Source organism: Sebastes umbrosus, chromosome 12 (genome assembly GCF_015220745.1).
Source record: "Sebastes umbrosus isolate fSebUmb1 chromosome 12, fSebUmb1.pri, whole genome shotgun sequence".
In the NCBI taxonomy this organism is placed as follows: Eukaryota; Metazoa; Chordata; class Actinopteri; order Perciformes; family Sebastidae; genus Sebastes; species Sebastes umbrosus.
The window spans coordinates 13,365,484-13,506,879 of NC_051280.1; the positions used below are offsets into that span (position 1 = coordinate 13,365,484).

The 141,396-nt window shown below is 39.4% G+C and overlaps 13 protein-coding genes and 1 long non-coding RNA gene across 17 annotated transcripts; 10 read left to right on the forward strand and 4 right to left on the reverse strand.

The window, feature by feature from the left end:
- The first annotated feature begins 11,183 nt into the window (after window positions 1-11,183).
- LOC119498921 (ATP synthase subunit g, mitochondrial-like) lies at window positions 11,184-12,697 on the forward strand. The gene is made up of 3 exons (XM_037788039.1): window positions 11,184-11,338; window positions 11,500-11,660; window positions 12,498-12,697. Exons 1-3 carry the CDS (start codon window positions 11,287-11,289, stop codon window positions 12,594-12,596), a joined length of 312 nt encoding a protein of 103 aa, XP_037643967.1. The 5' UTR covers window positions 11,184-11,286; the 3' UTR covers window positions 12,597-12,697.
- Window positions 12,698-12,732: 35 nt separating this feature from the next.
- ift22 (intraflagellar transport 22 homolog (Chlamydomonas)) lies at window positions 12,733-16,034 on the reverse strand. The gene is made up of 5 exons (XM_037788038.1): window positions 15,745-16,034; window positions 14,121-14,203; window positions 13,471-13,557; window positions 13,150-13,352; window positions 12,733-13,062 (listed from the first exon to the last, which is right to left on the reverse strand). The coding sequence occupies exons 1-5, from the start codon at window positions 15,781-15,783 to the stop codon at window positions 12,914-12,916; spliced, it is 561 nt and encodes a 186-aa protein (XP_037643966.1). The 5' UTR covers window positions 15,784-16,034; the 3' UTR covers window positions 12,733-12,913.
- Window positions 16,035-17,237: 1,203 nt separating this feature from the next.
- On the forward strand, window positions 17,238-27,243 carry LOC119498917 (outer dense fiber protein 2-like). 2 transcript variants are annotated; one of them, XM_037788035.1, is made up of 17 exons: window positions 17,238-17,367; window positions 18,340-18,514; window positions 18,621-18,744; window positions 18,854-18,985; window positions 19,154-19,228; window positions 20,152-20,223; window positions 20,319-20,435; window positions 20,517-20,702; window positions 20,815-20,924; window positions 21,008-21,143; window positions 21,348-21,458; window positions 22,493-22,597; window positions 23,069-23,227; window positions 23,626-23,726; window positions 23,814-23,976; window positions 25,100-25,225; window positions 25,359-27,243. In XM_037788035.1, exons 2-17 carry the CDS (start codon window positions 18,351-18,353, stop codon window positions 25,530-25,532), a joined length of 2,055 nt encoding a protein of 684 aa, XP_037643963.1. In that variant the 5' UTR covers window positions 17,238-17,367; window positions 18,340-18,350; the 3' UTR covers window positions 25,533-27,243. The 2 variants fall into 2 exon arrangements, with proteins under 2 accessions (XP_037643963.1, XP_037643964.1); XM_037788036.1 differs by lacking the exon at window positions 23,069-23,227.
- Window positions 27,244-28,251: 1,008 nt separating this feature from the next.
- On the reverse strand, window positions 28,252-31,464 carry LOC119498919 (CCN family member 1-like). The gene is made up of 5 exons (XM_037788037.1): window positions 31,336-31,464; window positions 31,032-31,245; window positions 30,586-30,936; window positions 30,306-30,496; window positions 28,252-29,449 (listed from the first exon to the last, which is right to left on the reverse strand). Exons 1-5 carry the CDS (start codon window positions 31,375-31,377, stop codon window positions 29,144-29,146), a joined length of 1,104 nt encoding a protein of 367 aa, XP_037643965.1. The 5' UTR covers window positions 31,378-31,464; the 3' UTR covers window positions 28,252-29,143.
- Window positions 31,465-38,349: 6,885 nt separating this feature from the next.
- LOC119498573 lies at window positions 38,350-51,109 on the reverse strand. Its single transcript, XR_005209134.1, has 3 exons — window positions 50,982-51,109; window positions 39,288-39,294; window positions 38,350-38,361 (listed from the first exon to the last, which is right to left on the reverse strand). It is a non-coding gene; the product is annotated as an uncharacterized LOC119498573 (long non-coding RNA).
- bcl10 (BCL10 immune signaling adaptor) lies at window positions 38,639-42,446 on the forward strand. Its single transcript, XM_037787562.1, has 3 exons — window positions 38,639-39,127; window positions 40,283-40,571; window positions 40,670-42,446. Exons 1-3 carry the CDS (start codon window positions 39,077-39,079, stop codon window positions 41,074-41,076), a joined length of 747 nt encoding a protein of 248 aa, XP_037643490.1. The 5' UTR covers window positions 38,639-39,076; the 3' UTR covers window positions 41,077-42,446.
- Window positions 42,672-49,658, forward strand: mcoln3a (mucolipin TRP cation channel 3a). Its single transcript, XM_037787561.1, has 13 exons — window positions 42,672-42,771; window positions 43,270-43,503; window positions 43,592-43,759; window positions 44,211-44,364; window positions 44,636-44,717; window positions 44,794-44,890; window positions 44,983-45,082; window positions 45,319-45,431; window positions 46,848-46,997; window positions 47,140-47,241; window positions 48,237-48,359; window positions 48,483-48,689; window positions 48,807-49,658. The coding sequence occupies exons 2-13, from the start codon at window positions 43,279-43,281 to the stop codon at window positions 48,945-48,947; spliced, it is 1,662 nt and encodes a 553-aa protein (XP_037643489.1). The 5' UTR covers window positions 42,672-42,771; window positions 43,270-43,278; the 3' UTR covers window positions 48,948-49,658.
- ssx2ipa (synovial sarcoma, X breakpoint 2 interacting protein a) lies at window positions 50,943-58,723 on the forward strand. Of its 2 annotated transcripts, none has more exons than XM_037787559.1 (14): window positions 50,943-51,051; window positions 52,404-52,551; window positions 52,762-52,928; window positions 53,046-53,255; window positions 54,016-54,126; window positions 54,220-54,355; window positions 54,441-54,516; window positions 54,598-54,778; window positions 54,914-55,061; window positions 55,272-55,408; window positions 56,386-56,559; window positions 56,634-56,751; window positions 56,994-57,147; window positions 58,121-58,723. In XM_037787559.1, the coding sequence occupies exons 2-14, from the start codon at window positions 52,509-52,511 to the stop codon at window positions 58,263-58,265; spliced, it is 1,800 nt and encodes a 599-aa protein (XP_037643487.1). In that variant the 5' UTR covers window positions 50,943-51,051; window positions 52,404-52,508; the 3' UTR covers window positions 58,266-58,723. The 2 variants fall into 2 exon arrangements, with proteins under 2 accessions (XP_037643487.1, XP_037643488.1); XM_037787560.1 differs by lacking the exon at window positions 50,943-51,051 and adding an exon at window positions 51,074-51,200.
- On the forward strand, window positions 58,680-63,302 carry LOC119499059 (guanine nucleotide-binding protein G(I)/G(S)/G(O) subunit gamma-5-like). The gene is made up of 3 exons (XM_037788246.1): window positions 58,680-58,691; window positions 58,799-58,998; window positions 63,023-63,302. Exons 1-2 carry the CDS (start codon window positions 58,680-58,682, stop codon window positions 58,979-58,981), a joined length of 195 nt encoding a protein of 64 aa, XP_037644174.1. The 3' UTR covers window positions 58,982-58,998; window positions 63,023-63,302.
- Window positions 60,344-63,302, forward strand: LOC119498571 (guanine nucleotide-binding protein G(I)/G(S)/G(O) subunit gamma-5-like). The gene is made up of 3 exons (XM_037787563.1): window positions 60,344-60,553; window positions 62,733-62,875; window positions 63,023-63,302. The coding sequence occupies exons 1-2, from the start codon at window positions 60,473-60,475 to the stop codon at window positions 62,856-62,858; spliced, it is 207 nt and encodes a 68-aa protein (XP_037643491.1). The 5' UTR covers window positions 60,344-60,472; the 3' UTR covers window positions 62,859-62,875; window positions 63,023-63,302.
- Window positions 63,303-64,356: 1,054 nt separating this feature from the next.
- gpt (glutamic--pyruvic transaminase) lies at window positions 64,357-93,534 on the forward strand. 2 transcript variants are annotated; one of them, XM_037787582.1, is made up of 12 exons: window positions 64,357-64,513; window positions 70,630-70,816; window positions 84,681-84,770; window positions 84,928-85,036; window positions 85,193-85,326; window positions 86,081-86,324; window positions 86,494-86,573; window positions 86,669-86,805; window positions 86,943-87,117; window positions 89,053-89,208; window positions 91,411-91,523; window positions 92,920-93,055. In XM_037787582.1, exons 1-12 carry the CDS (start codon window positions 64,479-64,481, stop codon window positions 93,008-93,010), a joined length of 1,551 nt encoding a protein of 516 aa, XP_037643510.1. In that variant the 5' UTR covers window positions 64,357-64,478; the 3' UTR covers window positions 93,011-93,055. The 2 variants fall into 2 exon arrangements, with proteins under 2 accessions (XP_037643510.1, XP_037643509.1); XM_037787581.1 differs by lacking the exon at window positions 64,357-64,513 and having other exon boundaries at window positions 70,201-70,816; window positions 92,920-93,534.
- fuz (fuzzy planar cell polarity protein) lies at window positions 64,555-70,750 on the forward strand. Its single transcript, XM_037787583.1, has 2 exons — window positions 64,555-66,189; window positions 70,630-70,750. The coding sequence occupies exon 1, from the start codon at window positions 64,794-64,796 to the stop codon at window positions 66,114-66,116; it is 1,323 nt and encodes a 440-aa protein (XP_037643511.1). The 5' UTR covers window positions 64,555-64,793; the 3' UTR covers window positions 66,117-66,189; window positions 70,630-70,750.
- Window positions 93,535-109,004: 15,470 nt separating the features above from the next.
- c1ql3b (complement component 1, q subcomponent-like 3b) lies at window positions 109,005-111,884 on the forward strand. Its single transcript, XM_037788227.1, has 2 exons — window positions 109,005-109,622; window positions 111,434-111,884. Exons 1-2 carry the CDS (start codon window positions 109,005-109,007, stop codon window positions 111,611-111,613), a joined length of 798 nt encoding a protein of 265 aa, XP_037644155.1. The 3' UTR covers window positions 111,614-111,884.
- Window positions 111,885-112,068: 184 nt separating this feature from the next.
- pter (phosphotriesterase related) lies at window positions 112,069-117,714 on the reverse strand. The gene is made up of 5 exons (XM_037788226.1): window positions 117,588-117,714; window positions 116,654-117,111; window positions 116,055-116,320; window positions 114,581-114,721; window positions 112,069-113,408 (listed from the first exon to the last, which is right to left on the reverse strand). Exons 2-5 carry the CDS (start codon window positions 117,083-117,085, stop codon window positions 113,198-113,200), a joined length of 1,050 nt encoding a protein of 349 aa, XP_037644154.1. The 5' UTR covers window positions 117,086-117,111; window positions 117,588-117,714; the 3' UTR covers window positions 112,069-113,197.
- Between the last annotated feature and the right edge of the window lie 23,682 nt (window positions 117,715-141,396).

The window sequence follows — 141,396 nt, forward strand, 5'->3', positions numbered from 1 at the left end:
AAGGCCTTTCTCCAGAGCTGAGGAAGCACAGAACTCACATAAACGTAGCCACACATCTCCTAAATTAAGCCTCTCACTGTAAAGCTTGTGATGGAGGAAATCTGCTTCTGTTGGTTGGTATCACTAAAAGATCACAGGAGCAGAGTTTTTCCAGTTGTACTCTCTACATCGGACTGCACGAAGGTTCCAGGAAGACTCCTTTTGAAGTCATGTGTTGTGCATTTCAATCCTTTTTTGGCGTGCGTTCATTCAGTTTCTTTCAGCGCTTGTAGCAGCATCCGGTGCCCTACACACAACAAACATCGCTGTCCCAAACAACAGCTAAGAGACACATCATTTTGTTGTTTTTGCTATTTTTCTATAGATACGTAAAGGTTAAGCCAGGTCCAAATAGAGCTAGAATAGCTAGAAACATGTGCCCGTGATTCATGTATATGTATTTCAATGAGCAGGGCCCTCGCTCGTCAAGTTCACACAGGGCGTCACCCTGCTTCTTAGTAATTGTTACTGATGATAGTAATTGCAAACAAAACCAATAAAATGTCAGACCGTGAGTTTCTCCTTTTACTTTTTATAACTGTTTGCCTCTGAGCATGGAAAAGCAAAATCTGTAAGACACTAACTTCTGTCTAAATTCCGATTGGAAAAACACCTGACTGAATGATCAGTGGTTGGTGGTATAATTCACTTCTATTCAGACCACATCTAATAGCTCAGAAGGTGCTTTTATCTTTAATAAGTAGGATATTTTTGGAAGGAAACAGGAAATTTCAGTAGAGACATTATATATGACAATAGAATAGAAATAATAGAAATAGTTTTACTTTTGTACAGCCCTTTGTAGGCGGATGTTACTGGCGTCTGGTAGTCGCCGGTAGTCCAAAATGGCAGAAGCGTAGCTCTGCTGCTGGGGGCTGACGTTGCAATGAACAATTGACTTTTACTTCCTAGCAATATACATTCTTTGACCTAACTGAGTCCTGTTTTTTATTCATAAATGTCTAACAGCACTTATAGTGCCAGAGAATGCACCTCCTTCAATAAATCCTGTACTTTAGTTTAACGTTACCACATATATAGTACCCTAGAGGAAATAAATATGAGTCAGTCGCTGTGAGTTTTGTTATTTTAACTTTGAAAAAAAAGGATGGAATTGGTGGGTAAACACAATAAAAGTCATATTAAAGAAATATACTGTTTGAAAGCTGTGATTTTCTTGCTATTTGTCTCTGTTATTATATCTCACCTACAAAAGAATATGAGAGATTTGTAGCTCTTCATCCTTTCCTCTGTTGTGATTCTGCAGCCATGAGTCATGTACCTGGTTTTGTTTGTCTTCTTGCCTGTTGTATCATCAGCACACAAAATCTACACATTGAAGTCCACACATAAACACTTATAAACAGACCCGCATCCACACAAACTCAGCTCTTACATAACCATCTCTTTTTCACAGGTACATACAGTCACCCACTCCCTCGAGCTCAAACTGTAGATTCATGCTATAAAATAGGCTCCATTTTGACTCTGAACTTGTAAAATCATTATTGCCCCATCATCAATTTTTGTCAGTTTTTCAAAGACAGTAAAAGCACAGCTGTAAAGTTAAACTGAAGGAGAGGCAAGCTCGCGTGACAACAGACCATCTTCCCAGTGTGAGCGAAACCGCAGCAACAGCTGTGTGAACGTGCGTGTGTGTGCAATCTGCGTTCAATACTAAAATAAATCATTTAAAATCGTGTGTCAGGCTTGTTTGTGACAGTCTCAAAGACCAAACCCAGCATGACATCTCCAATTTGGATAATTAGAGTAGACTTTACACATTTTACTTTTCTGGTTCATTTCAGAAACCATTTGTCATATGTGATTAAACTGGCTCCAAACTGTCAAAACCTGCTATGATTGTTTTTAGACTTAACAAATGTGGATTTGGACAAACCTGATGAGGCTATTCTTTCATCATAAGAAGATTTCGAGATAAACAAAATACAGTCTGAAGCAATTTGAGGCTCTTTAATTGGTTCCAGTGTGCAAAGTACGCTTCACAAAACTCAGAGAAAGCTTATGGCTGCTGTGCTCTCTGACCTGAGTGGATCTGAGAAGTTTGGTGTTCTTAGCTCTGTTAGTTGGGTGACCTTTGTCTGTTTTATTTGTTTTGTTTTGATGCTGATACATTGAAGCACGATGTGAAAAAACCTGCAAGCAAACACCAAGCTTAGCACAAAATAAATTAAGGAGTGATGACGCTACAATTTTTAACTCGGGGGAATGCATGCCAGGGTGAAGGATCGGGCTTATGAAACATTATTTGAAGTGACACAAATACAATCAGCAATGGTAGCAGCAAGTGACTGTGCAGAGGTCATGTTGAGTTTCCTCTAAATATTACGTCCAATATTACAGGGAAATAATAATGTGAATGGGTTGGGCACAAGACAACAGTCAGGTTTACATTCCTAAAACTAATATAAATAATTATTAACCTCAACACGAGTCCTGTAAATGTCCTGCCAAACTATCACAGGCCAAATACTTTAACATGATCAATCATATTTCACCAGTATATAAATCATAAGTGTGAAAACATCCTACTACATGTGCCAAAAAGAAAAAAGAGCCCAGTCACTGCAAGACAGTAATTCACAATTAATACCAATGCACATACTGCGCATAGGTTGTTGACAGCAGCATAAGAGCATAAATTAGCAGGCAGACAGACGCCATGACATCATCACCCGTAAGCACATCAGCTGGAGAGACATAAAACTGAAGCAGAAACAGACAGCAGGATCAGCAGCCTCGTAACTTATTGGTATTTACCGAGCACACAAACACTGACAGTTCACTATGTGCACGTTGTAGCACAAACAGGAACTTAAGCATGGAGAAGTGAAGCATGGATCACTAAAGACGGCCTTTTGAATGAGGCGCCATTGTCACTGAAACATCGTCCGACAGCAGGACACGGGGAAACATGCATCTGAAGCTTCAAGTGCATGTTTGAGGCTTCAACCGTGTGTTTGTGCCCCTCAGCTGATATGACACAAGTATTCCTCCACAAAAGCCATCCTAAAGCCACATTACTGGACTGTTGGCAGGCAAGCTTATTAAATGCTATATGAACAACAACATTGATAGCAGCGAGCGATTGAAGCAGATACAGTAGAACTTTTATGTGCAACAGGAGCAGAGCATATCTAAAAAGTGGGCAGAGCAGCATTTTAAATAGGCTGCCTAGTTGCAAAGGGTGCGTTTCATATACCAGTAGATTTTTTTTCAGGGAATTATGTTGCAAAAGTGGTGGTGGTGGTTATATTAGGCCTTTATCCGAGGAGATGAGTACGGTTCCTGTTTTACAGAATTATCCTGTTACACTGAGCATTGCATTATAAGTTATAAGTAAGTCTGTAGCTTTAATGTTGCTAGTGAATTTATTCAACTCATTTTATAGTGTGTGTTTTAGAGTTAGTCAGCCGTAAAAGTGTTGAGTTAGTCTAGGTAGTTTAACCCACAGGAGTATCTGATGGTTCATGTTTTGCTGCTGCAGGACAAATAAATTAAAAACAAATAAACAAGTAAATTAAAGTGAAAATGAGTCAAAACTTCCTCCTGACAACTTTACTATGCCAGGGGTTAGGGTTATGATTCATCTGTCAAGCAGCCAAAACCTACAGTCACAGATACATTTTGATGAGCGGCTCAAAAAGACAGAAAAATGCTAAATATTTCCAACCACCTCCATGAGCCTGACAGCGGAGAGTGTGTACTGTATGTACAAACAGAAGAAATGAGCAGCACTTGAAAACTCAGAAGCTACACAAGTGTGTCGTCTGTATTACAAGTATTTCATGTTTCACTTTGAAGAGAGAAGAGGCTTCAAGGATGTATTATCAGGAGTCAACTGTCTCAACAAATAGTCTGATAAAATATTTCAAAGTCTTACCACGAACAGGTGTTTGACAAGGGAGGCGGTCTTGTTACATACAAGGTATGGACTGTAGTAGTGAGTAGAGTATGTCATGTGTGTAGCTGTAGCGGGTTGTCTGCTGCTTGCACGCTTTACTCCATTTAACTGTAATGCAACTACATCACCCATAACTTAACACCCATACTGAGGCAGCTAACGAACTTCAATTCCGGAGACCGTTGAGGTAACGGAGAGCCACAGAGTCCAGGAAGCTATCATACCATAAATCTACTTTTATGTAACTCCACTCTGTATAAACTGCCCCACAAAAGAGGCAAGTCTGCTACAAATACATCTCATGAGAGCATGACTGACTAGATCTAGCATATTCCCGGCTGGCTAGTATGTTAGTGGTAAGGTTGCCTGGCTACAGTAGTATACGGAGACCAGATGTCCCGGTTTGTCCAGGATTGTCCCGGTTTCAAGCTGGTTGTCTCAAGTCCCGATAAATATCTGAGGTGGATTTTGGGAGACAAAACATAATTTTTCGTCAACTGAGGGAGGCACTGTCCATGGTGTTGAAAGGTGTGCAGCAGGTGTGCTAAACGCGGAAATAATTGTCCCTCATCCTGATGAAAAAACACATATGGTACCTGCATAAGCGCATGAATGTGCGTTACAAGTAAAGCCTCTGTGGGCTACACCCTCACAAGTGTTTTCAGTTAATCTGGCTGATTAGACTTCCTCTCAGGACTGTGTGGGTGTACAGTATATGGTGCCTTCAAATAAAACTGGTGAGCTTGTGTTTACAACCAAGGGAAGTTGTGTAGGCTACACAATATGCTTGGGGTTCAAGTGGTTAAGTCGAGAGAACGCCGCTGCTAAGCAACAGCAATATTAACATTACTGTCGGCGTCTAGAGGCCACAGAGGCTAACATAACATGATGCAGGAAATACAAAAGCATAATGACAGAGGAAAAAGATGAGGCCGTTGAGGGATATCAACATTTTCCTCAGACATATTATAAAATCCCAAAGGAAAACAATATACGACTAGAATTACAATATATTAAGTTATTATGCATGCACCATTTCTGACAACATCAACAAACACGTCACAACTCGTGAACTCGTAGCTTTCAGAAACTTTCCACTTACAAGGTTGTGAATACCACAAGAGGGGGGCTCTTGTCGACCCCATTTGAAGGCACCAATTGACTAACTGAGTGACATCCTCCTGAGTCTCCTGCTAGCTTTGTTGCACCTTTAGCGCGGGACAAATTACACCTTCATATTGGTAGATGAAGATTTGTGACCTAATAAATTCTCATCAAGGCTCTGCCTCAACATCGACCTGAGCAGAGGTCTAATCAGCCAGAAGAACTGAAAACACCTGTGGGTGTGTTCAGAGGCTTTCAGGGTCCCGGTTTGGGGGTTTGAAAATATGGTCACCGTACAGTAGTACACCAACTGGCTCTGCGAGTATAGTCACTACATCACAAAGCTTCTAGCTCCATCTGTTTTGCGAGGACGCACGGATTGAACTGACCAGAGGCTAGAACTGTTATGCTTGGTTCCTACTGTGTAGTAACAATTGCGCTAGTTATAAAACACACTCCTCCACTTATCTATCAATCTATTTTTGCAATGGTGACATCAGTCCCCTCAGTGTTTCTGCACAGGGGTCTCTTCAATCTCACTACCGCATCACCTGGCTCTCTCCAGGGGCTTTATTTCAGCTTGTCTCGCTTAGAGGCTCACAACAAAGATCAATCTGTAAATCAAGACCTACACCATAACTCTTATTACCTCTGTGGTCTGACATAATGGTCACATTACTGCTGCTAACACACTCAACCATCCACAGAGAATGAGCTGCTGGCATTTCTGCCATAATTGGCCCCTTTACACCGCTTAGACTCCAACAAGCATTGGTTGTGTTCCCTGTTCTCTAATATGTTTAGTTTAGGTTTGGAGAGTGTCTCGCTGACATTACAGTGGGATATCTGGCGTTTGCAGATTGCACAGTGCGTCTGGCATCATCACACAGTGTCACCAATGTGTGCTGAAGCAGTTTGTATAGCTCAGTGTGAAACATTCAGGATGAAATCAATATATCCAAGTCTGAATGTTCTCTCTCAAAGCTGGTGGTTTTCAGGTGAGAGGAAGAGTAGCTATTCATGAGTGACAGTGAGAGGGACCCAACACTATTTTGATGTTAATACTTGACTCCAAAAAAACAAAATATCAATCATATTCATTTGAAAAACTTGCAGTTCATCACCCCTTCGACATTAGATATAGTCATTTGATCCTCTGTATATTAAACATATTGATTTAAGCAGCTTTAAGGCTTCAAGTGAAAACCAGACGCAGGTTTCACTGGACACAAGTCAGGGAGCCTGTTCACATATTCAAATGTGTGCTGCGTGATCAGATCACAAATGAACTTGCAGGTGTGTGAACACAGCTTTGGCGTTTGGTGCATGTTGAGTTTTATGGCTTTATCCAATATGCAAATACACACGATAATCCTCTTGTGTAGCTGCATGACCACAGATAAAATGTGCAAGCGAGAAAGCCAAATCTAATCAGAGCGTGCGTTGGATCAATTTTTATACAAGTTGTGAACTGCGGCCTGTTTCTGATGAATTATCTACAAACAGTCAGGGTATTTCAGTGCAAGATACTATATCTATCTATCTATGTCCCAGACAGGCGAAAACCAGACTGATTAGGATGAAGACGATAATTAAAAGGAACAGAAAGAGGAATGCAACAAATTAATCTCTTTGGTCTGAAATTCTGAAGTAGCTACAAAACAAATGACTTCATCACCTCACTGTTGGCAATAAACGTGACTCTTCCTCACAGATCCACACACAGAACTGGACGATGTCCTAATCTGTCTTCATACCCCGGAGGACTAAGCCTGATTACTGGCCTGTACGGCCACTCTATCACCAAATGTGTGTGTGTGTTTTGTGTTGATTGCCAAGGCTGAGGTGGTGATGTCATTTGTTTTAATCTCATCAGCCTGTATGAGCAGTTTTAGACCATTAAAGGCAAGATTTACTCACTGCAGCCTCCTTTCCTGTCTGTTTTTGTCTTCCTGCCTGTCTTTTTCTATCTGTCTCAGTCTGTGTCTATGACTCACGCAGTCCTTCTGTGTTCACTGTGTAGAACGAACGCTGCTGAATTATCATTGTGCTGTAGGGTCATGTCTGAAGGGCACAAAGTCTCTGACTTTTACGCTCCTTAAAATTGGTTTCTAATCTTTTTTTCATTAAAGAAATTATGTTAATTCCCCTAATGCACTTTTCAGAGAGTTACTCTGATTAAATGTGTCAGCTAAAAGCCAGTAAGTACTGTATATATTCATTGCAGTTTTCTTTTTTGTCTTCAAATGTATTCTGGTCTTACCTCAAAGAAATAGTTCAACATTTTGGGGAAATGATTTGCTTTCTCGCGGAGAGTTAGATGGGAGGATTGATACCTCTGTCATGTCTGTGCATTAAAGCTGCCCTGTGGAGTTTTCATAATGTTATGTTTACATTCACTGTTACTCAACAAAACACATTGTGTGTCTCTGTGGATCTAACAAACCTCTTGAATACATTTCCTTCCTCAAAAAACATTTGCAAAGCCGATTTTGTGTCTAGAAGGTAAAGCACAAATTGCGAAACCCTCGCGAGATGGTTGACGTTAGGCATTGACCTTTAATGGTTAAGGTTAGGATAGGTAGCGAGTCTCGCGAGAGTTTTTGCAAGTTTTCACAATTTGGGGAAAACCTGACACAACTCGAACCTCATGTTTGCTAGCTTTCACTCTTCTTCTCTGCTGGCCCATTGCTACGTTTCTTGGTGCATTACCGCCACCTGTAGCTCAGTGAAATAGTGTGAAACCTAAAATGTGTATCACATCACCCATGTGTGCATGCACGTGCATGTCTGTCCTTGTGCAAGTGGAAGAGACAAACTAAACGGGGTCCCACTCATAAAAAAAGAAAAATAAAAACTGCTCCATAGCGCCACTAGAGGTCAAAACCCCCACAGGTTACCTTTAACTATGAAGCTAGAGCTAGGACTCAATTTACTTAGCTTAGCATAAAGACCTGAAAGGACAGCTAGATGCTAACCAGACCCTCTAAAGCTAAAAAAAATATATAAAAAATGTGTACAAAAACACAAACACAAAGTTGTGGTTATACTTGGGGTTATGTGTTAGACTATTTCTTGCAGTGTCAATTTATTTAATCTTTGGACAGAGCTAAGCTTGCTGTTTCCTCCTGCTTCAACTCTTTATGCTAAGCTTTAAAGCTAACTGCCTGCTATTTACAGTAGAGAAATGAGAGAGGAATAGCAATTTGTACTGTGCATCGTAGTAAATGCTATTGTTTTACTGCTTAACATTTCAAAATATACCACCCAAAGTGACTCTTTAATACCCTCAAAGTTAGCTTTGTTTTCCACACTGTCTGACAATATCACATACTGTAGCTGTTACACTTGAACTCCGAGGGGACATTTTCATGGCGCCACTTGAAATAGAAAGTTATTGTTGCCTTTTCATGCCTTTCTTTCTTTTGATAGCATTTCCCCGTAATTCAGGCTGACATATTTGGTATTTTTGGAAACCATGGCAATTTGAGTTGAGCTCAAAATAAAGTTCTGTGGGTTCAAACAGTGTTTGTGCAGCATTAGTTTGAAATTATGAAACCACCAAAGCCTCTGATGGCCTTATAGAAAATGAAGGACTCCCCTATGAGGCAAGGTGAGGCTATTTTATTTCTATAGCACATTTCATTACAGGTACGCTCAATGTGCTTTACATTAAAGTGCATAAAGCAACAAGAGACATGATAATATAATAAAAAATACAACACTGACAACCATCCTCCAAAAGACAAACCACAACCATCCCACAGGAGTGTGGGAATATGACTATTGTACAACTTACAAACAACTACTGTCCTTTTGCAGAACAAAGTTCAGCATATGATTGGAGTTTAAAGCAAATACATTTTCCTGTTCTTTATCTCTCTCTAACTCTATTTGGTATTGTAACCTATTGTAGAGCACCCTCTAGTGATTTATCCTCTGAAAGTCTAATTACACTAAACGTCCACTACAGCAGGCAAGCTGCTCTCAGTCCTGTTTCTGCATCGTACTCTGCAAGAATTTGGAAAATGGGGCGAGAACATCTTCACAGCTATCTGCAAACTGTTTGTGTTTGATATATTCTTGTTAGACTAGGAGACATTAATCACATGTATATCTTGTAGGTACAGCAAATGAACAGATGTCTGTAAATCAAACAGATGGCACCAGTAGTTGGGTGTATGCCAGGGAAATGCTGGTCTAACCTGCAAACTTGTTCGTACATTTTACTGCACCCGTTTTTTTTGTTTTATGTGGGCTGCAGACTGAGTCGGAGGAGAGTGAGTAATGATTTAGTCATCCATCACTCCTTTCTTTCTCTCACTCTCACACAATACACATACACACAAGTGCAGATTCTATAACCCGTTTTTTTGATCTTCATATCATTGGATGTCATCTTCATGGCTGTCTTGTATTGAAAAAACTACATCATAGAGGCATGTCAGTGTGTGTACTCTATATTGCTTAACAAATTAGTTCTTCTGAAAACCCTTAAATGAGCTGCTTTGTAAATATAGATTGTTTAGCGGTTTCCTTTGAACATCTGAAATAATGGTTAAAGGGAAGCACTGCAAACAAACATTCTGTGGAGATTAAAATTAATTTCCTCTGTTTAAAATATTAATTATTTAAAGGGGCTCTAAGAATCAGAAATTGCTTGTTGACAGTGACACCTGTGGTCGTTAAGCCAATGACATTCAGCGTCCTGTTGCTCCACACAAGAGACTTAACATGATTGACAGCTAAAACCACAATATCGCTATATATTTCACATGCTGTAATGTTATTACCTGTCCAATAGGAATTTTGCCAGCTTGGAGTCCATTTTGATATTCAAAACCAAACGAAGGTCCCTCCATGAATCGAAGGCCCAGCCAATGTTGATCCTAGTTTTCTACGATGTCGGTCACATTCCTGTTTTGCAAGATATAAGACATAACTTTGGATTATTTTGTGCTTCCGTCGAGTTTGTGTTGGAGTCTGAGTTGTGGTGGGGGCTGGACGTTTGTTGGCGTACTCCATTTCTAACCGAACGTTAGCTATTGTTGCACACTGTTAACCCTGTAGCGGAACTGAAGAGAGTAAAGGCACTCATGAGCGCGCATGACATCACATCCGTTGGATTTTCTCGGAAAAAATGTCCCGCATTCTTCACATTAAAAGCAGTCTACCGGCTGATAGAGGAAACGCAGAAGGTCGCGGAAGGTCTCATTTTTTTAGGTTATGTTACAACCTGTTCATACATTGGCAATAAAAAAACATTAGGCTTATACGTCTAAAACTTACATACAGTCCCTTTAAGCCACTTAACTGGCTCAGTTTGATTTAAATGTGTCTCTTTTAAAGGTCCCATATTGTAAAAAGTGAGATTTTCATGTCTTTTATATTATAAAGCAGGTTTAAGTGCTTTATAAATACTGTTAAACTATCAAAATGCTCGGAGAAATACACACAGCCCGTATTCAGAAATTGTGCTTTTGAAACAAGCCGTTAGGATTTCTGTCCATTTGTGATGTCACAAATATACAATATTTAGACCATTACACGGTTTTAAATGTAAACATTCTAAATGTGTCCCAGTTTATTTCCTGTTGCGGTGTATGTGAATGTCATCAGCTGACCGGAAGCAAACATGGACCCAAGCTGTTGCCTAGCAACGCAATTCTGTTGAAATGCACTAAAACGGAGCGTTTCAGACAGAGGGTTAATACAGGTATATTCAGGCAGACAGTACGAGGAAAATAAAGTGTTTTTTTTAACATTACAGCATGTAAACATGTTCTAGTAGAAACACAAAATACAAGTAAGAACCTGAAAATGAGAACAATATGGGACCTTTAAGTCTTTTAAATCTTAATTATTTATTTATTTGTCTTATATAAAGTACTTTGAACTGCATCTGTTTTTGAAGGTGCAATACAAATAAATGTGCGGTGCTTGCCTGCTTTTTTTGTGTTTTTTGTTTTTCTTATAGCTTCTGTATGTCTATACATCCACACTAGGTCCAAATCAATTACGTGCCTCATATTTGACACATTATATTTATGTAATCTAGAACTTCCTCTTACCTCTTCCTCTTTCCAGCCCCTTTTATTTTGAAAACAAATAATTGATGAATCATTTCTTTTATTTTGAAACCAACCACCCGGAAACCTTCTCACGTCACACTTCTCCTTCCTTCCTCTTCTTCCGGTCTCCTGCAGACACTCTCCATTATGGCTCAAGCAGCACAGAAACTCGTTGCCAAAGTACCAACTTTAATCGGTGGTAAGTTTACTCGTCTTAATATTTATGTTTTCCAATAATAAACGGAGTTAGTGGAGTAAACTGTGTTAGGACTACTAGCTGGCTCATGTTGTTACAGCTTGTTTAGCAGCAGCACAACTTCTGTGTGACCTCTGATTAGTCTGTGTTTGTGTGACTTGCAGCCGCTGTCAGCTACTCCAGACCCAGACTAGCGACCTTCTGGAGCTACGCCCGGGTGGAGCTGGTCCCACCGTCTCCTGCTGAGATCCCCAAAGCCATCGAGGCAGCAAAGGGCCTCGTCAAGAGCTTCCAGTCAGGACGCCTGGGACAAACCACAGTAAAGGTGAGTCCTACAGTCTTAAAGGGACTGTCAGGTCAAGTCCTGCAGAATTACTTTCCTTTCATTCATGTATGTGTGAAGCATAGACTGTATGAAATAAGTGTGAACCCTGTGTTTTAAATGTTGGACTGTTCAACACACTATGTGAAACTATTTAAATATGCAACCTCAGGCTCTGTTTTATTCACTAAATGAATAACCTAAAAATAATCAACAGATTAATCAATAATGGGAGTAACTGTTACAGCCCTGAAGGCATTACTCCAAACTAAAGATGACAAAATGCCAGTTATAATTTGCTGCACACTCTATACACACAAAGAATGTCCACAACTCAAAGATATTCAGTTTACTGTCATAGAGGAGTAACGCAAACCAGAAAATATTCACATTTAAAAAGCTTGAATCAGAGAATTTAGACTTTTTTTTTTTCTTTCTTAAAGAATTACTCAAACCGGTTAATCGATTATCAAAATAGTTGGTGATTCATTTATTAGTTGACAACTAAACGATTAATTGTTGCGCTCCAATTTGTGCAAAGACGTCAGGCAGTGTCAACATTTAACAATTACACAAACTTCATATTCAACAAGTGCAATGAAATATGTATTAAAGTATATTTTAGTGTGTATTCATAGTGTGTCTTCCGTGACTGGTAGCAGGTAATTGTATGCATGGGAAGGGACTATTTTTTGCACTCTACAATTACTCTTTCATGTTACATTGACGGGCCTCATTTAAATACAAACTACCATAACTCATTTTCTAATTCTATAGATGTTCATTAAAGCAATTTTCTCAAGTGGAATTCAATTGTTTTGTTTTTGTTTTGTTTTGTAGAATGCCTTAACGAATGGACTTGTGGCCACTGAGGTGCTGATGTGGTTCTACGTTGGAGAGTGCATTGGCAAAGGAGGCATCGTCGGATACGATGTCTAAATGTTGCACTGTTGTTTCTCCTTTTGCACTTCTTATCGTCACATTCTCAACAACCTGCACCACATTTTCAAATAAACAATGTTTATAGTCAGATAAGTGTATTTGGTTTCTCTTGAGTATTCATTTCCAGACCGAGTTAGTTAGGTCATATTTTATTCACAAAAGACAGAAGTTTGCAAGGAAATTTTGGAAGTTTCATACACAGCTGAATGACAGCAAAGATGTATAATTAATTATTCATGAATGTCACTCAAACAAAGGTTGTAGATGCCAAAAAAAAATCCCTTCATTAAGCTGCATATTTTATGGATTTGCTGCTATGTAATGATGGACATCTCCTCTCGCTCTCGACTTTCCGACATTGTGTTTATAACATTTCCCAAGTATCTGCAGAAATTTCGCCTCACATCCTCTGGTTCCTCCTCCAGGTTGGAGTGAATAAGCGGCAGTCTGCCCAAATGTGAGGCTGCAATAAAAAAAGAGTGAACATGTTAGCCCAGAAATAGTAACAATAACTCATACAACAGCTTTGGGAGGCCTGCAGTTGAAATACCTAAAGGTAGCCGTCCATCTTCTACGCCACTGCCGGGCTTGTGGTGAGCCATGAGTAAACACTGGCTCTCCTGCAAACCTTGAGAGGAGATGAACATCGAATGCCATGTCTCTATTTCTTTGAGGTGACTTGGAACATCAGGATTAAAAACGATCACCACACCGCTGGAGTACTTTATCATTGCAGGCCAGCATGATTCAAATCTGTATCAAAAGAACATATTTTATACAGTAAAACAAAACCAATTAAGGCAAGTAATGGTACCTTTAAGAAGATTGGACAGGATAATATCTAATAGAAAATGTTTGATATTTAACTTACTTAAAATCTCCTGAACAGTCCCAAAGTTCAACCTCACATTTCGCGTTGTCACCACTGCCTTCAGGTTGTGCTTCAAATTCCAGTATCCTTGAAACAGTAGAAAAACAGCTGCATTTTGTTTTCATAATTTCCGATAATACCTCTCAAAGCAAAATAGATATATTGCTTTAATCATCTAACCATGGAAGTAATTGATTTCACACAAAATTTAAAATGATGTCAAAAACAGTGGGTGCGTTCCAAATGGCATACTTTTTACTTTTAGTACATACTGCAGCTGCCCTTACAAAGTATGTACTGTTGCATGTAGTATGCATACAGTTGGGACATACTGCTTCTTTGTAACATTGCTCCTTGAACTTTGACCCTCTTGCTCATATATGTGCTACGCAGAGGATTGTGGGTCAGAATAGCCAGAAAAGCATGCTGGCTTGCTAAGTGCAAAATGCAACCGGATGTAGTAGGACATCCTGGTATTTTTGGTCTACCTCATTTGACATACTATGGCATGCTAAATAGTATGGCAGCATGGGGTATTGGATTGCACAGATTGTGTTAGATCATGTTATTGCTATCTTCTCAGGGATTTACTGTGTTTGGGTGCACTGTGTACCATGTGGAAATAAGTAAAGTTGACACAGGGTTTGTACCTTACTCCTTGAGTAGGTCTGTATTCACCTCCCACATTTTCTGCTGTGTCTGAGAGAAAATTTGCAAGAACCGTTTTCCCACTCTGAAAAAGACAGATGAATTTACAATACTCATATCAGTTACAATCAGTACATAAATAAACCCTCTTTTAATGACTTAATTTTACTGCAAATATGACTTTTTCACAGCAGACAGTTCGACGTGTCATAGTAGGAAAAGCGAAGGTGTTTTTTAATGTAAAACATCAACCTGCAACAGTCACTAGTAGTATCTATAGCTTTCATATGCATGTAGTAGTGTGAAAAGTACTTGTAAAAGTATTTCCCTCTAAAATGTAGTTAAAAGTAAAAAGTAGCATAACATGGAGAATGTGCAAGTAGCATTACCTTCAAATTGTACAGTAATTGAGTAAATATACCTGAACACAAAGTTACCAACACTGCACGCTTCTCAGTAAACATAAACAAACACACTATACAGTAAAGCTAGTCACCTTTCAAATTCCTACACAGGTGCTCATGTTTTTGATGCAAGCACACAGTTCTGATGTTAGATAAGATAAGATAGAACTTTATTAATCCCGAAGGAAATTATTGTGCCAGAGATTGCTCAAGTGTATAAAAAAGAAGTGTATAAAATAAAAAGTACTATTTCTAGCACCAGTGCCTAATAGAATAACAATTAAGTAAGATACATTTAGTAAAATGAGTAAATAAGATAAGATAAGTAAAATAAAACAGGTAAAGTAAGCTAACAAACAGAAAAATAAGTAATATTGCACATGTTGGACATTAATATTGCACACAATGAACAGTGATGTTGCACATGTTGGACATTAATATTGCACACAATGAACAGTGATGTTGCACATGACAATGTAAAAAGTAGTATTGCACATGTCACCTTTCAAATTCCTACACAGGTGCTCATGTTTTTGATGCTAGCACACAGTTCTGATGTTAGATAAGATAAAATAAGATTGAACTTTATTAATCAAGAAGGAAATTCTTGTGCCAGATATTACTCAAAAATACAACAAAATTACAACAAGTTCAAGTGTATAAAATACAAGTGTATAAAATAAAAAAGTACTATTTCTAGCACCAGTGCCTAATAGAATAACAATTAAGTAAGATACATTTAGTTAAATGAGTAAATAAGATAAGTAAAATAAAACAGGTAAAGTAAGCTAACAAACAAAAAAATAAGTGATATTGCACATGTTGGACATTAATATTGCACACAGTGAACAGTGATGTTGCACATGTTGGACATTAATATTGCACACAATGAACAGTGATGTTGGACATTAATATTGCACACAATGAACAGTGATGTTGCACATGTTGGACATTAATATTGCACACAATGAACAGTGATGTTGCACATGTTGGACATTAATATTGCACACAATGAACAGTGATGTTGCACATGATAATGTAAAAAGTAGTATTGCACATGTCACCTTTCAGATCCCTACACAGGTGCTCATCTTTTTGATGCTAGCATACAGTTGTGATGTTTGCTACGCTTTCACTGTTCAAACTATGATCTGGATACCTATCAGACATCTTACAGTAAAGCATAGGCTACGCTACAGTGGAGGAAAAGGCATTAACGTACCTCATTTGGACCAATAAAGAGTATCTTTGCGTTGAACATCTCCACTCTCCGAGCATTAGCGTTAAGCTTTACAGCTAACTTCGACTGAAGAAGCTAAACTACGCCACCAAAAACAGGTTGAATAACACTCAGTTTTAATCTGAGTATATATGTGAAGAATGCGATGCTGGGTTTTGAGTTTCACGCAACGATAATGTAGAAAATGTTAATAGTTTTCGTAACTTGATGTTACCCGAAGATGGTGAGTAGATACCAGGGAAGTAAACTTCCGTTTCGTTTCTATGGTTTCAGCTAGTGATGTGTTAGTCACGAACGAGCCGGTTCAAAGAGCCGGCTCTTTAAAGTGAACGATAATGATACGTTTCCACAGGGGCGTTTTTTTTTTTTTTATCCCGAGGGGACGCGACGCTTCCCAACATTGGACGCTTGGTGGGCTGTCACTAGACACAAGGCTGTCCCCACCTGATTGGACGAAGGTTTTCCCTCCATGGGCTGCTGCTCCCAGCTTTCAAACCGGAAACAGTATGGAGGCTCGTTTGGAAAGTTTCTTCTCTTATTTCACGAAAATAGGTCACCGAAATGTGTTTCTGAAAACATTTGAGGCGAGAAATAAGCCATGCAGTTGCTAAATCTGTCTTTATTTTGGATCGACAATGTTTATTTTAAAAGATGCTCGGGAGTTTCGAGAGGCGGTGAGTCGTGTCGGACGCCCGTGATTTGGACTAGCCCTCAACTTTATGCAAATGAGGAGCGGGCGTTGTGACGCTCCGTTTCTCGAATCGCAACGACACAGTAGAGAATGCATTGCGCGGCTGCTTACATAGACAATGAATGCGGAGCGTGGAAAGCACGGAGCCTGTGGACACGTACCATAAGGGCTGGCTCCCGTCCTAGAGACGATTTTTTTTTTTTTTTTTCTTTAATTAATTCAAGGCAGAATGATAGGACGATCTTCTCCGTACCACGGGCACTCCATGCACTGACTGTGACTGAATGTTGTGTTAATGACGTCCATGCGACCAATCAGGTGATGACAGACAAGGATCATACTATCAAGCAGGGAGGGGCGGCGGTGCGTGGCACGCTGACGGTCTATACAGGTACAGAGCAGGAAGAAGAGGAGGAGAGAAAGAGATAGAGGAGTGCGGTGCGCGAATAGCAGACAAGATGAGTGACAGTCGGAAATGAAGCAGCATATAAAATTATGATTATCTGGAAATTATAAGGTTAAGTATAATTATATTGAATAATTTAAGTGATATATGTGCACACATACTAATCATAGGTCAAAACAGCGCTAAATTTGGCTGAATTATAAAAAGCAGAAGTGGTAAATCGAAGAGCCGTTTGGGAGCCAAAAGAGCCGGCTCTTCTTGGTGAGCTGAGCCAAATGATCTGGATCACTAAAAAGAGCCGTAATTCTCATCCCTAGTTTCAACCAATCCGTTTTGTTCATTGGGTTTTAATCAAATTTAGCCCCGCCCACTTCGTCCCTGGAGAACAAATCAGCAGCGAGTAAATTACGTTGCGTCATGACGTTGCCTCAGAGCTAACCAATCAGGTACGGTCTTGTAAGAGGGGGCTCTTGGTTGTGGTTCACAACCGGCACAAGGCGACAGCTCAGTAAGTAGCTCATATTTATAGTTTCGGTGGTATTGTTTTGTAAGAGGTATCTATGTTTTAGTTTCAATAGCCATAATGTAAATAACAGTGGCTTTTCTTGGTAGAATTATCATGTCTTTAGTATAACTTAAAGCTTAGCAGCCACTTAAGTACTGTCGACTGTCTGTTGCTATGGAGGAAGCTTAGTCAGCTTGCTTGACAACCTAACTCTCAATTCAATTTGCTTTATTGATCATGACTGTCAGGTGAACAATATTGCCAAAGCATCAATTAAATAATAAATAAAAAATAAAAAAAAGAACAAAATAAAAACAAAAACATATATATATACATATATACAATTCATTAAGCATATTACAAAATATAGATATTTAAAAAAGAACATGCATGTAAATGGAAGAAAACAATAAAGAAGTAATTCATGTTTGTTGTGTCAATAAAACAAACAAACAAATAAAAAACATTAATAACAATATATTGCAATATCAAAGGATAAATGTAAAAAAAACATGAAATAGAGTAAATAAAAGGCAGAGTGTGAGTTACATCTATTATGTGTTGTTGTTGTTGTTGTTGTCTCTTAGGCTGTGACATACACTGGCATATCCTGCAGCTTCTATGGCGATGACATTATTTTCTCAAAGTAGATGTTGTATTTTATTTTGGTCAGAGAGGGAAACAAAATCTTGGAGTTTACATTTCATTTTTATAAAGAATTTTTTCCTAATTTCTTCATATGTGCTACATTGTAGCAGGAAATGTTGCTCTGTCTCCACTTGTCTATGTGGACAGAGCTGACACTCACTGTCCTTCATAATTACAGGCAAGCTAGACTATGCAGTGCAGCTAAGCTAATTTAAAAAAGTAATAATAGTGTTAACTTACTGTAAGGTAACTAAGTTAACTAAGTGTGAACTAGTGCTAACTTCCTACCCCTCTCTGTATGTTAACACTGTGTTGTTGTTTTGTCAGTAGTGAGAGGTATGTCTCCAGAGGATGAACCCCATAGTCCCACCCTTGGTTTCAGCTCTACCAGGGAGGATGTCACTATGAGCTGTGGTGACCTAGCTACCTCTCATGAGCTGGGGAGAAGGAGCAGAGCACACAACGGTCTCCAAACAAGAACCCCAGAGGCTGACATCAGTTGGTGAGGTCCCATGATGCATTTGAACAGACAGCCTAACTTGTGGGGCTAAACATGCACTCACCAGAAGCCACAGCCTAACTAATTTTCTTCCTGTTTTTTTATTTAGTCATGGAGACTTTGCCCATGGAAAAAATCCATTCCTGAAAACACTGATGGACGCAGAAGCAGCCGCCAACTCTGCTGCCATACAACTTGTGTCTTTTAAAGATGCCATGGAAGATGAATTTGCTGTATGTTGTAGTTGCAATTTTTTGAAAGTTGGGTTCAAACATGCGCACTCCATGTTGGAAACCATTCACGATCCATTATTCTAACTTCTTTTTTTCTCTTGCAATTAAGGGTTCGAGACAGTCTTCCATTGATAAGAGCAGAATTAGAAGGCAAAGAGAACTTTTGCTGGAGAAGTTGGAGGAGTTTAGACGGACAAATAAGTCAGTTCGACAGAAACTGAAACAGCTCCAAGGTGCAGAGGTTGGTTACTGTACTTCCACCTTACATATATTGCTCAGGATAGTTAGTCATGGGTCTTTATTAGTTGTAGTACTGTAGTTACTTTAAGTTCATAACAGCAAATGAAACACTTCTTTGAAATATGTGTAAATGTGTTTTTTCTTTTTTATTTGATAACTTTTCATATAGGTTGATCGAATTGATGCTGACCACCAAACTGACATCTTATTGAAGAGGATCACACAGGCTGAGTGTGAAAATGAGGTGAGTGTTTCTTTATGCAATGACTCAAAGGAAAGAACTTAAAGGCAGGGTTGACCATGTTCTCCAGTCTACACTATTTGTTATATTGGTTGAAATGGTCTTTACACCCCGACAGCGATCCATTACTTATGAGCTCTGAAAAAGGACCGGAAAAGAGCCGTCATCTGTAGCTGCTGTAATCCTGTAAAAACGTCTACCAATCACTGCCTCGCGGTCCGCTCGGAAAGAACCAATCAGATGCCTCCCTGCTCGTACTCTACCCTTGGCGTGCACCAGCCTGAACTCAAAGTGCGTCGCCGCCGCAAGTTTACTGGAGAATGGAAGAGAAAACTCAGCCAAAAGTAGCACTGCAGCGATTACTTGTAATGAGGTAGCGTTGTTGAGTTGAGGTCCTCTCTCCGCTCTGTGTCTGTGAAATAGTTACTATGCGGCGGTGCTCATGCATGTGTGTGGGGGGCGTTGCCTTGGAAGTAGCCCTCGAGGGGAGGGGGGGGTTTAGACGGAGCTCCTGAGGCGAAGCTACTTTTAAATTATGCAAGCTTTCCAACATCGTCGACCCTATCTTTAATTTAAGTGTAATAGAATTAAAATGTGTGCTTAAAGAGGACCTATTATGCTCATTTTCAGGTTCAAACTTGTATTTTGGGTTTCTACTAGAACATGTTTACATACTTTAATGTTCAAAAAACGCTTAATTGTACTCATACCGGCTGTGCTGCATCACCTCTTTTCACCCTCTGTCTGGAACGCTCTCTTTGAGCTCCTGTACTAAATTAATGTGACAACTGAAACATATAAAGGCATCAAGAGACTGGATGCACTTTTAGAAAGGGCACTTTTATTGCATAAGAACCCTAAAATTATGCAAATTCCCATCTCAATCATGTACTGATTTATGATTTATTTATTTTTTTCTCCTAAAGCGTTTAAAAAGAAATTTGAGTGAGACAGAAAGCAAAGTTGAGGAACTGATGGATCAACGAAGAGAAGAGCAGGTAAGCACAGAAGAAGTTTTCATATAGATATGCTAGCAGCTTCTAAAAATGTAAAGGATGCATTTTAAAGCATCTGTGTATAATGGTCTTCACAGGAGAACATAAAGAGTACAGTTCACGTGACCAAGTCTGTGGAGGCGGCTCGTGCTCACCTGCAGGGGCAGCTGCGCAACAAGGAAGCCGAAAACAATCGTCTGACTGTGCAGCTACGGGTACAAACGTTTACTACTCTCTAGACAAACTGCTTTAAAAGAAAATATGAAATATTATAGCACATTCTTTTTCTTTTCCAGACTGTGGAGAGAACCCTGACCGAGCAAAAACTGGAGATCAGTGATCTGAAGGAATCCATCGCCTCTTCGACTGAGAAGGCAGCGCAGGACAAAGAATCGCTCAAGAAAGCCACCCGAGCACAGAAACAGAGAGCTGAGAGATTTGAAGCGGCTATTGAGAAATGCTATGCACAACTGAGGGAAAAGGTATAAAGTCAAAATGGCTATGATTTGATGTTTTTTAAAAATAGTGTCTTTTCTAAACACAGTCACATCATTCAGGATCCTGCTTTGATTTCTTTTCTTGGTTGGCACACAGGATGCTCAGCTGGCCAATGCCCGGTTAGAAAAAGACTCCAGGAGACGGCAGAAAGAGCGGGAGACAGAAGAGAAAGACAAACTTGAAGCTCATATAGAGTTGTTGAAAAGGTTGGTCACTTTTTATAGTGGAAATCAATACACACATCCACCAACACTCCCTAATGAATTTTTAATGTGTATTTTCAATAAAGTCAAATTGCGGAGGTGACGGCGCGGCTGCGGATGGAGAAGGATGAGCTCTCTGCGGCTAATGAAATTGTGATGCAACGTGTTGAAAAACTCATTGCTGAAAATGGAGACCTCACCGTCAATAATGCAACACTCAAGGTACAGGTTGTCAGACAGCTTTGTGTGTGAGAATCATTACTGTAAAAGTAAAACATGTCCATAATTGTTCACACAGCCATTTAGTAACCTACAGGCAGCTGACAGATAAACCAATCAATTCTGTCTGGCTCCTGTCTGTCTATCCCTCTCTTTGTTTCTTTATTTCTATCACTGTAATTATTTTTGGTTTTCATGTGTTTGCAGGCGTCTGTTGCTCAGCAGGAGCAGCAGCTGGCTGATTGTGAGTCCGCCCTGATAGAAGAAAAGATCGTGTCTCAGGAGAAAAAACATCAAACCGGACAGTCCCAATATCAGGTAGACATCGGCTCATTCATTATAGAGTTTTAAAGGTACAGTGTGTAGAACTTGGTGGTATCTAGTGGCGCGGTTGCAGATTGAAACCAACTGAAAACCCCTCCGCTCACTCCTCCCTTTCCAAAACCGTGGTAACGCCGTTCGCCTCACCCGGAGGCCATCCTTACCATAATAACACTACTTTAGGGGAACTACGGTGTCCTTCAGGTAACGTAAAAAACACGAAAGGCTCTCTCTAGGGCCAGTATTTGGTTTGTCCGTTCTGGGCTACTGTAGAAACATGGTGGAGCAACATGGTGGACTCCATAAAGAGGACCCACTCCCTATGTAGATATGAAGGGTTCATTGTAAGCTAATAAAAACACAATAGTTCTTAGTTTCAGGTGATTATAAATGAATGAAAACATAGTTACAGTATGATTATTATATTCCATTTCTGCTAATAGATCCCCAGAAATGTTACACACTGGTCCTTTAACAACTCTTTACCTTTTTTCTTTGGTTTATTTTTAGCTCCAACCTGGAAGATTAGGGTTCCCTCAGCAGAGTTTTGCATCACTCTAGTCAACAAAGACTAGACATTTTGTACATAAAGAGCATCTCCACATATTAACACACACACATAATGAATATTACTGGAAAGCTAACATTGTCCTGCTTAAAAATTCTTCGTTTTTAGATGTATACGACTCTTTTTTCTTGAATAGATTAAAAACACTGTGGGGAAAAAGCTTTGGACATCTAGCCAGGGAACACAAAGTGTAATAAGACCACAAACGGTTGAGCTTTATTTCCAGACAACTGTTAATCCTTTTATCCATTCATTTAATGCCATAATTTAGTCAACTTTTATGCTTTTTAATCATTTGTGTTTTGAAAAGTGCTTCACACAGAAGAGGATCATTGTAGAGTAACACTGAATGTGGTGTGTTGAGATCGCTGAATGAATGATTCATCAATGATGCTAGTTTGTAGTTTTCCGTTGTAGGGAACAACACAGCAGGTTTGATAACACTGTTCTGTATTTATTCAAGGTTTCAGAGCTTCAAGCTGAGTTGGATGATCTGAGGATAAAATATGCAAATCTCTTAAGAGAGACAGAGAAGACACAAGATGGAAAGGATATAGAAGTAGAGAAGGTAACCTCCCGTCTCCATGCACATCTTTTTCCTTATTTAATGAAAGTTTTAAACTCTTTTAATGTTCACAAATTTTAATGAACATGTATGTTTATTTTAACAATATATTTGATATTTAAGACGACTAATTTATTTTTTTTTTTTGTTCTTGTAATAACATATTCTAACAGTGCTGTTGTGCTTTTATATCCAGCTCTGCTGCACTGTTTCTCCTGCTCTTGAATGGCAGTGAGCTGTTAGACGTTTCTTTTGCTGTGTAACATTTACCTTCTAACTACCAAACTTCCTATAGTAATTCTGGGCAGCAAAACACTTCAACTAACAACTGCCAAAGCGCCGTCTAAAGAGGAATCTTGGCACGTTCTGCACGCTTAAAGCATCTGTGATGCGTCTCTTTGAGAGGTGTGATGAATCTTTAGGCTAATATTTTGTCTATTCCCAACACTCCTTCTGCCGTCCTCTGGAGCCCAGGTGAGGCAGGAGCTGCATGGCCGCGTGGACGAGCTGAAGGCTTACCCCGAATTACTGAGTGCAGCCGAGCAGAGTCTCTTCGAGTGCCAGGACAACCTGCTACGCTCGGAGAGGAAGTGCTCAGAAAAGTCAGAGTCCGTTAGGCAACTGCAGGTTCAGGTGTGCAACGTGAGCGGTGTGGCGGTCAGAATGTAAAATGCAGTCATTTTCCATACGTCTGACCACTAGGCGGTAGCGCAAACCCATGTGTCTGTCGAGACATCGTGTTTTCTGTCGCTGCTGTGAGTTTGATGTTTGTGATAAAAGATCTCTGATTGCCGTGGAAACAATTAGATCCCATCCATCTGTACCTGCGTGCCCTACGTGAGTGTTGTTGTGCTGTGAGTCCTTTTCAATCACCCACGTTTCTATCAGCAATGATGAAATGGTATCTGCAAAACTGCTCGTTTTGTGTTTGCAAGATTGTATTATCTGGTTGCAGTTTTGCATGATGATGTGAAACCCTCCTTTCTGCTCCAGTACGGGTAATTCTGAACTGTACATTTTACATTATACAGATGGAGAGTCAGACAAAATTGCTGCGATCATCTGTAGAGATGAAGGAGTCCATTCACGATGCCAATTTACAACTACACGAGCAAGTGAATTCTCTCCAAAAGTAAGCCATCCTGTTGTCTCCATGTCAAATGTTTGTGTCTCCTTTGTACACATTCAGAAATAGGAATTGTTTACCGTGTGTGTGTAGGAAGATGGACGAGCTGCAGCAGGATAACCTGGAGCTGGTGCGGAGGCTGGCAGCTCAGGAGGGAGGTCTGGGCTACAGTAACCGGCAGCTGGATCAACGCTCGTCAGAGTGCCAGGCCCTCAACCGGCAGCTGGAGGCAGCTTTATCAGACGTCAAACAGCAGGTACAGCTCATATGTAGTCTGGTGACGTCTGAGGAAGAAGGGACAGTCAATCATCAACACAAACATGACGAAGCATTAAGTGTTTTTCCTTTTACAGGATCTCTTCTTTTTCTCAGATGTTCCAATTTTAGTGTTTTACCACATTCTACCTCACAGTTTTAAGCTTTAAAGTAATAAGTTGTGACATATTCATATAAAGACATCTATGTTCTGTCACTGATTGATACGATACTGCACAATCAAGCCTCTACGTCCAGTTCTTGAAACATCTATATTTTCTGTGCTTGCTGTTTTAAACACCCACTGTGCGTTCCAATACCCAAACTACCATACTATTTAGTATGCCAAAAATACCATGATGTCCTACTACATCCGGTCGCATTTTGTAGTATGAAAGCCAGCATGCTTTTCTGGCTATGCTGACCCACAATCCTCTGCACAGTGGATCTATTGGTGTCTTCAAATTGGGTCGTGTTCACTAGAAGAGTCCATAAGCACGCCCCCACCACTTACGGTATTTACAACCTCGTAAGTGGAAATTTTCTGAAAGTTCCAAGTTCACGAGTTGTGATGTGTTTGATGACGTTGTCAGAAATGGCGGCAGCCATGGAAGTAAATTTTCCGATGCATAATAAGTTAATATATTGTAATTTTAGTCGTATATACTTTTCTTTGTGATTTTATAATATGTCTGAGGAAAATGTTGATTTTCCCAAAGGCCATTATGTTACCCACTTTCTAGCTTGCTAAATTGTTAGCCTCTGAGGCTTCTAGACGCCGACAGTAACATTAATATTGCCGTTGCTTAGCAGCGGTGTTCTCACGACTTAACCACTTGAACGCCAAGCATATCGTGTACACAACTTCCCATGTTGTAAACACGAGCTCACGAGTTTCATTTGAAGGCACCATCTGAGCAAGAGGGTCAAAGTTCAAGGCTCAATGTTATGAAGAAGTAAATCCCAATTGTATGCATACTGCATGCAACGGTACGTACTTTGTTAGGGCAGCTGCAGTATCTACTAAAAGTAAAAAGAAAAGTATGCGATACTAGAGGTGTTAGCAGATACAGGTCTGACACACAGGAAATTATTATAATTATTATTTTTTTTCACTTGTCCAGGTCTACAAGGTGAAAGACAAGGCTGTTGCCAGAGAAGATGCCCTTCAGACCAAAATCGTGGCGCTGGAAGCCGAGAAGAGCAGAAGGGACAACGAGCTGAAGCTACTTCGCCAGAGCAAGCTCACCGTCAGTATCGTGCTTTTCTTAAGCATATAAAGCAAATGAATGTCATGGAGCATGCTTAGAATTCATCCTTGATGTAACCTGAGATGTCAGGTGAATATCTGATATCACTGTCTGTCTGTTTCTTAACGTGCAGGCGGAGAAACAGTTCGAGGTGCGTCTGAAGGACCTGCAGCTCAGCCTCGACCAATCAGAGAGCCACAAGCAAAGCATTCAGAACTACGTGGATTTCCTCAAAAACTCTTATAAGACCATGTTTGATGAGGGACTGCAAACATCAAGTTATGGATCATCATATTTTCTAAAATGATTATGGATTTATTATTTATTTATCTTTTCTTTTTTTTTTCGTGCACTGTACTATTTATAAGGTCTATTTAAAAATGAGAATGGAGGCAATAATTTGGATATCGACTTCTGCATTTAGCTGATAATCTGGGACTTTTTTACCCCCCAGATATCAATCAGGGAAATCTGCTGTTGTTAGAAGAGGTTTTGATATCTGTTTTTAGCTCAAAGGCAATACATAATATTCTCACGTGTGCAAATGTTGAATTATGAACTTTTGGTGCTACTATGTCTTATTCCCATATGACAAGGAGACAGTTGTATTAATTTAGTTTAAGTCTAGTCCAAACTTCTTAAACTTTTAGATTGTTGAGTAAGACTAGGTTCATGCTTCACAAATGTAAGGATTTGCTGCTTTTCTCTTCTTTACTCTACTTTCTTTCTTTCACTACAAATTGAATACCTTTGGGTTTTGGACTGTTAGTCGTATAAAACAATATGGGTGTAAATCACAAGTTTCACCACAATACAAAGTCTGCCAGTCAGTTACATTTATATCAACTCGTAAAAAAATTAAATATGATTTGACAATTTATTACTCTATGACTCTTCCAGACATTTAAATTACAAACAATCTATTATTTTTAATAAACATTATAAAAATAGACCACCTCTTATTCACTACAAAGTGCCACATTTTTTATCAGTTAAGAATTTCAAAATAAGGGCGTATCTTAAAGATGATATGTAGATGTTTTCACTTTGAATCAATATATTGGATCATTGATCATTATATCGAAACAAGCAATCTAAAGATGTCACGTTGAGCTCTGACTAGCTGTAACAAGCATTTCTTCACTATTTTCTGATAATTCATTGACTAAAATAATTAATCAAAACAAATAAAAGGGTTTCTAGCTGGAGTAAAGTAATGTGCCACTAGGTGGAACTGTTTAGTCTGCTAATCTTTTTGCTTCTGTCAAGTGTCTCTTTTTACCCACAATCCACTGTGTGTTAGTCTTACCTTAGTCACTACTAAATGAGTTCCATTCAACATACAAAGTTAAATATCTCTTGCAAGTGTAGGTCTATCTTTGTGCAACTGGCTCCAGATCAAACTATGTTTTTGCCATATGTTGAAGCACATGCACCTGAATTATTGAAGCTATTGTAAACCAGAACAAGTAGTGCTTGAAAACCAAATGTGGTGCAAAGTCTACCTGGAATAAACCATGTTTTCCAACTTGAACTATGCTCTCATTCAAACCATCATAATTCTTCTACTGTGACTGATATGAAGTGAAATTCAAAGACCTGAATGAAAGCTTCTTTCACTGTTATTCACTGTTCACTAGTAATCATAGAAAACAGCGTGACGTGCTGTAATATTGAATGTGTTTATGATCTGCTTCTCAGCTGGACTGAGATGAATGATGCAGAAAATCAGTTGTTAATCTGTCAGATGTGAAGTTCATGCCTTCAGGGCTGCAAACATAATTACTGATACGCATGAAGCAACACTGGGACATTTCCAAACCACTTTTAACTCTGTTGCTGGTTTGCTCTCACGCTTTTTTAATGGAAGTTTTTATATTACTGAGGTGAGAACACAGGTGCTGCAGCACGATTGACCTAAAAACTGATGTTTGTTTTAAATTGTACTTGTACATCTTCTTGTTCTTGTTGCTTGCAGGTCCTATACTGTACTATGGTAATAAAGTACCAGACCTCTGCATGAGTAAGGCTCTGATGTGTTCTTGCAGTGGACATATTCCCCCCCGAGTGAGTCGTTCTCCTCTCAGGTTCTCACAGACAAAGCTCTATTGTTGTGTTCCCCATCAGGGGATGGAACCATTTCATCTCTGCGTGCGTCAGTGCTGCTGTTTTTCCTTTTGCTCTCGTTCTCCCTCTCTTGGTCTGGCCCGTTTACGTAATGCTGTTCGATCACACTTTGGGAATTTGCTTTTCTTGCTGTTTGCAGGGCAAATAAGCTTCTCGCAATTTGTTTGGTGTCACGATTCAGCACTGTGTGATGGACACACCCTGATCTTATGTGCTTATTAGGCTCAAATGAGTTGGATGACACCATTTGGCTTTTTATTTATTTATTTATTACAAATTCTGGACTGCTGCTGGACCAATTATCAAAAACAAACAGAGGCTTCACTGTTGCATATTTTAAAAAGATCACATACTGGAGTCTGATTCATGTATAAATGTTGGATGGAGAATAAACTCACACTTCTGATCAGATTGAGCAACATAGCATCAATTTGCAATACATTTTGAGAGAAACTTTAGAAGGGAAAGGAGTGAAATTATATCCAGCTAACACACATTATTCGATATTTAGAGCAACACAGTTCAAAATCAGGATTGTACGTGGGGGATTGTCCTCCGTTCTGCATGTAATATATCTCTGTGGAAAGTTTAGATTATTCTCTGTTACCCTATAACTTTTTCATAAAACAAAAGTCTGCAGCCTGCGCCCAGCATCTGTCCAACAGCAGGGAAACCACTCGGAGGTTTACATTACACTCATTCCCTAAACTATCCAGTCAGTGGCATGTAGGTCGTCTCAGAAGGGGTTCAGCCAGATGAAACAGTATAGCTCGTTTCCTACTGAAAACTGTTACAACAGACCCCCCGAGAATTTCCCTTTTTTTTTTTTATTATTATTGCAAGCCCCCAATTTTTTTGCTTTTTTCTTAAAATTAAAATAATAGTAAAAATTGGCAAAAAACTGTTTTATGTGTTTATTTGTGAAAAATGAAAACATAAAATTGACAACTCTGCAGTTAATTGGCCAAATTTAGCCTTCAGTCTTATTAAACCATTTTAAACAGGCAGGTGAGCGTAGAGGATGTCAAACGAATATTATTGTACAATATCCTATGATAAGATATAACATACATTTAGTATGAAGTATTAATCCTTATAAATAAAATGAATAAGTACAGTAAATCAACAGAAACATGGCGACATATGTGTAATGACTTATTAAGTAGCTGCCAGTTTTTACGTCATTGTCATGTGACATGTCTTTGTCCAGGGAGGCTTAAATATGTTAACTATGAAATAAAAGTGTAGAACATGTTTTTATTTAACTAGAAAAATAATTTTCACAATGTAAAAAAAATGCTTCAAAAAGAAGCAAACCACAAGGCTCCAATGTTACGAAGCAAAATCATGAACAGTATCGTTCAAGAAATTCATCCTGCAGATGTCTGCAACCACAAAGTGCACATTTTTCTATGAGTTGACACGTAAAGGAGCAGTGTGTAGGATCTGGTGACATCTAGTGGTGAGGTTGCAGATTGCAACCAACTTAAACTTCTCCTGTGTGCCAAGCGTGTAGAAGAACTACTGTGGCTGATGCAAAAACATGAAAACAAATGGCCCTATTGTGCCACAGTTTTTGGTTTGTCCTTTCTGGGCTATTGTAGAAACGGGTCCGCTCCGTATGGAGATATAAACAGCTCATTCTGAGATAACAAAAACCCAACGATTCATATTTTCAGGTGATTATACACTAAAAAAAACATACTTATTAATATATCACATCACATTTCTGCCACTAGATCCCCCTAAATGCTACACACTGTTCCTTTAAGGGGTCTCCTGTTCAGAACTTTACATTTTCAGTTTGTGGATATCATTATAAAGTCTGTAGCGAGCAGCAGGTGTCTTTTTGTTGCTGCCGGAGCAGTTTAGGTTACATTTGCATGACTCGATCATCATCACCATCCTGCTGATGATCTCTCCGTGTTTGCATCGAAAGTGGACGGGTGACGTCTGGGTTCGGTGAGGCCTGCAGCATCGGCCGTCTGAGCAGGACCCGCAGTACCTCGGCTGGAACTTTTTCAAGCTACGGCAGCCTGCGTGGGACAGTTTAACTGGACGGCTGGCCTTTTCTGTGTGGTCACATTTCTGACCTTTCTGTTAGAGGGAAGACGTCAAAAGCATGTGAAAATATAATTTATGATGCTGAGGTTATAGACCACCATATTATGAAGTAATCAAAATATATCTTTGTTATATCATGCTAAGAATTAGGACATTACAACACAGTCTCACAGCAGTTCGTGAAATAGTCATAAAATTGAATTCATCTGATTCGTGTACATAGACAGGAATTTCCCTTTTTTTTCGTGACGCTCAGCACGAATTTCAACAACACATGTCAATTTCCGCTCCAGTCTTTTCAAAATAAAACTACTTAGCTAGGTTTAGGAATAGATAGACTTGGTTAGGCTTAGGCAACAAACTACTTAGTTAGGTTTAGGAAAAGATAGACTTGGTTAGGCTTAGGCAATAAAACTACTTAGTTAGGTTTAGGAATAGATAGACTTGGTTAGGCTTAGGCAATAAAACTACTTAGTTAGGTTTAGGAATAGATAGACTTGGTTAGGCTTAGGCAATAAAACTACTTAGGTTTAGGAAAAGATTGTGGTTTGGGTTAAAATAACTCTGGAAGTGCTGTAACTTAAGTACGGAAGTTACATGCCAAATTAATCTACTTTGACTTGTTGTTTCACACGGGACATTAACACTGGTCTCCTGGGCGAAAGTCCTGTGTTTTTTTCTTTCCTTCCTTTCCTTATGCGGCGTTCGCCACTCTTTATACTTCCGGGTTCACAATTACGTGGATTACATACGAGTTGATTTCTTGCTGACCATCACGGAAAAAAAATTTAAATTCGTGTCTATGTACACGAATCAGTACTTTACAATTTTGTGACTATTTCACGAACTGCTGTGCGACTGGGCTGGACATTAAATATGTGCAATGTACCTTTATTTGGTTGCATGGGCGGACTTCACAGATCCGAGTCTCTTTCACCAGTTTGCATTGGGTGTTGCTGTTGGTCACCCTGGTGGACACTCCAGTGCCACAGGATTTGGAGCAGTGGGACCAAGCTGTGGTTTGAGACACACACTTGACTCCTCTGACCAACATTTCGCCCATTGGATGAATCCTGAAAGCTGTACAGAGGGGAAAAAAAGGGTGTCAAAGGCAAGACATATCATGCACATGTCTCACATACATTTCCATTTTCACCAAAACTGCTCACCAGGTAAAGAATTTGATTCTCCTCTCCACACAGGAGCCAGCTCATTCCTGCTGGTGAGGTCATCTTCAGACGGTCTGTCTTTGCCGTGCTTTTTCCTGTGTTTCTTCACCACGGAGCTCTCTGTCTTCGCCTCCTCGGGGCAGACGACTCGTTCACAGCACTGCCCCTGTACCTTGACCCGCTTGGGCTTGGCACAGCCCAGTTTGGGCAGCATGAGCTGATGTGGGCAAAGAGAGACGCATCCAACAGCACCGTCCATGCAGGTGCACTGGTGTTTGCAGTTTGGACGGAAGATTTCCCCGTTCTGGTGAATCTTGTTGTTGTACTCGCATGTTCTTCCATCTGATTTGGCTGTTTTAAGGAAACAGAGAAAAGTAGTGAGGTTTGAAATGAGAAAGACAATACATTCATAAAAAAGAAAGGGAACAGATCAGGACTTGTTGTACCTCGACAGATGCCCTTAGCAGAACCATATCTCCCTCCAAAGTTGCACTCCAGTCCCTTCGTGTGGTCACACGGCTGTGTCTTGCTGCAGTCTTCAAAGAGCTGCCGTGCACAAACTGCACAGCATCCACAGCCATCCAGCAGGAGACTGACTCCTGCTGCACATCTGGGGGCGTCACGGGGACACCGACAGACCTTCGGACACGAGGCTGACACCTGAGATAGAACAGACATTTCTAATCAAAACGGGTCCTCTCATAACAGCTAAACAAGCAGCTTATGAATGAACAGTGATTATTTCCTCACCAGTGTAACGCAGAGGATCCCAATGACAAAGACTGTCCACATCTTCAGAAGTTGTAGTTGAATCTTTCCTGTGTAAAAAAAATCTCTCTGTCAAACACCCGACCTGGCAGTGAGTTGACTCGTGCTTGCTCTCCCTCTTTTGGAATCCCCATCTCCTTTTTATACACTCCGAGCAGATCTGACGTATGTGCGGGCTGAAGAGGTGTCCCGAAACTATGAGAGGAATGCTTCTCCACGAGTCCTCCCATCAGAAGCCCCCCCTCCTCCTCCTCCTCTCCTCTCACTCAGTGGGACAGGAACCACCCAGTCTAACTTCCAATCTTTCAGGGCTTTCTCTCCAAAGTAACCTTATAATTATTATGTTTTATATCTGTATATCTGTAATCATAAAGTAACTATTCTATCATGAAATAAACCAGTTCTTGAAATTATTATTTCTACGTAATAAACATTACAAATACAAGTGGCTTGATTCAGAGGTGGGGCCAGGTCACTGTTTTGCAAGTCACAAGTAAGTCCCAAGTCTTTGCACTCAAGTCACGAGTCAAGTCCCGAGTCCTAAACAAGTCATAACGCGCTCTTCACCAAACCTAATGCCATTTGTGTCTCTGTCTAATTTTCGACCTGCCCATTTTGCATACAGCAATTACTTTTTTGTTGGCCACCGCATAGTTTTTGAACACAAATGTAATTATCTTTGGTATCACTTTTTTTCAAACTGGCGCTCAGTAACGTAACGTTAGTTCTCAAGTCCCAAGCTATGTCCCGAGTCAAGTCCCAAGTCAAGAGAGGCAAGTCCCGTGTCAATACAGGCACGTCTCGAGTCAAGTCCCTAGTCAGGTCAGGCAAGTCCCGAGTTAAGTCCCTAGTCGTTAATGTTAGTTTATTGAGGAAAATTACGGAGATTAATTGATTTGTGGCTTTTTAAATAACATACTTTTTAATCTTTGGGCTTGGAGGAAGGTAAGTATTTTCAAGTCAAAAGGCTGAAGTCCAAGTGAAGTCACGAGTCACTGGTGTTTAAGTCCAATTCGAGTTACAGGTCTTTTCTGATTTTGTCCGGTCAAGTCCAAATTTGTGACTCGAGTCTGACTCAAGTCTAAGTGATGTGACTCGAGTCCACACCTCTGGCTTAATTACATGATCCGTACTGGGAATTGCATACTATTCAAGCAATGCATTATGTTGTTTGCCATGTTTGCTGCTAAATAGATTATGCTATTCATACCTCTATATGCTAACTGGACATTATATGTGTAATTATGTTACATATGTGGCTTTGAAAGTTGTCTTATTATGTGTTTATATCGCCTTCTTGACCTGGTCCCTCTTAATCTCAATGAGACTTTACCTGGTTGAATAAAGGAAAAAGAAAGAAAGAAAGAAAGAAAGTGTACTGGTGGGATATGGTTATGTAATGGCCAAAAATAAAAGGATGATATAATATCATGCGTGTGAGCGCAGCCCCACAAGGATTCAACATCGGGGCACCACAAGTTCTGACATAAATATTGAGGAAAAGCTACATATTTCTATGACCAACTGAATTTCTATCTCGGTCGGAGCGGTGTTTAGACTGCTGCATGTTGCCTGTGATCGGTGTTTGTATTCTCTAACCTCCCTAGTGTTAAAAGTCACAGATGAAATTCCCGTCAGTCACCTATAAGGGCGTGGGTGGATTAGAGTTTGTTTGACTTCGATATTTCAGAAAAAGGGAGACAAGAGCCTCGTGGAATGTTTGAACTGGAGGAATCCTTTGTTTGAATGAGAAACACACCAACAAGAAAAAAAGAGAAAACTTGAGAAATGCCTGAAGCAACATTCCTCCACTCAGGAAGAACATTGAAGATTTCTTTGAAATAGCTGCCAGGATAAAAAAGCATCCTCTTCTATCCACATCAAAGAACAATGAGAGTTATCAGGGAAAAATGCCTTTCATTATAACCTGTGAGAACAAGAGGCCAGGCGAACGGGGCAGACTGGCACTGCCTCCGCTCTTATCTAACTGAGGTTACAAGGGCCAGTCTGAATCAGCGCCAGTTCAGGCAGATGAAGAGCGAACAAGCGTGAGCTCGGTGCATTCACACAGATGCCTGGAAATCGCTGACTGTTGTGGTTTTAAAGTGGAAACTTTTCCCTCCAAAGCTTTAGTATAAAGAATTTGCAGAACTATGTTAGGTAAGAGGAACATATCGGATATGTAACATATAACGCAGCTGGAGGAGTTGGAAAGGATTACAACATTTACATTCAATGCTATTGAGGTTTTGAAGCTGGAATGAAGCTTTGAATATGGCGACATCACCCTAAAAACAAATCCTTAAATAAAATCCTCTGAATAAAGTGATTCATCGCATTACATGAGCTAATCTTTTTTTTATTATTATTATTAAATCAACTTTCTTTAAGGAACTTGTCAGGTGCGTCCTTTGTGTGCGGCGAATGGGAGAGCAGACAGTTTTTTACCACACTGAAAGTGAAGGAAGTGATTGTGCAACTGCTTTGTACAATAGTTAGTCAACATTTACACATTCAGCTAACTCCCCATACAACCACAATGTTATTTTTACATTGGAGGACACAGAGAAACATTCTTTTTTTCAGATACTTCCAGGATATAGTGACCGTTTTATAAAAATAACTTTTTTTAATCATTTTTGCTCCAATTCTACACACTGCTGCTTTAACACAGTTAACGCTGACTGTTGAGAAAGCAAATATACATTTATAAGCATATTTCCCGAAATGTTAAACTATTCCTCTAACAGCCATAAGAAATTAACATAATGTATGAAATGAACCATATTTGGAGCATTTTCTGTCATCTTGCTGCAAATAAACTCCTGTGGTGGTCATCCATATATATCAACTGTTAAGCCGGATTTAGCTATAAGAAATGTTCTGCAACCCTAATCCTGGAGATTATTCTATCGGAGACTCTTATCTTTTTTTATCCACAGATTTTGTACAATACTTGATACTGTGCAGCATCCTACTGAATTTGAATCATTTCATAGTTTTAGTTCCTATGTGTCCTTGAAGATGACATTTGGGAAAGGTGGATGCAGATACATGATGAGAGGCTGGAGAAAAGAATTGTAAAAAGTAATTTCATGCTAAAATACAAAATGCAAGAAAAGAAAAATAGACAAAATATGGGATTGAAATTCTGTGTTGCGTAAAGATGGGCTACAGAGAATGGAAAGGTAGAGATACCTTCCCAGTGCTACTCAGTATGAAACCACAATGGTGAGACAAGCTTATTTTGGCAGTTATGTGAGAGCAGGTCATACACTGTACTACACAGATGTCTGCAAGAGTGGTGTAGATCTGATTGCAAATCCAGTTCATTACATCATTTCTATTTCCCGTTTTCTTTGTCTCTTTCACTGTAGAGGCCACTCACAAGTCTGCACACTGTGTTCATCTGAATCTCTCACAGCTGATTCAACAGTATTTCCAGGGTACTGCTCTCTGCTGTTTAACAGAAATGATGTGACTCATCATGAAGCTTTTCCGGGGAAAAAAAAGTGTGCACATATTGTCAGTTTCTTGGAATGCTTTGTTGCCATTTAACGATTTTTCTTTTCCTCAAGAGGCTGATTCTCATACAGTTTGACCTTTTAACACCTGACATTTAAAGGGCATCTTTCTGCTCCTCCAGAAATTGCTGGGATGCAACAGCAGCCAATTTTGGAGCAAGTATTTCCCCTCTATTTCAAATCATTATCATTACACAGAAACACCTTTGAGCAGGCAACAGAAGGTCGTGTCCTGATTTACACTTAGCGTAGCTTACTGCTTGGTGTTCTCCAGATACATATTAAATTGCAAGACATGACAAAACAAGTCTGACAACAATCTCCTCAGGGAGCACCTGTCCTCAAACACTCTGTGGCATATCATGATTAGAGGGAAGTGGAAATCTTGTTTTGCCATTTCGCAATTTATTTCATGTTTACTGGAATGTGATTCTGGGTCTTCTCATGCACTGCAGTTCACTGTGCCATTATGAGGACGCTTTGCTGTCTATGCTTTGATTCAAATCTACCCTGTCAATCCCCTATAACAGTTTACAGCTACTACTACATGTATAACTGTTGGTATCTTTCTAATATTTAAAGGAACAGTGTGTAACATCTCGCAACATTAGCAGAAATGGAACATAATATTTGTTTTCTTTAATGTATTATCACCTGAAACTAAAAATTGTTGTGTTTTCGTTAGCTTAGAATGAGCCCTTCATATCTACATAGGGAGCGGGCAAAGAGCATAGAAGCAAAGATATGATACTCCGGTGGTTTTTTTTTTTTACAAAAGCTGCTGCAGCCATTTTGGATTGAAAACGTTTATTATTTTTATAATGTTTTATTGTTCAACACAGGCCATTTGCCAGTATGACAATAGAATATAAATAATGTTGTTTAACTTTTGTGTGGCGGACGCTTTACTGACGTCCGGTAGTCGCTTTCAGTCCAAAATGGCGGAAGTGTAGCTTTACTGCTGGGCGCTGATGTTGCAATGGAATTAACAATTGACTTTCACTTCTTGGCAATATACATTCTTTGGAGTGGGTCTTCTTCACTGAGTCCGCCATGTTGCTCCGCCATGTTTCTGCAGTAGCCCAGAACGGACAAACCAAACCTTTTGCGTTTTTATGTTGCCTGAAGGCCACCGTAGTTCTCGACACGCTTGTGAAACTGCGGTAACGTGAGCCGCAGAGTGCAAAACCGTGGTACCGCCATCTACCTTCTGACTTCCGTTGCTCCAAAAGTAATGCTATTATGGTATGGATGGCCTCTGAACGAGCTGAACGGCGTTACCACGGTTTTCTACTAGGCGACTCACGTTACCGCAGTCTCAGAAAGAGAGTAGTGAGCGGAGGGGTACTCAGGTGGTTGCAATCTGCAACCACACCGCTAGATATCGCCAAATCCCATGTACCTTTAATGCCATCTCATGCCATGAGATTTTAACATTACTTGTAGATGAACAAAGTAGTATACAACACAAATCAACAACGTGTGATAACTGATAAGTCTGTCAAATAGACTCATTCAAATATGCTGAACTGTGATCTAAAACTTGTGTAATATAGGTGACATTCAGACAATGGCGGGAAATAAGTTGGTACATGTTTGAGGTAGTAGTTACAGTTACTAGTTACTTTTTTTTTACAAACAAAACATATGATCAGTTTATGAAATATGATACAGAGTTCTTGAATAAATGACAAAAAGTGTTTAAAATCAGCTGCAATATTAAAATACTTCCCCTGTGATAATGCATCAGTAATTATAATTCAATAATATAATACACAGTAAATAATAATACAACACTGCATAAATTAGTACTTTAACTTAGGTAAGACAGGACTACGACCCTGAATACTCTCTCAGGTGTTTTCACTCGTTCAGGCTGAGTAGACCTCGCCTCAGGTTGAAGGTGGGTGGGACTACTGTGTGCTGGGGATCACACAAGGTCACCAAACTCAATGCAGAGTACAAATAAACAACAATAAAAGTGTAGATTCCTGCTTTAACAAGGAGAGTGAGGGAATTGTTAGTCAGGCATGGTCTGTAAACGCCCACACAGTCTTGAAAAGAGGTCTAATAAGGCAAAATAAATGAAAACACCTGTGTTGGTGTGCCAGTGTTTGTGGCCTTTAAGCAAAAGACATGAGTATTTCTTCCACCACTGCATAAAAAGTACACTTAATTGCCAGTTTATTAGGTACACCTGGCTAAAAAAATGTATGCAGTCTGATACAACAATCCTGGAATAAATCCTTCCTTCAACACCAGCTCTTCACCAGTAATAATGTCATAATCAGCATAGTAATGGGGGCATTCAGCATTGTTTTAGCCTACTTGATACTAATTTCATTTGCTGATAATACGTCATTATTTTTACATTTTGGTATAATTACTTTTACTTAAGTAAAGGATGTGAGTACCTCCTCCGTCACTCCATGCGAACTGTTTAAGAGGGATGTTCATTTATATCAATCAATGTACATTTCAAATGTAATCCCAGTGTTATGGACAACTTGTAAACCTAGATTGTGTCTAACCATAACATATTTGAAATAGAACATATCTATATATGCAGATGCTTGCTTTAATTTTGAAACACATCTCCAATGGTGGAGAAAGTATTCACATCCTTTAAATCACGTAAAAATAACAATGCCATACTGTAAACCTACTCCAATAAAGAACAAGCAAGCATGATACAAGCTGTCAGGATTTCTGTCTGACAATATTTAGACCCTTGACACAATTTTAAATGTAAACATTCTAAATGTGTCCCAGTTTATTTCCTGGTTGCAGTGTATGTGAATGACATCAGCTGACAGGAAGTAAACATGGACCTAAGCTGTTGCCTAGCAACGCAATTCTGTTGCAGTTCTGTCAGAATGTGCTAAAAAACGGAGCGTTTCAGACGGAGGGTAAATACAGGGTTATTCAGGCAGACAGTATGGGGACAAAGGAGGACAGTCTGCAGGACAGATAATAATGTGCACACAGTGCACTTTCATAGACTGAGCTACTGGAGTTACCCTGCACTATACTCATCTTTAACAGTCTCTTCTGCACTATATTCACTTTTTTAATAGTCGTGTATCACAGCTGTTACTCTGCACTATATTCAGTTTTAACAGTTTTCTTCATCTCCTTGTATTTTTATATCTGGTATATTTTTTTGTACTTTGCACTACTACCTTTTTTACTGCCTTTTTACTAACATGTTTTGCACTATGGAACTGTGATGCTGGAAACTTGAGTTTCCCTCGGGATCAATAAAGTTACTATCTATCTATCTAAATATCTATCTATCTATCTATCTATCTATCTAAATATCTATCTATCTATCCATCCATCTATCTGTGTATATATCTCTCTATATATATCTCTATCTATCTATCTATCCATCTATCTCTATCCATCCATCTATCTGTGTATATATCTATCTATCTATCTATCTATATGTTTTGTATGGAAAATCATCATCACCTAACTACCTCTTCTGTTGCTAGGGCAACAGCTTTGTTCCAAGTCTACTTCCTGTCAGCTACTGCATTAACAACCATAGCAACAAGAAACACAAACAGGCCCATTTATAATGTTGATGTTGTCAAGTTTGAAAAAGGTTTATAATACAGTACGTACACGTACTTCTAAATGATACTAAAGCACAGTACTTGCATATTTCTAAACCTATGATGAGGTAGTTTATGTGTAAAACACCTGTGTGGTCCAGCAGCGCCCCCACGTGGACAGCACCTGTATACATCACCTGTATCAGAAACACTTGACAACGATTAACACGGAACAACAGGAGGAAAGTTGGACTACTGTAGCTTAGTCTGCTGTTGTAAGACACGTTTTATGTTAGGTTTAGACTTTTAAACAGGTACATAACTACATAAAACAGCTCTCATAGTGTGAAACCGACTCCTCTTCTTCTTCTTCTTCTCGTGTGAGTCCGTCGACGTAATCTCGACAGAATCAGGAAGTCCGGGGATTTTTTTGCGAAACATAAAAAGTTGAATGGACAGACAGACGATACTCCACCTCTTTAAACGACAGATAATGAAGAGCAACATTAGTTAACGGTTCCTATGAATGTATCGATGTAGTTCACGTCGTTATTACTGCTTTATTAACGTGTTTTAGTCGCTCGTTCGTCACCCGGAACACCTGGATCTTCACTTTCCACTGAGTGAGCGCAGAGCGGGATGGATGTTCCTCAACTCACTGAAGATGAGATGGCAGAGATTAAAAAAGACGTGAGTACCATATTACAACTAAACTTAGCTTCCTTATGAATCGTCTTTGTGATAAGGTGAGGTATGTGGAAAGTACAGACATATTTAAGGCTCTGTTGACACTTTATTTCTACCTTGTTTGGCGTTAAAGGCCTGTTAAAAGGAGGAAATACCTCACCACACCTACTCTGCCTGCATCAACACCTATGATCCCTCTGTGGGATTTCACTACAACTTGTTGAACACACAGGTTGGAGGCACTTTTTTGTAAATACAGACAGGTTTAGCTGCCTTATTAAAAGCATTACATGTTTTATTGATACAACAAACATTAATTACTTCTTTATTGTTTTCTTCCATTTACATGCATGTTCTTTTTAAATATCTATATATTGTAATTTGCTTAATGAATTGTATATATGTATATATATATATATATATATATATGTGTGTTTTTGTTTTTATTTTGTTCTTTTTTTATTTTTATTTATTATTGAATTGAAGCTTTGGCAATATTGTTCACCTGATAGTCATGATCAGTAAAGCAAATTTAATTGAATTGAATATTGCCTACTGGAGTTGGTGTTTGAGGGGAAAACCTGCAAATTCTCAGCCTTCCCACACCTTGGTAATCAATCAAATCAATCAATCAACATTTATTTGTATACCCCTTTACAATAACCAAAAGGTACCCAAATTGCTTTACATTAACATCAAGAAATAACAGGAATAAAAAACACAGCATATAGTAAAATCATAAAAAGGTACATAAAAAGCACAGGAAAAATGTCACCGGGTTACTGGGTATTAAAAGCCAATCTAAATAAAAAAGAGCCTTGAGTTTAGATTTAAAAAGTACTAGGTCAGTGACAGTGCGTATATCAGGGGGTAACTTGCAGCGACAGCAAAAGCATGATCACCCCGCAGCTTATACCTTGACTTTGGGACTTCTAAAAAAAGTTGACCTGATGACCGCAAAGCCCTGTTATGCTCGCGGAGAGTTAAAATCTCAGACAAATAAGGTGGGGCGAGGCCGTTAATGGCTTTAAAAATAAACATCAAGAGCTTAAAATCGATTCTAAAGCGAACTTGAAGCCAATACCCCTCCTGCTCAGGGTCTCTAACACTCACTCACTTTGTTCCCATTTTCTCTCTCCTCCTCCATATGGCATCCAGGTGCTGACCAGACTGCGGCACTACCTCTGCGACAAGATCAGAGCCGAGCGCCACCTCGACTACCTGCGCTCCCGCAGGATCCTGACACGAGACGACGCGGAGGAAATCAGCTGCAGGACCACGCAGACCAAGAGGACGGCCACGTTGCTGGACACACTGGCCGAGAACCCCCGGGGCCTGGACGCCTTGATCGAGTCCATCAGGGAGTTACGCTCACAAAACTTCATCATCGCCAAAATCACAGATGAGGTGCAAAGGGCCAAAAACGAGAAGATCGAGGCTCTCAGAGGTGAATAGACAAAGAAAGAAGTCACAATGAAATTGTATTTCAAATCTATTGTTCTACTTTAATTCAACTATTCCCTTCTTTATCTGTCGCTCACACAGCAAGGGCTTCCAGTTCCTCCTCTGACAGCAGCTTCAGCACCCCGAACACAACCAACGACAGCCCCTCATTTTCAAGCAACTCCACCCTGCTCTTCCACCCGGACGGAGAACGAAGCCCCTCCACTTCAGAAGTAGCCGGCTCGCTCAACCTGCCGTCATTACAGAAAGGTGGAGACTTGCCCTCTGTGACCGGTGCTAGCATCGGCGTAGTGTCCTCCACCACCTCCTCCAGCCTCCCGAGGCCCGGAGACCCGGGTGCTCCTCCGCTCCCGGAAGAGGTCATGGTCCAGTCACCCTCCAACATAGATGCCGTAGCGCCGGGGTGCACCAGCGGCGGAGGGGACCCAAACTTCCAGCCCCTCCGGTCACGTTCTCTCACTCCAACGTCCCATAGGAACATGTTTTAATTTCACATCTCAGTAAGACACTTTTCATGCAGTTAAAGGGACGAACCAGCAGAATCCACTCAAACTCTCTCTCATTGTTGTCTCACACTCTTTTTGGTGGTGCTCTTGCCTTCGATTAGGCCTGGGATATACTAATCCTATACCAATCAGCTTTGTACGAGAGAAAATAGGGACAATTTGTCACTTGGGCTGGAGTATTGTTTGATATCAGTGCCAATTCATTACTTTAGTTCTGATACAAGGCCAAAATAATACTGTTGGTTCAAGAATATCAACCCGGTCTCACGGGTTTCACATGTCATTTGTACGCCACGCAAAAAAACTACTGTAACGTCCACGGGTAGGTTTAGGCAACAAAACCACTTAGTTAAGTTCAGGAAAAACATCATGGTTGAGCTTAAAATAAGTACGTAAACTAAGTCAAATGCATACGGATACAACATAACATAAGAATGGAGAACACGTCACAAGCGTCACTAAAAAACGTGACAAACATCACTAATGTAACGTACAAAAAACACCGGCCTCCTGGTTAAAAGTTGTGTGTTTGTTGGACCCATCCGCCTGCCCGCCATAATCTGTTACACTGTTATTCTACGTCACTAGCTCTGAAAGTAGCCTATTTAGAATTTACTGTACATTGCAGTCAGTACAGACTATGTAGCGTACAAATGACATGCCAAACGCAAGAAAGGCGTTCTTATTGCATGCTAAATGTCACGCCTTTTCATGTAAATGGGCTGCACGTTTTGCTACAAACCCCCTTTTTTTATTAAACAAAATAAACCACACTTCGCACATGTTAGGAGTTAAATATAAGCAGGTGTACAATAACTTTGCCTAAATAAAATAGTTTAAATTGGCAAATTATTTAAATGTGAAACGGTCTGATCTAAAAATGAAGAAGAATATAAATTTGAGGAAGCATTCGATGCCAACTTTCAGTACTTAATAGTTTCCGATATTCAAACACATTGTGGTCCCCACTGAGGTTTGATTCTCGTGTTATGAGCTCAGAAAATCTGACTCACTCACTCACTCCCTCTTAACCTTTTCTACTCCTCTTCTTTAACCAAAGGTGTGATTTCCTGATGAACTGTGTAGTGTGAAGACACGGCAGCTACAGTTTAGGGGCAGTGAGAAAGTTTTATACACTGGAATGATAACTTGAGGATATATCATGTGTGTGTATAATGAGCCAGTCTGATCTCATTCTGTGCAGCATTAAGTCAACAAGAAGGTGCTTTACATTTTCATCACTACAGAAGTCTTGAAACATATTGTGGATTATTAACAATCTATGTCCCACTTATTACTTTATTCCCTGGTCATGTATAATAATCTACTAAAGGTTTTCTATATGAATTCAACTTGTGTTTCCTTTCTTCATTGGTGACTGTGTGGTGGTTTAGAAAACAAAACAATAAATCTTTTACCTAGTAATTTGGTCTGTAAAATAGTATCTTACAATACAATATTAATTCATTATAGAAGCCTACAAACAGGAACAGTTTCTGCGTGTGTGCAGAGATCCTGTAGCTGTTTTGGAGAAACTGGAAAAGCTTAGCATGACGCAGAGGAATGACATGACATGTCATTGTGGTGAAGGCTGGTGTTGTGGCTGCACTGTCTGAGATTCATAGACAGCGGAGAGAGTTAAACTAGTCGCTCTGTGGCTCGCTGCTTGCACAGCAGGTAATTCATTTATTTATTCATTATTATTATTATTATCATTATTGTTTTTTTCTTAAAATTTGGTGCTTTTACCCTCTGTACTAAACATAGATCCCAGCAAGCGGTTGTAAAAAATATTGTATAATTACGCTACAATAACATCTGGGTTTAACTTTCATTCATTTCTGTTTGCTGTTGTGATTTTCTGCATTTGAAGTTTGCATTTGCTGTCTGCTACATGCTTGGGTGTGCTACAATAAGCTGTGGTTGAGCTAAAAATAATGCTAAAAACCCCATTTCTTTGCGTGTTTGTAGAGCATTATGTATTAGTGTGCACTCAAGACTGAGATTTTAAAGAGAGTACAGTGACAGCAGAGGGCACATACAGAAGAACCTGTTTGATACACATCAGAATGACTGGAATGGTTGAACCCTTACACCTTATCTTCAACATATTTCTGACGTATACATAACAGGCCAAAACTCTAGTCCAAAAAATAGTCCAATTCTGTTCTGTAGTTGAGTATAATGGAGGACTCTGAGCTGCTGTTGGCCTCGAGGTCGGAGGAGAGGAGGCTGGACAACGGTCAGTGCAGGTGGAGCTCTCAGACGCTGCAGACGAAGGTGGTGGAGGACTTCAGACGGAGGCTAAAGTACTTCTTCATGAGCCCCTGTGAGAAATACACAGCCAGGGGGCGCAAACCGTGGAAGCTGATGTTACAAATATTAAAAATTGCAATCATCACAATCCAGGTACAACACATTCCACACAGGTACACAGAATCAGGCATGAATGTGATCTCTTTTTTGTCTCAAATGTATGTTTTCCCCCCCTCTTCAGTTAGTCTCTTTCGGCCTGAGCAACGAAATGATGGTCAACTTCAAAGATGAAAATCTGGTGACGTTCAAACATCTGTTTCTAAAAGGATACAAGGACCACCGGATGGGAGGCTATGCGCTGTACACGAAAGCAGATGTGAATGATCACATCTACTACATTATCAACAGGGTACTGGTATTTTAGATCTAAGACGAGAGTAGAGCTGCAACGATTAATCGATTAGTTGTCAACTTAAATTATTCGCCAACTATTTTGATAATTAATTTAATTTTTAAGAAAAAAAATCGAAATTCTCTCTTTCCAGCTTCTTAAATGTGAATATTTTCTGGTTTATTTACTCCTCTATGACAGTAAACTGAATATCTTTGAGTTGTGGTCAAAACAAAACATTTGAGGACGTTATCTTGGGCTTTGGGAAACGCTGATCAACATTTTTCACCATTTTCTGACATTTTATAGACCAAACAACTAATCGATTAATTGAGAAAATAATCAACAGATTAATCGACAATGAAAATAATCATTAGTTGCAGCCCTAGACAAGAGTTTACCATTATATCATACAGGGATTTCATGTATGAAATAATGTGTTTCACTCTTCTTTCCATATTTTTTTCAGTACATCAATCTCCAAAACCTGACAATGGGTAACCTTGCATACGAGAGTGTCGATGGCGAGTACACTCCTCTGTCTGTCTGTCAAGAGTTTTACAGAAACAGCAGCATCGATCCTGGAAATGAGACCTTTGACATTGATCCACATGTTGATAAAGGTACAATACAAAAGCACAACGTTGCTTTATAAATACAGCTGTGGAAACCTGTGTATGTATGTATGCCTAATAGCTACCATGAGTTGTATCCATGTTGTTTGATGTATTTATGGATGCTGAGTCATGGCATGAATGGAAATTAATCACACTGTGGATTTACTTGTGACTGTGAAAAGAGGAAGAGGCGTCTTCAGAGGAATGACTAATACCTCTGTTGAACCACCCCAATAACTGCTTTTTTGATTGTAGTGCCTGTGTTTCTTCCTCACAGAGTGTGTTTCCATATATCCTGTGCAGTCGTTTGACAGCGGCGGTTTGGCCGCACGTGTGAACTTCTCTTTAGATTTCAAAAGGTGACCAAACTGAAAATGCTGATCGTGCCAGGGGGTGAAAGAGCTTCCTGCTAATATCTGTGTGTCCACCATGCAGGCTGCTATCTGTGAACATCTACCTTACTCTGAAAACAATCAACCTGCAGACCGTGCGGCACCACGAGCTACCAGACTGTTATGACTTCCATATAATGGTTGGTGATGGCGACACACTCATCTGAGTTTTTAGGATCATTTATATGCTGATAAATAAGTTCTTATTAATTAAACCTTTTCTCATCTACAGATCAGGTTTGACAACCGTGCACACAGTGGAAAGATAAAGGTTGATGTTGAAAATGATGTGAGGATTTATGAATGCAGAGACTGGAACGTGGAAGGTACATGTAAGTTTTACCCAAACCCATTTTCATCCCAACCATTGATATATACAGTACTCTGACCAAGCCAAACAAAAATATTCATTCTGATTATTGCTTCAAAGGCCAGCAGAGGTCAGCACAGTGACATTATTCTGGTTGCTGAATGACTATTACAAGAAAACACCACTGCATGTCTCAGCTTTGTAGAGTTGTAAAACAAGCTGTTAATGTAACCTAAAATGTGTGCTTCTTGTTTCTAGCTGGTAAGAATGATTACCTCCTCCTGTCGCTTGACTCTGTGGTCATCCTCGCCTGCTTCATCTCTTTCATCCTCTGCACGCGATCCGTCATCAATGGCATCCGACTCCAGTTTGTAAGTCATGAGGAACAAGTCACTTGTTACTTTAATAACATTCAGCCACTAGATGTCGCTTTCTCCCTCCCCCATTCCATTGCTTTCACTTCACAACAAGCAGTTGCCAGGCGCTTACTGACAATCTCAGCCATGTATCCGTTTGACGACCCAGAGATACCACATGATACCAACGTTGTTTTACTATTGGCTCACAATCCTTGTTAGACGTGGGAACCAAACGTCAGATATCTTCCACAGAGATAAACAAAACATTAATTTTAGACCCGGCAACATTTTTTTAAATAATTACTTCACAATTGTAATAATTTTTTTTAAGCCATACTTTTATTCTGCACTTTTCTAAAAGCTCTGTAGATATATTTTATCTTAAAGTATATTTTTTGTCTACATAAAAATGTTATAATGTTATATAACCTTTAAGCCATGAGGTCATTCGTTCAGTAATAAACGACTGATTTAATCAGCACAACACATAATATGCAAACCAGCATCAGATGCAGGACTGTAGCTACACAGTGTAGTGCACTGAGGTCGTGTACTCTGTGTTTTCTTGGAATTTGTGGGTCTTAACAACCTGGAGGGAGCTTTCATTTAACACTTAAAAATGTACACATCGCGGGTATTTTATAGACTAATTCCAGTGTTTTCAGAATCAATACATTTAAATTTGACTACCTTTAAGCTAACAATACAAACATAAATGCATAATAAATAAAGGATTCAGTTTGTCCCTGCCAGAATTTGAATCCTGTCAGAGTGTATTCAGACATTTATATTGAGAAAAAAATTACAGAATATTTTGTCTGATTATACGTTTTTTGAGAGGTTTGCATTGTGTCGTGTTGTATTGTATTTAGAGCTGCAACTATTAATCACTTAGTTGTCAACTATTAAATTAATCGCCAACTATTTTGATAATTGATTAACCAGTTGGACAATTTCTTTAAGAAAAAAAAGGTCTAATTCTCTGATTCCAGCTTCTTAAATGTGAATATTTTCTAGTTTCTCCTCTAAGACAGTAAACTGAATATGTTTGAGTTGTGGACAAAACAAGACATTTGAGGACGTTATCTTGGGCTTTGGGAAACACTGATCGCCATTCTTCACCATTTTCTGACATTTTATAGACCAAACAACTAATCGATTAATCGAGAAAATAATCTACAGATTAATCGGCAATGAAAATAATTATTAGTTGCAGCCCTAATTGTATTATTGACGGGTCAGGGCCATATACTGATCAGATGATATAAGGGTCAGCACCTCCTCATCAAATTGAAAGTACAAACCTCTCATCAGTAAAACAGTGTAATCATTTAATGTGGAAATTGAGCAATCCAACCGCCATGTGTAGGTATGAATCCTTGCTTGTTGTGTATTTGTTTTACAGTATCTGAACTTTCTCTCATGCAGGAGTTCAACATATTCTTTCACGCCTACTACAATAAAATAGTGTCTTGGTCCGACCGCATGGAGTTTGTGAATGGCTGGTACATCCTCATCATTGTGAGTGACACGCTGACCATCGCTGGGTCAGCGCTCAAAATTGGAATACAAACAAAGGTTTGTTTTTTCATTTAGCTTTATCTGCTATATTGTTAATTAGATGTAGGCATGTTGGACTGAGTGTAAAGGAAATGGTGGAGAGTATGGGCCCTTAACTTATTTGATATCTAGTTTATTTGTACTTTCTTTCCTCTTGCAGTACCTGACAAACTATGACATCTGCAGTATCTTGCTGGGTACAGCCACCATGCTCGTCTGGGTCGGAGTGATTCGTTACCTTGGTTTCTTCAAGAAATACAATGTGAGAACTTTAATGCATTTTGTTTTTGCATAATGCATCAGCCAACCTGTTAATGGGAGACACCAGAAAAAACATTGTTTTTCATGCACTGGTCAATTTTGGGATTTTGGGCTATTTTGCTTCCATAACATGTCTTCTTTCAGACTAGTAACATCCAAAATACACATTTAGGTGTTTATTTTACTACTTTGTTTATTTGCATCTGTAGATTTCTCCTAAATTCACCAAAAGTTAGCATTAGATAATGCCTCATTTGCTTATTTAAACATAACATTTTTGGAAAACTTGTAATACAAAAAAGAATTGTCTTAATATCAGTAATGAACTGGGGAAGTTTCATAGTGATATCTATTAGTTGTTGTTGTTTTTTTACCCTATTCACCTGAAGTGTCTTCAAAATGTCTGGAATTTTACAATACATGTCTTTAAAGGCTGTTTCCTCAAATTGATTTTTTCTCAGACTCTGAGCCAGAAATCTCCACTTCAGTAGCTCTTACTTTCACCAGACTTTCCAGTTTCATTCCTATCTATATTCTGATATATATTTTACTGGGGGATTTGTTCATAAATCATTCAAAGCCTGATTTATATATATTTTATTTAAAAAAATATGGCGAAAATTGATTTTATTTAATGTTTGACTGTTGACTGACAGTATTTTCTGATTTATGGAGTGATAATAAGAGATATCCATACACATACACATCCCTCTGTAAAAGCTTTTGACTCCAATATGTCAACAAAATGAAACAATCATTTTGAACCTGGCTTTATCCAATGTTCAGATTTCTGTTCTGGAAATGTATGCAAATTAGCACATATTAAGATAATGCCTCATTTGCATATTTAAACATACATTTTCAGAAAACTTGTAATACAAAACACACATGTCTTAATATAAGTAATCAACTGGGTGTTTTTCTCCCCTATTCACCTGTGGTGTCTCCCCTTAAATGCACATATCCAGAGGAGCTGACAACCTTTCTTCCCTCTAGATATTAATCTTAACCTTGAGGGCGGCGTTCCCAAATGTGATCCGATTCTGCTGTTGTGCGGCCATGATCTACCTCGGGTACTGTTTCTGTGGTTGGATCGTCCTTGGGCCTTACCATGACAAAGTATGAAAATCATGATCAATCTTTTCCAAGTGTCAGCGTGGCTTGATTAATCCCCCCCCCACACACACACACACTGGGGAGCTCTGTTCTGATGACAATGAAATATAAACTTTTCTTTTCCAGTTTCAAACGCTCTACAAGGTGACAGAGTGCCTCTTCTCTCTCATCAACGGGGACGACATGTTCGCCACCTTCCTGGGGTTGAGACACGAGGGCTACATGGTGTGGCTTTTCAGCAGACTTTACCTCTACTCCTTCATCTCTCTCTTCATCTACATGGTGCTCAGCCTGTTCATCGCTCTCATCACCGACACCTACGAGACCATCAAGGTCAGTCTGAGTCAACCATACTGAGGAATATTCTTTGATCTTGCCGTTTTTGAGGTCATAGTTTTTATTCATCTTTGAACTTCAGTTATCTAACACTATTCAATGTTACTTTTCCAGCATCACCAGCAGGAGAAGGTGCCAGTGTCCCAGCTCCAGTGCTTCATAGCAGAGTGCAGGGACCAGCCTGAGTCTGGAAGATACCAGACTGATGAAGAGCCAGCTGCCTGCTGCCTCTCTCCGTGCTCTTGCTTTGGATGAAGAGAGAAAACGGTGGCTTTAACAGTGCCAAGTGTGGACAAAGAGTTGGCACATCTTGAGACTGATAGGGCTGCAAAGAGTCCCGACTGTCTGCAGGGAGAATTTGATTATACTGATGCGTGATGAGAATGCCAGAATATCCTCTTACTCAAGTAGAATTTATTTAACTTGTTTTTTTACTTGAATTGCTGACACACTACTGATGTAAAATGCTCAGAGGACCAGTTAGTTATATGGTCACTAGTGTAATAACCCGATGGTAGTAATTTCAATATGAATATGCTCAGATTTCTGATAAGGAATTTCCTCCTGACTGCACAATAACAGTATAACTGTAGGCTGTGTGTGTCTTGAATGTACTACTTAATTTAAAATTAATACGTGAAAGTAGATTTACCGATTTTATAATCGAACTCATCCTGAATGTACGATATAATGATCAAAGCTACTCAATTACAGTAAAGTTCATTGTTAAGTGGTTGCTTTTCATCCTTTGTAGTATATTGTTGTACTGTGCATTTTTCTGTATGTAACTATATGGATATATGAAATATATATAGAATGTATCAATGGTTTTACTTTGTGTATTTTATGTGGCTCAGACCAAATCAATCTTTTTTTGTCAAAGTCGACTCTGACTCATCATATTCTATATTCTATTCTAATATACTATGTTTGTCTTTAGCTCAACATAATATTTTCACTGACAATATGAAAAAAAGACAATAAAATGTATCCCACAGTGTATCAAAAGTCTCTACAAATTTTACTACAGCCTGCTCCAGTACATACATGGCAATAACCAGTCAAAACATGTTGTTTATAAGATAAGCTATTCCTTTATTAGCCCCGCAGTGGGGAAATTTGCAGTGTACAGCAGCAAAGGGGATAGTGCAAAAAAACAAGATGCATCAGCTAACACAGTAAGAAAAGAGCTAAACAAAGTGTAACAAAATTTGAACCATTTAAATAGAAGGAAGTATAAAAATAGGAGCAGTATGTACAGTATTGACAATAAACAGACTATTAACAAAATTGCACAAGTGGAAAATGATATTGCACAGTGAGAATGAATGAATGAATGAAATGCCACCTGAAAATATCAGGTTATTGTTAGTTTTTTGGTGTGTAAGTGGTCTATAATGCCAGTAAATGTATTTTTATTATTATTATTTGTAAAGGCAAGACTAGCCTATATAATATATTGGGGTGAGATCTTGTGGCTCCATAGGTGACACTTAAAAACATTCATTCCTGCCGATGTCTATTAAACTCCTCAACAACTCGTAACATCAGGCTATCATAATGACAGTGCAATATGTTAAATAGGAACAGTGCAATATGTTAAATTGGGACAGTGCAATATGTTAAATAGGAACAGTGCAATATGTTAAATTGGGACAGTGCAATATGGTAAATTGGGACAGTGCAATATGTTAAATAGGAACAGTGCAATATGTTAAATTGAGACAGTGCAATATGTTGCATATGTGTAATATTGGACTATTGTCTGTGCAATATGGGCAACACGGTAGACGGTGCAGTGCACTACCGGTGCAATACCTGCCATGGTGTGTGTGATAGTGTGTGTGATAGTATGTGCCATTATGTACATGGACTGTGTATGTGTTGATACATCTGTTTCTGTGAAACTGTTTCCCTGTCTGATGTGGAATTGTTTATTATTGTTGTTAATGCTGTTTTAATTTAGTGCTTGTAACTGCAGTTGGACGGAGTCCAGGAAAAATTTCCCCTCGGGGACAATAAGAGTATATCTTATCTTATCTTATCTTATCTTATCTTATCTTATCTTATCTTATCTCTTGCTGACACAAGGGTGACATAGTGTGCTTCATGATACCTGACAGCATTTCTCATTTGCATAATCGTCCACTGCGCTTGCTCATTATCCAATCACGTCTCAGATACTGGTTGCCTAACAACGCCCCCTCCAATAACAGTGACGTTTGGTGAGAAGGGAGCGGAGGAGTAGACTTCATATCATATCAGCAGCAGCAGCAGCAGCCTGAACACTACCTACCTACCTACCTACCTGTGTACTGTGTCGGGGCATCTCTGCTTCACTGCGTTCAGAGTCAAACAGGTGAGATTGTTGCTTGTTTTTGCTGCTGACAAGGTGAAGACTGAACTCTGCGTGGCAGTAGCTAGCTGGTGTTTTCCATATGTTGTTAGTTTTGACAACTGTCTGACTGAGTTGATCCATTTCATGTTTAGCAAACAGCTCTCATCCAGGTTAGCAAACGATAGCAGCTAATTAAATGTTTGTAAATTACGATTTAATGTCTTACATAACATTAAATTCATGCTACACATCAGGACGTTTAGGCTAAGTTACCTAGCTGAGGTATACTAGTCAACTACTAAACGTTAAAGTTGCTAAACTATTTCACTCTAACTATAAACCTTGTAGTGAAAACACAACGTTAGCACACCAAGCTAACTGAACAGTAAGGCCAACTGTTAATGTGTGAAGACACATTTAACTAAGATATAACGTTACACACTTGACTTTATATCTTCGCCTCAGTTAGTGTTTAACTTTAGATAAGAGTTGTGCATGTTTACTGGTTTGTTTTTGTTAGATAACAACGTTGCTGGGATGCACATTGACATGTTTAAGGAGACACTTGTATTGACTGGTGGTTGTTGTTATGTCCTCACCAACATGTTCAGTTCAGGTGCATTACTTAACATGACTCCCTTTTGTTCATCAACACATTGTACACAAGCTGGAACAGTTCAGTAAAGTTGTTAAGTGGTTGCTTTTCATCCTGTGTAGTATATTGTTGTACTTTGCATTTTTCTGTATGTAACTATATTGATATATGAAGTATATATAGATTGTATCAATGGTTTTACTTTGTGTATTTTATGTGGCTCAGACCAAATCAATCTTTATTTTGACTCATTATATTCTATAGCATGTTTACTGGTTTGTTTAGATATAACAAGGTTGCTGGGATGCACATTGACATGTTTAAGGAGACACATGTATTAACTGGTAGTAGTTTTTATGTCCTCACCAACATGTTCAGTTCAGTTGCATTACTTAACATGACTCCCCTTTTGTTCATCAACACAATTGTACACAAGTAAAGTTGTGGGAGTGGTAGATAGCTGGTCCAGCTTGTTTCACCAGTCAAGATCATAATATTGCCCTGAAGGCACAAAAGTAAAAAAAAAAAATACTCATGCACTCTCAGATTTAGCCCATCTGCAATGGAATCCCTCATTTTTGTATCTAAATCTTTTGGCTATATGCAGGGATCATTTCACCACCCTGCAATCCAGTTGCCAGTGGCCAATAGGAGGGCCCTCTTAAACCCCAATCTAAGCCCCACTGGCACACATCGGACAGTTAATCCTGTGTGGGTGAAGCAAGCAACCCAGCTCATCTGTTGCTGGTCTATCTCATAACTTGATGCTCCATTGCAGGGCTCAGTTCCAGTGGGAGCCTCTGATCTGCCCGCCTGACTGATAATCCACCTCCCGGTTGGTAACTCATGACCTTGCATCCCCGTGTCCTGATGTGTCGGTGATATGGGAGAGTGGTGGACAACTGTGCCAATAGGGACATCTATGGGTAAGTTTCCCTGCTAATGATTTGGTGGAATATGTCAAGAATAGAAAGGCTCATCCACCCACTGTGCTTTTTTTGGGATCTGCTAGAGGTGACCCATATTTTTGTTCTCATTTTAGAGCAGCAACCTTATTCAAGCCTCTCAGTATGAGAACGCACACTAGATGTTATGTGAGTTGACCTAATTTCTCTCTCTCTGTTCTTTGTTTTTAGGAAACTATGAGATCTCCAGCATATCACATGTGACGATGTCCCCCTCGAGACAGAACAACCTCGTGTCAACGTACTCTGCTATGCCCCTATCCAAAAGCTCCTACAATGTGATAAGTGCCTTTTGCACAGAGGATAATAGTCCTCAGTGCATTTCATACATCAATCAGGTACAGAAACACCCTGCTAAATGCTCATTATTGCCATGTATTACTTGCACTTGACGTTTTTAATTTCTGTAGAGATCATTCACTACAACGGTGACATAATTCCTCTTTCTTTCCCAGGAGCTCGACTCACTGGGCCTCTCCTCCACATGTATTGAGGCCAGCTCACCAGGGGAAGCCGGCCTGAGCACGGTGCCATCACTGAATGCCATGTATGAGCTCATGCAGATTCATCGACGCGATATGTGCACTTTAGAAGAGCTTGAGAAAGATCAGCTGAAGAAATCCAGCACCTTGGACCACATACAGATGAACAATTCCAGACTCAAGGTATGTATGACAACAGGGTTTCTTAGGGTCTGTCTCAGTCCAGTTTTAATACAAGACTTGTTTTATCCCTCTTTGGATCCAGCTCTGTGTACCCATAGACTATAATCTGACTCTGTAAGGTGCAATAGTAGACACTGACCACTAGAGAGCAGAAAAGAAACGTTCAATTCTGTACACAGGAAATTTCCTCCCTTCCCATTATTCCAAAAATAAATTAATATGACAACTATAAAGAAACCAAACGAGGAAAAACCTTACAAACTACTGATCTCCGACAACTACTATCTATCATTTTGAAGAGCACAATGATGGTCATGTTCCCTTATATCAACAGTTGTCTTTGCGTGCTATCAATCAATCAAACTTTATTTGTATAGCAGCTTTCATACATGTTAGTGCAGCTCAAAGTGCTTCACAGATGACTGACATGCCAAAAATAAGACCAGTTGGTGCTCATGGTGAAAAAACAATGTCAAAGAAATACATAGTAGCCCAAATAGATAATAAAAAGCAAAGGGGCGATGCTAGTCTATCATACACAACAGTGGTTAGAGTGTTGATTTGTTGTCAAGATGTTGTTGTCATAGAAACATTAGAAAAAGTGCTTGATGAAACGCTGGGATGAAGCGTTCCCTAGCGCTTTTCTGACAGAAAAAACAATGTTATATGGACACAGGCCCTTAACTCTGAATTAACTTCTTGTGCAGAACATTGCCACCTCACTGTGCTCATAATAAAAGTTATGTTTATTTCTCTCCAGGATCAGTTGGAACTGTCCATAAGGGAGAAATCTGGTCTACATGAGACAGAGAGGCAGCTACAACTCAAAATTAAGACCTTGCAGAGCTGCTTGAAAACAGAAAAGGATGAGGTATAATTTGACTGTATCTTATAATGAGCAACACTTCTGTTTTTGTTTTTCTGCATGAGCCTGTCTAACTCATGATTCAATCATCCTGAACAGGTTCAGAAGCTCCAGAGCATCATTGCCAGCCGGGCCTCTCAGTACAGTCACGATGCCAAGAGAAAAGAGAGAGAAGCTGCAAAGCTCAAGGAACGCCTCAGCCAGCTGCTGGTTGACAGAAAGGATAAGAAACTAGGTAAATATGCAAGTCTTCAGCAAAATGCATCCCTGGAATTTCAGACCAATTTAATACAATTTTCCCACCTGTTTTTCCCAACTAGCCATCGACGCACTGAATTGTTTGGGACGGTCGGATGGAAAGAGGAGCCACTGGAAGACGGCAAAAGCGGCAGCCAGGTATCATGAAAGCCGTCTCGTCGTTTTGCAAAATGTGTAATCATCAGTCGAATAACTGTACTTGTAAATTGCTCCCTGCAGCCACGAGGGTGAGATGTACAAGTCGTTGCTCAATGACTACGAGACGAGTCAGAGGTCATTGATGGTGGAGAACGCTGAGCTTAAGAAAGTCCTCCAACAGATGAAGAAGGAGATGATACACATCCTGAGTCCACGGCAGTCCTCCACCAGAGGAGCCACTGCTGATGACAGTCAGGAGCAGGTATTTTTTTCTCTCATTGTACTAATGCATAAAAAAGAAACTTGATAAATTACCTGCGAGAATGTGTGTCAGATTTAATGAGACGAGATGCTTGTATGTTAAAAAGTTACCGTTGGTTTCTGCTGTTTTGCTCAGGCTGATTCAGACGGGGAGGAGAAAGCGGGTGACTCCAGCAGGGAAGCTCTGGACCAATCCTGTGAGCACGCCAGGGAGCAGCTCACCAACAGCATCCGCCAGCAGTGGAGGAAACTGAGGAACCACATGGAGAAGTTAGACAGCCAAGGTACATGCAGCACAGTCACTTCCTGAAATACTGCAAAAGTAACTGGGGTTCTTGTGGTGTTAGTTTTTTTTAGATTAAATGTTTGTCAAACAACTAAATGAGAGGTTATTAAAAAGTTGGATTCTGGAAAAAATGTGTAGCTGTTACACACACACAGTATGCCTAGAAGGAAATTAAGATCATCAACTGTTGGTGTATTTGTTTGCCAAGCCTTGCAAGTGCAGAATCGGCTGGAGTCCAATAATGAGGTGATACCAAGGGAGACCCACGAGGATGAGATGGAGAGGATGAGGCGTGAAGTGCAGCAGTGCAAAGAGTTCATTCATGCACAACAACAGCTCCTCCAGGTCAGCTTCTGCTTGTTTGTATAAGAGCAGACAAGGCCAGTAGGTCTTCAGGTGAAACATTTGCCGAGCAAAAATAGCAAATATACCAATAAAAGAGGCTTCTCATTCAGTGTTAATTTCGTTAACGAAAACTATGACGTCAACGACCTTTTTATCCATGACTAAGACGAGACGATGATGAGACGGCATCGACATCATTAAACAATAAAGGTGACGATATCAAACATGCAATATCGTTGACGAGAAAAGACGAGACTAAAATTTAGTTTCACACATGCGCCTCAAACCTGACAATTGTGCTACTATGATGCATACAATTGTCGGGTTCGGGTGGTGGATTGACATATATTTTTGCATGTTGGGTGTGCTGATTGGCTCTCATAACGGACTGGTGGGTGCGACTGGCCTGCATCACTAATGAGCACAGTGAGGAGGACTCAGAGTAACTGCGAAGCCGCATTCTTAACCATTCAACTTGTGTTTTTCATCAGATAATGATAAGATAAAATGTTATGTGGAATAAGAATGACTAAAATCATTGGTTTGGCTTGACTAGATTGACTTAAATATTTGATATAATCTAAAAAAAAAAGCACATTTGACACAGGACTACTAAGACTAAATAAAAAAAAAAGCTGACACAATTAAGAGAGAAAACATTTTGACTAAAAGTTAACTGAAATGTAATGATATTTGGTGACTAAAACTGAATTACGTTTTGAGTTGTTGTCGACTAAAACTATGAAGGATAAAAATGTCTAAAATGTGACTTAAACTAATAAGCATTTTCGTTTTAAGACTAAGACTAAATCTAAAATAGCTGCCAAGATCAACACTGTTCTCATTACAGTCAGTGCAAATTATGAGATGAAATTGCAGATAAATGAGCCTTTGTCTGGTGCATATTATTATTTGGAAATTCTTTATAATAATTTGGTCAAAAAAAGTTTAAAGCGACTTCATTTCTGCCCATCCAGCAACAACTCAACACATCATTTGATGATGAGACGGCAGTTCTTCTTAATGACTGCTACACACTGGAGGAGAAGGAGCGTCTCAAAGAGGAGTGGAGGCTCTTTGAGGAGCAGAAGAGGAACTTTGAGAAGGAGAGAAAGAACTTCACAGAGGCTGCTATTCGCCTGGGGCGAGAGGTACTCAAGTCCTCTGATGTTGTACCACAATTTTATTCAATATATTGTGTTTTTAATCTTCCTGTGCTCCACAGAAAAAGGCCTTTGAGGAGGACCGCGCTTCTTGGCTCAAGAATCAGTTTTTGAACATGACTCCATTTACAGACCGTAGAAGATGTTCTTCATCTGACGGTCAAAGTGCCTTATCAATCAGTAAGTCGGTGCGATGACAACATGATTTAGAGAATACAAAATTTGTTGGAAAACTACAACGAACAGGAGCAGCAGAGTATGCTACAATCCGTATGATTTGACTGACTTTAAGAGAATAGGTGCATTTCATCAATTGCTGATGAATAAAGAGCGCCAGTTGTGATGTACTGCATGTAAACACCAGTGACTTCACAGAAATTTGTTATCATTGACTTTTTATTTGAATATCCGTTGTATTCCAGGAAGTGAGCCAGAAATGAGGATGTCTTCCACGAAAGCTAAGCCGGTCAAATCGTCAACGTACGCTACGTTCTCCACTCCTAAACCTTCACAAAGTGCTGCTGTGCCATCCACAACCGACCTTTACCGGACACTCCGCCTGATACCAGACAGCAGGTATCATTCACTCACTTCATTACTATTATATGTTTTCAGTGCTGGAATTTAATTTATACAGTGTTATTTTACTAGGAAATGTGACCTTCAAACTCTTAAAGGGATAGTTTGGGTGTTTTGAAGTGGGTTTGTATGAGGTACTTTTCCATAGTCAGTGTATTACCTACAGCAGATGACAGTTTGGAGAAACAGACGGGCAAAGCGACATGGGAGCAAAGCAATGCACTGCTGTGGACGGCGGCAGCAGGAAAACATATTTTAGCCACCTAAAAAAAAATCAGTATCAGTTTAAGTGTACACTATATTTAGAATATTTTCATCGCTTTACCATGCAGTCAGACAGCCCTTTCTTATGGGGAACTGAAGCTGATGTATCCATCTATGCTCTCGTCAAAGCCACCAGACACCATTGAAAGAAACTGTAGTTTTACCTCAGGGGTTGCTGGTCTACCACTGCCTCGATCGGTTAGTCTGTTTGTGCTATTGTGTGACTTTGGTGAATCCAAACTAACCAAAATCACACAACTAACTAACCGATCGACGCAGTGGTAAACCAGCATCTCCTGTGTTCTGCGAGGTAAAATTACTGCTTTTTTCAATGGACCCTGGTTGCTTTGGCAAGAGCATATATAACGGCTTCAGTACCCTGTTGGAAACATAGACTGTACACTTAAACTGATAAAGATTGTTTTAGGTTAAGCCTTTCTTTTAGGTGGCTAAAATATATTTTACTGCCGTCCCCGTCCACAGCAGTACATTGCATGGGTTCCATGCAGTAACTCTTGTCTGCTTCTCCAAGCTGGGGTATGTATGAGTACCTCATACAACCCTACTTCAAAACACCCAAACTATCCCTTTAGCAGCAGATCTGAAGTGCCTTGTAAATACCACAAATGTATTCTGCGAGGATCAGACCCTGTTGCTTGGTGGTGTTGGTGCCATGTCATACCTATTAATCTTTTTTTCATTTCAGTTCTTCCAGACATTCAAATCGAGGACGCTGGCAAGAGTCCAGCACCATTGAAGATGGAGATACTCGAGTCAAATCAAAAAACAGAGTTCGATGTGGAGACCTGAGTATCTTCTCTTTGGGTGAAGATGAGAACAGCCTCACTTGAAGAACGTCCAGTGCCTTTTTTAATTTGTGATTTCGCAAATGGACTTAAGCATCGATTCATGGCTGAACTCCATCATTACCACTGATGAACCCCTACATTATTTTTGCAGCATTTTTATGATGTTGCTTTGTTATGGACACACGCACAAATCATTCACCAAAGCTGATCAAAGAAGAAAGCACTTTAATGGTTCTGCCATTGTTCATTTCTTTTTACAAACAAATCAAAACTGAGTATTCAGATTTTAAGCTATATATTCACAGGAGGGTATATCTACCAAGTAGTGATTTGAACATAGAGTAAGACATCTTTTTACATGTGGATCATATTCAATGTTTTAAATTAACTTTATGTTTACATATTCTAGATGTATAAGTTATGGTTTTAATAGCATATATTGACATATGATTGATAATGATCTGCTCTGCTGGTGCACAATAAAGATATTTTTAATGAAATATTTTATTCTCAGAGTTTTCAGTGGCTGAGTCCAGGTGTTAAAATTGAGGGTGTGTCCTGTTAACCTGTCTTAGAGACCCCCATATAAGCCCGTGTCATGGTTTTCATTTTCGTTCCTCTTGTGTCCCCAGGTCTCCCAGGCAGCTGCAGACCTTCAACAGTTTTGCATGCAGAATGCCTTACAGGACCCTCTGCTCACCGGCGTGTCCTCCAGCACCAACCCTTTCAGGCCACAGAAGGTCTGCTCCTTCTTGTGAAACCACTGCATTCATCGGTGAGTCCGCCACCCTGTTGACACATTCAGGCACACGCTCGTACATACCGTACATACATACATACAGCACACGCAGTTCAGTTCATTAAAATCAAATCCTCAGCCTAATGTGTTTTCTATTTGTGCCTCTGCTTTTACTTTCTCGTCCTGCAGGCCTTTGTTTTGATGCTACAGGGAAAGGTTGACCTCAACAATGCTCCTCATTACTTTACTTAGTCCTTGTTGCGCCTGGTGGCACATAGGGCAAGGACTATCTCCACTCATCTCTGTTGTTTGCTTTCTTCTAAATGCTGTTCCAGCTGTATCCCCTCGTCTTCATTTCTCCTTCGATGGTTCGCCTCCAGGTTGTTTTCGGCCTCCCTCTTTTGCGTTTTCCCTCTGGTGTCCAACGCAATGCCACTTTTGTCAATATTGTTTCCATATCCAAGCACCCTGTCGTTTTGTGTAGTTCATGGTTTGTAATCTTCCTAAAGGCCAGAATATCCTCATGATCTTTTCTGAGGCGGGTATTGTGAAAGCTGGAAAGCTTGCCTATGTCCGGATGGAGGTTGAGCAAGAGGGTAATCTCTTCGTCCTCTAAAATATAATCTGATTACGGAAACGGGGACTAATAATATTTTTACCTCAGAGTACCAGCAGAGTTTTGCAAAGCATGAATGTCGTCAGTGAAAGCCAAACTGCTCCTCATGCCAAGCCATTACACTGCCACGGGAATCTCTCGTGTGTAGAACACATTGGAATCATGTCAGGATGATTACCATCTATTTTCAGCCACAGTAGAAGTTTTATTTTTCATGGCACAGTGTGATTTGTGAGTAAATAATTGTGCCTTTTCCTATTGTTCTATTTTAGTCATCACTGTTCTGGACTTTTTTTGTATTTAATGAATAAAATAAAAAAACATTCTTTACTACTCCAATGTTTTATTGATTGGCATTTTCTGTTTTTTGCTACTCAGCATTGCATGACAGACATAAGTGTCCACATTATGCCGTCAGAAGTATTTTAATGTATTTTTGAGATGATAATAATAGAAGCATCTGATGTTTCTAAAAATGTTATACTAACTTCTTCCCAATTATATGTTTTTCTTTCTACTTTGTAAAATATACTTTACAGGCCTTTTTTTCACAGACATTTTGACATGTCAGTAGAAAATGCAGAGGTGTATTTAATAACATTAATGATAGCTGCATTACACTTAGAGAGAGATCCTGGTACTGTGCATGCTGGATCACTACAATAGCTTACTGCTACACTTACACCAATAATGTTTTATTGATTGGCATTTTCGGTTTTTTATTCTCTTTTTTAATGTGTCGCCTCCTGGTGTTTTGAAAGAGGAGCTGCAGTCACAAGTTTTCAACAACCGGAATCCGGATGTGATCATCTCTTTGCTTTTGTCTCTCAGCATCCAGAACAGACTCCCACCCTCCGACCAGCCTTCATTTTACACAGCGAACACACAGCGACAATGTCGGGTTCCTCTAATCTGGTAGCCATGAAAAAAGTCGTACAGCAGCTCCGCTTCGAGGCGAGCATAAACAGAGTGAAGGTAATTTATGTGTTCATTGTTTTTATGCCAAATAACGGAGGAGGAAAAATCTCCACCGTTTCCACCGACCCGCTGATGCTAACGAGGCTAGCCGCTAGCAGGGCGTTGCTTTGGACTGAAGGGAAGTATGAAAGTGTGGAACTCTGTTCAGATCAATCACTCAACATCTGGCAAGAGAAGAGATCATGACAACACAGTTAGCTCGTGACCGTAAACATCTGTCCAGGTTGTAACCTAACTAAATGTAAATCTGTAACTACTTGAACATTAACCTGATGAATAACCCTCTTTGACTCCATTTTTTTTTTTCCCAGAAAAAAAAAAAAATCAGTATTTCCATCAGATCATGCTGGTGTTTCAGTCGTTTTTACTTTGTAAGAACAAAGTTTCAAAGCAGATTTAACAAGACAACTTTGAGAACTCACTGACTAGTGTTGGTTAAATAAAATGAACTAAGTGATTTAAACTAATGTGAATTACTCAAGACTGTCTCATTGTGGGTTGGTTTCAGCATTACTTTCTGCAAATTTGGGAAGTACCAAGCAAGTGGTGGTTCAAGTTCCTTGTAAAATGTAAAGAAGCAAATCCACAGCAATGCCTACTATTGATAGGATTACTATTAATTAGTAACCATTGACTATTGATCATAATATAATTAATTTTGTTTTATTGATATGATAAAAGCCAAATTATTTATTCATAAGGGCAAAATTCTTAAAGATCCCACCCTCCTTTATGTGCTATTATAATCATTATTTCCACCACATAATGCTTGTATTGTTTTGCTTTGTAAAACAAAGTTTCAAAGCAGATTTAACAAGACAACTTTGAGAAGTCATTGACTAGCGTTGGTTAAATAAAATGAACTAAGTGATTTAAACTAATGTGAATTACTCAAGACTACGTATCTCATTATGGGGTTGCAAGAGCTCAGCATTAGTTTCTGAAAATTTGGGAAGTAATACCAAGCAAGTGTTGGTTCAAGTTCCTTGTAAATGTTAAGAAGCAAATCCACAGCAATGCCTACTAGTATTGATCATAATAGAATTATTTTTGGTGTTTTATTTGGAGACAAAAAATTTGACCTTAATGATAAATGGTTTAATAATTTTAGCCAAATGATTTATTCATAAGGGCAAATTCTTAAAGATCCCACCCATCTTTATGTGCTATTATAATCATTATTTTCACCAGATAATGGTTGTATTGCAGTAATTTTTACTTTGTAAAAACAAAGTTTCAAAGCAAATTAACAAGACAACGTTGAGAACACATTGACTAGCGTTGGTTAAAAAAAATGAACCAAGTGATACGATTTAAACTCAGAAATATTGTGAATTACTCAAGACTATGCATCTCATTATGGGTTGGTTTTGAGTCGTCCAACATTATTAGAGTTATAAGACCTAATGATAAATGCTTTTCTAATTTTAGCCAAATTATTTATTCATAAGGCAAAATTCTTAAAGATCCCACCCATCTTTATGTGCTATTATAATGAAACTTTATATTAAGTCCATGAAATTAATGAATTAAAAATATGCCTCTCTGATCTCTTTATATTACTTGAAAGTTATCTGACCCTATAACTAAGGATCCCCTTTTTTAAAACTGTTTTATTTATGCCATGCTTTTTTAAAATGTATTTATTTATTATTTTATTGTCCGTGTAAACGTTTAATATCTTTTGTGATCTCTGCTCAGTTTTGAGGATGATAACTTTCTCCAAAAAAAAAAAGCGGACATTTTTTAAAGTATCCCAGCAATGGAGTATTTTATTTTCATAAAAATTAGGGGACTCACAAGGATTAGAAAAAGGTGAAATTGAAGTAGCAAGAGGCCTAGCTATACTGACTTTTCATTTCTAGTATGGGATAGGCTTAAAAAAATAATTACTACAATTTCCATAATGCAAATCAGTACAGTTTCTCCTGATGATATCATCAGGGTTATTTTCAGACTTTGAAAAGCTCCCACCCTTTGGCAACACATTTACACTTTTATTTCCCAAGATATTGATTCAGAATTTTCCCTCTCCTATAAAAATGTACATTTATACAACAGTTTTCAGTGGCTGAGTCCAGGTGTAAAATTGAGGGAGTGTCCCTTTAGCCTGTTTTAGAGACCCCCATATAAGCCCGTGTCATGGTTTACATTTTGGTTCCTCTCGTGTCCCCAGGTCTCCCAGGCAGCTGCAGACCTTCAACAGTTTTGCATGCAGAATGCCTTACAGGACCCTCTGCTCACCGGCGTGTCCTCCAGCACCAACCCTTTCAGGCCGCAGAAGGTCTGCTCCTTCTTGTGAAACCACTGCATTCATTGGTGAGTCCGCCACCCTGTTGACACATTCAGGCACATGCTCGTACATACTGTACGTACATACATCAGCACAAGCAGTTCATTAAAATCAAATCCTCAGCCTAATGTGTTTTCTATTTGTGCCTCTGCTTTTACTTTCTCGTCCTGCAGGCCTTCATTTTGATGCTACAGGGAAAAGTTGACCTCAACACTGCTCCTCATGCCAAGCCATTATACTGCCACGGGAATCTCTCGAGTGTAGAACACATTGGAATCATGTCAGGAAGATTACCATCTATTTTCAGCCACAGTAGAAGAAAGGAGACAGTTTTATTTTTCATGGCACAGTGTGATTTTTGAGTAAATAATTGTGCCTTTTCTATTGTTCTATTTTAGTCATCACTGTTCTGGACTTTTTTGTATTTAATGAATAAAAAAACATTCTTTACTACTCCAATGTTTTATTGATTGGTATTTTTTGTTTTTTGCTACTCAGCATTGCATGACAGACGTTAGTGTCCATATTATTCCGTCAGAAGTATTTTAATGTATTTTTGAGATGATAATAATAGAAGCATCTGATGTTTCAAAAAAAAAAATTAAAAATGTTAGAAAAACATTTATTACAAAAATTGTGAAGAAGTAAGTATTTCTACTTTGTAAAATATACTTTACAGGCCTTTTTTCACAGACATTTTGTCACGTCACCGTAGGAAAAAAAAAAAAGGTGTAAATAATAGAATTATCGATGACTAAATTACATATAGCTACTTCGGTTTCAGGAATAGCTTACTGGGACACTTACACCTGTGCTTTTCCTATTATGACAAGTCAAAATGTCTGTGTTCTAAATTTTACTTCAGTCAAATGATATTCCATTACAAGATAAAAAGTGAAATGGAATAAATGAACTTGAATGATGTTATTGTAAAATGACAATCAAAAAAGACATTTTGATATAAATATATATATATATATATTTTCCAAGGGGTCCCTTGACCTCTGACCTCTGAGATATGTGAGTGAAAATGAATGAAAAAAAAGAAATACCAGTAATAAATTATTTTTATTATCATTATTATATTTCACTAGTAATCATCACAAAACAAAACAGTGGCAGCGTCAGGAGCTAGTTTTTTTTTTTTTATTCATTATCAAAAATATACACATAAGGCACTGTCAATTATCCTAACAGTAAGAAAAACAACTTTAGGTTGAGCATGGGCAACAACATATATCAAAGATCATTCAAAGTGAATAAAAATAAAGTAAAACTGATCAAGGAACAAGTAATAAAAAATAAATGAAGAAAAAAAAAAAAAGAATATATATATACAAACTGTTCTCAGACGCTTTTCTTAATTGATCAAATGACAAATAAAACTCTTGAATCTTGAATTTTGAAATTAAAAAAAAGAAAAATCATCATCTGAAAGCCATTGGTCCAACAACTCTCGCGAGAAGTGAACCAACCGGGATGTCAGAGCTCCATGACAACGCTTCCCTGAACTGAACCCAGGTCAGTGTTCTCGTCCGGCTCCTTCAGCGGTTACATCAGCGCTCGTATATCACAACTGCAGCTCGACCAGCCGAATGAAACCGGCCTCACCAACCAGCAGAGTGAAGAATGAATCATGGGGCAGCGTTACTGTGGAAACGACGGTAACTTCTTTTGTTAACCTAGCATGTTAAATACGGTAAGCTAACAAAAAGCGAGTGAACCGACGACATGTGTCATGGTGCGGCGGGCTTTATAGATGACGTCAGCTGACTGGTAGTAGTTGTGTTGCTGCTGTTTGTAGCCGGTGTTCATCCGCACTGACGTAACGCTAGCAACCATATCATTGTTCCGTTTTTGTCCCTAAGCTCGTTGAAGACCGACTGGCTCAGTAATCCTCTGCTGCAGTAGAAACACAATATACAAGAGAGAGCCACAGCTAGCATGATGATGATGCTCCAGCATGGCTCCACACAGCTCCTCTGCCTCACAGCCAGCAGTGGGGTTCCTCTTTTCACAAGAGGAGCCTCCAAACAGCTGCCCTTCTCTGTCATCGGCTCCTTGAACGGTGTCCATATGTTTGGAGCCGGTCAGGGAGTGGTGTTGTCCTGCTGTGAGACTGAAGGTGGAGGTAAAGTGGTGTGGAGGGTCTTCCAGGACAGTGTGATGCTCATTGCTGTGAGTGCAGGTGGTGGACAAGGTGGTGCAGGCAGCAGCAGCAAAGAGGAGGAGGAGGTCTGTTTACAACGCCTCCTGGAGAATGTGTGGAGCTGCATGGTGCTGGTGTTGGGCCAGGATGAGCTGACCAATGTCAGGAATGTGGAGAGGCTGAAGAGGGACTTGAGGTCCTGCTTCTGCCTCATTGATCAGCTTTTGGAGGAGAGGCCAGAGGGCATCCTGGGTAACCTGACGCACTGTGCTGATTCACTGGTGCCTCCAAACCCAGCTCTGCTTCAAGAGGCAGTGGATGGCTTTGCTCAGGCTACAGACAGTGAATTTGGCTGCCTCATCGTCCATGGTCGGGTAGCTGCGGCGACAGAGAAGTGGTGGCGCCTCGCACCGCAGGAAGTTGTGCTGCTCTCTGCTTTGATGCGGTCCCTCTCGGCAGCCTCTGGATCAGCCTCCTGTGATTACCCAGTTTTCCTTCCCCAGGGCAGCCCCACCGTGGCCCACCGCCTGCTCCGCTTCCAGCTGCTCCCTGGCGCAGATGTGTGCGTGCTGTGCGGCCCAACCCCTTCCCTGCACAAAGCCGAGAGTGGGCTGGTGGGTCGTTTCTGGACACCCATGGTGGAGACCCTGAGAGACTGCCTGGCCGTTGGAGAGCGCTGCTTACCAGGATCTGTATCCCTGCGCCCTGATGTGCTGGCACTTCTTCTCATCAACCGCGAGACACGTCGCTCACTCTCCTGTGTTCGGACTTCCACCAATCATCCGCTCTGTGACCCTCCTTTACCTTCTAAGGCCCGCTGCTGGGAGCTACTGAAGCTCTTCTACGTCTTCAGCACGACGCGCTACTTCGCCCAGGAGGAGACTTTGTGTGTCTCCCCAGAGGAGAGGGCTCAGAGAGGCAACACTGAAGACTTTGTCCTTGGATTCTCCCATCAGCCACAACAGTGCTATCTAGTTACAGAAGAGTGCAAAAGCTTTGGACTGCAGACACCACAGCACCAGCTCTTCCTGCTCATCCCACTGTCAGTGCCCACCTTTGCACTGCGTACGGTGGCCACACAGACTCTCTCTGATATAGTTGCGGCCACTGGGTTTTAATCTTAATTCTCAGTAGTGCTGTCCCGAATAACATTTTTTGGGCTTCGAAGCTTTGGTGAGAGATATTCGGAAGGTATTCGAAGCTTCGGGATAGTGCCACTGCCGCACTACTGTACACACACGCACCTCTACACTTAACAAACAGTGATATCCGTCCGAGAATAACTAATAATAATTCATGTTGAATATGGAAAATGAATAATGTTCTGGGATTATTTCTTATTTCATGGGATGTTTTGGGATTTATACAATATTATTACATACTTAAATATCTGAAAAAAATGAAGCATTCAAATACTGATTTGGAGGTCGATTACCATAGCAACGGTCAAAGCTACAAAGAATTCGGGCCAGCCCTAATTTTTGGTAAACACACTAGGGCTGGGCGATATGGAGAAAATCAAATATCACAATCTTTTTGGCCAAATACCTCGATATCAATATTGTGACGATAGTGTAGGGTTGACCATCAGTGCTTTCACAAAGAAATTACACTGACATTTTTGATAAATAATCATCAGTAATAAGGATATAATGACTATGTGGGTAAAGGCGAATAATAGAACATTTAGAACAGTCTGGTAAATTCAGTAAATTACATCACTTTGTAATGCAGCCTTTAAAACCAGGAAAACACAACAGTTACGCCATCTTACGCTATCTAAGATCTAAGACAATATCTAGTCTCATATCACAATATCGATATAATATCGATATATTGCCCAGCCCTAAATCCCACCATCTTTTACCTAATAATATATTAACATACAGGTGAAAAGCTATTCATTCTAATGTGAATTAGCTGCTGCTATTTAGATTTTTCCTATACCTTTATTGATGATTACAACCATATACAATTACATGTTGACTAACAGATCTAGAGGCATAAAAATCAGCTTCCATCTGTCATATTTTGTAAAAACAATGATGATGATTAATGGACCACTGGTAAGAGATGCACATTAGAAAAGGATGTCACTGTTAATCAGGTTTTTTTACTAGCTACTGCTCAAGGATTTAATACTGATGAAAATATGAAAACAATTGAAAATGGCATACCAAAGTGAACTGTTTTGCGCTTTGTTTTGCATTCAAGAGATACGTCACTGTTGCACTATTGTGTCTAACTTCACTGGCTTCAAAGCTGCATGGTTAGACTTACTGAATACTAACATTATCACTAGGGTTGCACTGTATTTCAAAGTGTATTAGAGAATCATGTGAAAATGCTACACTGGGATAAATAAGTGCCTACTGTTTGTTCTTTTGAATCATTTGGCTTCAAATACAATGAAATTATTTACTTGTCTGAGCTAGTTTTAATCCTAGTTGGCTAATTTCTGTGGGTCTTGTGGTCCTGAGTGATCTGATTACATTTTTCCTTCTGCTAATGCGATAATGAGAATGTTTTGCCTCCATTGGTTGAATGTTTCATGGCAAAACTTGACGACGGTGCAACTGCAAATAAGACCTATAAGCCACTTGCCAAAAAAGAGGCAATTAAACAGAGAGTTTAATGGTTGTAAAGGACCAGTGTGTAGCATTTCAGGGGATCTAATAGCAGAAATTGAATATAATATTCATAACTATGTTTTCATTAGTATATAAATCACTTGAAACTATGAATCACTGTTTTTCATTAGCTTAGAATGAGCCATTTATATATACTGTACATCAAAGAGTATAGAAGCAAAGCGGTGAAACTCCGGTGCTTTTTTGACAATGGCTGCTAGACTGAAAACGCTAATGAGTCCATTGCCGTGGATGCATAAAGAGACATCTGTAAATCAGAGGATCTTTTTTTTTTTCGAGGTTGTAATAATGGATATATTGGCTGTAATTTGCCTGTACCGTGGTGGATGTATTAACGTCTCTGTTCCCAAACAACCGGCTATTGGCCAGTAGCTAATAGTGCTAGTAGAATGACATAAACAGAATTTAATGTAGTTGTAAGCTATTTACTACCACGTAGGGTAAAAGCACAGGGCCCAACCTCGTATACATCCCTGGTCTGTGGTCTATTGTACATCTATTTTGGAGATTTTTCTAACTTCCATTTATGTCCTTCGCTCACTTTATGCTCCTCTGGGAAGCAAAATAGTTTAATAAATAAATAAGTAAGTAAGTAAATAGTTATAATAGTATGCATATTTATAATATTTGTATTGTGCAACACAGGCCATTACGGTAGAGACATTAAATATGACAATAGAATAGAAATAATTTAGTTTTACTTTTGTACCGCACTTTGTAGGTGGATGTTTTACTGGCTTCCGGTAGTTCCTTTCAGTCCAAAATTCAGGAAGCGTAGCTCTGCTGCTGGGGAGTGATGTTGCAATGGAACGAACAATTGACTTTCACTTCTTAGCAATATAGGTTCTCTGTCTACAAAGGGAGCTGGTCCTCTTCACGGAGTCCACCATGTTGCTCCACCATGTTTCTACAGTAGCCCAGAACGGACAAACCAAACACTGGCTCTAGAGGGAGCTTTTGCGTTTTTACATTACCTGAAGGCCACCGTAATTGTCTGACATGCTTGTGAAACTGTGGTAACTGAGCCACAGAGTGCAAAACCGTGGTACCGCCAGCCGCCGTCTGACTTCTGTTGCTCCTAAAGTAGTGTTATTATGGTAAGGATGGCCTCTGAGCGAGGCAAACGGCGTTACCACGGTTTTTCACTCTGCGGCTCACTTTACTGCAGGGGAGGGATACTAAGCTGGTTGCAATCTGCAACCACACCACTCGGTGCCGCACAACTCCTACACACTGTGCCTTTGAATATTAGTATTTGAATTTAATCTGCTCATCAATGAACGCTAGTAACATTTTATAATGGGTTTTTTTCATATCTCAGACATTTCCTTGACCGCTATAAGGCACAGACAGGAGACACTATGGAGTACTGTATATACGTGCATTCAACTTTACATCTGCTCAAGTCTGTGCTATAATTCATAATTACAAATGCAAAACCATTGCTTTCTGTGAATTAACTATCTGTATTCCGCACCACATAATGCTATAATAACAGTGGCAGTGACTATTGACAAAACACACACACACCATTATTGAACGAATACTTCATGTCATGTCATAATTGCAGTGTTTTTTTGTTGTTTATAACTGCATTGATGATTTCAAGAAAGTTATTGCAGTCACACTTTTCATTGTGAAGCCACAGAGCTTTACTTGTAGTTGTTCTAATCACACATGCTCTGCTCTCCATTGCTCACTTTTTGTGCATTTCTGTTTCATTATAGCATTTGTTCTAATTATTCTGATTGCACAATTAAAGGGACTGTTTGTAACTTTTTACACGTGTAAATCTACCAGGTCGGGATACCCTGCACGCTTGTGAAGTGACGGGGCTTCGCAGAGAGAAACATTATCGTCTCCGACCGGGTGCCGGTGTCTCCCTGCGGGCGCAGTCGGGAGGCAATAACGTTTCTCTGCTGAAGCAGGAAAAGCCAACACTAGGATCAGTAGTGATTCATGGAGAGACCTTCGTCTGGTCAGCTAACATTACTGCCAAGCAGGTGAAATATAAAGTGATATTGTGGTTTTAGCTGACGTGTGTCGCCTCACTGTTTTGAGTGATGCTTCTTCACGTCTATTTAGAGCGAGCACAAGCACGAACCGTTCGTTGACTTAACGGCCACAGGTGTCGCTGTTAACAAGCATTTCTGAAAGTTACAAACAGTCCCTTTAATACAGATTTAAATTTGCATTACACCACTTCAGCACATGCAGGAAACTTAAAGTGGTTTGCAGTCGAAATAGGAGGAGCATTCATGACTTCTTTTTTGTTGTTTAACCAAGTCCTTCAAAAGTCTCCACCCAAAAACCGCATGGAGCACCCAGAACAAAAAAAGTGAGGCTCAGTGCAGTCAGGAGACAAAGTGTTGAAGCTGCACCCGGTTTGAGCCACATCTATAGTTGTCCAAAAAGCTTCAGTTTCAGCAGCTCGGTAACCGGAGAACAGCTGTAGCCTCACGGTGCGTAAAGATAACGGAGAGGGGGAGGGATGTAACGGCTGAAGCCACACAAAGAGGAGGGAGGGATACTCTCTCCCTGGTTGTAGGGTTGCCATGTGTGCAGGCAGAAAACCCCAATAACTTCAGAGTGAGACGGTTATGCAGCCAGGGGGTTTCAGAAACATCCTGGGATTATATCACACAGTTTGTAATCTGTACTTTAACCTCTGAAAGGTCCAAAGGTCTGAGCACTGAGACATTTTTAAGGAGCGCAGTTGCACAACTTTCAATTTCACTTCTCTCTCGCCGCGGTGAGAGTCGACTGTAGCACCGCACAGTCATTATTAATAGTTTCCAAACAACATGTCAGCCGCGCGGATGCAGCTGCTGTCACCCAGAAACGTCCGGCTTTTGAGCCGCGGGCGAAGCGACTTGTTAGGCGGCAGCAGTGGAGCTCAGCAGCCCGGTGGTGGCGGTGGTGGCTCCTCCAGGCTCCGTTCACTCACCACCTCTCTGTCGTCCTCCTCTCCTCCCGGCAGAGCTTTATCCAGCCTGAGTGCGACGCGGCGAGGGCTCCCCCAGGAGAAGATGACCGAGAACGGAGTGACCTCCCGGGCCAAGGTGTTGACTCTCGACACCATGAACCCCACGGTGAAGAAGGTGGAGTACGCCGTCCGGGGGCCCATCGTGCAGCGGGCTGTGGAGCTGGAGAGGGAGCTCTCTGAGGTTGGTACTGTTTGTTTATTATACCACCTATATATACTTTGTGTCTGGTGTTTCATTGAAAGATGCATTTTGCTTTGTTTGTCTTTCATCACATCAACCTGTTATGCTCCTTCTATTGGTCAGACTGTGGCAAAATCTGTGTACCTTTTATGTAAACCAGTGTTCCCAGAATATTTTATATCAGAAGAAATGTTGTACTCCACCTCACTGTTTGAAAAGCCATTTTACTAGCTATTGCGCAAGGATTTAATACTGATGAAAATATGAAACAATTGAAAATGGCGTACCAAAGTGAACTGCTTTGAGCTTTGTTTTACATTCAAGAGATAAGTCACTGTTGCACTAATGTGTCAAACTTCACTGGCTTCAAGGCTGCATTGTTAGAAACAAACAAAAGTCTGGAAAATTGTTCAGGACCTGCCATAATGATCTGTTTATATTAGGGCTGCCAATCGATTCAAATATTTAATCACGACTAATCGCATGATTGTCCATAGATAATCGTGATTAATTGCACATTTTTTGTATCTGTTCTAAATGTACCTTAAAGGGAGATTTTTCAAGTATTTAATACTCTTATCAACATGGGAATGGGCAAATATGCTTGCTTTATGCAAATGTATGAATATATTTATTATTGGAAATCAATAAACAACACAAAACAATGACAAATATTGTCCAGAAACCCTCAGGTACTGCATTTAGCATAAAAAATATGCTCAAATCATAACATGGTAAACTCGAGTCCAACAGCGGTCAGTGTGCTGACTTGACTATGACTTGCCCCAAACTGCATGTGATTATCATAAAGTGGGCATGTCTGTAAAGGGGAGACTCGTGGGTACCCATAGAACCCATTTTGATTCACATATCTTGAGGTCAGAGGTCAAGGGACCCCTTTGCAAATGACCATGCCAGCTTTTCCTCACCAAAATTTAGCGTAAGTTTGGAGCGTTATTTCGGCTCCTTCAACAAGCTAGTATGAAATGGTTAGAACTGTACCAATGGATTCCTTAGGTTTTCTAGTTTAAAGCACGCTACAACCAAAAAATCGCAAGTTGCGTTGATGTGTTAAATAAATTAGTGGCGTTAAAACGGATTTGAGGCTTTATTATTATCGCGTAAACTTTGACAGCCGTAGTTTATATTCATTTGAATCTCTTGGAACTTAAATGTTAATTGGTGGGTTGATTGGTTAATTGAAGTATGAACATGACATAGTTGCAGATCAGCAGGTTTCCATTCCTGGTTATGTTCCCACTATTACCATTTAAACATTATCCCAAAAGAAAACTCATCACTGTTATCACCCCGCTGTGTTGTTTACACAACCTCTTATCAAAGTCCATCAGTTAGTCAGTAAGTCCTGAAGAGGCTGATCATGCCAGAGGATCTTGAAGGAACTGGCCTTCTACCTCCAAGAGGTCAAGGCCCAGTTACGTGTTGGTTAATCTTGTGTGACAAAGAGATTTTCCAAACAGACGGGTTAAAGCATAATAATACAATTTATTCCGAACAATTAATGTTGCATAAGTAAAATAAAAGAGTTTACAGATATCTGGATCCAACCTACATGTCCCTGACAACATACAGTGCATGGGTCAGTTCGTGAAGTCTGAACCCCGAGCTCTCCCTGATCCAGTCTTTTATGGTTTACACAATATCAATAGTCATGAGGTGTGACGCGTGATGCCTCTGCTGCATTCCTCCTTCCTCGTTATCACCTTCTGGCTCCGTCCTCATGACCTTGGAACATAAAACATCATCTGCCACACTCCCCTCTTTTCTCACCCTTGACTCTATTCATAAAACATCCAATAGTGAGGCCTTTGTATGCATTTTTAGAGTATAAGAAATCCAACAGATATTGTAGAGTATGATAAATCCAACAGACCCTCTTTTGAACTTAACTAAGTTCACCTACAGATAATGTTACATACAGATATATTTATTATACGCATATATAATGTTACGTATAGATGTTTTAATTATAAGCATCATCATGTTACGTACAGATGTTTTAATTATAAGCATCTTCACACAACCTCTTCAGGATCAACATCTTCACTATCCCCCACCATTTCCAGGAGACCCTGTCTCTCCGCTTGGAACATGGCCATCTGATAAGGAGGAGGTGCATCCGGATGCTTTCGTTGCACAGCTGAAATGATCACACGCTCAGTGAGGTGGCGAATGCATGGAATACAACAACAACCACATAGTACTAAGCATCCACACACAGCAAGGATTGAGGAGAATAGAGATACCACCATGGACTTCCATTTCCCAAAGGTACGGTCTAACCAGTCGTTAATGGGGCTGTTGATACCTGAGTCATCGTGCATGGATTCAGACAGCGTCCGGAGCCCCTCTAGCGCCTTAGTTACAGTCCCGTCCGGCGCTGTATTGTTAGGGATGAAAATACAACATGAGTCTTGGAACATTGAGCATACACCGCCTTTCTCTGCCAGCAGCATATCTAATGCCATTCTATTTTGGATCACCATCAGTGACGTAGGAGCCATTTGTTCAGCTAGTCCGGCAATTGCATCACGAGTTAGATTAGTCAAACGGAGAACATTATAGTGGATGTAGTTAATGCGGTCAACATTTTTGTTAGGAGTGATAGGGATCAGAGCGCTCATTATAGGTATGTTTTCAAAACCTGCAGCTATTTGGTCAGCTAGTTTATATTCATTAGGGGAGCTACCTCACTACATCATTCTTTATAATCTTGGTTTAGCCTTCCCCCCCTTGTAGCCCACACCTTCCACCCTGCTTCTGAGTGAAAGCATTGTCTATTGTTAAAGAGTTACTTGTGATTAGCCAGTTTTAGCAGAGTGCAGAGGCGAGGATGATAAGTAATGTATCTAAACTAGTACAGTCTGTGCTTTCCCAGGTTATTCAGATTTATCTGAGTACACAAACTCTACACAAGGGTCATGGTATTTTCTCTCACATTCCCTAAAACATTTAAAATACATGACAAATCACATGAAGAAAGTTTGTACAGAAGAACGAGGACAAGAGAGGTAAACACAAATGCTACAGCAAACGCTACTAGCAGTTTGCCGTACTGCATGATGCTTCTAGTTTGTTTTCCTGCGCGCAACTGAAAAACTTTTATCTGGGTGATCCTATTTTATACTGGTTTGGGAAAGGAAGTGAAATTTCTCTCTGGTGGATTCTCCCCACCCCTGGTTTCTCTTTTTTATCTATTTTTATCTATTTTTGTCTATTTTTGTCTATTTTAGCATTTATTCTAAGCAACAATTTTTAATACAATGTGATATATAATGTTTTTCAAAAACCACCTAGATGAGTCCACCTAAACAACCATGTTAGCCTGATTTAACTGTAAATACAGGCAAGACCTTGTAACCTTCTTTCCCTTATGTGTATCTCATCACAGTCACAGTTTATACAGTATATGAAAAATAAAAAATTATACGTGACCCTCTTTTCACGTAGCCTGGGCTCCTTGTGGGGCTGCCTCCTCTGCTTCAGGTCCTGTCCTGCTGCTGGAGCACTGTGTTAGGTGCCACCAGTTGAGTCCTTTTCCTGCAAGCTGCACAGCTGTTGCAGTTCTGGCCGGAACCTTGTGTGGACCTGTCCAACGTGGCTCCGACCACTTCCTCTTTAACACCTTCAACCAAAGGTGTTCCGGGGGTCCGGAGTCAGGTCCTGGAACGTCCTCTGTGACAGGGGTGACAGGTTTGTCACCTGTATAGGAGAGAGCTGACACAAGAGCATTAGCCTTCAAATAGTATGGTCTGTAACCGAGGTCAGGAAGGGGAGAGGGGTTTTGGGACGGCTCTGGGAAAGGTCGGCCACACGTAAGCTCAAATGGTGTGAGTCCTGTGATTGTGGATCATACACAGTGCCAAATTTGTGTTTTAGTCCCAGAGCCTTTTCAACAGATTGCAGGTCTTTATTTTTGAAATGTGAACCATTATCTGACCTGATCAATTTAGGAAACCCATGTTTCGGAATGTACTCATTCACCAGACATTTAATGACTGATTTTGCGTCCTCTTTTCCCGTAGGGTAGGCCTCAACCCAACGTGAAAATGCGTCCACAATTACTAGGAGGAATCTTTTCCCCCCAGCCCTTACTCCCATATCTGTAAAATCAATAAAGATTTCCTGTCCCGGGGCAGTGGGAGAAGGATGTTTTCCTGCCCTAGGAGTGATGGTCGGTCTGATGTTACATGTACTACATACGTCACACTTAGTCAAGAAGTCAGTTATAGTAGCATGTTTCCGGGGAATCCACCAGTGGCGGAGATCTCGTAACATCTGTTTGTGGCTTTTATGGTCAAGTCCATGAGTCTGAGTCAATATTGAGGACATCCAACAGGGGGGCATAACTATTTGATCTCCGTTATACCATATACCATCAAACTGTTCTATAGCTCCCTTATCTTCCCAGATGGTTCGTTCTGCTGCTGTGGCAGATTCCTGAGCTTGTATGATGGAGAAATCAGTTATCTCAGAACCGAGATCTGCTGTGGTCATGACCATCATAGTAGGTAAATACCCTGCCGCCTTTTTAGCGGCTGCATCAGCTGCTTCGTTTCCTATACTCTCTAAATCAGTGCCCTGACTGTGTCCTTTCACTTTGATCACAGCTACCCTCTGTGGTAACTGGATTGCTTCCAACAACTCTTTCATCAACTCCTCATGAGCCATAGGTTTATTCTGACTAGTCTTAAAACCCGCTTGCACCCAGCCAGACATATCTCTGTGAATTGCATTGCACACATACGCAGAGTCTGTGAAAATATTCACTGCCTTCCCTTCCGCTAACCGCAGAGCACAAACTACAGCCGTAAGTTCTGCTGCCTGAGCAGATTGTTTCCCATCAAGAGGTAACACATTATATGTCAGCCTTTGGCCTTCATATGTAAATGAGAAAATGTCCTGTAAATGATCTGCTAAGGGCAGGCAAAAGAAGGCGTTAGCCAAATCTATACATGTGAAAGATGTATGGGCTGGGGTGAGCATCGAGAGAGCAGAGTGGGGGTTCGGTACTGGTGTAACAGGAGTCAAAACCAGGTCATTGATGGCTCTTAAATCATGAGCCATTCTGTATGAGCCGGAGGGTTTGATTACTGGCAAAATGGGAGTGTTCCACTGAGAGTAAGATTTTCTTAATACTCCCGCCTTTATCAGTCCTTCAATCGTAGGAGAGATACCCTGGGCTGCTTCCACTTTATGCTTATACTGAGGTCTCCAGATAGGGCAGTAAGTCTTCATCTCGAAAGTTACCGGTTCCATGCTGCACCTGCCAACATCAAAGGGGCCCGTAGACCACAGTGAGGAAGGGAGAGCTGCCAACATGGAAGTGGCTCCTTCACCATCTAACATCTCCCTACCGTGATGGCGTGTTAGTAACTCATGTTTGCAAAGACCTGACACTGCATTGTAAAAGGAGAGTCTATATATGTTAGAGGATGGTGAGATTGAAACCCCCAAAAGGGAAGTGGGAACCCAGTCTGTCAGAGCGACTGCTGCTTTAACCATGGGGCCTAAGTCTTTAGCCTGATGTTTTGGAGCTATGGCTAGGGACACATGGGGAACAGCTTCTTCTGACATGCGATACCATTGTTCTTGTGCTGGGGTTAGTTTTACTGCGGCTGCTACTCCTGCTGGTGCTATATAAACATCTCTTACCCCTATCCCCCAGGTTGTATCTAACAGGTTCTGTTGGAACTCATCTTGATACGTAAGATCATTATTTCTGTCATAATTCAGAGTGCAGTGGGGAGGATCGGGAACAGGGAGGTAAGGGTGTAGAGCCCTAATCCATGGTTGCCACATGTTGTAAAAGTCAATCAGAGGGTTTCGGTCGGCTAGCAGGGCCCAATATATGTCTGCACAGGGTGGTGGGGCATCAGGTGAGGTATCAGGACTCAACATGCACATGCGATCAGCACTGGAGGGTGAGGAGCACACCATTTCTTCTCCTCCGGGGAAACTCACTATCACAGCTTCTGGTGAACAATGTACAGAAGCCCCCAGTGCTGCCAAAACATCTCTTCCCAGGAGATCACGTGGACAATCAGGTGCATACAAAAAGGGGTGCTCCATCACCTGTCTCCCAAGCCGGACAGGAAGGGGAACAGTAAAAGGCAGTCTTTGTTCAGTGCCGGAAAATCCCAAAACGGAAACATAGTGAGAGGAAAGGGAACACATAGGTTCAGCTAAGGTGGAGTAACGTGCTCCCGTATCCACCATGAACCATCTTCGCTTTCCGTTCACTGTCAACTGGAGACAGGGCTCTGCCAGCCCCTGTCCCTCCCTCTCCGTCGGGCACCCCTATGGGAACATTCCTGGTGTATATGGACCAGGTGGAGGTCCCTGCGCTGAGTACCCGCTGTATGCCTGCATTGGAGCTAGCTGTTGGTTTGGTGGAGTCTGTATTGCTGGCTGATATGACTGCTGTGGAGGCCCTCTCATCTGCTGTTGTTGTTTCTGAAGACAGTCACGTGCCCAGTGATCCGGGCTTTCGCAGATGTAACAACTGCCTCCTCTTGGTTGGGCATACCCCCTCCCCCTGCCTCCTCCTCTCCCTCTGCCTCTATTCCGGCCTTCATGATAAGGGGGCTGCTGATATGGGGCAGCTTGGTAAGGAACATGATACTGGGGTTGATACATAGCCTGTGACTGGCCCTGCAGTGGATAAGGATTCTGTGGCGGGGCTGGAGCTGGTGCTACATTTTGAGCCATCTGGGTATCTTTTTCTTTCCCTCCCTTTTTTTTATCTGTCGCACGAGTCCGTGCGTCTGCCAACTGTAATTTAGTCAACTGAGCTACCATCTCTTTTAATGACTCACTTTCCTCTTCCTCCTCCTTGGTTTCTGCATCCTGATGATGACAGAAATGTGTTTCCCATCTTGATGATTTTGCCCCTGCCATATCTGGATTCTCTTCCATCTTTCTCTTAACTCCTTCCGGAGCATGTTTTAACAGAGCTATTCTGAACAGAGGCTGCTGTGATTCTTTATCTGGGTTCACCCCCGTAGCCCCCGCCCACTCTGTCTTTGCTCTTTCTATGAACGTGCGTCCACTCTCCCCGTTCTTAATCTTAAACACCAAGCTGTGGAGCTTGCCCGCTGGTATGGGATACTTTTGTCTAATAGCATTACCGAAGGAGGTAGCGTAGGGGTTAAAGTTCCAAAGTACCACCTAACACTTGAAACAATGGTGCCATAACTTCGTTTGTATAATCACTGTCCTGTGGGGTTGGTACCGGACTAGGGGTAGGAGGAGGATAAGGAGGGGGGTTGGGATGTGGGCCAGGTGGGTACTGCTGATGGAGGGACATGTAATGTGGCGGCTGGCTAGTATGTGGGTTTGGTGGTGGGGGTGCGCTAGGACTGGGTGAGGGTTTCACTAGTGGTTTTGCTTCAGCGGTTTTTGCGTGGGTGGCTTTCGTCTGGCTGCCTAAGGCTGATAGTGCAGCCATCTGTATCACATTATATTTTACCAATTTACTTGCCAACTCGTCTTCTTTCTTCCTCAATTTCCTCCTTACAAACATATGTCCCTTTTCTTTGTCTTGTCTTGCTTGCAGCAGCTTTCTATGAACCACCTGTATTAATGCTCTCATCACTGGCATGAATTTGGCTTCACTTCCCGTGGCTGGAAAATGCCCTTCCTTCACTGTCATGTTATACCACTCATCTAGGTCTTGAGTCTCTTTATTTCTAGTCTTGGGATCAAATGTACAGATTACATTGGTCTTAACTTTAGCCCATTGCTGTCCAAATGATAAACGGGGAGGCCCATAGCCACCCCGTTCCTCACAGTCTTTGTCACATTCTCCGTCCATTCTGTCCAGTACTATTTCACACAGGTTTATTCAGTTTATGACAGTAACTAGATTCAGAGTAAATGGGTCGCTATGCCCCTCGCTGTGATCCTACCAACATAAGCTTCTACTGGACACTTTGATGTTCCAGCGATGTTGGCCCAGTATCAACAGTAAGTTTTAATTTTCCTCTGAATACTAGTTATTAATGTACACTCATACAGTTTTTATTACTAAACGGGCAGCTTTCCTCCTCTTAGTCTTTACCAAAAGGGCAGCTTGCTCCCCTAAATTAATTCAGCTTTCCTCCTTTTAGCTCTACTAAAAGGGCAGCTTTAATTCAGCTTTCCTCCTTTCAGCTTTACTAAAAGGGCAGCTTTAATTCAGCTTTCCTCCTTTTAGCTTTACTAAAAGGGCAGCTTTAATTCAGCTTTCCTCCTTTTAGCTTTACTAAAAGGGCAGCTTTAATTCAGCTTTCCTCCTTTTGGATTTACCAAAAGGGCAGCTTTAATTCAGCTTTCCTCCTTTTAGCTTTACTAAAAGGGCAGCTTTAATTCAGCTTTCCTCCTCTTGGATTTACCAAAAGGGCAGCTTTAATTCAGCTTTCCTCCTCTTGGATTTACCAAAAGGGCAGCTTTAATTCTGCTTTCCTCCTCTTGGATTTACCAAAAGGGCAGCTTTAATTCAGCTTTCCTCCTCTTGGATTTACCAAAAGGGCAGCTTTAATTGAGAAAGTCTTTACTTCTGCAACATTTATCACTACAAAGGAGATTCAGCACAACAAGAGAGATAATTTAGAGTAAGCCAATATGCAGAGTTCGATAAAACAGGTTCTGCTCACCTTTAAGATTTCAGGGATCCCTTTCTCTCTCTCGCCGGTCTGTCCGTCCTTTGGACACGCTTCTCAATGCCGAAGATCACGTCGGGGTCACCAATTGAAGGAACTGGCCTTCTACCTCCAAGAGGTCAAGGCCCAGTTACGTGTTGGTTAATCTTGTGTGACAAAGAGATTTTCCAAACAGACGGGTTAAAGCATAATAATACAATTTATTCCGAACAATTAATGTTGCATAAGTAAAATAAAAGAGTTTACAGATATCTGGATCCAACCTACATGTCCCTGACAACATACAGTGCATGGGTCAGTTCGTGAAGTCTGAACCCCGAGCTCTCCCTGATCCAGTCTTTTATGGTTTACACAATATCAATAGTCATGAGGTGTGACGCGTGATGCCTCTGCTGCATTCCTCCTTCCTCGTTATCACCTTCTGGCTCCGTCCTCATGACCTTGGAACATAAAACATCATCTGCCACACTCCCCTCTTTTCTCACCCTTGACTCTATTCATAAAACATCCAATAGTGAGGCCTTTGTATGCATTTTTAGAGTATAAGAAATCCAACAGATATTGTAGAGTATGATAAATCCAACAATCTGTACACTGATATGATGTTAATGATGTTCAACCTGTTTTTACACTCACGCATTGTCCTTGAGGAAGCTGATCATGACATAAGATCTGCAGGCTGGTATGATTTTAATGTCTAACCTAACCTGTTTTTACACCCTGTCTTCTAAACCATTGCTCCTGAGGAGGCTGATCATGTCAGAAAATCTGTTAATAACTAACCTGTTTTTGAGGCATGTCTCTAAACTACGGCTGCTTATTTAAAGATCCTCAGTTGAGAGGTGAAAGTTCAGAGTCTAAACCAGAGACTTGTTGTCCTGTTTATATCTGTGTCTGTCTTACTAGTGATGCACATATCTGTTGCCTCACTTCACCTCTGATAGTGCTCAATGTTCAAAATGTCCAATTTGGATTGTTATCTTTGTAGTGATTGGTCCTCTCTAAAGTTTACAAATCAGTAGGAATATCCATATTAGTTTCACAGCTCTTGTGTCCAGCATTTTAAGCCAGCTCTTCTAAATCCATTGTATGAATTCATCTTATTTTTTTAATCCAAGATATTATAGGTCTTTTCCAGCTTATTGGCATTATAAGTACAGACTATTTTTGTGCATTTCTCTTTTTTTTAAAGAGCTATATCCGATCCCTTCGTCTCACACAGTTCATGGTGATGTGGCAACCAGCTGTTAGTGTACCGAGTGCAGTCTGGTGTGAAAACTGTCCTCTCTTGAGTGCTTTGCTCAGGAAGGGACGAGTATTGCCAACAGGTTTATTGCACAGGTGAAAGGGCCAGCAGGGACTGTAATGACAGCGGTGACATTTTTAACCAGATGGTTCACTGGCACCAAAGATTTTATGTTCTGTTTGCTTTGACCGATGCTTATCTGTAGCTGATCCCCTCTCTCTTCATGGGATATTTATTTTCTCCTCAACTGTAGAAGAATTTGATCAGGCGTTATCAAATTGATATTTAGATGTTCAAAAAGCAGAAGAAGTTGCAGTTGGATTCAGCTAGTAAAAAAAACAGTCAACTGCCATACCTCCTACATGTTTTGATTTGATTATTATTGTGTCATGCATCAATAATATGCCCAGCCCAAACGGGCTTACATGACACCATTACTTAGAAAATAAAGAAAAGACAAAGGCTGAAACCAGAGTAGCAGTATAAATTACAAATAATACTAAACAAATAAACCATCCTGACGTTTTTTCCAAGCTTGAGAAACAAAAACTTATAAGCATTAAAATTAAATAGCCTTTCCATTTTGTCATCACCCGAGCACCAAAACATTTCTGGATTTTGAACAGACATTTCATTAAAAAATAGGAGTTCTTAACTCATCATAGTGTGGACAATACAAAAGAAAATGTGATTCATTTTCAACTTCCCCTAACTCGCATACTTCGCACAACCTGTTGTCCTCCTGGATGTTTGTAAATCTACTGATTTCAAGGGCCGGAGGAAGGATTCCTGCTCTTAACTGTGCAACTAAAGACCTTTGACTCCTTGATAAGTTTGCTATAACATAAGATTCAGTGCCATAATTGTGCTTGATTTGAATATATGTTCACAATTTTGGTTTTAACAATATACTGTATCTTTCAACCATTTTTCTTCAAATCTAGCAACTACTTTCTTCTAAATCATTACTATACATATACTGCAATTCAGCTTCCTCAAAAATAGCATGAACAACTACAACTGCTAATGGATTTTTATATTCATCACATTTCCATCTAGGACAAGGGAAGCACTGCGCTGTCTTTGCCCGTCCCGCTGCCAGTCTGTACAATAGTACAGCACCCAGCCAGAAGGCAACAATGTTGCCCAACTAATCATCTACAATCCTCCCATCTTTATGACTGTTCTTTCGTCAAAAACACATTCCTCTTCATTTTACAAACTCCTCCCTTGTGGTTTGGATGGTGTTGCCTTTCTGTGGGAAACGGGTCACAGTGTTCTTGATTTCATCTATGAATTAATCACACACGCATGATCGCACGCTTTGATACCTTCCTCCAATTTCCCACACACCTTGTTTTTTGGAGATCTCACATGGGCGGTTGTTCTTGTTATTCTCCCAAATACTAAAGCTGTGTTTGTTGTTACATTTGCCAGAACAAACAGTGCACAAATACAGGTTTCACATGCAGTTATTACATAGTGCTCTTTGTCTATCCTAATGAGCTGCTAGCTGATAATGAATGGGGACCGTTTTTTGAGAGAGTCGCTATGGGGAAAGACAATAGACAAACAAGCCTAGTATTTGTCTTTCCACTTATTCTGCCAGAAAGAAAAGCGATATGCAAACCTCTAAAAACTCTTTCCATTGTAGAATCCATGCAGAGTTTGCATATGAATTTTCTAATCTTAGTTTATGATATATTTAACAGCTTAAGTCACAACATTATTTACAAGGACTCTCATTGTTTTACGTCATTAATGAAACATTTCCTTTGTAAAGCCGTGGGAGTAAAAAGAATGTTTGCTGTATTGTTTGCTGGACTGTTTAATCAGCAATGGAGGGCAAAAAGCTCTGGCCTTTTCGAGTCGGTTCTCAGGAGCAGAGGTCAGTTGTGATTCTAATAGATCCCCGTCATGAATGGGTGGTAGTTTTGACCTAGGGGTGTTATTCACTCGGTATAATGCTATTGGTCCAGACTGAGAGACGCCTCTAACGTGTGGCCAATGAGAGAGCCGCAGACTCAAGCCTCCTAAAATCGGAACTAGAAATCAAACAAACAGCCTGTTTTGATTTCTGCAGAGAGTCAGTGTGAGGCTCCACTTGTGGCTTTTCTACAGTGTCACGCTGTTCCAAACATCTGGAGTTAACAGCATGTGTGTTTGCTTGTGTTTGTACACGTGGCGGCCTGCATTCCTGTTTGTCCTCCGTCAGTGGTCTCAGCTGCTCAAGAGATTATCTTTCAGAAACCTTATACTATTGGCCTGGAAGACAGTAAATTAATACTTTTATTTTGATATTATATCATCCTAATTATTTTTGACGTTGTTTACTGCTGCTTTGCTGTCGTAAATCCTGCTGATCCCGGTCTACATTAAGGAGGTTAAAAGCCTCTGTGTACTGTATGTTTATGTGTCAGAACAGAGGCTTAATGGTATCAGTACGATAAGGTAGTTTGCACAGGTCAAAACTTTGTTACCTTGTTTGCACCTACTATCTGCATCAAGGTTTTTGCAAACACACCAAAGTGCGTTGGAGGAATAGAAAAGCAGTCTTCTTCCTCCTTGACTTTGTTTGTGCATTGCTGCATGCGTGCGGGCATCTGCGTCCTTATGCAGAAACACTAATCAAACGGGGACTTGCTCTTAAAAACAGTGCTCCATTGTGGTCAAAATCTCCACAGGGGTACCTTTTAAATGGGGCTCTCTTTCTGAAACTGAAAAAAATAGACCCACTACATTTTTTTTGTTACTGCACTACTGACTAAATCACATTGAGAATTTACCTAAAAAATCAAAAAGTTTGAATTTTAAATGTGCTGTAATATACCTGCACAGTTTTTTGCCTGTGTAGGTTCTGTATGTGCTAATCTAAAGGTAAACATTTGTAGTACTACTTTGTCCTGCATGTAGTCCTGGAGTAGCAAAGTTGTACCACTTAATGTATTCTGCCAAAAGTTAGTCCAGAAAGGGATGTACCGTTCTGACTTTTTCAGTCCTGATAGCATTGCCTGGGCTTTGGGTATACCGATACCGAGTACCGATCCGATACCAGTGTTTAATTAATAAGCTGTATGCCTCACTGTGTGGAAGTGACTGGGATCATTCTTTTATGTGTAAGGCAACATCACGCTTGACTTAAACATTACTTTATTAACTTTGTAAAACAAAAAGTAACAAATAAATACATAGAGACTGTATACATTTACTGTATTGTTATTTATTATTAAAATAATAAAGCGTACACCAGCAACTTGCTACAAAATCTTCAAATTAAACAGGAATTAGATTCAAGTTTAAACCTTTTTAATGAAGCAACAAATTGGTCAAAACTATGGAATTCAAATTCCAGTATATAATGTATACTGTATATTATATAAACATAGAATTTAATTGAATAGATCGGCCCCATTGTCACTGATATCCGATCCAGCTATTTGTGTCAGTATTGTCCTGATATGCGGTATCGGTGCATCCTTACCAGAAAGCCTAACATTTGGGACATGATAAAGACGAGATGGCAAAGCTAATAGTTAGTTGAGCATTTGAGCTTGGTTGATATTGTTAATTTTCACTATTTCTTTATACACCTCAGTGCCGGAAAGTCACTGGTTCAGTCCAACCAACAGCAAATCTAATCCATCCCTCCAAGTGGTTACCAAACCCGCTGTGTGTTCAGCATTTGCTGGCCTCTCAGCCTCTTGTGGAATGAATGTTTATGGAAAATATATGTATGCATTTGGCCTGTGTGTGGGCACAGTGTCAACGTTGTTTAGGGGCAGTGGGTGTTTGCAGCCAACCCCATTCCCTTTTAACAAATCTAGTCAGGTTTGTTAGTGGACATTTCAGAAAATATTATTTCTTGTGTACAAAGTGAAGAATTGCTCTTGTTCACACTTTTTTTCCATTCTTCAGCTGTATGATAACTCCTGTATGTTGTGTTTATGCTCTGCAGGGAATGAAGAAGCCTTTTGTCGAGGTCATAAAGGCCAACATCGGCGATGCGCATGCTATGGGCCAGCAGCCAATCACTTTCTTCCGACAGGTCAGCTCCTAATCTTTCCCCTCCAGCCTCTCATCTAAATATAGCACCTCCCTTCTGACTTGTCAGTGTCTATGAAACACATTTCTTCCTGCTTGGTGTCAATACTGTAACCTGCGCAGGGTTTTGTATAATGTCCCCACCTCCCTTTGGTTTCAAGGTCTTGGCGCTGTGCTCCTACCCCGAGCTGCTGAATGACAACACATTCCCAGAGGATGCTAAAAGTAGAGCACGCCGCATTCTTCAGTCCTGCGGAGGCAACAGTATGGGTACGTTTCTGCGCAAGTACAATAAGCTTTATATAACCCCAGTTGCTAATTATCACCTTTCTCTTTATACGTGATGCTTTCTGGTGGTTTGGCGTTGTTATGTTAAAGCTCTAAGTTCAAGCAACCTTGTATTGTCTCCATTTAAATCTGCCTTAGGTTCCTACAGTGCCAGTCAGGGCATAGACTCTGTGCGCCAGGATGTGGCCCGCTACATTGAGCGAAGAGATGGCGGTGTGCCTTGCGACCCAGACGACATTTACCTCACCACAGGGGCCAGCGATGGCATTATGGTACAAAACACTTCTCCTTTCAAGTGACTTTGTACTTCCGTTGTACTTTTAATCATGTACGTTTGTAACTTAAACGTTACCTGATGTCACGATCATTTTGCGGGGAATTTATTTACAATATTGAACTGACAAAACAGATGTAATTTTGTCTCCGGGAGCTGCAACCACACTTTACGGCCCCATTTATGTGGGTTCTGTTGTCACCATAACAACTAACAACAATCGCCATTTTCTTTTGTACTAAATTACCATAGCAAATAGTTCAGTGACCTTTCTACTCTTATTTATTTATATGGCCTTGTCAGAGGTTGTCTATGAGCTATCTATCTATGAGATAAGAATGATTGTTTCCTATTCATACTGTTTCATTTCAAGTTTGTAGAGTCCTGATGAGTCACAACTGTCTGAGAAGAAAAGCAAAGATTTGAGAAAAGACAGAATAAAATAAGCACTATTTTATATAGCAGTAATGTTTTCTCTTTTCTATTTTGTTGACCATATCTCCCAACCATCATCAAACTTACTGCACGATGTGTTCTTTATGACTGTATGCTGTAGTGACGGTTTCATGCAGGAAACACAGCACGAATCTGAAATTCAGTGCAGGAAAAGTCCACCAGTTTCCTTTTTATTCAAATATGTAGCCTATAGAGTATCATGCAGACAAAGCTACTGTGTATAATTCTAAATTTGTAGGTAACACTATTGTGCTGACATATCTATCTTTCTTGACCTCCCTATCCTACGCTTCTAGACCATGCTGAAGCTGCTGACGTGTGGCGAGGGCGCGGACCGTACAGGCATCATGATCTCCATACCTCAGTATCCCCTGTACTCGGCTGCGCTGGCCGAATTGGGCGCTGTGCAGATCAACTATTACCTTAATGAGGAAAAGTGCTGGAGTATGGACATCAGTGAGCTGCAGCGTGCCCTGGATGAAGCCCGGCGCCACTGCAACCCCCGAGCCCTGTGCATCATCAACCCTGGAAACCCCACTGGTAAAGTTTCCTTCATTCTTTTTGCTTTTGGTCAAAGTTACTAGATTGAATAACCACACTTTTCATGCACTACTAAAAGAGCCACTAGATGGCAGCAAATGGACATAACCGTCTGGCTAACCAGACACTTCAAACCTCTCTTCTTAATGAGCCTCCTTCTTGTTCACAGGTCAGGTTCAGAGCAGAGAGTGCATCGAGGACGTAATCCGATTTGCAGCAAGGGAACGTCTCTTCCTCATGGCTGATGAGGTATTTCAGTGTTTCCCTGCATCTCTTTTTAACATCTACCTTCATTATTATTTTCTGTTCCCTGTGACATCTGTCATTGTGTCTCCATCTCCCAGGTGTACCAGGACAATGTGTACGCTGACGGTTGCCAGTTCCACTCTTTTAAGAAGGTTTTGTTTGACTTGGGGCCGGAGTACTCAGATACAGTGGAGCTGGCATCTTTCCACTCCACCTCCAAATGCTACATGGGAGAGTAAGTCATTTTACTCTACCACATGCTGGGGATACACCCGACTACTTCTTTGTGTTTTCTGTCTCTTTCTGTTTTTTTTGTCTTCTTTCTTACATAATTTGTGTGTCACACATCCTAATGTTTTCCCTCCCTCTCAGGTGTGGCTTCCGTGGAGGCTACATGGAGATCATCAACATGGACGATGAGGTGAAGGCCCAGCTGACCAAGCTGGTGTCTGTCCGTCTGTGTCCTCCTGTTCCTGGACAGGCTCTAATGGACCTGGTGGTCAACCCCCCTCAGCCAGGGGAACCCTCATATGACAAGTTTATCAAGGTACAGAGTCTACATCCCACAAGCAGAAGAATTAATCAATACACCAATATATTGCAATATGCATAGAGAGATTACAGTACATTATCGATACATTGACACTGGTATCAATATATTATACATTCTCTTAGCAATAAGCTCTCCGTACTGTGGACTATGGGCTATTTTGAGTTTTTTCTAATTGTAAAACAGTGAAAAAATCTGAAATACTACAATATTTAAAGAGTATCCTTCCTTTGCTGTCCTCAGACAGTTCATCCTTTTGATAGTTTATGGCTGCTTAACTTTTATAGAATAATGTCCAGTACATGTACATGTTGTTACATGCCATTGTTTGCACTTACACACAGTTTTATCTAAAATCTTGGTGAAACTGAAATCACTTTTATAATACAGTGCAAATGCATTATATCCTGTTATTACACAGCTTTGTTGAATACTCGATTCTGATTGGTCAATCACGGCGTTCTATGGCCAGTTATTTCTTCATAGCAGACTGTTGCTATGTATAGCAGACCGTTGCTATGTATAACAGACCGTTGCCATGGTGTCAAATAATAGATTTTCTAAAGTAAGTAGCCGTGTAATAAGCGGGATAATATACAGCTGGCGGGTCATTGTTGTGAAATAAACCACTTCAGGGTCAGGGTTTATTTCACAACAATGACCGGGTCGCTGTGCATCATTATCCCTTATACTTATATTCCTTTATATTATTGTTTTATGAAAAATAAGTTTGTCATTTCATGGAAGATGTTTACCATTAAAGGAACAATATTTAATACTGACTGCAAGCATTTCAAATCGGGCACTGCAGTCCAAATTAAAAACATTGGAGCCGTGGCCCGTCCGCTCTTCCGGTGTGACTGATGGCAGTTATTGTGTGTTCGCATCACGCCGTTAACCTCTGGCCAGCAGTAGTCTGAATGACTTCACCAACAGTGTGTCTCAAATACTCGCAACCCAGCTGCACACGGACCACAGAGAAATGTGCCGAGGGTCAGGTCGGGTAGAATCTAATGTAACGTTATCTCTGTTGACCCAGTTTGTTTGTTTGCTTCCATGGCTGCAGAAGGCTGTTTGCGTGCCAATTTGTTTCATATGTGGCAACACGGGGTGTTGAAATGGGCAGTGGACGGGATCACACCGACCAAAACAAAAACAGACGTCACAGACTGAAATGGAAATTTCAAAGGACAAACATACTGCCTGTAGCAGTGTTGTCAGAAAAGCCAGTATTTCAATTTAGCACGTTTCCTTAATCTATGATGACATGTCATTGTCATTTTATGATTTAACACAGTAAATACATTACATATTGGTCCTTTAACTTGACCATTATCATGGTCAATGTATCACAATGGTGTTGTATTGCGAGTCACACCACGCACAAAGCTGCTTCGGAAAGTTTTTATGTGGTAGCATAAGTGACTTATGAAAACCCCGTTGACGTCATAATGATGCGAAATCATCTTGTACGTAAAAATGATTCTTTGTTTACCTCATGGCATTTAGATGATCTCTGTTTACACTTTTGGTACAACGTCTGGCACGACCATTCGTCTGTCTCGTGGAGGTCAAGGAGGTCTGGAGAAATTCAAGCAGAAAACTTTGTTAGCAAAGTTTTACTGCCAACTAATGAAAGAAGGCAGGGCACGACTTAATGGTGCGGAAACATAACCCTTTCAAGAATTTTTTAAACGCTGCTTTAGGATTTACAAAGATAATTTTTGTGGCTAAGACTTTCTCCAGTCCTCCTTAACAATACAGGGGATTGCAACCTGAGATAAATGATTCTGGTACAGTCACTCCCATGCATTACAAATTGTTGCAGTTGTTTTCTGATTCTAGTAACGTCTCTATTTGGTTTACTTTCTTGTCTCCCGTCCCTCTCTATTCTTTATTCTCTATTCTCTCTTCTCTCTCTCCCTCATCCAGGAGCGCACAGCAACCTTAAGTGCCTTAGCAGAGAAGGCCAAGCTTACAGAGCAGGTTCTCAACACTGTTCAAGGCATCAGCTGCAATCCTGTGCAGGGCGCCATGTACTCCTTCCCTCGCATAGCCATCCCTGAAAAGGCCGTCAAAGAGGCCACGGTCAGTCCTAAACATACTCTCATAAGTTATTCAAGTTTGATTGTGTTGTCGCTTCAAGGAATTGCATTGTTGAGGAACAAATAGATAGTTATACAAGATCTTTACTCATCCCTCTCACTAATCCACTACTTATTAGGGCTGATATGATACACTTATGTCCCGATTCGATCACGATACTTGGGTGCTAATACGATATGCATGTGATTTTTAAGTTAAGTTAAGTAAGCGATTCGATATTACAATTCATTGCGACTTTTGTTCACTCTTTTAACACTAGACCATGGGAAAAAGGTGAATCATACACTTCTAGGGACTTTTAGTTTGGAAAATCTCTAAATCTATACAGTAAAAATGCTTGATTTTTTGCATCTGTATGTAGTCACAGAAGTCAAATATATCACTCATTGTCAGGTATCATTTATTAAAAGACATTTCCCTCACAAATAAGTGGTATTTTCTTTTTAATTTATAAGGGACATGTAATGTTTTATACTTGTAGTGAATATAATCCAATCAATCTTATTTTCCTCCATGTCCTCAACTGCCCTCGATCCACTAATACTCGTTTTCCACTCGCTGGCATTAAATACACGTGCAGAAAATATGCGAAACTGCGCATAAGACCAACATCTCACACTTTACACTCTGCTTGATTAAATAACTCTTTAACCAGGTTCAGTACACGGTGCATCCACCTCCGTGTTTGCTAAAGGGGAACAAATGATTTCCAATAGCTTGTCGTTTCAGTGCTGTCCTCAGGTCGACTGCTCAGTAGGAATTTCAGGGAGGGCCGATGAGTCGAGCCACTGAGGATCTGATTATCCTAACAGAGGATAAGGTCAGAGTACAGCTGACCTGCTGACGCCTGATCAATCCCAGTGACTCGGCTCACCATCTGGATCACACAGTTGTAGCTGTGCTTTGTTTTTGGCTTTGCTTATCCTAAAAAACAATGCATAAAGACGGAGCTTCTTTAGCAACATTCAACATTTCTATTGGCAGTTTAAATAGAGCTGCTGAGAGGCCCATTGAGCTTGTTCTTGATCTCAATGCTCAGCTACTTCTAAGGCTGGGAACACTTTAAAAAGGTTTAATAAAAGCTTTTGATCCAGAGGAAGACACTTCAGATGTATTTCACCTCAAATTGGTACTCCTCTCTTTTTTTTTTTTATTTACACCAACCTTCAGTTATCTTTGTAGCCTACAGCCAAAGAAAATGTCTTGAACTCTGAAGGGCACCTGTGCTAAATCATTCTGAAACATATGAACAAAAGGGGGAAAATGTTGCCATGAAACTGTATAACATAATTATTAACACAGTAAAAAACATATTAAGTTGAAGAGCTTTTGAGGAGCCTTTTTCCAGAAATATAAACACTTCATAATTCATTTTGATTATTATCTATTTTTATGTTAAAGATCAGGCTGTAATGCATTATAATTTGTATATAACCCACGTAATCAAATTGTATGTAATTCACGTAATTGTGTGAGAGGACAGGTGACGCAGTATAAAGAGCAACAAAGTCTGCGTAGGGAGGAGGTCGGGCTCGGAAGTCAACGTTGACTTATTTGTCACATAACTTCCATACTTAAGTAATGCCACTTCCGTAGTTATTTTAACCCAAACCACGATCTTTTCCTAAACCTAACTAAATAGTTTTGTTGCCTAAACACCGCAGGGGCTGCGTAGGTGCAGGCATCGCTCGTGTTGCTGGATATTCGTAGGAAAACACACAAAAAAATAACAACTCTTTGTAAGATATTATAGGATTATTATGGAAGTACAGGAATGAACTGTTGATGAGATCCTCAGTTCAGCTGTTTCTGCTTACATTTAGTCCGATTCTGCTTTAAATGGATTTGATTTTATAAAAATTTAAAATCCTTAATATTCATTCATAATTCATCATTTAAGTTATGAATGAAAAAACAGAATGTAGTGGAAGAAAATAAGAAAGAAAGCAGCTGGAAGTGGGAATGCTGCAAAAAAGCACATGCAGTACTTTTAGTATGAAGGCTATACTGTGAGTCACAGTGTTCCGTTACAAATATAGCTACAGCGCTACACCGTTTTCGTCACAGCTAAACTGCACATACAAAAGTAGCTTAATTCTTGATCAAACACTTGCTACTTGAAATAGTCCCATGCCAACAGAACATTACATTACATACATTAATATTTATTTTCCTCTCTGTTAGGACAAAGGTCAGCTGCCAGATATGTTTTACTGCATGAAATTGCTGGAGGAGACGGGGATCTGCCTCGTACCGGGAAGCGGCTTCGGTCAGAAGGATGGAACCTACCACTTCAGGTACAGAACACTTGTGGCGGGCTCAGGTTTAAAGCTAGAGTGAAGATACTAGCATCATATGAAAATAGAAAAGTCTAAGGAATCCATGTGTACCAATCATATCATATTAGCACTTACGCTACATTTTGGCGAGAAAAAACTAGCACGGCCATTTTCAAAGGGGTCCATGACCTCTGACCTCAAGATATGTGAATGAAAATGGGTTTTATGGGTACCCACGAGTCTCCCCTTTACAGACATGCCCACTTTATGATAATCACATGCAATTTGGGGCAAGTCATAGTCAAGTCAGCACACTGACACACTGACAGCTGTTGTTGCCTGTTGGGCTGCAGCTTGCCATGTTATGATTTGAGCATATTCTTTATGCTAAATGCAGTACCTGTGAGGGTTTCTGGACAATATTTGTCATTGTTTTGTGTTAATTGATTTCCAATAATAAACATTTGCATACATTTGCATAAAGCAAGCATATTTGCCCACTCCCATGTTGATAAGAGTATTAAATACTAGACAAATCTCCCTTTAAGGTACATTTTGAACAGAATGTGCGATTAAGCGCGATTAATTATGGACAATCATTCGATTAAGGATTTTAATTGATTGACAGCCCTTATTTTCATTATTGACCAATCTGCCCATTTATTTTCAAATTAAACTATTCATTGTTTGATCTTTAAAACATCAGAAAATAGCGAAAAGTGCCCATCACAGTTCCCTCGTGCCCAAGTTGATGTCTTCAAATTTCTTTATTTGTCTGACCAACAGTCCAAAACCCAAAGATATTCACTTATTCAGTAGAATTTGCTTAAAAAATTACTTAAAAGAATACTTGATTATCAAAACAATTTCAAATCAATATTCTGACAGTTGTCTAATTGATTAATCAACTAATTGTTTCAACTTGTTTCTTTTCTCACTAAAAAGGCCTTGGCCAAAATGTCTTATGCTGATTCCTTTATTGTGAAATAAATGTGAATTTGGCACTAAAGCCCCTTTCAGACATCATCTCTTAACATTAATCTGACTGCAATTTAATATGTTGGTTGAATATTTGAATGAGTCATTTTTATGTAAAAGTCACGAAAGGTTAAGAAAACAAAACATAAATTATTAAGCATTGTGACTCTTATCATAAATGTCCTGTCATAGGTGAATGCAGCCATTGACGTAAGGTCGTCTATGTCTGAATATCAAAACGACATCAATGTAATGTTTTCCATGTTTGAAAAGGGCTTTAAGGAAGTCGTTTCTAAATGTACCCTTTGCACTCTCTAGTAATTGAATTACTTTCCGGGATGATTCTTAAGCGGAAATCCATTCTAATCATTAACTCCGCTGTCGTTGCATCACTCAGTTGCACAGTTAATGTTTGTCTTTCTTTTCTCCGTCCCAGAATGACCATCTTGCCGCCGGCAGACAAGCTGACGATCCTGCTCAACAAAGTCAAGGAGTTCCACCAGAAATTCACACAGCAGTACTCTTAATTTGCCACATATCTTCCTCCTATTTACAGAGGGAGGAGCCCCCCAACCACAACCAAACGAACTCAGCCAATCAGAATTTATCTGTCACTGATAAGTGCCTTTCCTACGGCGGCTCTGGTGGTCTCTGTGACGACGCACTTAAGCCTCTCCAGCTATCTCATTTGGGACATTCACAGACGGTACACAAGGCACTGCTTTGTGTTAGAAAACAAAACTGGAAATGAAGAAATTAATTCAGAAACGTGTGTAAAGTTTGGTTTCAACTTTGAAGGATATGTTATGTACTGTAGGTCTGTGTATTTGTGAAAATGAGAAATAGATTGTCTATGTGAATACAGCTAAAATACAAAGGTACAATTGAAGGAAAAGATAATGCTGCTTAAAACCTTTTAGTACGCGTACAACTGGTTACAATATTACATTCCCACAGGCAGTACTTGGCGGGGACAATATGCAGAAAAGTCCCCATTCGCATGATGATTCAGAGATGATTTTGTAGAATCAAAATAAATGTTATAGTCGATGTTATGTCTCGTTATTTTAGAAAGAGCTGTCAGATGTGTTGAGAGTTTATATGTGATAATTTATGGAAAACTGTTATGGCACTAGGGTTCTATTTAATACCACATTCAAGGTGTTATGTCACAAATGCATTAATTAACAGTATTTCTTCAGATCTTCATACTTTCATTAAGGGAGGGATTAGGAAATTATTACCTCTCTGGTCTGGTAACAGTTTGAAAAAAACCCAAAAAAAACAGATTTTTTTGTCCCTTTTTAAACTCAGTTTTCAGTGCAACATAAACATACGGTGATTAATCATCTCTGTATTCATCACACTGTTTAAGGCCAAAGGAGAATATTTCACTCACAAAATGTTACTCATTTAAGAAAACAGTAGGTTTAAATTAAAGTGAGACGTTTTGTAATGTTTGACAGAAAGAAAACATACAAATTTGTCCTCTAACAAATGAAAAGTTGAATTCATGAGTAATGAAACGCACCCTTGTTGACTCAGCGATTTTGCTGCTACAGTCTTGCTTGGTCTGGTATGACCAGTAGCTTGTGTATGATTTTTAGCAAACTTGTGATTGATATTGCTGTTTAACTTGAAGTGGTTTTATTACAAAAGTCAAGAAATGAACATTGCGCCCATTCCACTTGCTCTCAATAGAGGTCGCCTAATGATGATTTCATTATGGCAACTGACCTGGGCTGCATTACCTGATTTCTTTATTTTTTTTTTATTTTTTTTTTTTATAGTCCCATTTAGCATCAAACAGACGATAAAGCAACCTCTGAGACCTCTGAGACCCGCGAATTTTTAAACGAATCCTACGCCCTTAACTGAACATGTCACGCTCTCATTAGGGTCTAGAATCACCCCAGTACATAAAAGTTAATTGTAACATTCTGGTCGCCTAGAAATGTCTTATTCAGCGTTCGGTTGTTAGTTGTTAGTTGTCACTTCTGGTTGCAAAAAAACAAGATGGCAACGGCCAAAACAGAGAACTCGAGGCTTCAAAACATTAAAGTTGCAAGTTGTAAAACGTAAACAAGTTATGCTATAATGCTCCGTAGAGCTGAGGGAAAACACATCATTTTGTGATAATTCAGAAAGTCACATAACACATAATCATTTGATCCATTGTTTATATATAAAAACATTGATTAGTGCAGCTTTAAAGAAACTGACAAAAAAAATATGGAAATCAAAGAAGAAGTAGATGTGCTATTATCCTGCATAAACATTACTGCAGTTAAACCGGTTTACACGTAAAAAATTGATAACATTTCAACAAGCAAGCCATTAATGTTTGTATAAGAAGGGTATAACAGTTAAAGATTGTGTGCCAATAAACCAATTTATGGATTAATTCTCATTAGGAGAGGCTGAACTCCTTATTAGCTTAAGTTAAGTAGACACGTTGAACTTTAGCAACAAAGAGTGAGGTTGCTCTTCAGATGTCACACACACATCTGTGAGATGGGCAAACTGTCTGCTGAAACTGTCACCTCTGATAATGTTGTTCAGCTTGATTTCTGGCTCAGAATGCTCTACTCTACTGCCTTTATTGTCTCTATTAATCTGTCATCTATTTTATTGCCTAGTATGCAGTTTCCGAGCAAGCTGGGATGATGGATGGTAAGTGCAGGTTGTGTGTGTGTGTGTGTGTGAGGAATAGAGGTTGGAAGAATCTGTAGAAAGAGTGTTAAAGTGAAGCATGTAGTCTGGAGATGTTTTCTGCTCTCCTCCTCTCTACTCCACAGTGGCTGTCAGCTTTAATTATCTTTGACAATGGGCCTCCTGAATCCTAATTATACCGGGCCTTGTCTTTCCTGGAGCTCCTCACCATTCACTCATGCAGCATGACGCGCTCACACGTTCCAGTCCTCTTCACCCTAAATTAATTGGGTGCGTTTGCGTTTCTTTCTCTCTCATCTCCTGACATCTTTTGGGAATCAAAGGTCACCATTAGTTCGGGTGAGGATGTAGGGCGACAGAGAGACAGTCATGCATCAGGAGGCAGCAGCGCTGTCATGCGGCTGTCCTGGTTATGAGAAAGACTCTGGTCGTTATTCACTGGGTACAGTCTTATTATGACGAGATCCATAAAACTGACCTGAACAGCTTATTGAGACTGGGCAGCATTTATGAGTTGACAATTATATTGTGTTCATTATTACGTCTGTTTGGATAGTTATGACCATAAGAGTCTTTTAGCTGGTTCAAGTCTTAATTTTGGCTGGCATTTAGCATTTAGCCTGGAAATGACAGGTGATTCTACGGAAAACGTCACAAAAGACTCACACCAAAGGTATTCGATATCTTAATTATTTTCACTCAAACTTTCACTGTCAACTTAAACAGGAATTTATCATTAAAATGGATAAAAAAGGTAATCACATTTTAACATACTGGAAATAATTAAATCAGCTTATAAAACACCAACCACCCCTCCAATTCCAAGAAAAATGGCTAATCTGTTCAGGTTATTTTTTACTTTTAAATACATATCTGGTTAAAAAGTGGAGGGTTAACCTCTTCCACTCCCCTCCTCTTTTTCATAGACCAATTTTTGTCATTTTTAGGGAGCACATTCAGGGAGAGATAGCAGGTCAACAGTAGATGTCACATAGAAGTGGTGTACGTCATCTGAAAGCTGATAAACCCAAAGATTAGTTTTAAGATGCAGCTCAGCACTGTGTGTCAAGTTGTTCTAGTCATAAATCAGAAAATAATAGTAATAATTAATTAAAATAAATTGTGTATAAGGGCTTAGAACATTACGATAGAAGTATATGATGGCCGTCCCCATGCTCTATTATGTCTCATAAGTTGTTGCAGCAATTTTGGGGTTGATACCATTTGTTACACAGATTTGGTGCAAAGTTTAACCATTTTCACCACTCAAAAGGTGATAAAAAAATAATGAATAATCCCTCCAAAATACCACATTAAGTCACCAAGACTTTGAGACACAACATAGAATAAGTCATGCTGTGATTTGGTATCAGAAACTTTTGAAATTTGGAGATTTCTGCAAGAAAGGCATTTTTTGGTTGACGAGCACTTCTGTTCTGGAAACTTCTCAGAAACCCCCTTATTGTTAATCTACCTAAGAAAGCCATCCATCCTCAGAATGCCCTAGGTCTGTAGTTTGTGGTTGGAAAGTTTCATGAGGCTGTGATTATCCTAGAGTCACCACAGGTCATTTTATACACTAAATGTAATGTTAATACAGTACATTTTAAAAAATGGTCTCAATACAATGAAATGGCTACTATGGGGACTAACATCATCACACATGACTATAATTGGGCTGTTTGGGTCCACAAGAGGCTCAGCTTTACAGTGATGCCTGATTTATGCAAGTCCAAGACTGTTAAGGGACCCCAGTATGCAGAAATATTCAAACATGTAATTTTTAGAATAGGTGAAAATAACTGAGAACTGTATGTGATTATCATAAAGTGGGCATGTCTGTAAAGGGGAGACTCGTGGGTACCCATAGAACCCATTTTCATTCACATATCTTGAGGTCAGAGGTCAAGGGACGCTTTTGAAAATGGCCAAGCCAGTTTTTTCTCGCCAAAAGTTAGCCTAACTTTGGAGCGTTATTTAGCCTCCTTAATGTTTTCTAGTTTCTTGTGATATCAGTACCTTCATATTAGCTCTAAAACTGAGCCTCTGAAAGACAGTACAGTCAATCTGGAAGCTATAGAGGATTTGTCTTTCTTACCATGATTTGCATTTTTTTTTTGTTTAATTTCTTTTTTTTTTTTGCTTGAATGACTCTGAGTGTTTATCATGTCAGGCGGATTAACACAGAGTAGTGTTGGGTAAGATATGTCTGTGATTTCCAAAATTTCTTCGAAGGACAACTTTGCAGATTTAGCAACAATGAAGTCTGCAGAAATACTAAATTACCTAGGTCTGTTTCTATGTTATCATTATGCAGCAAAATATTGGATCTGGTGCATTGTGGGAAGTGTAAGGGAGTCAGATGAGCCACCAGTGTCTCCAATCATCAGCCGCATTGTTTTCTGGAAGGTATGAAGTGTGGTTTTATGAGCTAAACTCTGTTGTTGCAATCACTATGTTGAACACAATGGTTTAGTTGTTGTATAATTGCAGACAAAAGAAAAATAAATGTCTGATGTGATTGGTTCTGGTTGTTTCTGAATGAGAGCCTGATTTGTGTCCATATAAGAGTTAATCTTTCCTCATCACATTGAGGAACTGTATTTTCTGTACGAAACACAAACATAAACCCCAAAACTATAGATTAAGAGGAAATAGGAGCCAGACAATAGGTCATATTTAAATAATATTTAAAATATATTTAAGGGAAACTAATGAGAAACACCAACCTGCGGAATATTGTTTGTTACATTTCAAGTTGCATCCGTTACATAATAAAAACAAAAGTCACATGTAAAAGTCCTGATAAACTGTAAGAATGGAACAGAAGACAGGAGCACAGCAGAAGCTGCAGGTGTGTCTGCGGCCGCAGGGGCGCGCCAGCTCCAGGGAGGTGGGGTGACACCCCAGGGTGACACTCTGCGCTCAAGGCCTATGGAAAGGACGCTGGGTCACGGGCGGACATGGGTCTTGGGGTATGGGGTATAACACATGCACAGTGTAACTGAAGCTGCGGTCGTGCGTCGTGGCTCAATTTCGGCGAGTGCAAACGAGATTTTACTGCGCATGTGTTATACCCCCGGAGATATGACGCGTGACCCAGCCTCCTTTCCATAGGCCTTGTTTGCGCTCCGGAAATGATACGTCATAAATGTTTGCGTTCACGGCCGAGTTCAACGAGTTCACAGGCCGGGGCTAGCCAATATTACTTTAATTCAATGCATAAAGATTAGTAGGCTATGTGAAGGCTGCATATCAGAAATGAAATGTCAAAGTTAATTTTTGACCTTGTAAACTGTAATTCCATGAAAACAAACATACAAATGAACTCTCTCATGGTACTGGAACATTTGGCTAAAAGTTTGGGAATTAATAGTTAAACTGTTAAAATATATATATTTCTTTTTCTTTTGTCAAATCTGAAATTAATTTTATGTAACTTATTTAATGCACTATTTCATATTTATTTCCTTATTCAAGGAGTTTACGACACATATTTTCAAAAGATCTCTCGGCTAACAAAATAAATCCCTTGCTTGGATATTATCACAGGGCCTCCTCATGTGTTGTTGATATTCAATAGCCGGTTTATCGTCTGGTACTTTGTTGATCTCTGTGAGTTTTATAGCCCTTATTGGTATTCAAGTGGATAATTCAACGGGTCATATTTGCAGCATCCCTTTAAAATGTAGGTTACCGCTCTTTATTTTAACCTCTACGACATGTTAAGAAGTCACTTTCACATGACACACTCAAGCCAGTCAATGGAGAAGGGCAGTTTAAAAAAAAAAAGAAGAAGTAAGAAAAGAGAAAAGAGTGAGAGGGAGGGAGTGATGATACAGAGATTGGGTGATAAATCTTGTTCTGATCAGGTTTCTCTGGTGCCCTCACACCTCAGTCTCTTTCTTGGGGTAATTAATCAATCCCAGACTGGAGGCATTGATCGGCCTCTTGCGGCCCTCGGTATGTTTACACTCCTCGATTGTATTTGCCACTAAGCCCCTCGCTGCCGCTCAATCTCATCGGCAGAAAATGTGACACTCCGCCTGCTGACGCCGTGAGCGAAACGGTGCATCGATTGACATCTCGATGAAAATCAATCTACTTATTTTTTTTGTTGCAACGGGGGATTTGGTTTTGTTATAATCCTTTGTTGTAATCCGGTATTCCAGGTTGCAATACATAAAGTTTTATTGTGAGCAATCAAAACACTCCTTGAATTCAGGGGCGAGCATTTCCTCAGAGACAGTTACACACGCCGCCAAACACATACAATATTTTCTTATTCCATTTATATGTTTCTCACAAACATAAAGCCATAACAAAAGGCTATTTGATGTATTTCTATAATTTGTAATATAACCGTTGACATTGACCCTTTAAGTACGGTTTATCTTCCAGTCCTCTGAATCTGGCCTGAAAGAAGTATTAAGATCCTTTACTTAAGTAAAAAATAGCTGCACGACAATGTAAAATCACCATTGTAAACCTTAAGTTATCCAATGTATTCATCATTCACTGAAGTTTATTTCTAATTGTCAGGGCTATGTGTGTCTCATATTTCTTTTTCTATATTGAAATGTCACAGGATGCAGCTCATGATTCAACCTCTTATTCACAGACTGCATGTGAGCGATGACGTCTTTGGCTTTGAGCTCCTGCTGGAGGACGCTGCAGACAGAAAAACATGATATTTTTATTGTATTAGCAACATAAAATAGTGCTGTGGTTAAATATGCAAACATGTAAACCATAGCAAACAGCAGCATTGTTCAACCTTGTGTAAAAATAAAGACAGTAATAAGAAATAAGAGAATTTTAAATGTTTTTCTTTTACTGTAGTATTTTGTAGGGTTAATGGTTCAAATTGAAGTGGTTGCATCTCTGGAGGAAGCTGAAAGAAATAAGCAGGTCGCTCCACCAGAATTGAGAAAAACAAAACGTGATTTGCATGAAAAACTTCAAGAAAATTTGAATTTGGTGACAAAAATGACTTGATAGAAGAACATTTTACAGTGTGTGCGATAAGAGCAGTTAATAGCATACCTGTTAATGCATCTTAACCCATCGGTGCCCGCAACTGAATTTTTAAATTTCCTTTTGGTGGGACGTGTTCTCTGAACAGCTTGACTAAGCTCAAATGTTAAGAAATGTTCAAAATCGGTCCAATCGTTGAACTGAAAAGTGAGTTTTTCTTATATATATATATCTAGTATTTGGGCACATGGGAATACTGTATTTGCAATATATTATATTCATGTTTATATTGCATTATATTATTTATATTATATATTTCCTCCATTATATTATAGGAAGAAACAGTAGTCCCATGTGCCCAAATACTACATATGGTATGATAAGAAAATGGCTGTATCTCAGAAACTACAAGGAGCACAATCAAGTATTTGGTATTTATAAAATAAGATAAGATATTCCTTTATTAGTCCCACAGGGGGGAAATTTGCAAGTTAAAAATCAAAGAAATGTACACATATGCAGTGTAAGAAAAAAATAATAATATGGAAAACATTTAATAAACACAATTTTAATGTTTTCCTAATTAAAAAAAAGAAAAATCCTGACTTTAACTATTAACAAAAGTGTGACTTTTCATATGATCTAAAAATTTCAAAGTTGTTCTGTCAGATACTTACCCAAAGTGTGTCTGTACCAGATTTCAAGGCTTTTGACCAATCAGAACAAATGTTGTGGCATTTTTCTTCATCATACTAAATACAGTCTTTGGGGTTAACTACATATTGTCTACCTGTTATCTTAGCCTGTTTATGCTTGTATTTGTGTGGCAGTGTTGTTTATGCTTTCCTCTTGGCAGGTCTCTCTTGAAAAAGACATTAGATCTCAAGGATATTTTGACCTGGTTGAATTAAGGATAAATTGAATGAAAACATGCAAAAGAAACAAAAAAAACAACAAAAAAAACCTGGGAATATTGCAATAGTTTATGGCCTGTTTGAATGAAGTTAATAAAAGTACCTCTAGGAGGCGCTAGAAGATCCACAGCCAAAAGTATTTCCATTTTATATGGCTGTATTACTCTTATAATAATAATAAAATAATATGAATAATAATAATGATAATAATAATAATATTAATAATAATAATAATAATAATAATAATGATGATAATGATAATAATAATAATAATAATAATAATAATAATAATAATAATAATAATACATTTTATTTATAAGTGCCTTTCAAGCCACCCAAGGACACTTTACAAATAAGACAGTCAATACATAATAAAAGATGACAGTGTAAGAAAAATGTATAAAAAATAGTGTTATATAGTATTATAGTGTTATATAATAGTGTTATAAATTATCAAGTGCAATCTATGAGTTAGGAGCTCCATAAATGTTCCTTTACGAGTGGCCTGAACTGTACTTGAAGCTCTGAATAATCTTGTATTTGTTGTATTTGCTGGTCTTGTTTTTCCCTCGTGTGGAAAGCATTAACTACAACTGTATTTTGAGACCTTACTTGTTGCTTTTATTCATTTTTATACATCAGAATTATGTGTATTCTTTCAGCAATCCACACAGGAACAGAGCACATGGAGAACCCTCCCTCCCACACTGTTAAGAGAAAAATGAAAAGAACAGCAGCACACTGACACAAGGACGTGCACACAACTCAAAATACAGGTAATTGTTTGTCTGTCAACTGGAAGCAAATAGTGAAATCAAACAAAACAATTGCTCTGATTTTCACTTGAATGGAAAGGCCTGCTCTCCGGTATGAAACCAAAGTCCCACCCTGGATGATTGTGATTGCCTTTCCATCTTAAATACAGTACAGGACCAGCTTTGAGTGGGTGGTGTGGCAACACATTCTGTTACCCCCCCCTGCTGAGCTGAACTGTTGAGCCCGGCCTATTCACTGGCTTTTCTGTTCAAAAAAGAAAAATAAACACTCAAATTCTGAAAGAGCAGAAGGTATGAGAAGTACTGAAGGACATGCTTCTTTATCGCTGGCCCGCACACATGCTGTTTTATCAGTTGATAAACACTCGGGTGTCAGTGGTCACATAATATTTCTGTTTATATTCCTGGCTGGTCCATTCAGTTTCCCTTTCCCATTCACCACATACATCCTTTGACAAACCTGTCTCAGCTTTGATTGTCATAAACACAATTGAGCCCTGCTTAGCCACGCAGGTCAGGCTACATAAACGCCATACATATTTCATGCAGCATCACGCTTATCTGACAGAGGAATCTTTTATTTCTTTTTTGTGAATTGAAATCACGCCTCATATTTCATTAGACACTCTGAAAGTCTTCGGTCTGTGGTCAGATGGGGTGTATGTTTTATTCATGTCCTCTGAACATCTGCTTGTCCGGATGTCAAAAATCATCAGGCTCCCCCAGGACTCCTGCCTGACTGGTTGTAAATGAAGTGGAGACTCAAAACAACCTGTCAGGGCTCTCCACCACCAGAGGAATCCTTCAATACGGCAGCCGAGGTGAGCGAAGAGATCTTGTGCTGGAAAAAAGAGTGATGAAAGTCAACTTTGGACACATTTTTAAAACAGGAATTAAAAAAAAAAAAATGTGCATTCTGATTCATTTGGTGTGATACTGTGAAAAGCTTTCTGATACAAGTTGTGTGTCTTCTTCTTCCCACAGCTTTTGGTGGATTTTGACACTGCTGTTCACTTTGGCTCCTGGTCGACAAGTCTCCCTGAGTCACTGGAGGCTCGTGCCAACTGGAGGGAGAGAGCCTGACCACTAACAAGTGTTCACTGACTCATAGCCGCCACAGTATGTCCCACTGTGTGTGAGTGTGCATGTGTGTCTTTATATACTATTCTATTATATACTATTCTATTTCTCACTTTACACCAATCCCACAGAAAATGTGTGCTCTTTTAGAAATGATAATGTATTTTAGATCACATGCAGTGTCCTCACAAACTCCTGTTAGCTGTAACAAAGAATTAAACAAAACTAAATGAAACCAGGAAATACTGAGAGGAAAATAAAATCATAACAATAAAGATGTATTATTATTTTTTCTTCTTTAGGGGAAATTGAAAGAGGAACTTTACTCTGAAATTTCCTGTCTCAATTATTGGCATCCATTGTTGCAAGACTAGTTCAACAGAGATCTTGTTCTCTCAAAATTTTAATATCTTGACTTTCCATACCTAAAAAAACAAGAAGTAAATTTTAAAGCTGCTGTCGGGAACTTTGAGGAAATATGATAAAAAAAAGTTATTTTTATAAAACGGTTACTATATACTGACAGTAGTGCATGAGACAGATAATCTGGTAAAAAAAAAATCACGTGCATCTGTGTCCTCCGGTGTCCTCCGGTGCTCCTAATGGCATTTGCAAGATTTCACCGAGCCCAAACCAAAACAACCAATCAGAGCCGAGAAGTCTTTGGCCAGCTGTCAATCACTGCTTGCGAAACTCGCGAACTCCAATCAAATGGTCAAACTAGGCAGCGCTGATCCAATATGAATCAATATTCTGTAACTGTAATGCCTATTTCTCGTCTCAAATGTTTTCAGAAACATCTTGTTGTGTACTGTTTAGCTGTAAAATAAGAACGTTTGTGTTTAGTCAAGCAAAAACCAAGCACCGCCCATAGCCTGCAGCCATTAAATTGTGCAATCAACATTTACTCTATAAAGATAAGTTAAAGCAAAGAACTTGTCTATTGCCACTTTAATATAAAATGATGATTATAGCAGAGTTAAAGGTCATATCTCAAGATCAAATTTTTCTATTCTCCAACAAAGACAAATACAAAAGACGCATGAGAACAAAGCCTTGACTTGAATATCTCTGACACCACTTGAGTCAAAGTGGCTCATCGGCCCTATTTTACTTTCAGGTCTGAAAAGTGAAGCCAATGCTGAAGTGCCTTAAACTTGCATTCTTTCTAACAGCCAGCAGGGGGCGACTCCTCTGGTTGCAAAAAGAAGTCTGATTGTATAGAAGTCTATGAGGAAATGAGCCTACTTCTCACTTGATTTATTACCTCAGTAAACATTTTAAACATGTGTTTATGGTCTCAATCACTAGTTTCAAGTGTTCAATACAGATTGATGTTCATTTAGTAAATTATGGTCCCATTTAGAGTCAAATAGACCATAAAGCAGGGTATGCTTTAGGGCGTGGCTATTTTGTGATTGACAGATTGCTACCACGGCGTTGTCCGGTCTGGGAGTTGATGGCGACGGCTAAAAACCAAGATGGCGACGGAAAAAATGCTAAACTCAAAACCAATGGGTGGCGTCACGGTGACTACATCCATTTCTTATATACAGTCTTTAATTTTAATAGAGAAAAATAGTATCCCATCTCTGATATCGGCAGTCACCAGAAGCAATGGACCGTGTTCTGGTAATGCATCTTTTCAAATCATTTCTGGACCTCAATATTGGAAAAGTTCTCATATGAAAACAAAACAGTAGATCTAAGCTTTCACGGCAACATTTGGTCTACCTTCAACAGAACAAAGCATTGTTAGCTTGGAAGGCTGCCTGTCCTCCATCTTTTGTACGATGGATCAAGGAGGCCATGACGTGTCTTCAAAAACGACAATGTTCTTCTTAAGTAGATATCTCCTCTTTCTGTCTGAAAGGGATAGTTTGGGTGTTTTGAAGTGGGGTTGTATGAGGTTCTTATCCGTAGTAGGTGTATAACCTACAGTAGATGACGGTTAGGTGGATAATATATGTTTTTCTTCCGTCCCTGTTGCAGCAGTGTATTGCTTTTCTCCGGTGCCGGTACTCCTATCTGCTTCTCCAAGCTGGAGGCACGCCAACCATCATCTACTGTAAGTAATACATCTATTATGGATAAGTACCTCATACAACCCCACTTCAAAACCACCCAAACTATCCCTTTAAGTGCCAACAACATATACACTTTTTCTTTCTTTCTTTTTCTTTTATTTGTACTTTGGTTTTGTTAGTTTTTTTCCTTTTTAAATAATTTGCAGTATACTACCACATTTGTGTAGTTTTGGCCCTCTCTTAATATGGTTTTCTTAGTTATTTGTCGTTGGCATGCATGAACAGGCTGTGTTATTGTACGACTTTCTCTCTTTCTCTTACATCTACATGTTGCATTTATATACATCTGATGACAATTAAACAATTTATTTTGTCTTCTAACAGAACAGCATCTTCAATATTTGCAAAGTAGCTAATACAACTCATTATTATTTATTCATTTACAGCCCATTCAACTTTATCTTTTAAATGGTGTAAACGGCTCTGTAGGGCACTTTTTGAGATCACGATTCAACAAACACACCGTTGCATTTGTGACTCTCATTGTGAATCTCATTCGGGCTGCAATCAAAGCTTCGCGCCTCCCAAACAAACAAGGCTATCTGTGTTTCCCCCTCCTGTTCATCTATCTCTCCACCTGGCAGTGAGGTGCCATCGACACTTAGTGACAGCCTCTGCATTCATGAGCACATCATCATCTGCCCTCCTCAACAAGAATTCGCCCTTCATCACTCAAACCTTTAAAAAAAAAAAGCCACTCTGCTGAAGTTTTATGTGGACAGGACATTCTGTTTTACATTACTACTACTTGGATTATGTTATACATAATTGAAAATAAAACTATGACTTATTTAGGCTAATATTCCAATATTACAACTAACAACTTAGATGTTTAACTCACTGGTGAATTCCCATTGGTAATTAATTAAGTGATCTCACCCTAAATGCCTCAGCGTTCAGTCATTTCATCAGTATATTTGTGTAAAGTCATCCTTCACTGCCAGCTCCTAGTGACTCCCTCCTTCCTTTCAGTGGCTCTATAGATTTTCTCCCAGTGATAAATTGGACACGGGGAGCCACTGAGGTGTGACCACGTGCCAAAGGAGTATAGCTTTTTGTCTTTAATGGGCCTAATTATGCTTAAGACCTTTAGAGCTGTTTGGGTTGAGCTCTAATAACATGTTGTGGGGATGTAATCAATAGAAAAAGTAATGTGTTATTCTTGTTGAAATGATATAAAGTAGCTCCCTGACTCCACAAACAAATACATAAAATAAAGCACTCACGTTTCAGAGCTTTCAAAGTTGCACCAGTGTTTGTATATTTTCTCCCTTTCTCTCTCTTTTGATTGAAGAATTGCATGGATTTTATCCCATCCATCACCTCCATAACCCCTCCCTTCACTCTCCAAAACACAGGAGCGGGTAACGGTTCATTTTGAGGAGTATAGCTTTTTGTCTTTAATGGGCCTAATTATGCTGAAGACCTTTATAGCTGTTTGTGTTCAGCTCTAATAACATGTTGTGGAGATGTAATCAATAGAAAAAGTAATCTGTTGAAATGATATAAAGTATAGCTCCCTGACTCCACAAACAAATACATACAATAAAGCAGTCACGTTTCAGAGCTTCAAAGTTGCACCAGTGTTTGTATATGTTCTCCCTTTCTCTCTCTTTTTGATTGAAGAAATGCATGGATATTATCCCATCCATCACCTCCATAACCCCTCCCTTCACTCTCCAAAAACACAGGAGCGGGCAACGGTTCATTTCGAGGAGTATAGCTTTTTGTCTTTAATGGGCCTAATTATGCTTAAGACCTTTAGAGCTGTTTGGGTTGAGCTCTAATAACATGTTGTGGGGATGTAATCAATGGAAAAAGTAATGTGTTATTCCTTTTGAAATTACATAAAGTAGCTCCCTGACTCCACAAACAAATACATCAAATAAAGCAGTCACGAGCTTCAAAGTTGCACCAGTCTTTCTCTCTTTTGATTGAAGAAATGCATGGATTTTATCCCATCCATCACCTCCATAACCCCTCCCTTCACTCTCCAAAACACAGGAGCGGGTAACGGTTCATTTTGAGGAGTATAGCTTTTTGTCTTTAATGGGCCTAATTATGCTGAAGACCTTTATAGCTGTTTGTGTTCAGCTCTATTAACATGTTGTGGGGATGTAATCAATGGAAAAAGTAATGTGTTATTCCTGTTGAAATGATATAAAGTAGCTCCCTGACTCCACAAAAAAATACATAAAATAAAGCACTCACGTTTCAGAGCTTTCAAAGTTGCACCAGTGTTTGTATATTTTCTCCCTTTCTCTCTCTTTTGATTGAAGAATTGCATGGATTTTATCCCATCCATCACCTCCATAACCCCTCCCTTCACTCTCCAAAACACAGGAGCGGGTAACGGTTCATTTTGAGGAGTATAGCTTTTTGTCTTTAATGGGCCTAATTATGCTGAAGACCTTTATAGCTGTTTGTGTTCAGCTCTAATAACATGTTGTGGAGATGTAATCAATAGAAAAAGTAATCTGTTGAAATGATATAAAGTATAGCTCCCTGACTCCACAAACAAATACATACAATAAAGCAGTCACGTTTCAGAGCTTCAAAGTTGCACCAGTGTTTGTATATGTTCTCCCTTTCTCTCTCTTTTTGATTGAAGAAATGCATGGATATTATCCCATCCATCACCTCCATAACCCCTCCCTTCACTCTCCAAAAACACAGGAGCGGGCAACGGTTCATTTCGAGGAGTATAGCTTTTTGTCTTTAATGGGCCTAATTATGCTTAAGACCTTTAGAGCTGTTTGGGTTGAGCTCTAATAACATGTTGTGGGGATGTAATCAATGGAAAAAGTAATGTGTTATTCCTTTTGAAATTACATAAAGTAGCTCCCTGACTCCACAAACAAATACATCAAATAAAGCAGTCACGAGCTTCAAAGTTGCACCAGTCTTTCTCTCTTTTGATTGAAGAAATGCATGGATTTTATCCCATCCATCACCTCCATAACCCCTCCCTTCACTCTCCAAAACACAGGAGCGGGTAACGGTTCATTTTGAGGAGTATAGCTTTTTGTCTTTAATGGGCCTAATTATGCTGAAGACCTTTATAGCTGTTTGTGTTCAGCTCTATTAACATGTTGTGGGGATGTAATCAATGGAAAAAGTAATGTGTTATTCCTGTTGAAATGATATAAAGTAGCTCCCTGACTCCACAAAAAAATACATAAAATAAAGCACTCACGTTTCAGAGCTTTCAAAGTTGCACCAGTGTTTGTATATTGTCTCCCTTTCTCTCTTTTTTTTATTGAAGAAATGCATGGATTTTATCCCATCCATCACCTCCATAACCCCTCCATCACCTCCACCTCCATAACCCCTCCCCTCACTCTCCAAAACACAGGAGCGGGTAACGGTTCATTTCGAGGTGTATAGCTTTTTGTCTTTAATGGGCCTAATTATGCTTAAGACCTTTAGAGCTGTTTGGGTTGAGCTCTAATAACATGTTGTGGGGATGTAATCAATAGAAAAAGTTATGTGTTATTCCTTTTGAAATTACATAAAGTAGCTCCCTGACTCCACAAACAAATACATCAAATAAAGCAGTCACGAGCTTCAAAGTTGCACCAGTCTTTCTCTCTTTTGATTGAAGAAATGCATGGATTTTATCCCATCCATCACCTCCATAACCCCTCCCCTCACTCTCCAAAAACACAGGAGCGGATAACGGTTCATTTTGAGTCCATTCTCTCCTGTGGCACCGCAGAAACTTGTGCAGCCACGCAGATTGTGTTTTTCCTTTCTCAGAAAGTCTGTTGTTGTTTTTTTTTTTTCATCTTAAAAGTGGAGATGAACCAGTCGGACACATGCTGCAGCAGCGCGTAAAAGTTGTGGATGCTTTACTTTTACGCATAAACATTTAAAGGACTACTTTGTCTTCAAAAGTTGAAAACAAGAGCAGGTGAAAAATTCTTCCCTCTGCAAAAATCATCATCTCCCACAAGCAGGCTGGAAGCCCATCATACGCTCCGGAGAACGCAGCCGCGGATCCGCAGAGCGCAGATGATCGCAACTGGTGTCTGTGGTGTCGCGCTGGTCCTGGTGCTGGTGGTCCTGATCCCGGTCGTGGTGAACACCGCCGGGACCCCAGCCCGCTACGAGATGCTCGGCTCCTGTCAGATGGTGTGCGACTCCCACCACGGCACCGCGGCCACCGCTGTAGCCAAGACGACCAGCCCGATCAAAGACAACAACCGGCTGGTCCAGTCGCTTCCCACGTTCATCCACGGTCCTCAAGGAGAGCCGGGACGAGTCGGGAGGATGGGTCCGAGGGGTCCGCTGGGCGAGCCCGGGCCACCTGGTCCTGCTGGTCCGCCTGGAGATAGGGGAGCACCGGGACCACCGGGAACACCTGGACTCAATGGGCCTAACGGAGCCATCAGCGCGGCCACTTACAACACCATCCCCAAGATCGCCTTTTACGCAGGACTGAAGAAGCAGCACGAAGGGTACGAGGTGTTGAAGTTCGACGACGTGGTCACAAATCTGGGCAACCACTATGATCCTGCTTCAGGGAAATTCACCTGCTCCATACCGGGGATTTACTTCTTTGTTTACCATGTGCTGATGAGAGGAGGAGATGGAACCAGCATGTGGGCTGACCTCTGTAAAAACAACCAGGTGAGGATGCTTCATCATGATAAGATAAGATAAGATGAAATAAGATGAGATGAGATAAGATAAGATAAGACAAGATAAGATAAGATAAGATGAACCTTTATTAATCCCCTGGAGGGAAATTCAGGTGTCAAAGCAGCAACATCACACAAACAGAGTGAAACACAGGAGAGGTACAGGTATACAAAAATTATAAAAAACAAAAAACAATAATAGAGATATAAAAGATACAGAGTGAATGGGTGAACATATTGTGTACAGTCCATCAATAAATACATGTAGTATGTACAATAAATAAATGTAATATGTGCATATGTGCAGTCTATAAAGTGGTATATAGGATGTATAGTGTAAATTGCACCAGTGGTTAGAGTCCAAGATGGTTGCAGATATAGTGCATATTAGATGATAGAATTACAATATTTTGTTTGAGCTTTTCTCTTTAGTCTTTGTTTGTAATACAGAGTGAAAAAGACATAATTTAATGACTTTTTGGCATTTTACGCACAAGTTTTACGCACGGCTGTACCTGGAAAAAAGACTCCTCAGAATACATTTCCCAGACATTTTTAAAATATACAATGACGCAGCATGTGGGCTGACCTCTGTAAAAACAACCAGGTAGGACGCTTCATAAGATAAGATAAGATGAACCTTTATTAATCCCCGGAGGGAAGTTCAGGTGTCAAAGCAGCAACATCAGCAAAACAGAGTGAAATACAGTAGAGGTATAAAGGTATACAACAATTATTAAAACAATAATAGAGATATAAAAGATACAGAGTGAATGGGTGAACATACTGTATGCAGTCCGTCAATAAATACATGTAGTATATACAATAAATAAATGTATATGTGCAGTCTATAAAGTGGTGTATATAGGATGTATAGTGTAAAGTGCGCCAGTGGTTAGAGTCCAAGATGGTTGCAGATAGTGCATGTTAGATGATAGAATTACAATATTTTGTATTTGTTTTTAGATTTTTCTCGTTAGTCTTTGTCAAAATACTGCTGCTGGTTTACAAAGCACTAAATGGTTTAGGTCCAAAATACATTTCTGATCTTCTGCTATGTTATGAACCACCCAGACCTCTCAGGTCGTCTGGATCAGGTCTGCTTAGTGTCCCCAGAGTCAGAAGTAAACATGCAGAAGAAGAAGAAGCGTTCAGTTTTTATGCACCAAATATTTGGAACAAGCTCCCAGAAACCTGCAGGACCAACTCTAACTCTGAGTTCTCTTAAATCAAAGCTTACAACTTTCCTGTTTGCTGCTGCTGCCTTTAATTAAACCAGATAATGATCTTATATACTGCAATAGAGCTTTTACTCTTGTGTGTTATATAGTATATTTTAGCTTCCATCCCAGCTTTTATTTTTAGCTTGTTTTTATTTTATAATCTTTAATGGTTTTATAACTATTTTAATTATGTCTTAATGTTCTTTTGCACTTTTTGTCGCAATATTCTTGAATGTTTATGGAAAGCACTTTGAATTGCCCTGTTGCTGAAATGTGTTATACAAAATAAAGCTGCCTTGCCTTGCCTTTGTTTATAATACAGAGTGAAAAAGACATAATTTAATGACTTTTACGCACATTTTACGCACAACTTCTACGCATGGCTATACCTGGAAAAAAGACTCCTCAAAATACATTTCCAGGACATTTTTTTTTTAAATATACAGTGACGCTATCTGATGGTTGTTTTTAAGTTTGACGTGAAAATGTCACTGTTGGAGCTGTCCAAGGTGCTGATTTTCAAAATAAAAGCACGTTTAATCAGCTGAAATATCATTTTTTTTTTTTGCCTTTCCAGGTGAGAGCCAGTGCCATCGCCCAAGACGCCGACCAGAACTACGACTACGCCAGCAACAGCGTCGTCCTGCACCTGGAGCCTGGAGACGAGATCTACATCAAGCTGGACGGTGGGAAGGCTCACGGTGGAAACAACAACAAGTACAGCACCTTCTCCGGCTTCATGCTGTATGCTGATTGAAACAACATCTCTGCTCTGCATATAGCTTTGCTTCACTGCTCATGCTCAACTCAATGTCAGTTGGATTATTAGAGGCAGAGCTCACCATTTCCATATTGCAAAAAAAGAGTCCAGGGAGATGTGGAGGATGTCATGCAAAGAAAAAAAACAAAACAACAGAAAAGAACTGTACTTTACAGTGTAATTTACAGAATAATGAATGTTAAAGTGTCCAGCGTTGAATTGTACCCTTTGTCAGATTGATTAGTGTCGCTATCGCACCCCTGAATGAACTGTCTATAGCTTTACAAATTAAGTCAAACATACTGTACATGCTGCTGAATGAGTGCAGACTGAAAGTTCAATGTCTTGACCTTTTAGCACTTAATTATAGATGCTAAAATTATACTCTACATAATCACCACTCTGTTCACTTCAGTGTAGTTGGTCCACATGTGCTTTATTTTTTCCCAAAAAATATTTGTGCATTTTGAGTGAAAATGTTAAAAGTGATGCATGATTGTAAAAAGAAATTACATTTCAATTGTGTGCAGCATAGAAACACTTGTGTAAAGGGCCCATTCTGATGTTCATATTGAAGCGTTGTCACGACATTATCATTGTTTTTTCTTGTCTCAATGACAGCTGGTCAGGGCAAACAGGGTGGTCTGGCGGTTAGTCACCATCACAGAACTGGACAGTCGCACTGACAGAAATGTTTCCTCCATCGATCCGCACTTCTGATTGTGAAAGCCATTCCAGTTAAGACTGTCAGCTCATGTGTAACATATCATGTAAGATTAAATCCTCTTTGTTTAAACCCTCTCGGAAGATTAATCAAAGTTCTATAGTTTTTCACGCGGTGATCGCGCCATTGATCATGTGGCGAAGTCACCCTGTGAGGCCACCTGTTCCCAGATGAGAGGAGAACGTGTCCTTCATCCCGTCAGCCTCCCATAGACACCCAGACACCCACTGAGGGGCAACAGGACAACTCATCTAACACAGCCGCATTGTGTCGAGAGCAGAGCGGCATACTGATTACTACCACGCTCATTATTTCCCCATCCCGTAAAAACCTGTTTGCAGAGATGTCACTTTACAAATACAAAAAAAGCAACAACATTGACATTGAAAAATCAATTAGCACAGTATTTGTGAGCACCACTGTAGATAATAATATTTGGTTTAGATTGCATTTCTGTAAGCGGGTTGTTTGTGACATAAGTGGGGCCAAAACAAGGCTGCTAATGAGAGGCACTTTGATCCTGCGAGGCTTCTTTCATATGATTTGATTACAAAGTGAATAATGTATAATCACAAATATAACATCAAGTTTTAATTAATGAGGGCGGCTGTAAAAAACTCTTTCAAAACAGCCTGTAATTATTTTACATTTGGAAAGACAAAGAGAAAAATTGTCATTAAAGATGCACAAACACTGTAATGTCATTGGTTTGAGCGTCCAAAAGTACATTTACAAATAAGTTTGGACTGTAATTATTGCAAAGATCTCAAAGTATTTATTGCGGGGCGTTCACTCATCTCAAGATAAAAATAATCGCTACATCGAAGCCCCTTCCTTGGTTCTCTTTTTTTTTGCTTTTATTTGAAGGTCAGCCAGCGTTTGGGGTTGTCGATGAGGATCTTGTCCACCTGGTGCTGCGAGAAGCCCCTCCTCAGCATCTTCGGCACAATGTTGTTCAGGATGTGAGAGTAGCCGTGGCCGCCGTACTTGGTGAGACGGTTCTTGGTGTGGATGTCGTGTGCGATCACTATCTTGTCGCCGTAGCCCTCCTTCGCTAGGAACGCCAAGCTGAGCGTGAATAAACAAAACCATGGTAAACGAGGGGCCTTAAACATAACACAACTGACAACTTTTTGTTAAAAAACACACTGTAATTTCTAGTCTGCCTTGATGTGTTGTTCAACTTGACTAACCGGACCAACGTGTGGCCTGTCATTCATCACTCAGCCCTCCACTGCAGTGGAATATTATTAGTGTCTCACAGTTTCAGTGAGAAAACTGTAGGACATACTCTTCTCTCCACATGGAGTAAAACACAAAAGCTGCATTTTGTTCTAAATGATATGCACCTGATTTGGCTCAACACCAGGGCCGTCCTCGACCAAAGGAATTCTTAGTTGACTAACACTCATATGATTTTGTTGACTAATCGATTAGTTGATTTAATCGACAGATCTGTAGAACTGAGTTTCTCCACAAAGAATCAAACAAAAGCACCACTTTAAATCTCGTGTTCACCAGAGATGTGCTCATAAGTTTCTTGGAAATAAGTCATTCAGCATGAAAAAAAGCATAAAAACAACTAATTGACTCAAGAAATCTTAGTTGATTAAGACCCAAACGACCTATTAATTGATTAAACCTGCAGTAGGCAGTATATTTTTGGCATCATTGGGCAAAAATTCCATAATAGCCTTTCAGCATATTGTAATTCAAGTGTTCTGAGAGAAAACTACACTTCTGCACCTCCTCATGGCTCTGTTTTCAGGCTTTAAAAAATCTAGCCCGTGACGGGAGACTTTGGCCAATCACAGGTCATTTCAGCCAGAGCGTTCCTATTGGCTGTTAATTCAATAAAGGCAGCTGTCAATCACTCATAAACTCTGATCAAACGGTCAAACTAGGCAGCGCTGATCAAATATGAATTAATATTCTGTCACTGTAATGCCTATTTCTCCTCTCAAATGTGTTCAGAAACATCTTGTAGTGTACAGTTTAGCTGTAAAATGAGAAAGTTTGCTCCGGCTGGTGGGCGGTGCTTGGTACTTCCTCAACAGATCTCAACACGGCTGCCGGGTCACAAACTTTTTCATTTTACAGCTAAACAATACAAAAACTGAGGTCATATTTAAATGTCAAGTGTTGACACATCAACATGGTCACACTTGTGTTCACACCTGATTAAAAAAAAATAAAATCGCACTGAAAAGACAAGTTTAACCCTGAGAAGTGTTACTCACGTCGTCACTCTCTGGCTGTCACTGGGCATGTCCACGTCCAGGTTATACGGGTAGTCCAGCATCTCCACTCCAAACAGATCGTACTCCAGGTAACTCCCCAGCTTCGCAAACTCAAGCAGCTCACCATCATCAAATATAGTCCTGCAGGAAGATAACAGAAAGTTGTTGAAATGAAGGTGATGCATGCAGAAAAAGAGAAAGTTGTAATGTATATAGAGGAGGGGGGGGGGAATTCAATGCAATTTCTGTAACTTTCTAAAGAATGGAGAATACCAGCGAACAATATAGCATTGACTAAAATAACGTGTTGTGAAAACGAGATCTAAGAAATATTGTGATCCAATGTAGAATGATAAAGCCGTCTTATGTAACGCCACCTTTAAATGTGTTGAATGAAGATGGGTAAAAATAGCATGTGAATCGACATAAATCAAAAGGTTTGACAGGCAAGAACTGTTTTTCATTCTCAAATTGAACATATAATAAACATTTGCGGTTGTGTTTCGTGCTTAAATGTTTAACTCATAAAATGACTGAAATAAGGGTAATCGTTTTCAGTTTTCACATATTTTCACCAAAAAAATAACCAGATTTTTACATTTATAAGTTGTTTCTTGTAACAAGGGGATACCAATCACTGCCAATTACAGCAAAAAAAGATTTCCTCAAAACAAGCAGCTCAGAATTTTTTTTTTTTCTTGTGATGTTAAGTGAAGAGACAAATGAGGGGACAGTGCAAATTAGCTGATTGTTCACTGGATTCCTTCTAAAAACAAACAAAATATCTAAGAACATTGTGTTTGTGCTTCAAAATGAGATTTTATAATCAGATGTTCATCTTTGTATTATTCACCTTTCCCCCCTAATTTTCACATTTATTGATAATCTGAATACGCACTACATTTCCAGATTTTGGTGGGGGATTTAAAATAATGAGCCTCATTGTTTTTGTTACTGCATGTCTCTGAAGTTTGATGTGGTATCATCAGTGATGACGAATGTAATAAATGCAGGAGACATCAGCCTCATTTTAGCTATTAGTTTGTCAACATGAATACATTATAACACAATAACGGTGAAACATTATTATGCTTATAGTCAACAATAAAATAAATATATGAGGAAAATGTGGCCTGTAACTGCCTCTACACTGCATTTCTCACTGTGTGCCACCAGGGATTGTCTTATGACACCTAAGAGAACTGTTGTTCTTCCAGTTCCACCAGTGCATATACAGAGCTAGAGAGATATTCACGTGGGAGAAAGTGAAATGAATGAATAATCATTTGAATAATCATTTTTTACGCATTTATTTTTAGTAATGGGAAACATAAATGTCAGGGAAGGGATGTGAGACTGGAAGTCTTATAGGATAGCTGTGATTGTAACTAATAAAATGTTGATATTTAACAGCCTGATTAGTCAAAAATCCCTTTATTCCCATAAAACATAACTGTTTCCAGGAACTTCTCACCTGTCCAGGTGTGACATGACAGTTTTGCTGATGTCACCACCGGCCTCCTGGAGAATCCGGACGACTTCAGCCGGAGCGGCGGCATTCCTGCCGGGATGGATGATGACGGGGCAGCCGAGCTGGGTCTGAGCGTGGGCTGTGGCCCTCAGCACCTTCGTCTCGCTCTCCGAGATGGGCCAGCCGGTTCCGATCTCTCCGATCACGCCGCAGCGGATGTTTGTGCCGTCTGCGCCGTGAAGCACCTCGCTGACGATGATGTCTGTGAGCTGACGGGCAGGAAAAGTGACATATTAGTGCATTAAAATAACTCTTTTCTGACTAGTTCTGTCCCTTTAACAGGCACATGAACAGAGCACGTTAGGTTCAGTGCGTGACATCTAAAAGGCGAGACTTAGCAGCCAGAAACCCGTTCAAATCAATCAGAAGATACAAAAGAAATCCTTGAACATAAACACAGGAATTGCTGAGAAAATGTGTGATGTATCAAATTGTCAGTTCGGTGTTCTTCCTGTCTTATGACTGAGATGTCAGCACCAGTGCCATGCATGCCAGATTTTGGCCCGACAGGCTGCTGATGCTACCCTCAGACCAGGCCTCACCTTCTCCACACTCATCCTCTTGGTGGCGTCAGTGTGGGTGCAGTCCACATAGTACCCCGCTCCTGCGATGACGTGGACCCCGGTGTCTTTGGCCAGCTGCTTGATGGCGGGCAGGTCCCGTTCGATTCCCGTGGTGGTGTTCTCCACTATGGTGCCCCCGCCGGCCTTCTTGTAGGCCAGCAGCTCGTCCCGCACGGCAGCGAGCTCCTGATGCAGCAGCAGGTTCTCGTGGCAGCTGTATTGGTTCTGCCTCAGCCAGTGCATGTGCTGCATCTGGAACGGGTTCTCCGCCACCGCCTCGTCGCCAGTGGGAGGAGGGAAGTAACAGCACTCAAAGCTCATGGTCAGGTGCTCATGGGTCATGGTGCGGCCCAACTGGTCCGGATCCACCAGACCCAGGACGGTCTGGACCTTCCCACTCAAATCTGACATGACTGGTATTCAGGGTTTACAACAACCTGAAAGGACACATATTATTCATTTATTCAGAAATGCAGCAAATATCAGATTTTGTAACATTGCTACAGATCAGACAGGAGAGTGAGTTTGCCATAATATACTCTGACCAATCACTGACCAGGCTGACCCTATTGGCTGACCTCAGTGTGCATGCAGAAGAGGAACCTTTGGACTACAAAGTGCAAGATCTGGTTATTATTAGAACTAACTATAGGGTCTGTCTAGTAGTTCACTTTATTTCTTCACTTCCTAGCTACTTGCTCGGTTTGCAAACATGCAAACATGGTTTGCAAACATGCAACAAGGTAGTCGTCAAAGAACAACATTTAGTGCTAAAACAAAGTGTACTCGTTGAAATCAACCAAAAACAATGTGCAATAAACTCAGAGCTGCAGCCCGAGGCGGGCGGACACTTAAATTTCATCGACTTGAATCCTAAAATTGTATTTAAAGTGTTGACAGACAGTTTGCTGACCTTGTTTACTGCTTCTAGCTGTCCACTCCAAACCCCCAGCTGGACTCTGCAACTGCCCCGTTAACAGATTAGCAGACCACGGAGATGCGAGAAGTGTGAAATATCGCGAGAGATCACGAGACCACAGTTCAACTGACAGGAAGTCAACAGAACCTAGAATGTCACAATGTTGCAATAATAAGAGCAATGTCAGTAAATCAAAGTTTAGTATTAACCCATAAGAACCCGTACCCATTTCTCCTTCAAGGAAAATTATGGGGGATATAATACAGACTAAATAGACCACATAGAACACATTTCTGAATTTGTTTTCAAAATACCACCCCTAGTGTCAAAGACCTGTAAAGTTACATATACATCACATTAGGCGTTTATGGTAAATTTATTCCTCATTTGAACATAAATCAGCCTGACAGTATTTTTGTGTTTGGTAACAAAAACTTGTCTTTTTATTTGCATTTCCACAAAATTATAACTTTACTTCTTAGGTTTAACAACAAAATCTTTTTTTCAGATTTGTTTTACAACACAAAAATCACTGTCATCTCCCTGGATGACTGCCAGTGCATCCTGAACACTGTATTGCTTCTTGTTATCCATACTACAGAAAAAATAAAATGGCATTGAAATATAACTGATATAGGGTAGAAAAATCTTGTTTGTCTGTTTATTTTATTTACTGATAGGCGAAAATTGTTTCCTTATACATTTTATTAATAATTTAATTAATATAACATGCTTTTTTGTTAACATTTGTTTTAATATGCCCTGAATTGAACAATATAAAATATATTAACTAAATATCATTGAATCAGCTAAATTAACTGAGCAGATCATAATATTTTTTCTTATTGTGACATTAATGTCACATCAGGTTTTCCGTGACAATTTTCAGGTTAAAGGCCCGATGTGACATATATGTCTCAACGATATTCATCTGATTTGTTTTATATCAATTTGTTCAAGAAATGTGATCACAACAGGTTAAATGTAATAAAGGACATGTTATTTAAGTATTACAATTCTTAAATGGCTTGATTCTTACCTTTAGCAACAAAAAATAAGCTTTTTCAATTTAGGATGTTCAGTATGTGTCACTTAGGGACTCCATGAGTTAAAATCAAGGATAAAGCTTTATAAGGAACTTTCCAGAACGTTTAAAGGGCGTGTGACACCTATGTCACCGTGGGTTCTTATGGTATAGTTCTTATAGTAAATAAAAAAGTCATTTTTTAAAAATATATTTAAGTGGTAGCCTACGGAGTTGGAAAGTTTAGACTTCATTATTATTTTAACAAGTTTAATTAATAACATATGACAACAAATGTTAATAATAGCTGATAAATGGCGGGTATCACTTCATGCTATTAGTGATAATAGATCACTACTAATAGCCTGTATAGATGAGTTATAAGTAATTGATAAGAACTAAACGATTTGGGTACAACAGCAAAAGTTATCTGTATATTTATATGGGATTATATAATCACTAAGTCATTAATAAATGGTTGTTACAATAATCCATCAAGTCTGCACTTCTAAATGTTAATTAGTTGTTAATAAATAGATTTTGGTTTCTTATGCTCTGCGGAAGTTTTCAGGTCAGAGGTCGAAAGGTCTGTCACAGGCCACACCCTGGTAAACCCCAAATTATTACGATTATTGACTTATAATTGGTCTATAAAACATTAATATAATTATTTGATTACCATTTATAAGATAAATGTTACAACATACACCCTGTTATCAAGGGTGACTTATTAGAAACTGCACATTTCAGACCTGTATAGGCACAAATCAAGTCTTATTACACAAATTCAATTAGCCTACAAGCAAACAGATGACATATCACTGTAACCAGCTGTCATTTCAAAATTGGATAGTTTTGGAGAACATGTGAGGATGATGCAGGGTTTGAGAGACAGACTGCTCCTCACTCAGCAGATGGTCTCTACAGCAGTATTTGTTCTGCTGTCGCAGGGAACTGCCCCGTGAACAGTCACCATGGCGCTGACCATCCCTGCAAACGGCTGAGCATAATGACCATTTACAAACTGTGGAGCCTATGACCATCCGTTTGTTGGCAAGATGACTACTAGATCAGACCAGCAGCCGTGATGTTTGTGTTCAAGGCTGGATAAATTGTCTTTTATTATTATTTTGTCTCGAGCTGAGATGTAGATGATTATAGAAGAGTTATTTATTTCTAGATTACCGTTCCTCCCTTTTCACATGATTTAGCAACATATCCCTTGAGGTCAAGAAACTTTTGACCAGGTGCTCTAAAATGACTGATCTTGATTTCTTTACTCCTCGTCTACTCATCAAATTCAAAACACAAGTCAAGATTATTCTGCTCACTTTTAGAGCTCTTTAGCTGTTCCTCGCTCCACTGAAGGAGACGGTGCTGTTGAAGTTGTCGCTCCTAAACTGTGAACACCTTTAGTAAAAAGCAGCTCAAAACCCACCAGCATTTCTTTAGTTTTATTTATATATTTGTATCCCTATCTCATTTATAACCCTTATATTGTCTGTATTTTATGTCTTGCCTTTGTCCTATATTGTAAAGCACTTTGTGATGTTTAAATGCACTATAAATAATCGTGTTTATGTGTATCACTTATAGTTTGTAGACAAATTAATTTAGGAATAAGTACAATATGTAAACACAATTAAAACTGAAGCTAAAACTTAAAATAACTCTTTTTGGAGCTATCAAAGCGATAATAAAGAGTTAACGCAAATTCGTTTTAATGCCACTAATTTCTTTAATGCATTAACGCAACTTGCAATTTTTAGGTTGAAGCTCATTAGTATAACTAAAAGTTACTTAGTTAATTTTGGCGGAAAAACTGGCATAGTCATTTTCAAAGGGGTCCCTTGATCTCTGACCTCAAGATGTGTGAATGAAAATGATTTCTATGGATACCCACTAGTCTCCCCTTTACAGACATGCCCACTTTATTATAATCACATGCAGTTTGGGGCAAGTCATAGTCAAGTCAGCACACTGACACACTGACAGCTGTTGTTGCCTGTTGGGCTGCAGTTTGCCATGTTATGATTTGAGCATATTTTTTATGCTAAATGCAGTACCTGTGAGGGTTTCTGGACAATATTTGTCATTGTTTTGGGTTGTTAATTGATTTCCATAATAAATGTATACATATATATACATATATACATAAAGCAAGCATATTTGCCCACTCCCATGTTGATAAGAGTAATCTCCTTTTGAGGTGCATTTTGAACAGATAACAGATAGCAACACCACTGATAATAAGCCAGAAGACAAAATCAATACAGTCAGCCTTTGTGACTGAAACAAATGGAAGAAAAACAAGGGAACGGGGATGCAAAATGAATGTACCTACTCAAGAATTATACAAAGTTTTCTTTTTTATGGTAAATGGGTTTTTGGTGTGCCGTTACTCATGAGCCCAGAGTACCATCCCACTGCAGGGTTCCTCATTAGTGACTAGAGAAGATTGTCAGTCCCATTCATCTGTATGGCTGACATGTTTCAGACGGACACGACCACAGGGAGCTTCCCAAGCAGAGGGATGACTAAAAACCACCTCTCCCATGTGGACAGACCTCCTCCACAGAGACACTCAGCTCAGACATTAACATTACATTTCTGTATACGATGCAACCTTATTGACAGGTTTGTTATTGTTATAATAAAAGCCATCAGATTTAGATATGTATTGAAAGCATGACATATATGCCTTAAACTCACCGATGAACTCTCTTTAATCACTGCATTTTTATTGTTCCTCTCTGCATTTATATATTTGAAAATTATTCTGTGATGTAGATTTTCATCAAGTACATACTTCATTAAGGCAGACAGTGTGTGCAACCTAAAGAGAAAGAGTTTGGATATTACTGTGAGTGCCAGAGGATTGTCAGGATTTCAAGGTTCGTCTGAGTGTTGTGGTCTGGTGCCCTCTGCAGACAGAAAGGAGGCATATATTTTGTAATTTGACATGGCAGTAAAGCATCAGATTTTTCAAATGGTGGAGGAAGTATCCAGACCTTAAGTAAAAGTACTAATACACACTGTAAAAATACTCTATTTCAAGTAAAAGTCCTACATTGGAAATGTTACTTAAAATTTACTCAAAGTATTGAAAGTAAAATTCAGAAAAGTGGCCACTGACTGTTATATCATTAGATTATTATTCTCAAGCATTAACATAACAGCAGGATTTTGTTGTTGTAGTTGGTTGTAATTTCTAACATATTTTTATAAGACTGCACCTAATGATTATTTTCATTATGGATAAATCTGCTGATTATTTTCCTGATTATTTGGTTTGTAAAAAAAAAAAAGAATAGTGAGAAATGGCGTCACAATTACCCAGAGCCCAAAGTGACACCTTTACAATGCTTTTTTGTCCAACCAATAGTACACATTATTGAAAATAAATTGAAATAATTAAAAGGAAAAGCAGCAAATCCTCACATTTGAGATGCTGGAACCATGAAATGTTTGGCATTTTTGCATGTGACAATTCATTTTCTGTCAATTCACTGACTAATCATTCGCAAAAATCTGAATTTGTAAAGAAAATAAAGTTTTTAAATAAATGTAGTTGAGTAAAACGTACAGTACCTCAAATTTGTACTTAGTTGCATTACACCACTGCTGTAGCCCATTATTGTAGCCTACTTATAAGCAGAAACATGCACATAGTAGGCTACTGCTCTTGCCTGAGGGGGGACTGGAGTGCTTTAAGTCAATCTTAATGACATGACTGACAATAAAAGACAGTGGTGGTTGACTGTGGTGTTCTGCTTGTTGTTCCTGGTCTTTTATCTAATGTTCACACTGGTTAGGATGTCCAGAGCCTCAAGCATTGTGACTCAATAGGCATGTTTGTTTAAAGAAAGAACAGTGTGATAGTGAATCATGAGAACAATGAAACCGTGATGAATTGCAAACCTCACCCTTAATGACTGGCGTTAAAACAGAGGCACATGTTTTCAAAGAACAGGAAAACAGACAAGAAAATGTGATTAACATTATACGCTTTAATTCCAGTTTTATACAGTTAGAGTGTGGGAGCATTTCACAGAACTCTACTGTAACTTCCCCTGTATACTTACACTCCCTGTGAGGTCTGTATACAAATATATAAAATAAACAATAGATATCAATCAAACATCAGCTACAGTGAAGGGTAAGCAATCTGTTTTGTTATAGTTGATGAAAAATAAGCTTCAGAAGCTTTTGACTTTAAGTAAAACTAACAAATTAACATACACTTCATTATATATGATTGTTGACCATCTCATTCCAAAACCATAGGCATTAATATACTGCAATACTAGCCTCCATTCTTCTGGGAAAACTTTCCACCAGATAGGGAGTTTCTCTCATTCAACCACAAGAACATCACTGATGTTGAATGACAGAGATGCTCACAGTCTGTGCTCCAGTTCATCCGGAAAGTGTTAGCTGTGGTTGAGGTCAGAGTTCAGTGCAAGGTCAAGTTCTTCAACACCAATACCTGTCTTGATTTCTTTATGGAACTTAACCACGTGCACTAGCCAGGGGTATTTTGGCCCTCAGCAAACTGTTGCCACAACGTTGGAAGCCCAATATGGTCTAAAATATCATTGTAGCTACATAAAACACTGCACATAAAAGTATGTACAGAAGGCCGGGGTGTCCACACTTTCGGCCATATAGACATTTTGAGACATGACAACATGAATATTTTAAATGGGCCCCTTTGTATTTCCTGTTGCAATGTTTGTTAAAGGTCCCATATTGTATATATCCAATATATATATGGTATATATATTATATATAAAGAAAGGTTTAAATGATATATAAATACTGTGAAAGTATAAAAATGCTCAATATACGTAGAAATACACACAGCCCGTATTCAGAAATTGTGCGGTTGGAAAAAATTTTGTCCATTTGTGATGTCACAAATCTACAATATTTAGACCATTTCACAGTTTTAAACGTAAACATACTAAATGTGTCCCAGTTTATTTCCTGTTGCAGTGTATGTGAATGAGATCAGCTGACAGGATGTAAACATGGACCCAAGCTGTTTCCTAGCAACGCAATTCTGTTGCCATTCCGTTGAAATGCACTAAAACGGAGCGTTTCGGACAGAGGGTAAATACTCTGTAAAATGTCTGTAAAAAGTCATAGTTGTTGCATAAGGCGTGGTTGAAGGAACAGCCTTTTGATTGACTTAAAGATGTGATCATCAACACAAGTTGGAAGATGGACATAGGTAGGATCTTGTATAAAGAAATTTGTACAAGTTCTACAAATTCTGGTTTCAGCATCTCAAATATAAATAATTGCAGGTTTATTCTTCTAGCCTACAGAAGTAATCTGAATATATTGGACTGTGCAATCTGAACACATCATCTTTGGTTCTGGGGTAATTGTGATGAGCATTTTCTGACATTTTATCAACCAAACAATCAATTGATTAATAAATCTTAGTTGCAGCCCTAAAACAGAAAAACTTAAAAAGCCTATTTTATTTGGGCCAGAATAAAGCAGTGACAACAATAACTTAATGATTGCTATTATTTTGAGTAGGAGGCTAGTTGGTTTAAAGAATGAGAAAGATTAATTATTTAAAGGATTAACTTCACATGGAACATAGTCAAATAAATGAATATTTTTTTTTGTTGGTATATGGTACAGTATATGTTTCTCAAAGTACAGGCTTAAATAGAGCTTTTCTAAATTCCCAGAGAGCTCTGCTGAATTCAGACTCTTGAATCCAACCATGCTGGTGTGAAAGAAGCCGTGCAATTCATGTGAAGTGTCATGCAAATCACTTTTCCACGGGTCCACGTGACAAGTCAATGGCCTTCGAGTTGTTCCTTTTCGCGGACTCTTCTATATAAACCCTAACCTCAGAAACATCCACACAGTCCTGTGAGACCTCTGGAACAAGAAACAGACATCATCATCATCATGGCTGTGAGGACTTTGGTTGTGGCCTGCACTCTCTTGTTGGGAATGTGCATCGTCATAAATGGCGGACCAACTGATACGACACACGCCTACTGCAAGATTGTCTGGTAAGACTTCTTCTGTTTGTGATTAAGTGTTAGTTTGTTCCCTCAGCCGATAGTTCATGCATTGTGAAAGTGGGGGGATATACAGTAAGATATAATGTAAGATATAACGGGGAAAAAAGCCAAATGAATGAGTGCATATAAATACAAATAAATAGATAGATAGGCATTGACATATTTAAGATAAAATATGATAATCCTTTATTAGTCCCACAGGAGGGAAATTTTACAGTGTAACAACAAGAGGCATCAGTAAGATACAAGATATAATAAATAAGTAAGTAGACACTACATACTAATATTTGACTCTTTCTGTTCCCAGGTTGCTTGGAGCACCGTGTGATCAAGTTAACATGGCCATCGTGACTCAGATCAAAGCCATGGGCTCATACAAGGTGAGAAACATAAGGAGAAATTTTGTAAGTGTACTATGTCCGTAGTTAATACTGATGCTCTTTTTGTGGTTCTAATCCAGCTCGGCCCAGTAACTCCAGCCTTAGTTCAGGCCAACCACACCTCTGCAGTAGGCCAGATCGAGAGCGTTAACTTCACCATGATCGCCACAGCTACGGGCCTGGGCTGCCATGTAGAGGTGAGACAGATACCTTTGTATCCAACACTTAAACTAAATCTTAATTACCATCATTGAAAATGAAATTCATTTATTTATTAATATAAATACATGTAATTTATAGATGTCTATGTTATGAACATGTTTAATTTGGTTGCTGTTTCAGGGTTCATCCATGTCCGCATTCTGGTTCAGCCTGTTGGACAACGGCACCAACTACTGTAACCTCCACAACGTTATGATAGGTGGGTGTTTTTCACACACTGATCGGTGATATTATTGTTGACTTTATTTTGAAATTCATAAAACTTAATTTTAGTCAAAATGTCAGACTCTCACTCTTACATTTTTTTCAATCAGAGTCAGAATCCAGTCCTGAAATTAGTAAATTGAGAACCATTTCTGTGTGTAAATTGTTAATCGTTATATTTCCTGTTTCCTGTCTGTACAGGAAGTGGACTCACCAAAGCTCCAGGGTTCGTGGAGTTTACTAATGAGTGGCTCTGCCTCGGAGTTGGACTTTCTGCCTGCAAATGATTGTGAAATCTGAAATGTGTGTTTTTGTCATGGTTGAAATTTCTGTCCTGTCGGATTTACAAAATAAAACCTACATTTGTGAAGACAAAATGTTGTGTTTTTGCTATAGCACAGGAACTCACCATTCAATGCAATTATTTCTGTTTTGTAATGATCAGTTTGTTTGTGGTACACAAAGGATATAATAATATGAACATGAGGAACTGACCTATAGAGACCTGATTAAGTGTAATTACAGCATATTGTTTGTGAACTAAATTGCAAAATCAGAAATTACAACTCAGCTGTCTCCACACAAGGGAGTGAACATAATCAATAAAAACATAGTTGTTAATATTTAGCAGCTATGACATGCTCCTCAAGGAAGTGACTCACACAGGCTGTTATAATTTAAGTTTAAAGGATGTTAAACTATAAAGCATGCAGACAGGAAACGTTACTGTTTGACTAAATGTTGGACTTTGAACGCAAAACCATTCATTGTTTCCATTTCTGAGTCTGAAGTTCCTGCTGGACTTCACAGAAAAATTGTGCAAGAGACTATAAACAAAAAAATAAATCCAGATGTGTGAGGAAAAATGTGATTAGAACACTAATTGGGCACAACATTTCCATATATAAAAAGTTAAACTAAATTTAAGGTAAACATGTATGCAACTAAAACCTTAGTTAGGCCACACAAGTTAGGGTAAAGTTTAGGTTATGTTACAAAAATTAAAGTTTGGTTTATGGGGTTTTGTATTGTTTTGTCAAGAGAATAGACAGACCACATTGATTTAATAAATTAATCAAACAAATGTCATTATATCAGTTTAAAAAACACATCTTTCCATCTGCATATATGATTTCAATGGTGGAGTCTGGTGTGCCCTGCGAATGACTGTAAAGTGATTATTCATACAAAAGCATGATGCATATCATTCTGCTGATGTCACACTATCCACAAGGCTCTTGAACACTAAAACAGTTATTCATACAATTATCCATTTTCATTGTTGTCATGGTTTTTGTGTCATCCTTAGGCCTCGTTTAACCTGCTGGCTGCCCCAGAATCTGGAGGAAAGTTGATCCATCTCACAGGTGTATTACAGCAGGTCATCACTCATTTTGCTCTCTTTAAACACAGAGTGTACAATGACATAATAATAATGTCCATAATAATAATATCCATATTACATTATGTCATGTCTTTGCTTTAGTTTGACTTTCAGACATACTGGTTGCCTCCAAATGTCCATACTAACATGCTATTTAGTACGCTAAAACAGTATGTGAGTTTTGTTTAAGTGTATCCGAAACCTTAGTATGAAACCAATAGTACGTGAATTGCATACTATTTCCGGTGAAATATTACAGTATGCTAACACTGGACACTACAGCGGCATAAATATCCCACAATGCACTGGGTAGTGACGACAACATTCATAACAGACGTTGACGGACAGCTCTCTAACATCAATATCGCTTCTATTTAACTGTAAGTATAAGATTTCACTTTGCTAGGCGTAATATATTTTAAATTAATTCAGACTTTGATTCTCACAAATCATCGTATTGGTCACATGAGGTTGGCATTGGTTTTACGCGTGTCCAACCAGCAAGGAGGCTCTCACCAAGTGACAATGTACATTACTGCTCAGTGCATCCAAAAAGATACATACTAGTGTTTATTCACACACAAGTATGTTGAACAAGAGTACACATATTGCGTATGTAGTGCATAGTATGCCGAAGCCAGCATATAGCAGTGATTGGCGAATGAAATGGAGTGAAATTCGTGTGGGTTTAATAACCGTATGTGTGACTTACACAAGCTGGATCACATGGAAAAATAAGGATCTCAGGTCAAAGGGTATCACTGTGTCCAACCATCACATGCATTGGAAGGGGACTGTATTACAACATGTTTAACCTAACCAATATTTTAATTTCCCGATTTTATTTGATTAAAGGGGGTGATTTTAAGGGATTTTGAATGTCAATTGTTATTATCTTGCCACCATTTTTCTTCAGCTACTCTTGCTTTCCTTTCCACTACAACTATGTGATATCACACATCCTCCTCTTTACGCAGCGCTGCATGTTGTTTATCAGGTGGATTCTATTTGGGAGATAGGCACTGGTCAATCCGCTCAAAGTTCCTATAGAAGTTAACCTTAACTGTTTCCATTGTGTAGCGGGTTTTAGCTGTTAACTTTGTTCCTTTGTATCTGTAACCGTTGGTGGAAGTGATTCCCTGTGACCCTGTCGCTAAGCAACCATGACAACACGTTAGTTGATGTTTTTTTCTCAGACGCGGAGTGATGAACATGTTTCCAGTTTACCTATTGTTGCTTTATTAGTTCCACACTGGGTAGGTTTAAAATATAAATACTTTTTTTAGCCATAATTGGTGCCTTTAAATGAAACTTGTGAGCTTGTGTTTACAACAGGGGAAGTCGGGTAACATAATGCAGTAAATTGCAAAAGCATAATGACAAAGGAAAAAGATGAGACCATTAGGAATATCAACATTTTCTTCAGACATATTATAAAATTACGAAGAAAAACAATATACGACTAAAATTACAATATATTCACTTATTATGCACCAAAAAATTAACTTCCACGGCCTCCGCCATTTCTGACAACGTCAACAAACACGTCACAACTCTGAGCTTTCAGAAACTTTCCACTGAATACCACATAGAGGGGGGCATTCATATGGATAGGCACCATATCTCCAGCTGCTCAAGCCTCATGCTTGTTGGTGATTCTCTGGTTCCAATGTGGTTCAAGCAGAATAAGGACATCATTTAATGTTACAAGTCACAAGTTTTCTTTTGCTGTGGAGCATTTTACTTTTTTTTCATAATATACGTGGACTTCCACTGCTGTCTTCAGGAGACTGTCAGGCCTCCTGATCCGGTGATGTTCCACTCTGAGTGTGTCCAGCAACTAAGAAAAGTCATCTGACTCGTGAATGACCATCGTGCAGAATGTAGTGATTTCACAGAATATAAAAACGGGTGGAAAATTTCACAGAATTTATTATCTGATGGTGACATTTTCGTCTATACAGAAACAGCATAAAACAGAACAGTCAATGTCAACAGTCCTTAAACATTATACATGCACAAATGCTTGAGTAAATATTTTAATTTTTACTTTATTTGATGCACTTTAATGTCATTTTGTCATGAATTACAAAACGAAGTCTGAATGTGACATTTAATCATACCTAATAAGCACTTTTACTAATCATAGCAATGACAAAAACATGACTCAGATGTGCAGAGCAGAGGCCCTATATGGACTGAAACATTTGCATACATTTTCAAGCAAAAGGCAACATAACCAAACCATAATTGTATTACTTGCCAGCTTGTAAGGTTCTACAGGTGGCAAAGACGTATCCAAGGCAAGACCATTCACTAGTCATCTCCAGGAAGCCCGGTGCGAAGTTGAGGCCACTTGCTAAAATCAAAAAATGAATTTGCATAAACAGAAAGATGGAAATAAAATAATTCCACATTTATATATATTATATAGTATAGTATATATAGTGCATCCATAAAGAGGAAAGAAAGCGTATTCATTAACAGAATAAACAATCACAACAGCGAAGACTAAAGAAATCATTACCCAGAATAGCAGCATGCATGACAAGATAATTAATCTCCATTAGAAACAGACACTCACCTGTCAGCAGGTTGTTGAGGTTGCAGTAGTTGAGGCCGCCGTCAAGAAGGCTGCTGAATGCAAGAGAAGCAGACTGAGCCTGTGGCAAACAAGCAAAAGATATGAGTCTATATGTGTTATTCTCTTGATTTTAGGTGAGTCATTCAAGTCAGAATTGAATGTTAGTGAGACTTACAGACACATGGCAGCTGCCGGGCAGGTGGTTGTTGTGTAGGGTGAACTCGATGCTCTCAACATGCAGTCTGTCTGCGGAAGTGTGGTGGGCCTCGATAGACTCTTTGGTGGTTGAAACGAGCTGGAATAGAGGACAACTCAGGTGTTTATATATGACGTAAATATATGATCTTCAGAATCCTTTTTACACCGCATTAAAACAAACAATGTAAAGTGGTCGTAGTAAAGCGTAGTAGGCCGGTGCTGGATATGAAAAATGTAGAAGAAGGTCCGCACACTGTAGCTCCCTTTAAGTGCTATTTATTGGTAGTTAGTCACTTAATAAATCTGCACAGAGACGCCATCTTAACAGTTAAATGATCTGGTTACATGATAATCACATGATACTGCCAGTGACCCACATATAATCATAGGTAATGTTAATTGTATATTAACAATATATACAAAAATGCATATGCAAACATTTATCAATCAATAATATAAGTAAGTACCTCACAGTTCATAAGAATTACATCAAGCCCATGGCTGTCATACTTTCTATATGGCTAGAATTAAATAGAGGCGCCTCTATATCAAAAAATAGGATGTAGCTCAAACATATATAGGACACCGCATTAAAAACCTCGCCACAAGTATGCGTTGCATATCATTCCATGGGATTTAACATGCTGCTATTACAGCCTCCGCTCCTTTAAACCCTGACAGGGCTATGTGAAGTGGAGGGGTCTTGCATCGCCCTGAAGGGGTTTATTTCACAACAATGACCCGCTAGCTGTACATTATCCTGCTTATTACACGGCTATTTGCTTAAGAAATCAATAATTTTTCCACAAAAACAATCTGCCACAGTCCGACATCAGAACTGCGCCCATAGCATAGAAAAAAACAGACTGTAGAACGCTGTGATTGACCAATCAGAGTCGAGTATTCAACAAAATTGTGCAATAATAATTCCTGTTGAATATGAATAATGAATAATGTGGGATTATTCCTTATTTCATGGGCCATTTGGGGATTTATACATTATTATAACATACTTAAATAATACAGGGGAAAATCTTTAGAAGAAGCAATATCACAGGAAATTACTTAAATTACAATCAAGATTTATAGGCATCCTTTTTAAAAGACTGGTCCCTTACAGTATCGCATGATTAGTGTTAGAAACAGCTAACATCTTTAACAGCTTTCTTAAAAATAGAAAATAAAGACCAAACGTGACTTGATGTTATTCTTATCTGAATAAAGGGTCTAAGGATACAGGGTGTCTTATGTGGTATAAACCCATTTGAGGCAAATTTGTGATCTGTAATTTGGGACTATGTAAATAAAACTGACTTCACTTAATGTTGTCTGATCGTTAAAGGCTTGTTTCATTCAATGGAATTTGCAAAGAAAGGTTCCTATTTTGAATCAGCGGAGAAACAGAAAAATTAATGTTTGTGAAGTATAAGTGTTTAAAATACATTTGTATCCCCACATGTGTGTTTAAACACCAGAGAAGCAATAAAACAACACAACTTACTACGTAGTGACATTTCTCGCAGCCATGCACAGGACTGTAGGCATGAATCTGTTGCACCAGTTTGGCGCCGACGTCAGCACAAGGCATCGAAAAGAGCCTGGAGGAAGAGAGCGATTATCACAGTATGTACACATTATTCTCAAAATGACAGAGAGCGGCAACAATATGCTTCCGGCTGAGGCTTTTAAATGTTTGGCATTGCTAGGTGACAGGATTTCTTTCAGAGCTTGAATGCAAAGACACAAAGAAACCAGTGATGGAGGCAGATTAGTGAGTCTTACCAGACTGTTCTGCAGAAAGCGTGGTAGGGAAAAGGTACAGGGTCGGCAGCTGAAGAGCAAAACAGTCCTGCGGTGAGAACGAAGGCCAGCAGCAGCAGAGGCCTCATGGTTGCAATGAAGCGGGTTTCTTCAACGTGGCAAGTAAGAGGTTGCTCGCTGTCCAGAGTGAACTATCACAGCAAAAATGTGAGCTTGTGTCTGAACAAGTGGATTTATTACTAAGGAAAAGTGAGATCTAAAAGGCTTGTCACGAGGGCCAGTAATGCAGATAGGAATTGATCAAAAGAGATCAAGGATATGAGCTATGTGGCGATTAGTCTCCCTTATGCCTTAAGTCATAGCAATTATAAGTCATGCCAAGTTATGTGTATGTGTTTGTTTGTATATGTTTACATTAGTGCTACAGGAATGAATCCCATTGGCTGTTTGTCGAGGGAACCAGTGCGATGCTGGTTGGCCTAGAAAAATACGTCATCCCTGGAGCAGACCTATAGCTATTATATAATGATTAAAGTACCTAATATCTTGTAGGCCTATATCAAATATTAAGCACATGTGGCTTAAAGAGCAAAAAGCAAAGTTAAAGGTTGTCTATATGATATCTAGCGCTTTAAATAACAGCATCAACTATTTGCTATGTAAACATATAGTGGAGTAATGTCTACCTGAGCAGCCTCTGTGTGTGTTGTAATGCGAGTTTCTCCATACACAGGTGTGCTTTTAGTGCATGTTGGTGCATGTGAGCGTGCCCCACTGGCTAGCTCACGACCGCCACTCTGCACAGCTCTAATATGGCAGTTACAGCTGATAACGCCATCCCGACCAACGGCGGCGTTGCAGAAGCGTAATGGTACGCCTCCGTCTTTTCCACGCTTCCTATTCATTGTGCAATGCAATCTGGCAGCGTGGTGGCGCGATTCGAGAGACGGGGCGTCACATTTGCATTAAGTTGTGGTCTAGGCAACCTTATGCAAATCACGGGCATCCAATGAGACTCGCCGCCTCTGAAAACTCCGGAAAGACTTTGAAAACTAAGCCTTGTCGATCCAAAATAAAGACAGATTCAGCAACTGCATGGCTTATTTATACGGCTTTATTTCATAAAATGTTTTCAGAAACACATTTCCGTGAACTATGTTCGTGATATAAGAGAAGAAAATTTCCAAACGAGACGCCATGTTAGTTTCGGTTTGAAAGCTGGGAGCAGCAGTCCACGAGGGAAATCGTTCGTCCAATCAGTGGCCTAGTGCCTTGTGTCTAGTGGTCCAATGCTGGGAAGCGAGGCGATCCCTCGCAATTAAAAACGCCCCTGTGGACCTGTACCATAACACCCACCCTCTGGTTCCCCCCAGATTAACACTGTTAGCTCTGTCAGTAGTGTTGTTCACTGTTAGCACCGTTAGTTGCGAGCCGCTGGCTCAGCTGTCGTCATGTTGATCTCACATTTAACACCATTCAAGTTAGACAAATATCCTTATTTATCTATTAATAATATTAATAATTAAACAACCCACCTTTTTCCAGCAGAGCCCTTCCCAGTAAGAAGACACCACTTAAAACAAGAGAAGGCTAACTACCTCCCTAGTTACCAAAACAAGTGTCTTTTATTATCATTAGGATTTTACTGCTTAGTCATTCAGTTTGGTTTTGTCTCCTTAAGAGGCCATTGACCTGGAAAAGACAGCCCTGTAAACAACTCGAAGGATGAAAAATTGTTTGTAGGTCTGTCATCTGACCGCTACATTTCTCACAATCAAACCTTGCAGCGTGTCATCTCTGTGGTCATCAGACTGCAGAGAGGGAGGAGTTGTCAGAGCCTCATCTGCATTGCCTCGCTTTAACTGGATGACATGCTGCTCTATCATGTCTCCCTTGATGTCATGTCACCACTGAGTAAACCCACATCATCATTTCCTGTCCCTGTAAAAGTACATGTTGTCAGGATCAAAAGAGGACACTAATGCAGCCGTAACAGATTTAATGATCTGTCCAAAAAATATTGAATTGCACACATGCAGAGAGCATAATAAAATTGCAACTTCTTTTTGGTATTTTTCTCAAGGATGCATGACATTAGTCGACCTAAGGGGAAAAAACTATGTTTCTAATTCAAATGTAACAAAATCATCACATGATTTGGTGAAGTTACTTTATTGGTAAAGCTTTTTACTCACTGGCATTCATAAAACAAAGATGTCTCTGAAGTTTAGATTTTTAATAAAGCAAAGTACAGGCATACTAATATATAATATGAAAATTTGTCTTCCAAAATAGTGTCAGACTTTGAAGTTATAAAAGGAAAAGCATGGACGAGACAGTTCATGTTGTGAAGTGATCCTGAGCTCACCTGACAGCGGGTTGTAGAGGTCGCAGTAGTTGAGTCCAAGAAGTGGACTGTGCCTGGTAAGTAAACAAGTAAATAAGCTTAATACATGCACATTTATACTAAGATTTACGCACTGTTACTAATGACTTTATTAGTGGTTCTCCACACATTTACAACTCAATAACAATACTTTGCTGCCAAATTGTGAGCACATATCTACTTAAAGGTGCTACTTAAAACATTTAGTCACTAGATGTCATACTCTCCGTCCCTTCTCTGTGGATGTATTTGTTTTTTTAAGTATCCGTATATAAAAATGTTATCAATAAGTTCTTTTAATGATTTCTTCTCTCAACCTAATTCTTTGTCTTTTTCAGATAGTTCAGTTGCTCATCTCTCATAATGCATGAATAAAAAGAAAGTTGGGGCTGCTACGTTGTCAGCCCACAAAAATGGAAGACCATATTCTAAAAGAAGCCAAAAGGCCATATATTATACATTAAAATAACAGTAAATATCTGTCAGTAATTTATGTAACATATATGGTTAGTAGCCAGAATAATGCGTCACCCTCTTCTAGACAGAAAGAAGGTACAATGACCAACTAAAGGAATTACTTTACTTTTTAAATAAAACAGTTTATCACAGATTCTCTAATAATTTCTGATCATATCTTGTTGTAAAGCTATAACTACAACTTTAAAAAAGCAACTTACTGCTGTACCACAGTTTATACAATGTAAGAAGTCATTGTTAGAAAATGAGCATCATTGATACAGAAACTACTAATGACTTTATTAGTGGTTTTCAACACATTTACAGCTCAATAATAATACTTTGTTGCCAGATTGTGAGCCTATATCTACTTAAAGGATTTCTTTGATTATTACTGTAAATCCTTTGTCAATCTATGTCTTTGTCTTTTTCAGATCAGTAGCTCATCTCTTATAATGCATGAAAAAACTCTGCCTGGTACGTAAACAAGTAAATAAGCCTAATACATGCACATTATATTAAGGTTTACACGCTGTTACTACTGACTTTATTAGTGGTTTTCAACACATTTACAGCTCAATAATAATACTTTGTTGTCAGATTATGAGCACATATCTACTTAAATGATTTCTTCTGTCAACCTATTTCTTTGTCTTTCTCAGATAGATCAGTAGCTCATCTCTCATAATGCAGGAATAAGAACAAAATTGGGGCTGCTACGTTGTGAGCCCACAAAAGTTGAAGCCCAAAAATCTCAAGTAAACCAAAGGGAGTGAATGCTTCCCCTGCAAACCAATAAATACAAAATATCAAGCTGGTCATGAGGTCCAGTAAAGAACAAGAAGTCAGACAATCACCACAAGACCCGTAAGTCATACCCTTGACCAATTCATTTTCAAGGATCTTTACTGGGCACTCATGACCTGCCTGATATTTTGTATAAATTGGCTTGTTAGAGAATCGGCCTGCACACTCTCTCATCGACACCACCGCTCTACAGAAGGAAGAAACCTGCTCCATTTCAACCATGAGGACTCTGCTGCTGGCCTCTGCTCTCTTTGCAGGACTGTTTGGCTCTCTGGCTGCCGTTCCTGTCCCTGTTCCTATTTACCATGCCTTCTGCAGGACACTGTGGTGAGTTAGCACTGATTGTTTTGGTCAGGAAAGTTGAATTTACTGATTTCAAATGAAAGCTTGACACGTTTTTCTTTGAATTGCTGATGCTCTTTCTTGTTTTAAGGTTGTTTTATAAATTTGTCCAAACTGTTACTTATTTTTTTCTAGGCTCTTTGCAACACCTTGTGCTGAAATCAGCACCAAAGTAGTTCTACAGATTCAAGCCTTTACCCCTCAGTATACGGTAAGAACCGCTCTTCTGTTAATGTAAATAATGTTTTAGATGGGTAAAGTAAACAGCAAAAAATCAGATCTAATATAATTGTAAGCAGGGTACCTAGAAAAACACAATATACTCCAGGAACACGTCCCAAAACCCTACAAAAGGAGGAATTATATCTTTTTCCAATCCTGAGAATTACAGCATTCAAACACATAACAAGAAAAAACAAGAAAGAAATTAATAAAAATTAAACAAGTGGCTGGAAACGGTAGAAGACATATATAGTATGGAAAAGGTAATTTATAAAATCAATAAGAACGAAAAGTTATTGGAAAAAAAGATGTGCCTTCTTTAAATTAAGTAAAGGCAATTGACTAATAACATATTATATGAAATATTAAATTAATCATGTTTTGTGAAGATGTTTTGTGCATGAAACTGTAATAGATAGTCAAAGCAGCCATAGAAATATCAACTAAAAACATCAAATTAAACCTTTTTTCCTTTTTTGTTTTATCTGTAGGTGAAAGATAATTTATAAAAAATTGTGTCAAATACTGACACAATAAAGTATACATACAAAAAATGTATGTCATTGTAGAAGAAATGAATATATTTAGTGTAATGATAAGTTGTTTTCTGTTCCAGCTTGTGTCAGCCGTCCCTCCAACTATCTATGCCAACCACACTTCCCTGGAGAGCCCCGAGGGTGAGAACATCACCTTCACAATGAGCCCCACTCTACTGACCGGTGGCTGCCGTGTGTCTGTAAGTATCAATGATGCTCATTTTCTAACAGTGACTTCTTCTATTACATGAACTGCGATACAGCAGTAAGTTGCTTTTGTAAAGTTGTAGTTATAGCTTTACATCGAGATATGATCAGAAATTATTAGAGTGAATCTGTGATAAACTGTTTTATTTCAAAAGTAAAGTAATTCCTTTGGTTGGTCTGTATTCTCTCCCAATAAAACGGTCATTGTACCTTCTTTCTGTCTGGAAGAGGGTGACACATTATTCTGGCCAATAATCATATATGTTACAGAAATTACTGTCAGATATTTACTGTTACTGTATTTTGATGTTTAATATAACTCCAGGCTTGATGGCCTTTTGGGCTCAAAACTTAGCAGCCCCAACTTTATTTTTGTTCATGCATGATGAGAGATGAGCTACTGATATATCTGTAAAAGACAAAGAAATAGGTTGAGAGAAGAAATCATTAAAAGTTCTTATAGATAACATTTTTATGTAGACAAATAATTTAAACAGAGCTTTTAGAAAGGTGCAGAATAAAAATATTGCTTTTCCTAAAAAAAAAATGAATATGATTGTGAATTAATCATTTAAAAAAATGTTGACGGGTCCAAAATGAATGTTTTGTTTATCTCTGTGGAAGATGTCCAACGTTTGGTTCCCACTTTTTGTGAGACAATAGTCTAACAACGTTGGTATCACGCGACAGAGTTGGCAACAAACTGGCAACCACTTGTTATGAAGTGAATGCAATGGAACGGGGGACGGAGAGTACGACATTTAGTGACTAAATGTTATAAGTAGCACCTTTAAGTAGATATGTGCTCACAATCTGGCAGCAAAGTATTATTATTGAGTTGCAAATGTGTGGAGAACCACTAATAAAGTCATTAGTAACAGTGCATAAATCTTAGTATAAATGTGCATGTATTAAGCTTATTCACTTGTTTACTTACCAGGCACAGTCCACTTCTCTTGGATTCACCAGCCTTCTTGATGGTGGACTCAACTACTGCAACCTCTACAACCTGCTGTCAGGTGAGTTCAGGATCACTTCACAACACGAACGGTCTCGTCCATGCTTTTCCTTTTATAATATCAAAGTCTGACACCGTTTTGGATAATCAATTTTCATATTATATATTAGTATGCTTGGACTTTGCTTCATTATAATCTAAACATTAGAAATATCTTTGTTTTATGAATGCTAATGAGTATTAAGCATGAATGTAGAATGATCTAATTTTCATCCATTTGTGTTTGTGAATGAATGTTTTGATTGTAGCGAGCGGCCTCAACTCAGCACCGGGCTTCATGGAGATGACCAATGAATGGGCTTGCCTGGGCTACGGACTCTCCAAATGTAAAGCCTAATAAGCTTTAATATCGAAATTACTTCATGATTTTGTTATATTTCAATTAAAAAATGTTGTTTTCCCCTCAGGCCAAGGTATATCTGACTGATATTTGATATATTCTGTATAAACTCCTGCCTATAGAGTGAGAAAACTCAATAAAAAGTTGTAATTTCATTATGCTCTCCATGTTTGTGTGTGCATGTGTATTTTTCTATCTTGCAACTGGGCATGGAGAGGAGGAGGATCCATCCTTTGGACAAGACTCTAGTTTAATCCACATAGGTCCCTTTTCTTTCATCCATCACTTTCTTCTGTCTTTTTCCCAAGCCTCAGGTTTGTCTGAATGGACTGTTCCTAATAGCTAACAGCTCGGTTTTGTCGATTTGCTCTAGGGGTATGATTCTTGCTTCAAGTGCGAGAGGTTCAGGGCTTTTGTGCCAAGAACTGCTGATAAATCACACATGGTCGGGTATGAGTTTGCCAAACAGTTCCAGTTTAATTCACTCTTTGGGCTAGTAAAGTCAGCCAATTCAAGAATACTAATGGTCTCTAAATAGTCTAACATTCTCAATATTTCAATCATAGACCTTCTTTCTTTCGCCATGGCGACAGAAAGTTTACAAACTCTCATGTCCAGGTCACACATCACTGTATGCCAAGGTTGAAGTTAGTCGATTTCCTTTCATCAAATGCGTGCAATCAATGGAGGAAATATTTTAAGATGCAATAACAATTTATTTAGGAAATATAAATTAATTTGTACACAATACATATTTAACTAGATTTGCTCTGCTTAAAGACCCCTAAAAACACATACATTTATGTGAAAAATTTAAAAAGTAAGGCAATTAACATATAAATCAATCTGTAGTTGATGTGGGAGGCCAAAACGAGAATAGGGAGCTATATTTCAGGGTGGTTAATGGCATAAATTAAACTCATGCATTGCACAATAAAGAACAGCATACAATACATTTATGTTCAGCACTATGCCAGCTCAACTGTATCTGATTGGTATCATTCCACCTCCAGTACCAGCTGATAACACATTTAAAAAGTAATTAAACATACAGATTGTGCAATGCATAATTTTAATTTATGTCACAAACCACCATGAAAAATAGCTCCCACTTCTTGTTTTGACCTCCCACATCAACTACAGATCAATTTATATTATAATTGTATCATTTTTAAAAATGTCATATACATGTGTGTATTTTTAAGGATCTTCGAGCAGAGCAAATCTAGGTAAATATGTACGTAAATATTGTGTACAAATTCATTAGTATTACCTTGTTATCGAGCCTATTTTCTTCACTCCCAATATATAATTTCTTTGAGTCAATGTTGGTATGTATGCTGTGAGGAAGGTGCACATTTGTTCAACATTTATCACAGTATATGAGCCGTGAACTTGCGATGTTTGAGAAATGCTTGTTCACTTGTGTTTAGTCCCTCTGCTCACATAGGTTTTCTGTAGGGGGACTTTAATTCCCTGACCTGCCTGGTCCTTTATGAAGGAGTGCTCTTCCCCTTTAAAATACCTTTGTGGGTTATTTTTCCTGCTGTAATGTTTGTCAGTTACAAATAAGGGAATGTTTACTTGTTTCTCTACTTCACTAACAATTTATTACGTTTTGCGTATGCCTCCTGAGAGGGTACATTTGATTAATATCTTTTGACTTTTGTCAAAGTACATTTGACAACCAATCGGCTCCAAATGAGGGGAGATTGATGCCACAGAGGTTAAAGTGGAATTAATTCCAGAGATCCGGTCAGGTGACAGGGTATAAAATGTCTTGGAAGACAACAAACTGGTTGGTCTGTGTTTTCCACTCTCCAGGGAAATGGAGAAAGGCCTGTGTTTTGTGCATCGGAGGGATTTTTGTCATTAATTGTCTGCTTCCTGCATTTGTCAGCTTCAACTGTTAATTTTAGCCTGGATTATGTGTTTAACTTCTTCGTATTTGTCTAATATAGTTTGCTCTACCTTTGTAAAATGTACCGCTCTGCCTGTCTGTCTGCAAGTCTGTGGACTTGTCCATGTCTGTGATTGGTCATGTGCTGCAAACACCGCCCCGTTCATGTGAATGTGCTCAAAGCTAGATGGAGAAACCCTGGGTTTATACTGAGTTGATAACCAGCGTCGTGGGACCGCATAGCGGGATCTCGTTTGTTAGGGTTAGTTAAGCCAGATAACAAGAAGATACCCTGGGTAAGTAGAACAGGCTTCGTAGTACAGGCCTCTGGACATTAGATTTAAGTTTGTAAACTTTCTGTCAGGAGTATTATTGAAATTTTGAGAATGTTAGACTACATGTACGTATATATAGATCATTGGTATTCTTGAATTGGCTGACTTTACTAGCCTAAAGAGGGAATTAAACTGGAACTGTTTGGCAAACTCAAACCTGGCCATGTGTGATTTATCACCAGTTCTTGGCACAAAAGCCCTGAACCTCTCGCACTTGAAGCAAGAATCCTACCCCTAGAGCAAATCAACAAAACCGAGGAAGTGGAAGCCAGGGGAGAGAGGAAGAGAGGGGCGTTACACCGCCTGTCCAAACTCTATTGTTTCTTCCCAAATATTTCAATATTAAAGCTTGTTAGTCTTTACAGGTGGCGAGTCCAAAGCCCAGGCAAGCCCATTCATTGGTCATTTCCATGAAGCCTGGTGCTGAGTTGAGGCCGCTCGCTACCATATAAATATTAATTGACAAACACAAATGGATGGAAATTAGATCATGAAAAATGCAAAAGGTCCGCACACTGTAGCTCCCTTTAAGTGCAATTTATTGGCACATCTTAGTTAGCAAGTCTGAAGAAGAGCATTTGCTTGAAACGTCACTAAGATGTGCCAATAAATTGCACTTAAAGGGAGCTACAGTATGCGGTTTACTACGACCACTTTACATTGTTTGTGGAAATTAGATCATTCCACACATTCATGCTTAATACTCATTGGTTTTCATAAAAAAAAGATGTCTCTAAAGTTTAGATAATAAAGCAAAGTACAAACATACTAACATAGGTGGAAAGAGTACTAGAATATTGTACTCAAGTAAAAGTACTGTTACTTTAAAGACATTATACTCAAGTACTTGTGTAAAAATGTACTCTGAGTAAACATTACTGCATTACATTTTTTAAAAAGGGGAGAGGTATGATGATGTATGATACTACTGTTAAATTAATGAACATCTTCAATCATTAAAAAAAACTTCTTAGATAAGTGGAACAACATCAGCAACAAGACCTCTTTTGTCCAAACCAACAGACGTCACTCTGCAGTCTTTGCATGCAACTGATTATCAATTATATATACAACTGCCTTCCTCAGTGTAGCTTTACAATAATTAACCAGAAAAGACACAAAACTCAGACAAATGAAACAAGCTTTGGATGCCACGGCACTTTAGAATCAAAAGTAGAATAAAACATCGCCAAAGCAGACAATGTGGACATGTAAACGATATAAACTCCACAGCGGCTGCGGCCATAAACACACATATTACAGCAAAGGAGAGACTGCACAGTTTTTGCACACCGCGAAGCACTCACACGCAACTACGTTGCTGGGAAAGTCCTCACACACCTCACTGAAAGTAAAAGTTCCTCAGTGAATGCAGAAGTCACAGCTGGAGGATCCACCATGAGCTCCACATGACCGAGTAATTTTTGTTGTCATCCAATCA

Coding starts and splice junctions, on each gene's coding strand:
- LOC119498921 (XM_037788039.1), top strand. CDS start 11,287: ATGGCTCAAGCAGCACAGAAACTCGTTGCCAAAGTACCAACTTTAATC. Junction 11,339..11,499: donor AGTACCAACTTTAATCGGTG/GTAAGTTTACTC, acceptor TGTGACTTGCAG/CCGCTGTCAGCTACTCCAGA. Junction 11,661..12,497: donor TGGGACAAACCACAGTAAAG/GTGAGTCCTACA, acceptor TTTGTTTTGTAG/AATGCCTTAACGAATGGACT.
- ift22 (XM_037788038.1), bottom strand. CDS start 15,783: ATGTTCAACGCAAAGATACTCTTTATTGGTCCAAATGAG. Junction 14,204..15,744: donor TCTTTATTGGTCCAAATGAG/GTACGTTAATGC, acceptor TGTCTTTTTCAG/AGTGGGAAAACGGTTCTTGC. Junction 13,353..13,470: donor GACTGTTCAGGAGATTTTAA/GTAAGTTAAATA, acceptor CTTTTGATACAG/ATTTGAATCATGCTGGCCTG.
- LOC119498917 (XM_037788035.1), top strand. CDS start 18,351: ATGTCTCCAGAGGATGAACCCCATAGTCCCACCCTTGGTTTCAGCTCT. Junction 18,986..19,153: donor AACAGCTCCAAGGTGCAGAG/GTTGGTTACTGT, acceptor CTTTTCATATAG/GTTGATCGAATTGATGCTGA. Junction 21,144..21,347: donor TCAATAATGCAACACTCAAG/GTACAGGTTGTC, acceptor ATGTGTTTGCAG/GCGTCTGTTGCTCAGCAGGA.
- LOC119498919 (XM_037788037.1), bottom strand. CDS start 31,377: ATGTGGACAGTCTTTGTCATTGGGATCCTCTGCGTTACACTG. Junction 30,937..31,031: donor TGCTAAGGGCATCTGTCGAG/GTACAACAAGTC, acceptor TCCTTAAAACAG/CCAAATCAGATGGAAGAACA. Junction 29,450..30,305: donor GCCCATGCAACCAAATAAAG/GTACATTGCACA, acceptor TCCCTCTAACAG/AAAGGTCAGAAATGTGACCA.
- bcl10 (XM_037787562.1), top strand. CDS start 39,077: ATGGATGTTCCTCAACTCACTGAAGATGAGATGGCAGAGATTAAAAAA. Junction 39,128..40,282: donor TGGCAGAGATTAAAAAAGAC/GTGAGTACCATA, acceptor TATGGCATCCAG/GTGCTGACCAGACTGCGGCA. Junction 40,572..40,669: donor GAAGATCGAGGCTCTCAGAG/GTGAATAGACAA, acceptor TCGCTCACACAG/CAAGGGCTTCCAGTTCCTCC.
- mcoln3a (XM_037787561.1), top strand. CDS start 43,279: ATGGAGGACTCTGAGCTGCTGTTGGCCTCGAGGTCGGAGGAGAGGAGG. Junction 46,998..47,139: donor AAATTGGAATACAAACAAAG/GTTTGTTTTTTC, acceptor TTCCTCTTGCAG/TACCTGACAAACTATGACAT. Junction 48,690..48,806: donor ACACCTACGAGACCATCAAG/GTCAGTCTGAGT, acceptor TTACTTTTCCAG/CATCACCAGCAGGAGAAGGT.
- ssx2ipa (XM_037787559.1), top strand. CDS start 52,509: ATGGGAGAGTGGTGGACAACTGTGCCAATAGGGACATCTATGG. Junction 54,356..54,440: donor CAGAAAGGATAAGAAACTAG/GTAAATATGCAA, acceptor TTTCCCAACTAG/CCATCGACGCACTGAATTGT. Junction 55,062..55,271: donor GGAGAAGTTAGACAGCCAAG/GTACATGCAGCA, acceptor TTGTTTGCCAAG/CCTTGCAAGTGCAGAATCGG.
- LOC119498571 (XM_037787563.1), top strand. CDS start 60,473: ATGTCGGGTTCCTCTAATCTGGTAGCCATGAAAAAAGTCGTACAGCAG. Junction 60,554..62,732: donor CGAGCATAAACAGAGTGAAG/GTAATTTATGTG, acceptor TCGTGTCCCCAG/GTCTCCCAGGCAGCTGCAGA.
- fuz (XM_037787583.1), top strand. CDS start 64,794: ATGATGATGATGCTCCAGCATGGCTCCACACAGCTCCTCTGCCTCACA.
- gpt (XM_037787581.1), top strand. CDS start 70,454: ATGTCAGCCGCGCGGATGCAGCTGCTGTCACCCAGAAACGTCCGGCTT. Junction 84,771..84,927: donor CAATCACTTTCTTCCGACAG/GTCAGCTCCTAA, acceptor TTTGGTTTCAAG/GTCTTGGCGCTGTGCTCCTA. Junction 89,209..91,410: donor AGGCCGTCAAAGAGGCCACG/GTCAGTCCTAAA, acceptor CCTCTCTGTTAG/GACAAAGGTCAGCTGCCAGA.
- c1ql3b (XM_037788227.1), top strand. CDS start 109,005: ATGATCGCAACTGGTGTCTGTGGTGTCGCGCTGGTCCTGGTGCTGGTG. Junction 109,623..111,433: donor ACCTCTGTAAAAACAACCAG/GTGAGGATGCTT, acceptor TTGCCTTTCCAG/GTGAGAGCCAGTGCCATCGC.
- pter (XM_037788226.1), bottom strand. CDS start 117,085: ATGTCAGATTTGAGTGGGAAGGTCCAGACCGTCCTGGGTCTGGTGGAT. Junction 116,321..116,653: donor AGAGGATGAGTGTGGAGAAG/GTGAGGCCTGGT, acceptor CCTGCCCGTCAG/CTCACAGACATCATCGTCAG. Junction 114,722..116,054: donor GTCATGTCACACCTGGACAG/GTGAGAAGTTCC, acceptor ATCTTCCTGCAG/GACTATATTTGATGATGGTG.